General features: G+C 38.8%; 2 protein-coding genes across 3 annotated transcripts; both read right to left on the bottom strand.

Annotated features, from left to right (window-relative positions):
* Positions 1-359: 359 nt before the first annotated feature.
* On the bottom strand, positions 360-18291 carry prkcsh (PRKCSH beta subunit of glucosidase II). Of its 2 annotated transcripts, none has more exons than XM_079834549.1 (18): positions 18244-18291; positions 17717-17862; positions 17503-17619; positions 15223-15318; positions 15073-15130; positions 14419-14536; positions 12940-13069; positions 12618-12702; positions 12455-12533; positions 11620-11703; positions 10705-10863; positions 10355-10445; positions 10177-10246; positions 9806-9895; positions 7400-7474; positions 2920-3019; positions 2665-2838; positions 360-2056 (listed from the first exon to the last, which is right to left on the bottom strand). In XM_079834549.1, the coding sequence occupies exons 2-17, from the start codon at positions 17808-17810 to the stop codon at positions 2692-2694; spliced, it is 1593 nt and encodes a 530-aa protein (XP_079690675.1). In that variant the 5' UTR covers positions 17811-17862; positions 18244-18291; the 3' UTR covers positions 360-2056; positions 2665-2691. The 2 variants fall into 2 exon arrangements, with proteins under 2 accessions (XP_079690675.1, XP_079690676.1); XM_079834550.1 differs by having other exon boundaries at positions 18100-18258.
* Positions 18292-23373: 5082 nt separating this feature from the next.
* On the bottom strand, positions 23374-57603 carry pde4a (phosphodiesterase 4A, cAMP-specific). Its single transcript, XM_079834538.1, is given in 15 exon segments — positions 23374-24020; positions 24114-24296; positions 24433-24555; positions 24657-24811; positions 31308-31407; positions 31526-31690; positions 32741-32839; positions 32948-33111; positions 33275-33368; positions 48485-48597; positions 54720-54769; positions 56616-56623; positions 56625-56690; positions 57014-57050; positions 57425-57603. Coding segments are annotated over 15 exon segments (1995 nt in total). The 5' UTR covers positions 57571-57603; the 3' UTR covers positions 23374-23528.
* Positions 57604-121896: the final 64293 nt, after the last annotated feature.

Raw genomic sequence — 121896 nt, 5'->3', positions numbered from 1 at the left:
TCAAAGGAAAGCTAGCTAGCCTCTAGCCGCGTGACTGTTTGTGTGCCTTGCTGACGGGACCAAACTTCGCCCTTGTGATTTTAAAACATAAGACGGTACCCAGAGTTCAAAACTATAATAAGATTTCACTTCTACTGTTCATTAAATTGTTAGTAATTGTTGGGCTACAAGTAATTTTTATGTTATGCCAAAAAGGGTTTATTTAATGTGATTATTTGTACATTTTACCAGTATTTATCAAATGAAAAAAAAAAAAATGTAATATGAAAATTATTTTCAAATAAAAGCATTTTCTTTATAAAAATGAAGATTTGGTCTTCTTCAAAATGTACATCTAAATAAAAATGGTTATTATTCTTGGTGTGAACGGGCCTTTAATTCACAGACAAAAATAAGTGTGGAATGTTGGGCACTTTAAAACCTTATAATATTCATACCTTATACACTACAGTACATATCACAGAGAATATAGTGAGTAGGGTTGCCACCTTCAGTGTGGCAAAATAAGGGACACCCACGACACCCCCCCCCCCAAAAAAAAAAAAAATTCCCCCTAAAAAACAATTGCATAAAGGACAGATATAAAGAATACATCATGAAATGATTATTTCAACATTAACAACTTGACAGCTCAATAATAAACCATAAGAAAACATGAGATCAAGTACGTGAACTTGCAAGAGAACTCATGCTATATTATTTTACATTTGATTATTTTATTTAATTCTAAAGAACTCTTAGCTTATTTGGTGCACTTATGACGCCTCATGATGTTCCAAACCAGTATGAGTTTCTTTGTTCTGCTGTAGGCCTACACAAAAGAAGATATTTTGAAGAAAGTTTGTACCAGGCTGCTTTGGGGCACCATTGACTTCCACAGTAATCTTCCTATGTGTTCAACATAAAGAAATGTATACATGTTTGGAACAACTTGAGGGTGAATAAATTATGACAGAATTTTCATTTTTGAGTGAACTGTCCCTTTAAGAAGTCATTCTGAACCAGGCCTAATCACTTTTTTGAATTTTAAAAATGTTTATTTTCTTTGAATAATTTACTTATTTTGAAATTATGACTATTATCGTGTAATTATTTGTCCCATTTTTATCTAAATATTTTTTAAATGTCATAAACTTTATATGACAGGATTATTTATTAGGCTATAATCTATTAATTAACCTGTCTAAAAAATAATAATTCTGTCTGCCAAGCTCTGATAATGTATTGGAATATTATATTAATATATTATCCATTAAAAAAATGTATAGGCCTACCTTTAGAAGCACGGATGTGTCTGTCACATAGACCGGTCTGTCACCACAGTCAGACAGTCTGAGACACTGAAATGCTTCTCATAAAGTGTGCAGTTGGCCTGAGGTTCATCATGAGTTACTGGACAGACCCATTGATACCTTTTTTTCTATTCAGCTCTATATCTGGAGATCCTCTTGCGTTCTTCAAACGGTGGACGCGACGCGAGCTCGACATGTTTTCAAAAAACGCGCAAGTTTACAGCAGGCACACTCTGGCACAGCGCATGTTCTCGAGACTCCGCCGCTATGGCAACAAAGCCGCTAAAACGCAATCACGCACAAATGAGCTCCTGTACTACTTATTGTGAAATTGATTCTTTATATTTGCTATCAGTATTCTCCACACTGCAAAATCCGTATGTGTTTATTGAACTATGTGTGGACCTGTGTAAAATACGGGACAAATCGCGTCCCGTATTGGTTTGATACGGAACGCGTCATTTTGCTTGTAAATACGGGACGATTCCGTATTTTACGGGACGGGTGGCAACCCTAATAGTGAGTCATTTGGGACAACTAAGCATCACAAGAATTTTTCATATATAAAGTTGAATTTATTTTCAACAATATTCATGGAATGTGAAGAGATCAGATTTTAATCTATTAAAAACAACAACAAAAAACAACAACAACTTAATGCTCTCCCAAAGTCCAGCCTCTTAGCTGATCCAAAACTAATGGAAGAGGTTCTTAAACAGCTTGAACAGGAAATGAAGCTTCATTAGTTCCCACAGAGCAACAACCTACAGAACAGGAAAGAGAGAGAGAAAAAAGTTAATATTGATTTGTGACCACACACACAAACATTTAATGCTTTTTAAAGAACACAAAATACAATGCACAGCACTTTGTGGTCATAAAGTGATGATAATGCACCATGTAGATGGAAAGGATGATTTCAGGAAATCTGCAAGCTAGACTAATTGTATTTTGGAGAAAGTCACAGGCTTTTAAGAACAACTCCAGACAAAACATGATAATCTTTTGAATAGAATACCGGAGACATCCACACTTAGTTAAAGTTTTTCCAAATTTCATATTAAACAATGTTGGTGTAATCTTTGGTGGAACAAAGCAATGCTACATCTACATTTTATACAGAATTGTCGGCGGAATTAAATCAGTTGTTTTTGTACATCCGCTCCATGATGTTGCACTCAGCCTAAACAAAGGCTAACTGAATATTTTAAAGCAGGCAGCAAACGATCATCCCCAAGGCAAAACCCAGACCTAGACTGAAAAATACATCAAAACTATGATAACCCAGGACTCCAAAAAAAACAGACCTTGTTTTTCCTCCATTAATAGTGTTTCAAACATCTAAAATAAAAGTATTCATTTCGTGGCACACCATGCATCAACAAGCAGAGCGTAGAGTCTAGAGCTCCTCGTGGTCATGCGGTGAGAGGTCAGGGTTGGTTGGCTCTTGGCACACTGCAGGAGTGGTGAACTCCATCAGATATTCACAGCGACTCGGCTCCGACGTCGAGGTCACCACCGTCTCCTTCCCACATGTCAGCTTCACCTACCACACAAAGATACACTTTGCAGAAAAACTCACCGGTATGAATGGCACAGTGGGAGTAATGAAAGAACCAGTACTTACTGTAGTTGATCTGCTTGGACCTTGCCAGCACCCAGTGCCATGCTCGTATTTCATCACCAAGTACTTATTATTTTCAGGCCCTGACCAACTTCCCCATGACCTGCAAACATGAGCATCTCTCATTAAAGACGGTCAAAAACACTCATGCCATTACAAAAAAAAAACTTGTTTAAAAAGCTGGTTTGGTGGTCTTAGCGGGTTTAAGATGGTTTCCTAGCCTTACCAATCAGGTGTTTGGCTGGTTGGTAGATATGCTAAAATTTAAAGCTTACACCAGTAAATGGCCAATATTAAAAGCTCTTTACTGTTGTCGTGTGCATCACAATCAAAAAAAAAAAAAATTAAACACTAAAAATCAAATCAATCAATAAATGCTACATTTGAATTTAGACAATAGGGGTTTTCGCACTGGAGGAATGTTTTAATAGTTTGTATAACTATTGGCAGAAGCACCCAGTTTTTGGCGCGTTCGCACTGCAGGAACTGGGAACCATTTTAGATTAGCCCCGTTTCCACCGAAATCACCCGGAACAATTTGTACCAGGAACTTTTTACCCCCCAGACCTGCTACTGTCTGCGTTTCCACTGCGGTCTAAAGTACCGTGAAGATTAGGCAAATTAGTCCAGTGATGTAGGACTACGCGCGACTGCTCCACCCAGTCAGCGACGGACAGCAATTATTTTAGCGCGACACTAGCCGCGTTTCCATTACAGATTTGCGTAAAACTTTTGCAATATTTTCTTAGTCGCTAAAAAAATATTGCAAAATGACAGCGTTTCCATTAACTGATGTTTGCGACTAAAAAATTGTTTTCCTCTCGTGATAAATCATTCCAAAAATCATGCTACGCATGTTGCTAGGTTTATGTATATCCCAGCCACCGCGCACCATTATTTTTAATGGAAAGAGACGTGCGCGTTATCCAAGCATTGATGGCAGGGAAGGCACCTTATACTTGAGCGGCACATATGAGGTGTTATGATAAATTGTGGCATTTTATATTCTGTTGTTTTTTAGGAGATTAATAAAGAACTCATCCTCTGTCCAAACATACCATCATCTGTAAAGAATGATCGACTTTTACATACGCAGGTTATTGTGACGCTCTGCCACATACAGAGACGAGTGAAAAGTTTGAATTTGCATGGTGGTCACTCAGTTTTTTTTTTACCCCTTCGTTATTTTGGCTTGGAATTTCGTTCGTTGGAAATATAAACTGAATTTAGAAATGCTTTTGAAATTAAAAACTTTGCGTTTAATAAACAAAATATATTTTTGAAATGAAGACAGCATTTGGAGTGGAGTGCAAAAAAATCCGTTCCCTGAGTCCACGGCCTTTGCTGTTATTGTGAGTGTACACAAATAAAAGTAGACGGTTTACTGTTTATAATTATGTCTTGCACTTATCCGTATGGCTAAAAATAACGGAGTATTGTGAGTTGTTTCCGCTGGAATAAGGAAAAATCCGTCAAAAGGCGCAGACGACTTCATCGGACAGAGGGTTAAAGAAAACCAAAGTTCCTAGTTCCTGCGGTGTAAACGCGGCTTTATAGAAACACGTTTTGGGGGGACTTAAATGAGCTCCTATTACAGAGTAGGGTCTAACTCAGCACAATAGGAACTACCAGTGACGTAAGTGTAAGTTGATTGGCCGAACGCAGGCACCCGTAATTTTTACACATACCTAGTACAGGAACTAACTTCACGAACATAGAAAACGGCGAGATACAAAGCATTTACATAGCCTTTGTGTTCTTTTCTCAACCTTGATAAGTAGCATTGCAAGTTGTTATAGGAGATTTAGCCTCTCAGCCCTCCTTTTTGCTTTTTCAGTTGTACAACATACATGTCTACTTTCCATCTCCATTATCACAAAACCCACAACACAGCTCTGATCACAGCGTCCTCCATACTCCAGTATAGTGTTAATTTCGTCAGACGAGACGAGACTAAATATGTTCGTTAACGACCTTTTTTTCCATGACGAAGACGAGACGATGACGAGACTGCACCAATGTCCAAAAACACTGACTAAGACTAAATTAACATGCATTATTGTTGATGAAAAAGGACGAGACTAAAATGTTTTGCATAAAATAAAAACTAAGATAAAATCTCTCTTCATTTTCGTCTACAATTGTCTCTACTTTTACATCATGAGATGAATATTCAGCTGTTCAAAATATTCAGAAAGAGTTCCCGCTGTTGCTGGAGTACAGGTCTCTCTCAGACTCCGCCTGTCATCTCGCGGCCGCGCACGTGTGGTCACGTGGTTCCCGGAGCGCTCAATACCTCTAGCGCTGTGTCAGTATATTTGAATGGCTTAAGCCGCGTAAGTTACACAACAGCTTCACTTTACAGGTGTTTGCAGCAATTTTTGGTAAACAGTACAGCATAGTGTGCGTCAGCCACATTTACAGTATCATTTTATTATGGAGAGTGGTAGAGATCAACATTGTTAACATTAATATTAATGTTTTTCTTGTATTTAGCCCTCAGGTATTCCTTACTAATTAAGTCACACTTGTAATCATTGATGGTCAAATGTGACCATACACCTTAACTCTTTCAAAAATAAATAGCCTATATTTTAATTCAATAATATATTTTGAATATTTTGAGGAGATCTTTTGGTACTAAATACTATTTGTGCAATACTTATGGTCCATTAATGATCACTTAAAATATTTCTCTTCTAATATTTTTATTATTTATATTACAATTAGTGTATTAAGGTTAAAATAGAGAATTCCACTGCAAAGAGGCAAATTAGAGTCATTTTGTGGCTGGACAAATAAAAAAATTCACTTGTAATGCCATTACCCACTGGTGCCTGTATGGCTCTTTAATACATACACAGATCATAACTGCTTACTTATTTGTGAAATTTTGAAATGTTAATAATAGTGAATAGTAAAGAATGCAAGCAAATATAATACAACCCCAAAAAAGTGTAAAAAACATATTTTCCCTTATACTATGTACAGTAGGCTATATACATATGAATTCATACTGAATCAAGATCGAACTCGATATTTGTGCCCATCGTCTCATAAGATAATGCTGATCTACGCTGTAAATCAACCAGTTAGCTATGGTGTTGTGGCACAAACATGCAGGTTATATGTACTTTATGTAACTTATTTTGCCACAAAATATATTGAGTTTTCCTTTGACTAAAGCTAGACTAAAATGACTAGACTTTTGGTCGACTAAAACTTGACTAAGATACCTTGAGTTGTCTTTTGACTAAAACTAGACTAAAATGACTAGACTTTTAGTCGACTAAAACTTGACTAACAAAAAAAGATATGTGAATGACTAAATATGACTAAAACTAACAAGGACATTTGGCACAAGACTAAGACTAAGACTAAATTAAAAATAGGTGACAAAATTAACACTACTCCAGTAGTTGAATGACGTGGTTAAATGGCGTTGCTGTCAGGTGGCTTACGTCACTTTAGAGCTCCTATTGGCGGTGCGAATGCAGCCAGGAAAATGGCCCTAGGGGACTGTCCTGGTGTCTAGTTCCTAAAACTGACTTCCTATTACTACCTGGTGCGAAAGCCCCTAATGAGGCATCACAACATAATATATAGTACAAAAAAAAAATTCTAGGTTTAACAGATTAGATTTAAGTGTTATAAATTACTTCACATTTAGATTAACTTTAAATGAGTGTTAGATAATGGCGAATGTAAAGGAAAAGAGCATGAACAATTAAATATCAAATATCCATCGATGCCAATAAAATAAGAAAATATTGCTAAAAACCGATATGGCACATACACTACCTTTTAAAATGTTTCACCAAGGCCACATTTATTTGACCAAAAAAAATATTGTGAAATGATTACAATTTCAAGCTGCGGTCCTTAACTTTTTGTGCTCTAGCGGTTAATAAACAGAACTGCATGCTACCGGAGCTACTTCTCTCTGTTTATGTCTATGGCGAGTCACGCAGGGACTGTGCTCCTCCGCAGCGGTTCCTACCAGACCGCTCTGAAATAGTCGCAATATAAACACTTTTTATAGGTGTACCGTAATGATTCAGGGTAAGACAAAAACATGCTTTGGAAAAGTGATTCATGTTGTACATTCTCATTATATAATTTTTGTAAATCTTGAACACAAAAAAAAAGTTACGGACAGCAGCCGTTTTGTATATTAATATATTTTAAAATGTAATTCTGATGTCAAAGCTGAATTTTCAGCATCATTATTTAAGTCTTCAGTGTCACATGATCAAACTGCTTAATATTTTTGTGGAAACTGACATTTTCTTTCATGATTCATTAATGAACAGTATTTGAAATCTTTTGTAACGTTCTAAAAATCTTTACTGTTACTTTTGACAAATTCAATGCATCCTTAATGACTTTTTGTCTATTTTTTGTACTTCAGTTGAAAAGAGCCCCGAAACCTTCTAAACTACCTTGTCTTGTTTGAAGATGTTTTTTCCCCAATGTCTCTTACCCAAGGTTGGTCTCGGAGCCTCCATACTTGGGTTTCTGCGAAACCCGATTGAAAGGACAGAGTCTGTATATGTACCTGAAGGCAAAACGAACACACAAGTCAACATAGAAATAATTCACAGCTAGGGCTGCACGATTAATCATTTTAGCATCGATATCGTGATGTGCACATCGCAGGATGAGCAATGTCAAGTATAGGCAGTCCCTCCAGAAAAATGCGGCTTTTTTTGTGATTGTTGCGGGCAAAAATCCTTGATTATGCGGCACGTTTTCTTAAAAAATGCGATGAAAAATGCGGGATATTTATGCAATTTTATGCGATAAAATTGCGGGAACTTGCAAAAACTGCGGTTTGATGAGAAAGAGAAAAAAAGCACTACATCACAGAAAGTGCTGGAATATTTAAGTTCTCATCTTGTTTTATTGAAGACCTTAATAATGGCTCAAATTTACAAAACATTTAGTCAATCAAGTTCTGTAGCTTTACAAAAGGAATATGCTACAACTTCTGAAAAAATTAATAAATAACTTCCTGTTTTACAGATGTCGCTATACAAAACAGACATTTGAGTGCTTCCAATGCACAAAGTGCAATCTCTTAAAGGGTTAGTTCACCTAAAAATGAAAATTCTGTCATTAATGACTTCCCTTTATGTTGTTGGACACAAATTAAGATATTTTAGTTGAATTCCGATGGCTCAGAAAGGCCTCCATTGGCACAATGTACACTCTCAAGACCCATAAAAGGTAGCCTACTAAAGACGTCGTTACAAAGTCCATCTCACTACAGTGGTTCTACAATAACTTTATGAAGCGACGATAATAGTTATTGTGTGCAAAAAAAACTAAATAACGACTTATATAGTGATGACTGATTTCAAAACACAGCATCATGATGCTATGAATCATCGAGTCGATTCATGATTCGGATCGCGTGTCAAACTGCTGAAATACGTGACTTTGGCGATCCAACCCGCTGAATCGACTCATTGATTCATAACGCTTCAAACCGCTGAATCAACTCATTGATTCATAACGCTTCAAACCGCTGAATCGACTCATTGATTCATAACGCTTCAAAGCTTCATGATGCTGTGTTTTGAAATCAGTCAGCACACAGGGAAACTGCTTTGCTCTTTTGCTGTTATTTTTGTTGGCCAATGGGAGTTTGTGCTTCATCATGGTTTCACCGGTATCTATGGTTTCTCCACGGGGTTTGAAGCTTTTCGATGACGTTCGCGTCGGGTAAACACGTCACTTCAAAACGTTCCCATGGCAATAGGCGGAAATGGCGGCTCTTGTGTGAAGTAAACGAAAAATTTTCAACTTTCTGCTAATATATATGACTTTTTTTGCAACGAAAATGCGGGGATTATGAAATCATGATAGCCCCGCATATTTTGCACGCGGAAATAGACAATTTATGCGGCGAAAGTGCGGCGTATTTGAAAAAATGCGGCCCCCGCATGAATATGCGGACTTTGGCTGATTATGCGTTAAATCACGCGATCGCATAATCGCGTTTTTCTGGAGGGACTGTATAGGGATCATAGTTGATCTGTGATCTGTATGGACCAGGCACCACGATTTGAAATGCACATGATTTTCGGATTAATCGCAAAGTTTAACCATCAGAATGAAAATGTATCATTTGCACCCGTTTTAGGTCCTGTCAGTTTAAACATTAAAGTGATTTGAAGCAATTCGAGCACAATAAGACACGAAAGAGAACTAATTCCAGAAATCGCATGCTTTTTCGTTGTTGTTGTTGTTGAACGGACACTGAATTCCATTCTCTTCCGCCTCTATTTGTGCTTGAACGGACACATACACACTAAACAATCTCGGTGAGCGTCCTCATAAAGACGGTCACATATAGCTTACGTGGTGAACGTAAAAAATTGAGGAAGATGGATGCTTATTGTATTTAGCTCTTAAAGTGACAGCAGCCTAATAAACCAGCTGCTCATTAATGCACAAAATACAAAGCGAAAATCACTTTTGTAGCTTTAACAAATATGACTTAAATTTAATTTAAATACAGTGAAGACTATGCAGTGTTAGTTTACATTTTTCTGTACCCGATTACGGTTAGACTTACCGGAAAAACATAGGCTAAAGCACAGTTTATTTTTATTTGTATCTTTGTTCTATTTTATTGATCTAATGCTTATAGTTGGTTTATTCATTTTTATGCAGATTCACTCTCCAACAAAATCACCTCAATCATTCTAGAGTTATTCATTTTCCAAATAGAGCTATTCAAGTCATCTGGTGAAACTGTATTCATATAGCAATATATATTGCAGAAAAACTAAATATTGCATCAGTTTTTTTCCAATATCGTGCAGCCCTAATCACAGCACAAAAGAATCATTCCAAAACAACAAACTGTAGTTTCACTTACTCGCTAGTGCTAAGTTCGTAGCACTGGTTGTACAGGTAAGTGAACTCCCCATTAGGGCCGCAATCAAAGGACAGCTCTTTTTCAATATTTCTGCAACACATTCAAAGGAAATTTCAGCACAGTGCTCAACAGCAGAGCTCCCCGCACACCAGCATCAGGGAACATCGCAAATGCATCGAATTCAAGGACACAAGAATGGAGACAAACATAAGGGTTCGTGAAAGTGATGCAACCACAAGTCGAGGAAACGCAATGCACACTGTTGTAGGCATATGACGACCAATGAGAATTCCAGTTTCACTACATTCCCACTTGATTTCAAACTCAACTTCTTTTAACCATTTCCTGGAAGACTCTAGTATTGAACAAACCCGATTTGATCGTCCATCTCCCGAAGAGCTTTCTCAGCCTCCTCAAAGTCATCTCTGGCCTTCTGAGCAGCTGTGAACCAGAGAGCGGTTGGTCAGCAGAGACAATGAACAACTCAAAATCATCGTATTTCTCTGTAATGTACCAACAAATAGCCTCCAGACTGGCCGTTGCACCAACCATCGATGAGAACCTGGGTGTCCATGTCGTAGGGTGGCATGGCTTCCTCGTCGTCTTGACTTTTCTCTGGTGTCCTAACGGTGGGTGGGGCCTGCACAACACACAGTCACACTCAAATGAAGTTTTTTTTTTTTTTTTTTTTTTTTACACCTGCACAGTACGGTGAGCATGAGTTATAACACACTATGTTGCAAGACCTTTGCCATTGTGCCTTAGGACACGAGTTAAATGTTAAGGACGTTAAATGTCAAGCTGAGAAGTGTTAATAGAAGACTCAAAATGTCACAGCGGATGTAAACATCACTGAGGTTAATGCTTGCTCAGGTTTTCTGTGTGATGTATGCTCTCACCTTATCCTCTTCTTCATGATAATCATCTTCGTCATCGTCATCCTCGTCCTCTTCCTCAGAGCCATCTTCTTCTGGGTACGGCTCAGAGTCATTGTCTACAACTGGCTCCTTCACCTCATCGGCAGGCGTTTCCACTGGAGCAGGTTCCTCAGGCTGGGACTGAGAGAGAACGGAGGAACAGACATTCAAAATACATGTTAATGGGCCATTTAATGCCTAAAATTAGTGGAGTTTTTGTTTCAGAATGGACATTTTTTACTCAAATTTAGGTTATTATTGTCAAGCAATTAATTAAACATAAAAAAGAAATACAATTTATCAAATTAAAAGACAAAAGTACAAAATAACATCTAACTACACCACTGTTCAAACGTTTGGGGTCAGTAATATTGTTTGAAAAGAAATCAATACTTTTATTCAGCAAGGACACATTAAATGGATCAAAAAAAGTCAGTAAAGACTTTAACATTGTTGCAAAGGATTTCTATAGCAAATAAATGCTGTTCTTTTGAATGTTCCATTCATCAAATAGACTTAAAAATGTGTCAAAGCAAGTGTTTTCAACATTGATCATAATCAGAAATGTTTAAGCATCCAATCATCATATTAGAATGATTTCTGAAGGGTCATGTGACACTGAAGACTAGAGTAATGACGCTGAAAATGTACCATCACAGGAAAAAAAATGACATTTTAAAATATATTCTAATAGAAAGTTATTTTAATGTTTTTACAGTATTTTTAAGCAAATAAATAAAACTTTGAGCATTATAGACTTGTTTCATATGTGTGTGCGTGTGTGATCAACCCCAAACTTTTGAGCAGTAGTGTAAATATCATTTCCAATGTTAATTTTGTTGTAGTTTATCTTACAGAAGACACTAAACGTGGCATGTCTGCTTCTTTTCTACTGACCTCTGAGTGGTACTTGTCTTTAATATTGGCCCAAATATTCTCAAATGTTGATGTGTCCACCTGCTCAGTTCCACCCATCAGACCCTGAATAAAAGATAAAGCACAGATCAGAACTAGTGGCAGTTGAGTCAACCCATCTCACTGTATTTAACAGGGTTCCTACACATTTTCCATTTCTAAATTCTATATGTTTCCAGAGACTCCAATTTCCAAACAATTTTTTATTTACATATATGAATTTAGCAGATGCTTTTAAAAGTTTTATCCAAAGCGACTTACAGAAGAACAAAGCATTCATCATATTTAACATAATGTTTCATCAAGCATTGTTTTCAGCATTATTTTTGGTATATAGTACAGTCATCTGTAAATATTTTTATTTCCTCTTTTTTCCATTGGTTTTCAGTGATAACGTGCTTAAATGATGAGAAGAAACCTAAAATGCTCTATAAAACTGCATATATTTACGTCTGGCACATCAGTTTCATAATGTAAATGTGGCTGGATGTTGTAAAATCACCAAACAGCAAAGTACAGTCCAATTTAGATGATTGTTTTCTAGTTTATCTGTTGCTGGTTTGAATGGATCACGCACATTCATTTAGTTTTGTGTGAATAAAATGTGAGCCATTCGTGTTCAACAATCACTAAACATTTGACATGAAAAATCTCAGCTTGAATGATATATTTATTTTTAGAAATTCTTAATTTTATATTTCTGAGAACTGAATAGGGCAATAGTTTGGGAACACAAATGTATTTCCATACTCGGTAGGAATGCGTAGGAACCCTGATTTATTGGCTGGTGCATTATGACTGAGAAATGCAAAAATACCTGGGCCTCGGTTTCAGTAAGTGTGCCATCAGCATCTGGGTCCAATTCAGCATGGGTCTGAAGCTCAGAGACAGACACACTGACACACAGAGACAACATGTTATCTTATATTCATTCTCTATACACACAATCAGAGAGAAAAACCACAGTCATTGGCACTTACAAGCCATCTGCATTGTCATCCAGCTCCAAAAATGCTTCTGCCATTTTGGCCTTGTCCTTCTCCAAGCGAATAGCTGCCTTTTGCTCTGGAATGAAGATAAAACACAGATTAGACTTACATTAATGAGGAATCACTGATGAAATGAGCTTGCAAAAAAAACACCATAAAGTCAATACTTATATTCAGTGGTTTAATAGCATTGAAGTGTGAATGACTTTGTAGGCAAAATAAAATACTGTTAATATTAATATGGTAAAAACTATGAGAACTGTCTGGCTTAAAGTGATATGCATTTGATTTGACTATAAACAGCTGCACTCACCTTCCCAGGCCTTAAGGTGGCGCTCTTTAGCTTCCTTCTCAGGCTGCTCTGCGGTCTCTTTCACTGTTCTCAGTAATTCAACTTTCTCGTCAAGCTGTTTCTTATTTTCCTGCATATCAGTCACTTTAGCCTACAAAAAAGACAGCATTTTACATTAACCAAAATTCACTGACACTGTCTTTTTAAAACTGCAGTATAGAGGGTATGCACGTGGCGTCACCGCCAGCTGGAGTGACTGTGGTTTCGCCCCACTGAGTGGCAAAAAGACTGAGAGGCAGCATTGGTTTTCAGCGTGAATGTAGTGGAAAACACACAAAACCAGGCCCGGCGCCAGAGGGGTGGGGTTTGGGGGGTGAATCAGGGGAGACTTGGCCACAGACCACTTGGCCATCACTTCCCGTGAGTGAGGTTAAAATTCCGGCCGGGTCATAGATATATACATAGATACCTCATTAGTGCCTGCGTGGATTGCTCGAATGAGGAAACTACGTATACATATCTATGACCCGGCCGGAATTTTGACCTCACTCACGGGAAGTGATGGCAGTCTGGAAAGCTGAAGACATTCGTCTGATATGAGGTGATATAATTGCATAAATACGTTTCGGTTTCTCTCAGAAACCGATCGTTTCGTGTCTTAAGACATCAATGTGTCGTCACGAGCCACGGGGTTTAATTTGAAGTTGTCTGTCCATTGTTTTTTTTTACTCTAATAGAATTAGACCCCATTGACAAGCATTATATGAGTGACAGACGGCAACGGTTGGAGTTAAAAATCTTAATTTGTGTTCTACTGAAGAAACGAAGACACCTACATTTTGGATGCCTTAGGGGTAAGCAGAAAAACATCAAATTTTCTTTTTGGGTGAACTATCCCTTTAATATAACAGAACTTTGTGAGATCGCTTTTACTGAATGAATAACAGCTTTTATTGAATATAAAGGGAGCACTCTTGCGCGCTGTCTAGGCGATACAAAAATAATAGGCCTATAATATATTCAGAATTTGAAAAAACTTTTGTTTTCCATTCTTGACAAGCGGCCACAAACACGCTTCAATATATAGGCCCATCCGCATATAAATGCGGGATTCACATGAAATTGTGATGACTGATATTTATGTATCGTAATCAGGCTCATATAAATGTCATGAAAACACGATTTCTGGCTGCATGTCAATATCTATAAATGATCACTGGATCTTTGATAAGTTGTAAGGAACACTACATCGAGTCCAACCTTTAGTTTAAACGGATAACCGTTTGTTTTACTCGCGTTTTCCCCTATTAACTCCAGTCATGCAGCAGCTCTTCTGCCACTCGTGTTCCGGAGGGAAAGTGACGGCGATGCATACCCTCTATATACAAGAAATAATTCAATACTGGAACTGGATAATTCATGTTGGATGTGAGCAAATATGTGGGCAAAGCATTTTGACATCCTGGACTGATATGTTTGTTCATGCAAAGCAAATCTAACCTGCTTTTCTTGTCGTCCCTTCTTAGCTTCCTCAATGAGCTGCTGTTTTAGGAGAAAGCCCTCTTTGGTGATCTCAGCCATCTTCTGCAGAACCTCCCTCTCTTTACGTCCCAGGTCCCTGAGAACCAATTCGATATTTCAATGTGTTTTGCGTTTGTTTACTTTATATAGTCACTGTATTAAATCAGAAGTAAAAAGAGAAAAGTAAAACAATGAAATTGTCAATGTAATGTATGACTTCTAATGAGCAGTTCTACGCTCTCGTAAAAGTAATTGTGCACTGTATTTATTAATATAAAACATTTCCATTGTCAAAAACATTTTTGCAAAAACACTACTTATGAGGAAACTATAAGGGCCTGTTCACATAAGACACATTTTCATGTTAAAACTGTTCAAAGGCATGTTATAACAGCCATTTAGTTATAATTTACCATAGACTGCTAATATATACATAAAATGATTAAACCTGACAATGAGCTGCTGCTGTGAAAAGTTGGACTATTTTTATTTTAACAAGGCATCTCAATTTTGGCACAGGGGCCGCTGAAACATTGAGATGTGGCACAATGGCCAAGGACATCCGCAAAGTGCAAAAACGACTCCTAATGTTCGTCTCCCTGGAAAGCAATCACTTTTGGATCAAAAACTCACTTGCAGGTATTTTCACATTTGGCTCCGCTGTTGTACTCATCAGTAGTATCGCAGCAATCTGCCGAGAGCAAAAATTGTAAATGCAATGCCATTTCATTCCATTCGGCGAACACTGCTGAGGAGAAATATCCAGATGCAGAGTCATCTTACCACAGATGCCATCATTAATACGGGAGGATGGGATAAAGGTGGGCCTGTAACCAGCATTGGTGCAATGGAAGCTGCCATTCGGACAAGCAGCAGTGCCTGATGACAGACATGAACATCATACCATCAAACAATACTTTATCACCACTTTCTAGCCGTCATGGACTTAAGAAGGACAGACAATTCTGACATCTGTTGTAAAGTGATGTACTCGACCTCATGTCCCATAGGCTTTCTTTTATTGCATGGAATACAAAAGAAGATATTCAGCAGAATGTCCAAACTGTGTTTTTTCCCCCTCACACAATGATAGTGAATGGGGACCAGAAACAGCCATGGCCTCTATTCACTTTTATTGTATGAAAAAAAAAAAAAACGTGTGTATTCTATTTGATAGTTTGTGTTCTGTGCAAGAAAGAAAGGGTCTGAATTCCAATTTATTTGTTAATCTATACAGATACTTTTTTTCTGCTTTCTTAGCACATTTTTTAACCAATGAGGTTTGTTTTTGCGTGTCACGCAAGCATGTTTGTGTTTACTGTATTTTATGTGCTTTATGCATGCGTGTTGATCAGTGTTTACGCGAATAAAAGCCTAAATTAAAACTGATCATATTCATAGTTTTCACGTGACGTCACACGCTTATAGGAACGCCCAACTGGAGGGCAAAGCAAGGCTATACCCCATTGCCCACCATTCATTTTTACCAGGTTTGTAGTCAGTATTAATGTAGTAATAGTAAACATAACAAAAAAGGTGTAAACTGAATTTGAACTTTTAATATCACTGTTTTAGTACATTATAGCACTTTAAGGGTGGGTTGCACAAATAAGGATTGTTTAGCCTGTCGTCTGCTGCTTGATCAGCTCTGTAATTCGTTTTACTACGTAATTAATCTGTTTAAAACTCTTATCAACAAATCCTAGATTAGCATTAAACTTTGTTTAAAGGGATAGTTCACCCAAAAATGTAAATTAGCCCATGATTTACTCCCCCTCAAGTTATCCTAGGTGTATATGACATTCTTCTTTCAGACGAATACAATCTGAGTAATATTAAAAAAGTCCTGGCTCTTCCAAGCTTTATAATGGCAGTAATAGTTGCTCTGTTTTTGAAGTCCATAAAAAAATGCATCTCTCCTTCAAATAGTGTGCTCCACACAGCTCCAGGGGGTTAATAAAGGCCTTCTGAAGCGAATCGATCCGTTTGTGTAAGAAACATATCCATATTTAAAACTTTATCAAGTAAAGTTCCAGCCGACTGCCTTCCGTGGAAAAGTGTTGAAAGTGCCATCTCGCAATTCAATACGCGTTTGTCTTTCGATCTGCAGAGGTACTTTCAACACTTTTTCCATAAATTGAATACGGAAGGCGGTCGGCCGAAACTTTACTTGATAAAGTTTTAAATATGGATATTTTTCTTACACAAACGGCTCGATTCGCTTCAGAAGGCCTTTATTAACACCCCAGAGCCATGTGGAGCACACTATTTGACGGAGAGATGCATTTTTTTATGGACTTCAAAAAAAGAGCAACTATTACTGCTATTATAATGCTTGGATTAGCCTGGACTTTTTTAATATAACTCCGATTTTATTCGTCTGAAAGTATAAAGTCATATACACCTAGATGACTTGAGGGTGAGTAAATCATGGGCTAATTTTCTTTTTTGGGTGAACTATCCCTTTAATTGAATCCTTATTGGTGCTACCCACCCTTAAGTTTTTTTCACGTTAAATGTTTTAGAACATCCCGTTGTTTTTAGGGATTGAAAAACTGCATCAGTAGCTGTATGTGGATCATAAGTGCCCAAAATGTGCATCTTGTTCACATATATTTGATTTAAGACGGAAATTTGACAGGCTTGTGCTGCAGTTCAATGGAGTTCAATGGCGGTTTTGCCCCCCAAGGCTCCGGGACAGTCACGTGACTGAAAACTATGAATAAAGCAATTGTGTCTCTTCAGAATACTTTGATTACTGCTTGATTCAATTTCATATGGATTAATTTTACGATTTCTTCATGAACTTGTCGAAGCTTGAAAGTTTTGGTTGCATGGATGGATAGTTTTTGAACAACGTGAGGGTGAATAAATTACCATTTTCATTCAGAGTTAATTTTTGGTTGAACCATCCCTTTAACTAACCCTTTCAATTTAAAAAACTGCATTGTTCAGCAGACTTTTCAGGAAAACGTTTCACTGCTGAATGACTTTGATCATGAAAAGATTTTAATTATAGACTACTGGTTTAAAAAAAAGTTTAAAAATGAATTCTGTCAGTACCTGGCTCATCTGAACCATCTTTGCAGTCACAGTAGTCATCATTCACCCGGTCAAATGGAATGGTCCGGGATCCATCGAGACACGTGAAAGGCTTGTTCTCATCATAAAACGGTTTCTCTTTATGCATTTAAACAAAAGAAAGTAGGAGTTAAACCAGTGTAGCTAAACCAGGGCAAGTTTAATAGAGAATTTGAAATATTTAACATGACTTTACTTGACAGTGGTACTCCTCGTGGTCGTTGGATCTCCACAGGTGTCCCCAAGCTGACCGCAAAGACCAAAGTCAAAAGCAGGTGCAAGCAGGTCATGATGCCTCGGGAAATTAAGGAAAAATGCAAACTCCCACTAGAGGCGCGTGACCTTAGAGCACAATAAATATACAATGCATTGTTCAACAGTGCATCTAAACCCATCATAGATATATACATCTCATGCCAATGGTTTACAAAGAAGACTAAACAAATAATAAAATAAAAAAGCCAAATGATCATCGAAGATCAATCCGTCTTTAAAATGTCTTATTCGCATCATCCTAGTTTAATTCAATCTGAAATGGCTTCCGCACACACCGCCAACTGAATATACTGAAATACTCACTGATCTGAAACGATAAACAATACAGCATCACGATAGCAAGTAATACGTTTTAATAAACATCGCGCACATTAAATATGCAATTGTAGAATTACTCAAATAAATAAAAAATAAAAAATCATCGTACAACAGTAACTCATTACTTACTTCCGTGGAGCGCTCCTGCAGCCTGTGTGTTACGTCACCAAGATGAGCGGTGTTCTCATATGATTGGTGGATTCATGATGTGGTGGAATACAGCATTGTGGGTAATGCAGTTATTGAAAAGTACAACCGATTTTCAAGCTTTCTTTTTTTCTTTTTCTTCTTTTTTATCATCAATAATATGATTCATAATAGATCAATAACCATACATTTAGACAAAAGCGTCCCACCAGTATTTAAATACAAATACATACAGACAAATCATGCTTCCAACACTGACAGGTGGAATAAATCCCATTAAGCAATTGTAAACATAACCTTTATCCTGTTAAGATATATGGTGTGATAAAACAGGAATATTATATTTAATAAAAATTTTTAAAAAATTGGTCTAAATGGACTGTGTGGTGGAAAATCAATTTTGTTCACGTGACGTGCGAAAGGCGCGGTTTTTTCAGTGAGCCTGAGAGAAATTGAACGTTATATTTACTCTTCTAAGCTTCTTATAACTGTATAAAAAGTTGTAATTTTCTTTAAAAATATGGTTGTAAGGATTTAAGTTTGTGTAATTCATATCTGTGGAAGTTTCTCCTCAGTTTCAGTACTTGCAGGTAACGTTGGCGATCTCTATCTATCTATCTATCTATCTATCTATCTATCTATCTATCTATCTATCTATCTATCTATCTATCTATCTATCTATCTATCTATCTATCTATCTATCTATCTATCTATCTATCTATCTATCTATCTATCTATCTATCTATCTATCTATCTATCTATCTATCTATCTATCTAATTATCTATCTATCTATCTATCTATCTATCTATCTATCTATCTATCTATCTATCTATCTATCTATCTATCTATCTATCTATCTATCTATCTATCTATCTATCTATCTATCTATCTATCTATCTGTCTTTACTAGTAATGGTTATTTGAGCAGCATTAATGACGATTCATTCATACTGAATATTTCAGCCAGGTCAAAGGTAGAAAAGAGGAGGTCATGAGGATGGAACAATTGAGTGACATTTATGGTAAGAGGAAATGTTAGATTTTATTCATCTATTCTATACCCTTTGCATACAGTGGTTAGGGTTTAGTCAGTGTTATTTTATTTTTATTTTTTTTAAATCTGTGTTAGTTGTGTAATCTGTAACAAGTGTAATAAGAGCACATTACAGTTTTTCTCAGTCACTTTGGTACATTTCTCAGATCAGAATTGAAATTCTCAAAACGACCTGTTCAATCTTCACATCATTGTGTCACTTGTGCACATCAAAAAAGTAGTTGCAAATGCTTTGGTACGTCCATGCAAATGATTATGTACAATTGCTGTTTCCCACATTATCAGTTGCTTATGTCATGTTGATCAAAATGTATTATAATGGGTCTCTGTTGAATAGTCTCACCCCCCACAACATGTAGGCATTAGTTCATAGCACAAGTCTTCACATGCAAAATAGTTGAACAAGTTGTCATAATATGTCAAGCATATTTCTATACATTTCCATTAGACTTTTTTTGTCTAAAGATATGAGTTGTGATGTGGATGAGAATTTGTGGCCCAACAGACAGGAACGTCAGGAAGACTCCACTGTAATTCCTACAGCACTGCATGTACAGTTTTCCCTAAAGAGATTGTCCAATGTTTTTTTCTTTTCTGTTCTTTTTTTATATTCTATACTTACATAGTAAATTAATAAATGGTAATTGTTTTATTTTAAATTCAAAAACGTCAGGTTCAGAGTGTTTAAAATAATAAGCTAATAAAAAATAAATAAAACTACTGTCTATTTTTAAAAATAATATGCAGTAATTTGTTTGTCTCTAAACAATGTCAGTCTATAGGGGTCAGTAAAGTGTCACTGAGCAAAACCTATGGGCCTACTATATATCATAACTTCCATTTTTGCGGAGTACAATTTCATTGCAGATGGTTGCAAAATATTTAAAATTAGTGTTTACTCTCACGAGTTGTATAATGATGATGATGCACACAAATCAGCCTCATTACATGGGGCCATTACTGTAATATGAGGCGGGACACACAAAAAAAGAAGAAATTTGCACAGATTTTGCATTTATTAGAAAAATCGTCCTTTATTTGTATTTTCAACACACTTTACAGTACTGAACAGTGAAAGAAAAAAATATACTGGTATATATTTATATATTTGTGTTTTTATATATAGCCGTTTGCTTATTAAATGCATTTTATTCACAAAATGACAACTCAGTTCTCTCAGAGGAAAACCTTTCATAAAAATAATATAATATAAAATAACTTGGACACATTATACACATTACAGCAATATAATGTACAAATATTACAATCATTTTCCTGTGTTTTCTTTTTCATTTATATTATTACCATAACTTGTGAACAAGTAACATATTATTTAAAGCCCAGAGAATAATTTCATTGGAGAGTCTCATGAGGCATGACTTCAAAGTATGAAGAAAAACTATTCTCTGATTAAGCCACGTCATCGTTCTGACTGTCTCCTGGTCATTAACCTCACAGAAGTATTTAAAACCCCCATTAAAAGCCTTTACAGTGCAGATTATTGACACGGAGTAGCTGATGGTACTCGGAGCTTTAGCAGGAAATGGCATCGAGGACCAAAAAGACGACGTTTGGACCGAGCCATTTCAAGCGCTCCCCCTGTGCCGTGCTATCACCCTTGATATCAGCCAACACCTTCCCACAGAAAAAAATAAAGTGCTGGTAAAGACACGTTTTAGAAATAACTGATGATTAGTCTGTTTTCCGATACAATTCAAATATTCACATTTAATGGTGAAGGGAGGTTGACTAAAGTCCCCCAAACGAATGGCAGGGGAGATGACCGGAGAAAGAAAGGGGAAGGTGGAGGGTGCTTATGAAATTCCACAATTCAACTACAGTTCATTACAACTAAAAGTGATTCATCGTGACAGTGGTTGATTCTGAGAGATCTTTTCAAATTTACAATTCAACATTACAGTATATACAAAACAAGCAGTGATTCGTCTACTATTTATACTATATAGTAGTTTTGATTTTTAAACCATCAAACCAGAATGATACAAAAATAAAAACTGTACACAAACTGTTCAAAGAAAACACTTGTTTTTTCCTTTTGAGATCCAAAAAGAATGGCAGCAAGGAATTAATTTGAATAATTTCTTAATAAGAAACAATTGCTACAGTGTCGTGTTAAAATGGCAAATATTATTTGTTAGTGTAGTGCTCACAACGTTAACGAAAAGCCACACAACAAAGCAAATGTAATGGGAATCTGCACAAAGCGATCGGCTTTATGAAAATGCATTGACTTTCCGAACATTTATACCATGACATCCTCTAATCCTGTCGCAGACGAGTACGGTTATCGTATACGTACTGGTATGACCTCAAGTTACTGCTCTGACAGACACAGGCTTGTGTAAAGCTAAGCTACTGACCAGCAGAAACCAGCTTGATATCATTTTTCAACAAGGATGCTTGCAAACGCAACAATTGGTTTATTCGACTGAACTAAAACCAAACTAAAAAGTTCAGAGATGAGAGAGAGGCAATATTGCAAATCTAACATCAACCTGAGAACTCTCTCGTTCTCTTACTTTCCGCCTCTCTCTCTCTCCCTTAAAAGTCAAATATGCCGGACATGAAACACATTAGAGCAACAGTTGATTTTTGTGGGATGACCTGCTTTCTCTGTACTGTCTATAGTGACTTTGCCATGCAGAAAAAGCTACCCTACACCTCTAGATGGAGCTATTGTGCATTCACAGACACTTAGCAAGGCATATAGACATGAAACAAATAGTCTGGGATATAATGCCAACATATTATTATTATTATTATTATTATTCCACAATGTGACAGGTAGAAACCCTGCCGTTGACATTAAGGCAAAAAAAAGAAAGCATCCAACTCGATATGCTGCATTTGACTCCCTTTATCTCTCTTTCTCTCTCAGATACACCTCATCCTTCTCCCACTATGCTCTCATCTAATGCTTCTCCAACTTATCAGCTAAGCACTCATTCCTTTGGCAAAACATAATGCAGTGTGTTGTGGTGTAGACGGAGAATGTATTCCCAGCGTGAGTGGGTGAAGGTGAGAGAGTCTGCGTGAATATGCGCTGCAATCGAGGAGACTGTTACTTTTACAAATTTGGCAGGGATGGATATAGCAAGACAAAACAAAAAGAAGGCAAAACATATGTTTCAAAGCGTCACATGGCTTATCCTCAGAAAGTGACTATCATTAATTATTCACATGGAAAGTGCGGGCAGTCCATGAGCGGTGACGGTGATGAATCCTAACCTAAATGCTCGGCTGGCTTGAAAGCGACCGAGGAAGACTGACAGATGAGAGCAGGAATGATCACAAAGACAACGCGAACGCTCCATGCCACGGCACAAACCATAATCGATGGAGATAGATTGCTTAAAACGAGAAAAAGACAATCAAAAATGAAGACAAAAGCAGACACTCCTGTCCCATGATGCATTGCTTCACAACAGCTCCAGAGTTGAAGCTGGTGGTTCAGAAAGGCACACAGCCATCTTGCACTGGTAGCACTCCTGGGTAAAGGGTAAGAGGGGGTGGGACCAGCTAACAAATCGTTTTCGACATCCTTATCCCTCCGCGGACGTTATCTCATTTCTCCCGGCAGATGCAACCGTGTTCTCGCTATGACAGAAATTGAAAAATAGTCTCTCAGATTTCTCTCGATAGGTGAATTCTGAGGATTTAAGTCCCTGTTAGAATGCTTTAAAAGCTGATTATTGACACCGATGCTCCTTTTTGAGATGGCTTTTTCCCCAAAGAGATTCCTTTCAGATCCGGGCCCCCTGAACACATACACAGACACACAGCCGTGTGTTTGCATGTACTTTGTGGCATTGTTATTCTTGACTGAATTTCACGTACGTCTGTGAATGTGTGTTTGCGTATGTGCGGAAAGTCCAGAGTGCTACACTGACGTAATGGCCCTTTACAAACCCCACCATAATTCGGTTTCTCCATCGAACTTCACCCTCACTGCTGGATGGACTCCAGCTCACACTCGTAATCTACAGTTTCTGTGTTAAATACTTCTCTGATATCAATATTTTTTTGTTCCCTTTTTGAAAAATAAAATTAAATGTCTTATTGGGTTGGTACACAAGACTTCATCTGTTTATGGTCTAGCTATCAGAAACAGAAGAGTCCTATGTGAACGGTTGAGCGGAGGGACAGAGTTTCTGAAGCATGGCCAGACAACTGTTCCTCGAATCGCGCGTATTACGTGTCATCGGTAGGAGAGGACGACTTCTCCTCTTCCGTCTCCTCCACGGGGCTCTCATCAGACTGTCTCTCGTCCTCCTCCTCGACTACTGACTGAACCTGCAGTCGCCTCCGTCCCGACCTCTCGACCACTACATCTGTCACCTCCTCCCCGTCCTCCATTTTTACTTCTGCCTCGTCCTCCTCGGCTTCCACCGCCTCCTCGTCCTCTTTGTTTGCCTCCTGACCATGGCTGCCTATGTGGTTGTGACTGGGAGCACAGATCTGTTCTGTCTCTCCCTCCAGGGTGAGCTGAAACTGGAATCTGCTCGTGCAGGATTCAAGCTCGTTATCTGGGCCGTCAGGCGGTGGTGACGGGCTCTGGGGAATGGTGCTTTGGTACCAGTCCCGGTTGTCCTCAAGGGTGTCCAAAATTTCCTGAGCATCAGGGTGGACCAGGTCCCCCCAGGTCTCCCACAGAGGATGCACAATATAATCGATAAAGCCCACCTAAATCAGGAAACCAAACATATAGAGAGACTCTTTAGGAGCAGCTTATGTCGGGTTGAGAATTTATGTTTGTGTGGGTGTTTATATGTGTACCTGACTCTTTTCCACGGACGCAGTGTGTTTGTCACACATGGGGCTGATTTCCATCCCACGCTCTCGCTCTTTATCGCCCTGCCGGAAGAACTCCTCCATAATGCGCTCAGTCCACTGCCTGTACACTGCCAGGGGCTTCGTTGGGTTACTAAGGTCAGCACAGTGCACCATGTTCCTCAGGACCTACACACACACACACACACACACTTGTGACTAAGACGTTTCTCTTTTTTTCTGGTCTGCACTTACAGACCCGTGTCATTTTTGACATTATAGACTGTTTTGTTGCATTATAAAGCAACATTTTGTTGGTAATCACCTGTATTCGGTCATTATAATGGTCCAGCATCAGCACTCCTGAACTTGTCACTTTCTTGGTCTCCACCATTGTCTTAAGATCTGCCAGCAAGCTCATATGCTTTGACATGTCTGTTGCTAGAACCTAAGAAGACAAGGAGCACCATTTACACAGGAAATAAAAGTGTAAACCCTCAGAAATACACACACAAAAAACCCTGATGTTTAGTGCAATGAGCATCTTACCATGTCAATGACCAGCTTGCGCAGACTCTGCCGTTGCCGTTTGGTGAGATTCTGAAAGATGTCACAGTTCTCCTCGTGCAAAAGCTTGAAGCCTACAGCCAGGTGGTGGTTCTCCAGTACAGATTCATCGTTGTACATTAATGCCAGTTCTGAGTCTGTAAAACAGAGCAGACAAGGCTATCAGTGGATTTCATGGCTCAACAATAAGGGTCAACAATAAGGATTGCCCACTGGGCCCACGGCCAGTGTGAAAAGGTTTTTGGCCAATACTGAATACTGAAAAGCATACATTTGTTGATCTTCTACATCCATTTTTGTGCCCTGGAAATGTGCCCCGCTAATTGGACGCAAGGGGCCTGTACCATGATAGTGGTTTAACAAACTCAGGGTTACAGGATTAGTTTCGAATTGACAAACTCAAACCAATAGATTCAGGCTTTGTTGGTCCCATGATGCTGATCATCAGCTTTCTCTGTCAACTCAGGCTTTGATCCTGAGTTTAAGAGTTTAGGTGTGACATCAGTAGTGAACAGCCAATCACATTTAAGCATTTAAACACATTTACACAGCACGGAAAGAGCTGTCTATGAAAGAGGACAACTTAAAGAAAAATCGTACTACGTCAATGCAAGTAAAAGTCATGAAGTTTAGCTGATATAGATATAGAGAGAATTGAAAATTGAAGTTCACATGTAGTAATTTTTATAGCTCTGTTTATTGATTGTAAAGCTATTTATATTAATTTTAACTAAGTGCCTATTAATGATTGATTAACTAAAATGATACATGTGTAATGGATTAAGCGTATAATAATTACATAAATTATATCTTAAATCATTCAAAATTATTATTATTATTATAAATAAGCATTGTTAAAAGCCAGATGCTTTAGCCTTTAAAAAACATTTGAATAATTTGGAGTAGAAAAAGGGGGAGTGACTTTATTGCATCAGAGGTGTGTCACTTTGCTCACAGCTGATTGGTTCAATTTCAGTTTGAGATCTCTTATCCAGAACATAACCTGCCCCGGAGCAGGTTAGCCGTGGAGCGTAAGTTACTATGGAGATGAACACTGCTAAAAGCCAAACCACTTTAAATGGTACCTAAAACCCAGGATTGGCACAAACTAAGCTTAAACATATCTGGCTAGCCAGCTAAACCGGCTTCATGGTTTAGGCCCCTGGTGTTACGGCTCAATTATTCTAAACATTGCATTTTATTTTGTATTTATTTTACCAAAAAAAAATAATTAAACTGAAAAAATAAGGGAATTAATCTACACCGGACTTGAGCAGTGCAACGTGATGTGATTAAAAACAATTTATTATAAGCAGTGATTCTGTCTACACTGGATGTGGTGCAAAGCAAGCAACAAATCTCTAACAGTAAACTGATGGCTCATTCTATTTATGACGTACTGACCAGAAGGACAAATGCTTTGCAACATGCACTTTATCCCGTACAATGTATACAGCCTTTAGCTGTTGCAGCGGGACACGAGCGACAACAGTTATGTCCGGTGTAGACACAGTGCTAATTAATTAGTTCAAACTAAAATAAAGGACACATGAAAATGGGGTGGCCCTGAATAGAAAGATTGAGGAACTGCACGTGTCCTCTATTGGGTAATTCACAAAAACAAGCGAGTATACACAATCTAAAACAACATATCTTCAAAGACAACGTCTTCCCGCACACCATGGCAAGCCAAGTTACCAATATAATTATCTACAATCCCATAACCAGAAAAGTTGGGACGTTTTGTAAAATGGGTCCCACTTTATATTAGGTGGCCTTAAAACACTTTTTTTAACATTGCGTCATTTTACGCCACGAGAGGGAGTTGTTTGCTGGGCTCTGCATTGGCTCAGTGCAGAGTAGGCTGGTATTCAGCAGGAGTCAGTGTGTTTTCTTTAGTTTTTATAATTTTTAAACTATCATTGTCATGGGAAATTTGGAGGTTGCACAAACTCCAGCCTGTCAGGACATCGAGTCCACAAGTTTACTAACAAGAAAAAGGATGGTGATATCTTCTGTGCCTGGGTGGTGTTTTGCGCATGTGAAGAGACGGGACGTCACTTCTGTATCTGCTTAAAAAAAAAAGCGAATAACGCGGTAGTGTGTACCGTTCACTTTAGACACCATCATCCCAGCGATATGATATGAGTTCTACATTGTAATACTCATGTAAAGTGTGAATAAATTAATAAACATCCACACACGATGCTTCTTCACCGTTGTTTTTACGTGAATCAATATCAGCATCTGTACATTAACACAAATGTATACAGTCTCACACTTTGCAAAACAGTTTTAACTATTGTATTTATGCCATGTATGTACATTCAAGTTCACTCAACTACATACTCATAACGTCATATACATCCTCACACTATCGGTGAATCTGCAGGAAATAAACTAACACAGAATGAATAAATATAGGATAACATGAAACATATACAATAACACTATACTGTCTGTGGAAAACGTGCACTGTAAGTCTTGTTTTTTAAACATTTGCTAACTACCAAATCAGTCAGGATGAAAAACCGCTAACATTATATCACGTAATGTTAGTGTGGACGGATATTAATGAGTGTGACATACGGCTGATCAAAGCTTATTAGTTCTCCTCACACCACAACTCAATTGGTCTCTGATCGTTCGTTGTCTAATCCTGGCCTGTCCCTGTAGCCTGACAAGCCAGACCCACATTAAGATGTTGGCTTTGGGAACTCACCATTGGCAGGGCTCAATCTGAGGGGCGGGATAAACGGTTGTCTTTCAAATTCCCTCTGCACACAATAGGATAGCGCTACAACCAACTAGAGCAACGAAGAAGGTGAAGCTGAGCTAGTTGATAGATTAAACTTTCGCCGTATCCGGTCGGCAAAACTCCGAACACATCTTCCTTTCTTAAGAATGACTTTAGTGCTGTTCTTTGTTAGCAGGGAAGTTGCAGGGAATTCACACGGAACTGTCGCAACTCTGCCGATTCGAAAGACCGCTGTTCACCAGCTTCTTTGTTTTCAAGCAGCACGCGGAACCGCTGCAACTCTACCGTCATTATGATAAGCCCGCCCACCGACTCTATACACGACGTGATTGGCCTGACTAGAGTTTGGTTTTTCCAGCTTGCAAGCCAAAGGAGAGTTGCTAGACGCTCTGGCTGCAAATTAGATTTGCTGCCGCTAGGGTGCGTCTAGATTTTTAGGCTACTGTCCCTGCTCTCTTGGCCACATACCAGGCTCATAATAGACCTATAGATAAGCCCCTCCCCCCCTTAGTTACTGTTGCTAACTCGGACAAACAAACAGAGTTGCTATATCTTACAATGAAAGCTGTCAGTGTGAAAACCTTATCCCAAGATGTTTTTGGACACAGAATGTAGCGTATACCCCGTCCGAATGATGGCCAAACTTTACTGATGGATTATCAAGTTTATTATGTCTTTCTTCACTACAAAAAATCATCGCAAGAGCTGAACAAACAAAGCATAAAAAGTGTGCATTAACATCTCATTCACAAACTATCTCTCTCCATTAACATACACAGCAAATTACACAGAAACACTCATTCAACTAACAGTAAACAAACATATACTTTTAGAGTTTATGACTTTTCGAGGGTGCAGTTAATAACTGGCAAACTTTGTATCTGCAAAACAACTCCGATAAACTGCGTGCAAGCTCTTCCTTTCACTACGTTACCCGTAGACTATAATACCCATCAAAATAGGAGTCCTCCTTAGTAGGACAGATAATGTAGACCTTAAACATATGTAAAATTGAATTAATTTACATATAACCAGTTTAATATGGAGAGGCACTGAAATGTAGACCTTCGTGTTTTTGACCTACACCGTTATATGACGTGAGAACAGTTAGTTATTTCGGTTTGTATGTTAGCAGGGACTTTAATCGTAACTTAACAAGCGTATGACAAACAGAAAATCCTCTCAGGATCCCTGGAATCGGTGTTACAGTACCTCAGGCACGACATTTTAGCATTTTTGTAGCATAAACACCATCAAACCGATGAGAGCTTCGGATTTTCCAATGTTTCTCTATGGCGCTGACACCTAAAGATGTCCGAGTTCCGGTCCCAGCGCAACTGATACTCAACTGCTATTGGCTCATCTGCGTTTGAGGGGAGCGGCTTACCGATAGGTCAATTGTATGGCTGTGGTCCGTCATTATGAGTATGAATAAACATTTTCAATTTCCTGTCATTGCGATACATTGTTTTCCTATTGTTGAAATTGACCGCACTCCCTCCCATTACGTCACTTCCGTTTTGTCATTTTCAGATGCGGAAGTAAAATTCTCTCACAAAAATTACTCCAGAAGCCGTAATAGCATATTTATAAGTATATTTGATCTAGTTCCTACATTATTTTTCTATACATTGACTCACTGGGGGCTCTAACATGCAATATGCCCTTTGACTGACAAAAGTACGAAGAAAAGATTTCCAATGTTTTCACTGACCAACGTATTTGTATTTTTGTAAATACTAATTAATTTGATGGCTGGAACACAATGCAAAAAAGTGAGGCAAAATAAAAGTGAAAAGAAGTTTTATTTTTAATGTATTAAATATAATCACTTTAGCTCAGGAGTACTTTGGAAAACCGTCGTCACTTAACACAGTCTTGAATCTCTGTTACACAAGGAGAAACCTAAGCATCAAATCTTTGCAGAGATGCCGCAGAGTTCTTTGGGCCCGAGCTCATGTCAGATGGTCCACAAGGCGGTGGAAATGTGTGCTGTGGTCAGATGAGCCCATGCTTCAGCTTGTTTTTTAATAAAACAAACATTGAGTTCTCAGTCCCAAAGACGAAAGGGACCATCCAGACTTTAATCAGCGACAGGTGCAAAAGCAAACATCTGTCATTATAGGGGTGCATTAGTGCAAACGACATGGGTGACATGCAAATGTATGAAGGTACCATTGACGTGGTGGAGACGTATTGTACAGAGACATATACTGCTATCAAGATGACATCTTTCCTGGGAAGTCCATGGTTATTAGGGCAAGGCAATGCCAGGCCTCACGTGCACGTGCTACAACAGATTGGTTTCGTAGACAGTGTTCACCTGCAGTCCAAATCTGTCTCCTATTGAAAATGTATGAAAAGAAGAATCGGACAGCGATGACTACAGACTGTCTTGAAGCACGCGAGTGTGGGCAAAAATTTCTCTTGAAAATCTGCAACAATTAGTATCTTCAATTCCCAAACTATTACAAAGTGTAATTAAAAGGAAAGGTGGATGCGACAGTAGTAAACACGACTCTGTCCCAACTCTTTTGGAGTGTGTTGCAGCCATCAACATTTGTTTATATTTACTGTCACATGTCTGTCTTGTTTAGCACATGTGGTGTTTTCGTTATTTTCTGTGTCATGTGTGCTCTGTCTTTTGTCTTGACCCCCCCCCTCTTGTTAGCTGATAATTGGTTGATTTGCCCCACCTGTCTTCCCTCATTTACTGCCTTGTTTGCTCCCTATTTAGGCCTAGTCCACACGTACACAGGTATTTTTATAACCAGAGTTTTTCCCTCCTCCGTTTTAAAAAAACAATCGCGTCCACACAAGCACGGTTTAAAAAAAATCTCCGTCCACATGAAAACGCAAAACCGCGCTATGATTGGCTGCCTGATTTTCACATGGGTCCCATCCACGGCACCAATGCACTGAGGAGCTATGGGCTCAGTGAAACCCTTCTACAAGTTTACTTAGTGACAGGTAACTGTACTGTACACAGGGGCAGGGCCCAAGTGGACTGAAGCTTCACACACTTGCCTTACTATGTTGTATTATTGCATTCTGGCGCCTGTGTTCTGCAATACAATGAGATAACTGTGCATGTATCTGTATACATGTGATAATCGCTGTTAGCAGAGTTATTAAAAGCTACATCCGCCATTGCATAGACTCCACTCATGTAAACAAAAGCGATAACGGCAAACTGACGTCAAACAAAGGAGAGAACGGCGCACATTTCGACTTAAACCATCTACATGACAACGCTGTAACTGGAGTTTTCAAAAAAGTCCGGTTTCAGTAACCGGATACTGCGTTTGCGTGTGGGCGAACAGCCAAACCGCGTAGAAAAAGCTGCGGTTTTGAAAATACCCGTGTTCGTGTGGACAGGGCCTTAGTCTCCTTGTGTTTGCAGTCCCATGTTGGTTCGTTGTCATTATTCCCTGTTCCATGTTTCCTTGTGTTTGGTATGCTAAGTTTCCCCCCTCGCGGGTTGTTTTTGTTTGTTTTTTGTTTATATTTTTATTATTAATAAACCCATATTCTCCTGCACTTGGGTCCTCGTCTCATCCCTTCACCCTCTCACGTGACATTTACAAAAAAACAATAAGGTTGGCCAGTCCCAAATTTTCTGGAAATTCTGTGCTGCCCTAAACCAGTTCTCAGATGTACAACTACCAAAATTAACATCATATTCATTTGACATGCATGTTTCTGTCATATATCTGTCAAATGATCCAGGGCTGCATTTCCCAAAAGCAGTGTGAGCTAAATTGATCGTAGAGACCATTGGTGGAAATGGATCTACTTAGGTTTACAATGCTTTTGGGAAACACAGCTCAGGATGATAATTCAACAGCATAATTTTTTTTACAATGTAGACTTACTGGTGTTGATAAGGAACTGGTTGGAAACTCCAGGGTGGTCTACATCATGAATGGCAGCAGCGAACAATGCAGCCAGGATTTCAAGATCAGTGAAAACAGCCTGGTGGGAAGATACAGTAGTACAGTGGTCATTATGTATAGTGTCAGTGCTGATTTCAGATTATGAAACGTTTTGCTTCTGAATGGGCACTGGCTGTCCCATGTTAGCATATACTCACGTCCAGAGCTGGTGTGGAGAGCAGCACATGTGTTGACTGTGTGACATCAGCGGCATGCAGGCTGTTGTGATAGGCCACGTTGGCATGGTAGTGGTCTTCCAGTGTCATTACATAGGTGATGAACGTTTCCACTGGGATCCGAAATGTCTTCATTAGATCCCTTTCCTTTATAGCATTACAGAACGTAGACAGAACATAGTGAATGGTCAATATAAAGAGGTTTGCTATTCTAACTAGTAGGGCTGGGTAATGATACAGATTTCCTGATTCGATAAGATTCTGATTTATAAGTTGTCATTTTGACTCCAATTTCATTTTTATTTAATTCAATTCAGTTGGGTATATTTCAGTTGTAATGTCTATTATGTTTACATATAGTATGAATAAATTATTTCTCTGCTAATGCTTATACGTGTATAGATTTTGAACAGACTGCAAACTCACATTCACAAATCTTCTAACGTTACAAAAATATACATTTTAAAAATGAACAACTATGTAGTTGTGTGAGTTAGTTCAGCAGAATGCTGTGGCATGTGAAAGATGGGAAGTAAAAACATATTTTTCCACATATAGCCACTGAAAATAGGCATTGAGTAAAGATTCAGGGATTTTAAGAATCACTATTGCGATTGTTCAAATGGAGATAATTGGAAAATCTATATTTTTACCTATCCTTAATAATGAGCATACAAAACCACACTGACGTCTTTGCATCTGCACTGCAAAAAATGCTTTTCTTACTTAGTATTTTTGTCTTGTTTCTGGTCCAAACATCTAAAAATTCTCAAAACAAGAAGCATTTACTAGCCAAATAAAAATGATTGTCTTGTTTTGGGGGGAAATAACTCTTTGCAAAATAAATAAAAAATTAAAAAAAAATTTGCAAAATAATCTGCCAATTGGGTAAGCAAAATAATCTTAATTCAAACAGAAAACAAGATAATTTTTCTTACCCCATTGGCAGATTATTTTGCTTATTTTAAGCAAAAACTCCCTTAATTTTGAGTTATTTTCCCCCAAAACAAGACAAAAACTTTTGCTTGTCTAGTAAATGCTTCTTAATGTAAGATTTTTTTAGATATTTGGACTTTTGGATATTTTGTCTTTGAAAACAAGACAAAAATACTAAGTAAGAAAAGCATTTTTTGCAGTGTGACATTTTTCAGAAGCACAGCACAGAAACATTTATATAAAAAAACAGGGACCACACACCTGGAAGATAGCAAACATGATGCAACTTAGAGGTCTGTTATTGGAGAACTCAGCCACATGAAAGATATTAAGGCCCCACTTGTTTAAATCATTCAGCTCCTGTAAAGATAGAGTAAATTCAATGAATACAAATCCATTCTTTAAACGAACTTGTAGTAATGGTGGAGGATTAGGTGTTGGTAAAATATGTATGCATTGTGACTGTACCCTAGCCAGTGAGTCCTCCTGCTCGGTTTTGACCCCGAAGCGGGGCATGGCTGCACTAGTGAGGCTAGAGCTGTGTGTAAGCTTCTTGACACCGCTGATGTGAGACATTGGTTTCTCTCGCTCCCGGAGCGTAGGAGAGGGAATCTCCACCTCATTCTGCTTGTCTGGGACACAACAAATGCATGAACTTTTAATAGATAAGCATAGAGGGTTTCAGGAGCAGTGACTGTAATCTACTATAACCTACTGCAATGTTGAAACTTAGGTTCTGCACTTTTGAAAAATAAAAACAAGGCTGAGATGTACAAATAGAGCAGACTCACTTACCTAGGAAAGTAGTGGAGATGTATTCGGACACCTGATTCCCAGAGCGGCTCATCTCAGACAGATGAGACAGTTCCCTGTTTAACATCCTCTTGAACTAGAGATCAGAAAAGGGAAAGATGGGGATAGATAGACAGGGAAGAGGGGCGAGTTATACGTATACAGCAGATGGTAATAATGCAGAAAAGGGAAAAATTTTTGTCTATCTGAAAAGAAACTAACATGATAAATGGACATGTTATATATTATCACATAGTGACATGTCAAAAGGCATAGTTCACCCCAAAATGAAATCATCAGGAATGTTGGGTTCCAAAAAACATTAGACCCCACTGACGTTCATTATATGGACAACATTTTTTTTCCAAAATATCTTCTTTCATGTTCCACGGAAGAAATGATCATACTAGTTTAGAACGACAGGAGGGTGAATAAATGATGAAAAAATTTACATTTTTGGGTGAACTGTTCCATTAAAGGAACACTCCACTTTTTTTGAAAATAGGCTCATTTTCCAACTCTCCTAGAGTTAAACAGTTCAGTTTTACCGTTTTTGAACCCATTCACCCGATCTTCGGGTCTGGCGGTAGCACTTTTAGCATAGCTTAGCATAGATCATTGAATCTGATTGGACCATTAGCATCTCGCTCAAAAATAACCAAATAATTTTTATATTATTTCTATTTAAAACTTGATTCTTCTGTAGTTACATTGCGTCCATTTTGTATTGCGTGAAGCGGCCTCCTTGTCATTTCTGACTTATAACAAAAAACAGAACAATGTCTAAAAGCTGTGACAAAGTTTACAGCAAACAAGCTTAACAAAACCATAACCAAAAACCTAGACGTTTTTTATAAGCTGTTCACCCAAAAAAGGAAACAAAAGTGGATACAGGCAATTGAGACAGAGTGCAACACTGAGAACTACACCCACTGGAGGGGAACGTAATCAGCAACAGGAAATATAATATATAAAACTGACATTTGGATATTTGACTTAACAGTCACAACATGTTTACTGCACACATAGGCATACTGAGTGTCAGGATCCAAAAATGTACCCATTCTTCCTGCTTTTATCACTTTTATCTCCTTAAACGTTCGTTTTTCGGGGGTCGACAGCTTATAAAAACGTATTTCTGTGTTTTTTAGCTTGTTTGCTGTACACCCTGTCACATAGACATTGTTCTGTTTTCTGTTACAAGTCCGAAATGATCTATCTTACTTTTACTAGTCAGTCAAAACAGTTTTGATCTCAATTTTGTGTCTATCGTAAATAGTGATATATTACATTGTATTATGTTGAATATCAAAGTTTTTTGTGTCTATTTGTTAATGAGGGATTTGTGGACACAATGTTTTTGGTTTTGTGGAGTAAATGTTATAGCTTTTATTTTGAAGTAAAAAGATAAAATGAGACTCTTGGGGTAAGATGACCCAGCCATATTTGGCACAGAAGTACATATGTGGCATGTTGTTACTGGTGTTATTGTTTTTAAACGTAATACTTATTGTAATTAACAGGGCTATTATTTAATATTTTCATGATTTAGATGTACATTTCGGGCATCTTCACTTTCATTAAAACCTATTGAGTGAAGACAAAATCTATTATGTTTTTTTATTTTTTATAATGACATCTTTAAGTAAAATATGCACTGTAAAAAAATCCCCGTAAAAATTACGGTAAAAAAACGGCAGCTGTGGTTGCCAGAACTTTACCGTAAAAAATATGGCAGTAACGTTTTAGGTTTTTATGGGACAGCACCATATAAATGTAACTGTTTATAATGTAATAATTACGTTATTTTACAGTTCAAAACCATATAATTGTAATAATTACGTGTACACTAAAAAAAATGTACGGTACAAAAACATATTTCATTAACTGAAATAATGTTAAATTACCAATCTATTGAAATACTAATATCTGTTTTGTACTTTTGATACATACTTACAACCACCAATCGCATTTGAGATGAGCGTCACATGATCAATTAAAGCTTATAGGAGGACAATACTCATATGTAGAAGGTGCACAGTGCCATTCACACAAACACTAAACACCATCATGGTAACATACATGACATTTAAAAAATGCAATAAACATTAATTTAACAACATTAGATGTAACATAAAACCCTAATGTACTAATGTAATGTGTCTGATTAGAAAAAAACTAAGAAGAAACGGTTATTTCAACGAAAATACATCAAATGTGAAGTGTCACGCAGGGAATTCTGGGAATGTCAATTTACGTTTTCCACAATTAATTTTTCACTTCCAAAAACTGTCAATTTAACGGTATTGTATTGTAAAATGACATTAAATGTAAGGTTAGATCTATTACAGTCATTCACCGTATATAGTACGGAAACTTTCTGTTAACCAGTTAACCGTAGCATTTTTACAGTATTTTACCGTTAAAATCACAATCATTTTTTACAGTGTGGGCAATTAAATAAGTAAATATTGATATGCTTGTACATAAGTCATTAAAAAATTACCTTTCAGATGATTATCTTTTAATGGGATTCAGATTTTTCTGTTATCAGTTAATCAATTATTCTACTAAATTGTCAAAATAAAATTAGAATTAGAATATTTTTAGTATTTTACATTGATGACACTTTAAAATATAAATAAATAGTAATAAGAATTAGATAAATTTCTCGAACAGTTTATGGGCTATTATATGAAATTAGGCCTATATATATTCTACAAAGTGTGCCATCAACAGCAAAGTTGGTGTTATTTATATTAGATCGGGTAGAAAAATTTGATTAGACAAGAATTATAATTCTCTTCCAAGAACGTGTATTTTATACAAGTTGTTAACACTATTAGATGATCAGGAGCAAAATAATACAGACAGAAATACAAAAACAAACTACCAAATTACTAATTCCGCGGATTGTAACGCATACTGTTAATACGACGACATTCTGGAACTGTTGTCTCCGCTTTCCAGTTTTCCGCGCACAGACTCTGAGTGACGCTGGGGAGCGAGCGGGAAAACACGGGAGCGGTTTTGCGGAATCGGTGGATCTTTAGCGGAGGGAAAACAAAACACGGGTAGTGACAATAGACTGCGAGAGGGGCAGCTCAGCTGATGAGGGCGGAGGGGCAGTGGCTCTAGCCACCGGGCCACCCCCCTGTGCACGGCCCTGTTACACAATGCCTGAAAATTGGCTAATTTCCGTCAACATAACCAACGTGACAACTAGGCCTGTCACGATAACAAATTTTGCAGGACGATAAATTGGCCAAGAAATTATTGCGATAAACGATAATATTGTCGTTCTGAGACCATTTTCATCTAAAATAATGATAATGGCATAATAATGCAGGTACACCTTTTCAAAGATCAATAAACTTTTATTTCTAAAGACTATTTAACACTGAAAACGGAAAGCATTTTAAATATCCACAATAAATGAACAAAACAACCAAAAAAAAAAAAATCATTGGACTCTCAGTTTGTTAACCAAAAATTCACTTGAATAAATATCTGGGAAAACTTCAACGGATGATTGTGTTTTAGGTAGTTCTGGGAATTGATAAAAAAAAAACTAAAACTAATTAATAACACATTTTTTTCTGTAATTAATCATGATTAATTCGTTTTTAATGTTTTGATATTGTAATAATTTCAGTTACTCTCCAAATTAATGTAGAAACAATTTATTGACAGCATATTTTAAATGTGTGTTGTATTGTCATGTTTTTATGAATGAAGGCCAGTATCACTAATGTCTCTATGAAACCTTAATGACGTTACATTACAGTATAACTGAAAGCTACCAATTTCAACATTTATTAGGCTTTAAAAAAAACATCTTTTAATTTAAGTGAACTTAAAACAATCTTTACATAACCCCATTATAATAAATGTTATTTTTACCTGTGGCCTTCCCTGTTAGACATATACAGAAATGTAATAGTTATCAAACACCTTTCTTAACTGCATAAATAATAAATTAAATACAGATTAATCATCATTAAAGATCTCTGTTCCCGTTGTTCTTTGATGAACATTAATGACAGGCATCATCAGTGCTCCTGTTCCTTTAAGAATGGCCGCTGACGAACATGACGCTAGGCAAAATGGAAATAAAAACGGATGCTGGAAATTTTGGAGCAAGATGCTAACGGTCTAATCAGATTCAATGATGTATGCTAAGCTATGCTAAAAGTGCTACCGCCAGACACGGAGATCGGCTGAATGCATTCAAAAACGGTAAAACTCAACTGTTTAACTCTAGGGGAGTTGAAAAATGAGCCTATTTTCCAAAAAAAGTGGAGTGTTCCTTTAAGGCTAATATTCTTAATTCAGATGAAGATTATGTTTTCATGTGTCCTTACTGCAAAACTCAAAGCCTATAGACACAAGAGACATATGTTGAGAATATATCTGAATTATGTTACCCACACAAGTATGTGGTTCTGCAAGGTTATATAGAGCTTGTGCTTATAAAGCGTGCAGATATTTACATGCAAATAAACCCAAGGCATTTCTAATGCTGTAGCTGTAGCATTGTGTGGTTAGAGGAAGGGCCTGTCTTTAATTAAAATCTAATTAAGTAATGGCCATCGGGGGGAGAACATTGTGGAATGATCTCACATCTCTACAAACCATTGCTGAACGAAAAAAGAAAAAAAGAAATGATTTGTTTATAAGAACCAACCAAATACGCATGTGCCTCAAATGACTGAAATTGTGCAACTTCAGCAGATAACGCAAGACAACTACACAGTCACAGCACGACTCCGATAAGACCCCTGGTCTGTCCCACCGACTGGTCCTTCACACATTACAATCTCCATGGAAACCAGCAGGTTTCCTTAGCAACTGCCTCCTCACGGTCCCTCCTGCAGCATGATGGGAGTGAGGCGATGGGTTGGGTGACAATCTGAGAGAGTAGGCAGGTGTCTGTCTCTGACCTCCTCCAAGGTCAACACTCTCTGTATCACTCTCTATCTATTCTGTTCTCCTCCATTCTGTCTTTATCTCTCTCTTTAAGCCCTCCTTTTCGTTTCCTGTCTCTTCATCTCTGTCCTCCACATTCTATCCTTTTTTCTAATGCAATCACCCTCTGCAGTCATATTTCTCCATTGATTGTGTTTCCATTCATTCTCTTTCATGATGTGCATGTAATTCACCTCCTAGATTACATGGACGTGTGTGTATTAGACATATGCAAATGTATCATTTCTATTTCATGCATCATTATAGTTGTTGTTAAATCTTCTATAGCGTGCAAAATATAATAGTTTTGATGACAGTGTCGCAATCTGGCATGTGAGAATGCCATAAAATAATAATGCACAATATCTAACACAATAGGGGAAATGACTATCAATGCAAAGTGCAATTTCTTCTTAAATCAGTTTTTTTTTAAAGCAATAAAAATCAATGTTAAAGGGTCATGAAACCCCAAAACCCTTTTTTTTTTTAGACGTGAAGAGATATATCCAGGCTGCACATCACTGAAAACTCATACATTTTATCAATAAGTGGAAATTGGTTATTTTTGCATTTTTCTCAGAGCAATTTTGTTCTTTTGAGTTGAAAAACAAAGTCGAAGCGAAGTCCCGGAATCTGAGGTAGAAGCATGCATCCGGAGTGTGTGATTGGCTGCCGGGACTGGAGAGCACGATTCTACGTCATCCGGTTCTGAGCACTTCTCTGCATTTATTCATGAGAATGATCTCTTTCAATACAATCACCGCACTAGCCTGACGTCGTCATACTCAGATTCTAGTCAGAATATGAGTCTGATACTGCTCCGTTGGGGTGTGATTATGGGGCGTGTTTCAACCGAACCAGGAAAGACCACAACCAATCAGAGCAACGGAGTAATTAGCCGCGTTTCCATTACCCTTCAAATTGCGCAAATTGAAATTGCGAATTGAAATGTGGAAACGCATCAATTCCGCAAAAACTCCCATATATCGCAAAAAAGTTTTTACGCTCGCATGAGGTGGTTTTTCAGGCAATTCGAAAAAGGAAATTTTCGCAAAACTGCAATGGAAACAGTTTTTTCGCATTTACAGGTCATCTGGTACGGTCACGCATTGCTCTCACAAAGGGCCTACATCATTTTTTTCCACTCAAGTATGTACTAGATCTTATGTCGTTAAAACGACATATCTTTTCTCCTAATAAGGAAAGTGGCGTAACTTTATAATGACGGACCCCGGTGCAACCACAAATATCATAACTATCTATAGGCCTACTGTAATTATGACATATATTCAAGAAATGTATTAAAACAGAAAGACGCTATAGTTTCAGCCTTGCTCAAAGACTAGGTCAATCCATTCCCGACGATCTTGGTTTGCTTCTTATTTATTAAATATAGCCTACAGCCAAATAGTTGATTAAACATTGATCAAAATTAAAATACAATTTATACAAAACGAAATTAATTTTAAAGAAAGACTTTCTAGAAAACACAATTCAATTGTGCTCAAAATCCATGTCTCCAGACATATGCGCATCTGATTATGTAGCCTTACTCATGCTGCTCACTTTTCATAATCAACATATGAAATTAAAAGATTATAATATTTAGACATAGCCTAACTATATGAAACTAAATAGGCTACGTTTTTTTTTAACCTTTCTTTAACCCTCTTTCCGACGAAGTCGTTGTCGCCTTTTGATGAATTTTTTCCTTATTCCAGCGGAAACTTAAAATTCTCCGTCATTTTTAGCCATACAGATAAGTGCAAGACATAATTATAAACTATAAACTGTCTACTTTTATTTGTGTACACTCACGATAACAGCAAAGGCCGTGGACTCAGGGAAAAGATTATTTTGCACTCCACTCCAAACGCTGTCTTCATTTCAAAAATATATTTTGTTTACTAAACGCAAAGTTTTTCATTTCAAAAGCATTTCTAAATTCAGTTTATATTTACAAAAAACGAAATTCCAAGCCAAAATAACGAAGTGGTAAAAAAAACGTTGAGTTACCACCATGCAAATTCAAACTTTTCGCTCGTCTCTAGCAATGCGTCACAATAACCTGCGTATGTAAAAGTCGATCATTCTTTACAGATGATGGTATGTTTGGACAGAGGATGAGTTCTTTATTAAACTCATAAAAAAACAATAGAATATAAAATGCCACAATTTATCATAACACCTCATATGTGCCGCTCAAGTATAAGGTGCCTTCCCTGCCATCAATGCTTGGATAACACGCACGTCTCTTTCCATTAAAAATAATGGCGTGCGGTGGCTGAGATATACATAAACCTAACAACATACGTAGCATGATTTTTGGAATGATTTATCACGAGAGGGAAAAAAATGTTTTAGTCGCATAACATCAGTTAATGGAAACGCTGTCATTTTTAGAAAATATTGCAAAAGTTTTGCGCAAATCTGTAATGGAAACGCGGCTAGTGACGTATGTTGAGCGACGCATAGTTGTCAACATAACTCAACTGCAGGCGCGCTGGAAGAAGTAGAAGTTGTTGTAAAGAATTTAAGGATACATGGAGTAATTACCAACATGATCATCATTTTTGAGAGAAATAGTAAAAGGTGAATGCATATACGAACAAGTTCCCTGTTTAGTAAACTAATTCAACCCAAGCATTCTTTGGTGATGTGGATGATTACGTTACTGTTGAGCATCTGTCCATCATCATATAAAACCCGCCCTGACAATTTAATTGGTCCAAACAACTCTGGTTCGAGCATAGTTGCTCCACCATTTCAGCGGTGTTCCTTCACCTCTGCCTGTTCAGCGCAGCGTTCGGACACATGTGCCGGAAGTGTCCTCAGCACAGTAGCACAAAAGTGTTGTGGTAACACTTTACAATAAAGTTTAAGTTAACATGAACTGCACTTGTAAAACATTTATTTATCTTTGTTAATGTTAATTTCAACATTTACTAATGCATTATTAAGATCTTGTTAACATTAGTTAATGCACTGTGAACTAACATGAACAGCTGTATCTTTATTAAAGGGTTAGTTCACCCAAAAATGCAAATTATGTCATTAATTACTTATCCTCATGTCGTTCGACACCCGTAAGACCTCCGTTCATCTTCGGAACACAAATTAAGATATTTTAGTTGAAATCTGATGGCTTTGAAAGGCCTCCATTGGCACAATGGCACGGTTCACTCTCAAGACCCTTAAAAGGTACTAAAGACGTCGTTACAAAGTCCATCTCACTACAGTGGTTCTACAATAACTTTATGAATCGGCGAGAATAGTTTTTGTGCGCAAAAAAACCCTAAATAACGACTTATATAGTGATGACGATTTCAAAACACGGCATCATGAAGCTTCGAAGCGTTATGAATCAGTGAGTCAAATCATGATTCGGATCGTGTGTCAAACCGCCAAACTGCTGAAATTTGGCGTTCCAAACTGCTGAATCGACTCACTGATTCATAACGCTTCGAAGCTTCATGATTCCTTGTTTTGAAATCGTCAGCACTATGTAAGTCGTTATTTAGGGTTTTTTTTGCGCACAAAAACTATTCTCGCCGATTCATAAAGTTATTGTAGAACCACTGTAGTGAGATGGACTTTGTAACGACGTCTTTAGTACCTTTTAAGGGTCTTGAGAGTAAACCGTGCCATTGTGTCAATGGAGGCCTTTCAGAGCCATCAGATTTCAACTAAAATATCTTCATTTGTGTTCTGAAGATGAACGGAGGTCTTACGGGTGTCGAACGACATGAGGGTAAGTAATTAATGACAGAATTTTCATTTTTGGGTGAACTAACCCTTTAACTAACTTTAACAAAGATTAACTAATGCTGAACAGGGGTGTTGTTCATGGTTAGTTTATGTTAACTAATGCATTAACTAATGTTAACTAATTCAACCTTATTGTAAATGTTACCAGTGTTGTTTCATTTTCCCCAAAATGCTGTCAGAGCAGACTACCAACACATGGAAAATATGACTGCAACAATATTTAGTAGCCTACGTAACAACATGCAGAGCGCGCATTAGAACGGTTTCTAATGCGCCGCAAGGAGTTAAAAAACACTCGTAACGTGGATCATAGACGTGTTTCAAATTCTTATGGATATATGTCATATACTCTAGTGTTCTAAACATGAAACGGCACCGTGTATGTGCACATATTTCATCATGTCTTCTTCAAATTAAATATATGTGCAAATAAGAACACTGGGCCCCACTTTATATTAGGTGGCCTTTAAGTACTATGTACTTACATAAAAAAATAAGTACAATGTACTTCCTGTGTTCAAATTGTATTGCAAAACACTTTTGCTGATATTGAGGTGGGATAAGGGTAGGGTTAGGGACAGATGTGGTGGGATGGGTAAGTTTAAGGGTAGGGTTTGGTGTAAGGGAAGTGTCAACAGTGTAATTACAAATGTAACTACAGAAATGAATTACAGATGCAATTACATGCAGGTATTTTTTAAAATGTAAGTACAATGTAAAAACATGTATGTACACAATAAGGGCATTGTATCAATTGATTAATTAAAATGTTAGTACATAGTAGTTAAGGCCACCTAATATAAAGTGGGTCCGAACACTGATACAAGGCCGTAACCATGTCTTGAACATTGGGGGGGGGGGGGGCAATTTTTATTTTTATAGAGCATAAAGAAACAGAACAGTGAATAAAATTCTAGGTCTAATTCTAGTTGGGAAAAAATCCTTTTGGGACTATTTGCAAACAATATTTGCATTAATTTGCGTCAAATATATCATTAGTCCTGAGATTCTTTGTATTAGTGAAAAAATACATAGATCTGCTGGTTATGTTCGAATTCCCTACTGGTCTGGTGGTAGATTTTTTGTAAACCGTGTCAAAGGTTTCGAGTTCTAATCCGTTCTCATATAGTTTTTTCTTCTTCTTCATTAAAATCAAAGATGTTCATCAATGATTGTATATTAAGAGCAGGGACATGTTTGTGTGCATTTTGTTTTGTGATTTCATCGGAGAGAATAGAGTCACTCTCCGCAAACAGCATTAAGCGATAGATTGACGCGCTTGTCTGTGTGTGAAGAGCCAAAAGGAAACATAAACCCCGCCTACTTTGATTTGATTGGCCATCTCAGTGTAACTTAAACCTTTTTGTCATCCTAACAACAACATACAGAGCGCTGCATTATGAAGTGCAGCAGAGCACTGCAAGAATTTCAAATATTGGGGGGGACAATTTGGCCATTTCTAATTATTGGGGGGGACTTGTCCCCCTCAATGTCTATGGTGGTTACGGCCCTGCACTGATATAGCCACACGTCTGATCATGAACGCGATGATCATGACACGGTGGATTATTCTGATACACAGAATACAATGATGTAGACTGAAAACTCAAAGAAAAATTGACAAAAAGGTAACTATGCCTTTATTCTTTCTGTGTTAAATTGACGTGTGTCGTTTGTTCAGCGACTGTAGTGCTTGTGAATGTAATGAAAATATCATTAGACCTTTTAATCATTCTTCTGCATTTCTCCCTCGTTCTTGGGAGTTTGTTGTCGTAATAGGGTTATATATTTTTAAAATGCATCAAGGTGCCTTCAACTCTTTTGTGTTTCAACTCTTTTTTTGTGGTCAGATTTTAATATTCACGTGTCTGTATAGTGAGTGTTGCAGGTCTGTGTTTTATTGGTTGTTGTCTTCCCTCTTCCCTCTACTCTGAGGTGTGAATGACCAGGCTAAAACAGGGGGGGTTTCATGACCCTTCAAGAGCAATTTTTAATTGAGTCCAAGTCATTTTCCTTTCACAGCTGTAAGCTCCCTCACTGTAAAACCGAATCTTCCTGATTTTTCTCTCAGGGATCGATACACAATGTCTATCCCATACAGAGTTTATATAAAGCATAATTTACAAAATTCTCTTCCCTGTGCAATTACATACTGTACCAAGGACCTGTTTGTACTGTGCTGAGTCATTATTAAAACATTAAGACATTCACAGAGTGCCAACTGTTTTTAGCATGCATGCATTCTCTGGAGGAACATGATGATACCAGATCATCTGGAAAGGAAATCAGACCAAATTAATACAAATGTGTGTTACTAGGGGAGTCTGATACTATCTGTTGCCTTTATTATTAATTAAGACTGAGCTTCATGGTTGAGTTTGATGAAAGGGTGAGCACAAAAACGTGGCAACAACATATTATTTAAATCTTTAAAGGTAAATGTATTGTGGTTGTATTATAGTTGTACCAATTTATATATATATATGAATTATATATAAGAATTGTATAAGAATATATATATATATATATATATATATATATATATATATATATATATATATATATATATATATATATATATATATATATATATATATATATATATATATATATATATATATATATATATATATATATATATATATATATATAACCATTTTAAAATAGTAATTAGAAAATAATAATAAAGAATACTGTGTGGTAGATCTTGTATTATGCTAATCCTAAATGCTGTGTTTCTGCATTTAAATGAGATAATATCTACAGGTCCATTAAGCAACATAGATAAAACATCTTTCATTCAACCATTAAAAATAAAAAATATATAAAACCGTTCCCTGAAACTACAGAGAGCATCCCTACCCATGTTAAAATGTGGCACAGAGTCACTTTTTTAATTCTATACGGAAAAAATCAAAGCTTAAATTTTTCCTGTAATAGACTTACAGGGTTAGTTCACCCAAAATTTTTTATTCTGTCATTAATTCCTCACCCTCATGTCGTTCCAAAACCATCGGACCTTTGTTAATCTTCGGAACACAAATGAAGATATTTAATGAAATCTGATACCTCCATAGACAGCTATTTAATGAACACTTTCAAGGTCCAGAAAGGAAGGGAAAAAACTGTTAAAATAGTCCATGTGACTCCAGTGGTTTAACCTTAATTTAGTTAAGCGACGAGAACACTTTTTGTGCGCAAAAACAAACAAAAATAATGACTTTATTCAACAATTTCTTTCTGGCCTGTGCCAGTCTCCTAAGCAGTTTTTTGTAAATACAGTGCATAGGAGACTGGCACGGGCTAGAACGAAATTGTTGGATAAAGTCGTTATTTTTGTTTGTGTTTGCGCACAAAAAGTGTTCTCATCGCTTCATAAATTTAAGGTTGAACCACTGGAGTCACATGGGCTATTTTAACAGTGTTTTTAATGCCCTTCTGGACCTTGAAAGTGTTAATTAAAAAGCTGTCTATGGAGGGGTCAGAGAGCAAAAATATCTTCATTTGTGTTCTGAAGATGAAGGTCTTACGGGTTGAGGAATTAATGACAGAATTAAAATTTTTCGATGAACTATCCCTTTAAGGTGTGCTGTTGCTGGATAGAATTAAAAACATTGGGACACAAACACTGACTCTGCCATATTTCAACATCAAATCTTATTCGCATCAAATCTCAACAGTAAACAAGTCTTGGATAAAAGAACTATGCAGAAAAGATCTGGTCCTACTCTACCAAATATTGAGCAAATGAAGCCTGTTCCCAGACCAGAGATAGAGCAATAGAGGGAAGGGTAGAGGAGGTGGGAAGAGTGTGGTTGAGGTGTCCTGAGACACAAGCCCACCGTACAGGTTCTGTCCATCTCTAGGCACTGAAACAACATAAGCCAAGTGCTACGGCGGCAGCCATTTTCTCCCCTGCTCTCAAAGTGTCACTGAAAAAGTGCCTAAGTTAAAATCACACTTGAGGTATGGAGACTGGAACAATTTCGGATGCACCAGCATACAGCAAACATTGGTCTTATCACATGTTTTCAGTTCCAGAAGCATTACAGTTCAATCACCTAAGCAACTTTTCTTTCCCTCCACACTTCTGTTATCATCCTGCTGAGCAAACACCCTTCCTCCTTTTTAGGACCTGATCAAGTTTGCGTACACACATTTAGCAACCTTTTTTATCCATGCTGGCCCTACCTGGTCCCACCAGCCAATCAGCCAGGGTTTGGAGCAGGTATCACAGAACAGATCCATGAAGGGGGTCCTACGCTCGGCGGCCTGGCCACCCCCATCCAGCACCCCATCTGCAGCTGCCTCCAGCTCCAGCTCTGACCCTCTTCTCCCCTGCAGGGGGCTGTAGCTGGAGGAGTGGGCCAGCCGGTAGCCTCCGGGCACAGGTGAGGGGCAGGAAGAGGGCAGCGGGTCAATGGCCTCCACCACGCCCATGCTGAGGGTGACGGACGGCGTGGACCGTTGGCAGAAGCAAGAGGCGCGGAAGTGCACGGGGGCCGAAGCGCGGCGGGTGCCCCAGCGGCATGTGGGCGTGGTCAGGGTGTGGGCAGAAAGGCCGCAGCCTAGCCGGCCAGGGTGCTCCAGAATGACGACTGCCCCCAAGTGGCGGGGAGCAAGGGGGGTAAAAGTCCAGCGGCAAGCGCTCGCTAAGGCTGTCTCTCTACATGCAGTAAGCAGTGTGAGAACCAGGCCCTCCTGAAAACCACAGAGTGGGCTCCACGGTGATCTGCAGGCGAGTGTCCCCTGTGAACGGCCCGCCAGGAGCCGCCCAAATCCACAGGCCAAAGGAACTACATCTCATCCCAGCAGCTGAGTAGAGCTGACCCCGATCCAACAGGAGGGGGAGAAAGTGACGAGGGGTAGAACGGACAAAGATGGAGAGTGAAAGAGACAGAACGGTCTGAAGGACACAGAGAGGATGCGGAGGGAAGGAGAACAGAGGAGTTATAGGAGGAAAGGAGAAAGATGGAGATGAGCAAAAAGGCTAACGGAGACTGACTGAGGGATGACAGGACGAGGAAGGAAAACAACAACACACAGGTGACAGAAAAAGCGGTTAAGAGGAGACAGAGAGGACAACGGAAACAAGCAGAGACAGAGACACAAAAAAGATGGGGCCTTTAGTCAAAAGCCAAACTACAAAAGAGCGGTGGTCTGGAAAAACATCCTTTCTCTCTCTCCCTGCGTTGACGCCCCTCCCCCACCGCAGAGCTCCAGGACCCGGGCCCAGCGTTCCCAGCGAGTTGTGTTCAGAGCACACAGTCCATGAAGCACAATACCAGTCCTGTCAGCGCAAAGCAGCTCTCTTCAGCAGCCCCACTGTTTAATCCACACGCGGTGTCAGACTCGGCGATGCAGCTCAGCCGATGCTCTGCCTCTCGCTCTGTTTCCCTGGATGCTGTAGACAGATCTCGCAAGCTAATCAGCCGCTGTGGCAGGAGGCGCGTGCTTGGGTGTGTGTGCGCGTGTATACGCACCCTAAGAGCGCATGTGCGGCAGACAGCATGTAAGAGAGTAGATAAATGGAGAAACGTCCGTACGTGTGTGTGTGTGTGTGTGTGTGTGTGTATGTGTGAGAGAGAGAGAGATGTATTTAATAGTCAGACAAAGAAGAAGGGAAAGAATCAAGGCTTTACTGTTTTTTGCTTATCTCTGCATGAATGATTCTACTTCAGCTTTCCCTCAATCACCCAAGAGATCAAGTCACACGTGTTGTAATATACACACACACACTGCTTACTTCTCATACTGATGTCTGTCTTATCAGCTATACAGCAAAACACATGAAACAGCAGTAATATGGTAAACAACCATACAAACACTGCACATCCAAAGTCTGCATGGTACTGTCTCTTTAAATAGACAAGGTATGGAAGAGAGCAACCGATTTTTCATTGGCCAGCATCTAAATCACATGCCTCATGGCCACAGCGAAGAGCCAATGGATAAACTGGCAGGGTAGACCTTGCTGCAGCTCGATAGCAACGAAGGTTACAGCAGAAACACTGGCATCAGGACCAAACTGCAGCCCCCCCCCTCCCTCCTTCATGTCCTCCCCATCCACAAACCCTCTTTTTTCTCCCTCTCTCTCCCCATCTCTCCTACACTTCTCAAACCAGAGCAGCGTGTGTGACAAGGCTGGCAGAGTTGCACACAAAAGCTATTTGCATCCGTGTTTACGGATGATAATCAAAAATACATTAAAGAAAGGAACATCCTCTCCATATCTGCTCAAGATCCTTCATGTGTGATAATCCACAGAACGGCGGATGAAACCTCTTCTGAAGAAATCGAATTCGTCATGTTACATGTTTCGTAAAATGTACAGGGTGGAAATTATAAACCATTAATGGAGTATAGGCCACACACTTGTGGTAGACTGTATGTAGACAAAATTGTTCTTTGAGAAGGTAGGATGAAAGTCCTACAGTAACCAAACTAGACAGCAACAGTAAGCGATTAAAGAAACACCTTGTTGGAGGCCATCTCGCTAACAGAGCGGTGGGTTTGAATGGTCTCCAGCTGGTCCAAACACCAGTCAAGTTCTTCCAGAGTCTCCCGGGCCAGTTGCTGGTATGTCTCATCTGCACAGGACATAAGACACAGCCATCAGCATCACATCACAACAGCATTGTCGCATGCATTTAACACTCACTGTGAGAACTTTGTTTGTGAACAGTGGGGATGTTGTTTCCTGACAGGAGGACATAAAGAATTGTCTGAGTGATGTCTTCAAAAAAAAAAAAAAAAATTCCAAGCATGAATATTTCAAGAGCTTCATATGGAGAGATCAAATGCCTCATAAATAATGGATAATTTTACTCATAAGAATGAATAATCATTTTTTTTTCAAACCAGATGGATAAGAGAATAAAAAGGAGGAAGTCTATAGCGATTAAATTGCTGAAATCAAAATGACAAAAAAATATCAAAGAGAGCTCAACAATTTGTTCGAAGCAGGAGTCACACACTTAACTGATGGGTGTAATTCAAATAACTCAAATATGAGGCAAGAAGCATGTGGACACCCCTTTATAGTTAATGGGTTAAGCTATTACAGTAATTTCTGTACAGACCCTCTTCCCAAAGCAAGGCCCATATAAAAATATAGTTTTATGAAGTCTGGCATGGAGGAACTTGACTAGCCTGCACAAAGCCCAGGCAGACTGCGTCACCCAATGTCAGTGTCTGACCTCATTAATGCTCTTGTTGAACATTAATTTCAAAAGCATTAACCCCTCCTTTTGCTGCTGTATCAGCTAACACTCTTGTAAGAAGGACTTCGACTATAGATGTAGTAATCTGCATCGGTAAGGTCAGTGACCGGTTGCATAAACTGCTTAGACTAGTTTTAAAAGTTAGTCATTGCCAGTTTTTCTGCATAAACATAGCCACTATGTTAAGACTGTGCCTTAAAGGAACACTCCACCTTTTTTGAAAATAGGCTCATTTTCCAGCTCCCCTAGAGTTAAACAGTTGAGTTTTACCTTTATCGAATCCATTTAGCCGATCTCTGGGTCTGGCGGTAGCACTTTTAGCATAGCTTAGCATAGATGTTGAGTCTAGGAACTATACTCTCATTCTTGTGTAATAATCAAGGAACTTTGCTGCCATACCATGGGTGCAGCAGCGCAATGATATGACACAGCACCTGAAAATAGGATAACTTCCGTCAACATAACCAACGTGACAACCTGCCTATATAGAGAGCGTGCAGGGGACTATTTTCAGGCGCTGCACCGATAGTACGACACAAAGTATCTTGATTATTACGCAGGAGTGAGAGTATAGTTCCTAGCCATATCAGTCTAGAAAATCGCAACTTTTCATTTTCCGTCGGTCTTCGTACACAATGTAACTACAGAAGAGTCAAGTTTTAAATAGGAAAAATATCAAAACTCTTTGGTCATTTTTTGAGCGAGATGCTAACAGCTAATCAGATTCAATGATCTATGCTAAGCTATGCTAAAAGTGCTACCGCCAGACCCGGAGATCGGCTGAATGGATTCAAAAATAGTAAAACTCATCTGTTTAACTCTAGGGGGAGTTGAACATGAGCCTATTTTCAAAAAAAGTGGAGTGTTCCTTTAAGAATTTGTCTGACCATAGCAGTTAACCAAGGGATAATCATTCTTTTAATCTACCTTTTAATGAAAATGTATAAAATGTAAACAATCTTTGAAGAAAAAAATTAATTGACTAACTTCTAAGACTAGTCTAAGCAGTTTATGCAACCGCAGTGACGTCAGTTCACCAAAAGCAAAATTATGGCGAACTCTGATGAACTCTGATTGTAATCAAATCTTACTCTCTTGATGTGATGAGTGCGAGTGTGTTGCGTCCAAAGATGAACCACATAAAGCTTTGATCATAACCCAGCAAATTAGACAGTTATAGACCACTGTTATAAGACTGTAAAATTATAAAGCTCAAAGTTCAATGCCAAGCGAGATATTTTATTTAACAGAAGTTCCCTTTCAAAGCCTACAGCGAACGGCCGGTTTGGACTACATCCTGGTACATCCTGCTTTAATTACGTCAGTAGAGCAGTTTGTTGACTAACCTCCGCCCACAAGAGTACGCAAAAAAGGGGGCGTGGTCTTGTTGCTCCCGCGTGGAGAATAGGAAGTGTTGCGTCCGGTTGCGTTCGTATAGTTTGTTTGTTGCCATGTCGTCGAGACGCTGTTATTTTCATCCCGGAGTCAAGTCACCTTTGTTTGGCTTTCCCAGGGACGCTGTACTTAGAGATCATTGAGCGCATGCATCCCCGTTATGGTGAGAGGCGTGACCTTTCCGGTAACGTGCGCTCTGCGTGCGCTAAGCTGCTGTCGAATCACAACACGGGAACCGCTGGCACAATCAGAACTCGTTACGTGTTTCTGAAGGAGGGACTTCATAGAACAGGGAAATCTTTCAAGCCGTTTTGAGGACAGTGAAAACAGCGGTATACAGATAAGTAAATTGTGTGAAAAATACTGTGTTTTTTTACACGCGAAACATGAACACATGTTATATTGCACACTGTAAACACAATCAAAGCTTCAAAAAAACACGAAAAACGGGACCTTTAAATAAAATGCTTCTTGCACTTTTTAATTTTTCCAACACTGGTGGCACTTTATCTTTGCCTGTTTGTGTTTCTGAATGATATTGCTAATGATATTTTACCAGTGCAATTTGAAGCACAGAAGAGAGCAGTGTTATATTATACACATTTAGTTAAGGCTATACATGTGAATGCGTTTATTGATTGTTATTATTTATCTCAGTTCAGCAGGGAAAAAGCACTTTAGTTGCTAGTAATGTTGAAATGAATGTATTTTCAGTGCAGATTTAGAGATGAAGGCATTTTTAGTTCATCATATTTTTGTCAGACATGGTTACTGGTTGAATTTAGATATTTTGTACCAAAGCAACTTAAAGGACATAACAGAACAACAACAAAATGAGATCAATTTTGTGAAGGATTACCTATGTTTGCTTTAACAATATGAACAGACATGTTTTGTCCATATGAGGTCATATTATATTTTGTTCAATTAAGAACAAATGCTATCTACACTAATTTGTCTGGCAATAAAAATAAATTATTGTTTTCAGGTATATAATTGTCCGGACCTCGGCCGGTGAGGAGGGTTCATTTACTGGACCTCAAGCAATTTTAGTGGAAGACCCCTGATATACAGGCTAGGAGAACTCATATTAATCTTAAAAAACCTCATAAAATGAAAATTTCATGCCATGGGACCTTTAATACATAAAAAAATATACATGAAATTACCAATATAACCAGTAGATGGTGGCAAAGGAGCACTTCTTGGCTCATAAAAAAAAAATCTGCTTTTGTAATTTTTTGTCTATTTTTAGTCTATACTTTTTGCACTGAATTGTGAAGTCAATCAATGAATATGACTAAACTTCACATTGAATCTTTTAGTCACATTGTGTCTCCGCTTTGTTGATTATAATGAGAGGATTTGTGCATGTGTAAACTTGCGCTAAAATAAACTCAGTCAGCATTTTGAGCAATACTAAGTGGTTTACCACTACCCGTAAACACCTCTGATTGGTTATTATTTCCAAAAGAAATGCATGTGATTAGCCTCAATACGCAATGCTGAAAAATCATGTTGTAATTAGACACAATTGCAGCACTGTTGAACACGACAGCAACATAACAACCAGATCACTTTAATTTACTTGTTTTCTCTTTTATTAAAGGTGGGGTAGGTAAGAATGATCTAAAACACTTTTGTCCAAATTTGTTTAAAATTTCTTTATATGTCAATACATAATTAAAATGTAAGTACTCTGAAAAAGAGAGTATAAAAATCGAGTGACTCTAGACTTTTTAATCTGCAATAAACACCGCTCATTATTTTTGTTCGGGCCGAAACAAGTGATTGGCTTGGGCGACTGTCACTCTCTCTCGCTACCATGGCTACCGCCGCTTTTGCTCCAGGATCTGCCCACATGCGCGCGCCCCAGTGTTGCCAAGTCGGGCTACTTCAACACTGTTGCCGAGGGCTATTTTTCATGTCCGCGGGTTGAAGCGACCCTAATTATGTGACATTTTTCCCCGGGATTTGCGAATTTTAGCAGGCAGCCCTACCAAAAAAGACACATATTTTACCCCCAAAACGCGATTTTTACCGGAGAAACACGATTGGGCTTGTTTTGGGCTAGTTTTGAGTAGCAATTGGGCGGATTTTGTTGTGAAAACCTGGCAACCCTGGCGCACCCGTTTGAGTTCAAGAGGCTGTGTTTCTGCTGGACAGGTTATCTTTCATTTTGATTATAAATTGTTTTGGTTTATGTTTTCATGAAGCATGTATCACTAGCACACGTAGCTGCCTAATATAGCTAACATAACATTACTTAGCATAAAGTTACAATGTTATACACTTAGCGAGCCATTAGTAGAGATGATAAATACTCAATATGCTTAGCTCAAGTTGATCGCTGTCGTGTTGAATTTCACAAAATGTAACTTTAGATAACAAAATGCATGTGTAAAAGCTAGTACACCGCATCCAGGAACTTTTTTTTAGAACTAAGTTAGCTTTAGCTACTACCCTCTCTTTTACCATGTTCACCGGGAACTTTACCTGCACGTTTATTTCCGCGGTTTGTTTTTATATTCTCTACCTATGTTTACTGATGCTTTTATCTTGTATCTGTGTGTGTCGTAGACACTGTGTTGTGTGTGTATTTTAAACTTTACTAGTATCGTTTTTCTAGCTTGATAGTGAGTACTAAAAGACATCTTATTTGTTTATATTCATAATGATAAAGTTAGATTGTGATATATGTAGATATGTGATTCTGACATTATGTCACTACATGCACTCCGCTCCTTCTTCTCCGCTCGTCTCAGGTAAATAATGCGTCTTTCAGCTGAGCTGATCGTGGTCGGCGTGGCGCGTTCATGTGTTTTGGGGGCGTGGCTTTGGAAAGAGCCCAGAAGGGTGAAGGTGGAGTGAATGGAAATAATGATCTGTCTTTAAAACAGTCGTGAGAGGTAAATTTTCATACTTTCTTTTTCAGAGTACTTACATTTTAATTATGTATTGATATATAAAGAAAGTTTAGACAAATATGGAAAAAAATTTTTTTAACCAAATCCTACCTACCCTACCTTTAAAGGTCCTGTTCTTCGTGATCCCATTTTTCAAACTTTAGTTAGTGTGTAATGTTGCTGTTAGAGTGTTTATAATACCTGTAAAATTATAAAGCTCAAAGTTCAATGCCAAGCGAGATATTTTATTTAACAGAAGTTCCCTTTCAAAGCCTACAGCGAACGGCCGGTTTGGACTACATCCTGGTACATCCTGCTTTAATGACGTCAGTAGAGCAGTATGTCGACTAACCTCCGCCCACAAGAACGCGCGAAAAAGGGGGCGTGGTCTTGTTGCTCCCGCGTGGATAAGAGGAAGTGTTGCGTTCGGTTGCGTTTGTATAGTTTGTCTGTCGCCATGTCGCCGAGACGCTGTTATTTTCATCCCGGAGTCAAGTCACCTTTGTTTGGCTTTCCCAGGTACACTGTACTTAGAGATCATTGAGCGCATGCATCCCCGTTATGGTGAGAGGCTTGACCTTTCCGGTAACGTGCGCTCTGCGTGCGCTAAGCTGCTGTCCAATCACAACACGGGAACCGCTGGCACAATCAGAACTCGTTACGTGTTTCTGAAGGAGGGACTTCATAGAACAGGGAAATCTTTCAAGCCGTTTTGAGGACAGTGAAAACAGCAGTATACAGATAAGTAAATTGTGTGAAAAATACTGTGTTTTCTTACACGCGAAACATGAACACATGTTATATTGCACACTGTAAACACAATCAAAGCTTAAAAAAAAACACGAAAAACGGGACCTTTAAAAGATCTGATGAGGGCTTGTTAAAGTGATATCCTAAATATATTAAAATTATAAAAACATGTGCAGTACCTTCACTGCTTATATGCCTCAGAGTTTCTCATTTAAACTAGCGTCTGAGGGCTGTAATTTGGCTAGTTAAAGCATCTGGTTAGATTCCAGCCCCTGTTTCCCATATGGCTCCACTATTTCTGATGCTGTAATGCATTTTACTGGCAACAGTGTCTACAAGAGGAAGTGTATGCGTAATGTGAGAGACACTGTGTGGGAGAGTGCTAGTGTGGGAGATAGAAAGCTCACCAGTGACTAAGTTACAGTACAGTAAACATACCTGAGAGCGTTGCTGGGGGAACCGTGGGTTGGCTGGTCACTGGTGACCTCCTGTGGACAAAAATATAATTACAATTATGATAGTGGTAGAGGTCGCCCTCCACTGGTGTAAATCCAATTAGCATTGCTCACTGGCAGGAGAGCTGCACTTGTTATGAACCGGGCAAATAAAGTAAAATATTACGCACAAAAAAAATCGATTTACTATATATATATATATATATATACACACATACACACACCAGTCAAAAGTTTGTAATCATTAAGATTTTTAAAAATGTTTTTAAAGAAGTCTCTTCTGCTCACCAAGGCTGCATTTATGTTAATAAAAAATAAATAAAAAAAAGCTATAATATTGTGAAATATTATTGAAATTTAAAATAACTGTTTTCTATTTGAATTTATTTTAAAATGTCATTCATTCCTGTGATGCAAAGCTGAATTTTGATGTGAATTTCAATTTCTAATGTGCTGATTTGATGCTCAAAAAACATTTATGATTATTATCAATGTTGAAAGCAGTTGTGTAAAATATTTCTTTAGGATTCTTTGATAAATAGAAAGTTTAAAGGAACAGTATTTATCTGAAATATAAAGCTTTTGTAACATTGTACTACCGTTCAAAAGTTTTAGGTCTGTAAGATTTGGGGGGAGAACAAAGAAATTAATACATTTATTCAGCAAGGATGCATTAAATTGATCAAGTGACCATATAGACATTTATAATGTTGCAAAAGCTTTTAATTTCAGATAAATGCTGTTCTTTTGAACTTTCTATTCATTAAATAATCCTGAAATTTTTTTTTACACAACTGTTTTCAACATTGATAATAATAAATGTTTCTTGAGCAGCAAATTCGGCATATTAGATATTAGATATATATTTGAATGATTTCTGAAGGAATGATTCATGCGACACTAAAGACTGGAGGAATGATGCTGAAAATTCAGCTTTGAATCACATAAATAAATTATATTTTAAAATGTATTCAAATAGAAAAAAAGTTACTTCAAATTGTAAAAATATTTCACAATAATACTGTTTTTTTCTGTATTTATGATCAAATAAATGCAGCCTTGGTGAGCAGAAGAGACTTCTTTAAAAACATTTAAAAAATCTTAATGATTCCAAACTTTTGACTGGTATGTATTATATATATATATATATATATATATATATATATATATATATATATATATATATATATATATATATATATATATATATATATATATATATATATATATATATATATATATATATATATATATATATATATATATATATATATTAGGGCTGTCAAAAGATTAATTGCGATTAATCACATCCAAAAAAAAAGTTTGTGTTTACATAATATATGTGTGTGTACTCTGTTAATTATTATTTATATATAAAAACACACACAAGCATGTATATATTTAAGAAAAAAATATAATTTTTATATATAAAACATTTATATTTATATATATTATATAAATGTATATACAGTATATACATGCAAATATTTCTTAAATATATACATGAATGTGTGTGTATTTATATATAAATAATAATTAACAGAGTACACACACATATATTATGTAAACACAAACTTTTATTTTGGATGCGATTAATCGCGATTAATCTTTTGACAGCCCTAATATATAATATATATATATATGTGTGTGTGTGTGTGTGTGTGTGTGTGTGTGTGTGTGTGTGTGTGTGTACGCGCACGTGTGTGCGTAAAAAGATGTATTTTATATTATATATTTTTTTTAATGTAAATATGCTTGTACATTATCTTTATTTATTCATCATGAATAAAATGCAAAAATGCTTTATTGAAAAGGAAACACTGGTGGCCATAAGGGGGCAGAGTAGAAATATAGAAATTGTTGCATCAAAGCTAAACACTGACTTGTTAGTGGGAGTCGTGACATTGGCGAGAATGGTGAAGTTGCTTCTGACAGTTCGTAGACTAGCCAACACCTGCATTGAAGAGAGAGAGAGAGAGAGAGAGAGAGAGAGAGAGAGAGAGAGAGAGAGAGAGAGAGAGAGAGAGAGAGAGAGAGAGAGAGAGAGAGAGAGAGAGAGAGAGAGAGAGAGAGAGAGAGAGAGAGAGAGAGAGAGAGAGAGAGAGAGAGAGAGAGAGAGAGAGAGAGAGAGAGAGAGAGAGAGAGAGAGAGAGAGAGAGAGGAGAGAGAGAGAGAGAGCAGGTGAACAGCAGGATTTCACTCAACTCCAGCTCAGCAAGTCATGACAAGCAATTAGCACTCATTATATACTGTTTGCCAGGCACAACAGAGGCTTACCTGAGCAAAAGGGGTGACTATGAGATCTTCAGCATGACTGCAGAAAGAGGAAAGAGCAGTTCCAATAAATGGAAACTGAAAAAAAATACTATACATTTTGGTCAATGTTTACAAATGGTCTTTTATAGTATTGAGATGAAGCAAGGAATCATCCCCAGGTGTGAGGAAATAGATTTAGATGTCATTTTTATGGCCATAATCCAGAGGGGGCAGTCACGGTGGTCACTGCTGCGTGCTGAGAGCGTGAGCATTTCCGAGGGTGTAACAGCATTACAGCGAGACGGGTAAAGAGGGATTTAGTTGATGTGCTTAATGCTGCATGGTGATTCTGGGATAAAAGAACTTCCTCGGAGGCCTTTTAGAAATGAAAAGTGAAGACAGTAGTGCTGTGTGTTGAGGGAGACGGCTTACCCCTCGCTGTTGATGGAGGAGTTTCGTGACATGGTCTTAGGGGACATGTCGTAGTCAGAGTCAGAGCGGTAGAGGAAAGATTCCCTTCTCTGACTCTGAGGGAAGGAGGGATGGAGCACCAGCCCAGGACTCGCCTGCGAATCCATAGGGCTGCGGCCAGGAGAGGGCCCATTCTCCCCATCGTAGCTGTGGAGAGAGAGAAACCAAAATGACATGGAGAGAAAGTAAAAATGCTCGTCTTGTCATTTAGCTCAAACAATGCTTTGCCCGTGGCTACATTAGATTCCCAGTCTCTGGCCAACACAGCACAAATAGAGATGTGGAACACAAACAATCATGATTGCCTCTCACTCGAGAGACAGCAAACGCTCTCTGAATGTATAAAGAGCTGATGGAGACTGTGTCACCCTGAACAACCATTAAAGGAAATCACCAGCCTAATCAGAGAAGAATCTTCAATTTATATTCTATGGGCACTTTGTGGTTTCAAGGAATAGTTCACGCAAAAATTAAAAACGTTATTATCTGCTCACCCTAATGCCATCGAAACCCATATGATTGTTTAATCAGTGAACTACGAAAGGATATTTTTCCATACAATAATAGCACATAGCTGTCAAGCTCCAAAAAGGACAAAAACTACGGTGGCCCAGTAGTGCACAACACAACGAAATTTAAAAAGCATAAATAAGTTCACATCACAACGAAATAAATCCACAACACAACGGAATGAAGCCACAACACAACAAAATAAAGCCACAACACAACGGAAACAAGCCACAACACAACGAAAAAGCCACAACACAACGAAATCAAGCCACAACACAACGGAAACAAGCCACAACACAACGAAATCAAGACACAACACAACGAAATCAAGCCACAACACAACGAAATCAAGACACAACACAACGGAAACAAGCCACAACACAACGAAATCAAGACACAACACAACGGAAACAAGCCACAACACAACGAAATCAAGACACAACACAACGGAAACAAGCCACAACACAACGAAATCAAGACACAACACAACGAAATCAAGACACAACACAACGAAATCAAGACACAACACAACGAAATCAAGACACAACACAACAAAATCAAGACACAACACAACGAAATCAAGACACAACACAACGAAATCAAGACACAACACAACGAAAAAGCCACAACACAACCACTAGGGGACTCTAGGAGTGCGGTAAAGTTAGTTTTCCTTGCATTGTTCTATAGATTTGCCAATCTTACAAATATTTAAACACTACGATCAGTTTTAAGTGTGCAGTTGTATATCGAAATGAAATATAAATTCAAAATCACCTACGTGCAAAATAGCTGCATATTTATACTCAAGAACGCTTTGACCCGCTGCCACGGCACTAAGGGAGCGTCTGCCAATTCCACCAAGTTGAAACATATAATTTGTATGAATTAAATTGACATTTTTTAAATTTTCAAGTTCCAAATTTTTTTTGTGCATTATTAAGTCAGATTTACCAATACAATCAAGCTGTGGAATTTTAACATGTCTGTTTTTAAATGTTAAAAGCAATTTTAATTCATACAAATTATACGTTTCAACCAATTGGTGGAATTGGCAGGCGTTCCCTTAGCGCCGTGGTATCGGGTCAAAGCATTCTCGAGCATAAATATGCAGCTATAATGCAGGTAGGTGATTTTTAAATTAATATTTCATATCGATAAACAATGGTTAGCCTACATACTGTTAAAACTAATTGTGGTATTGATTTCTTTGTAAGATTGCCGACTCTATAGAACAGTGGCAACTTTACCGCGCTCCGAGTGCCCCCGATTGGTTGGGAGCATTTCCGTTGTGTTGTGGCTTGATTTGGTTGTGTTGTGGCCTTTTCGTTGTGTTGTGGCTTGTTTCCGTTGTGTTGTGGCTTGATTTCGTTGTGTTGTGGCTTGTTTCCGTTGTGTTGTGGCTTGATTTTGTTGTGTTGTGGCTTTTTTCGTTGTGTTGTGGCTTGTTTCTGTTGTATTGTGGTTTGATTTATTTGAGTTGTGGCTTTTTCGTTGTGTTGTGGCTTGTTTTCGTTGTGTTGTGAACTTATGTTTGGTTTTTATATTTCGTTGTGTTGTGCACTACTAGGCCACCGTAAAAAACACCAAAATAGCCCTAAGGAATTAGGTGTTTATTCCAAATCTTGGGAACAGAATAATAATAATAATAATAAATTATTTTCTAATCTTCCCCTTCACAGAAGGTTTAATGTCACTGACACAAAAACAAAATTGCATTCCTGTAGCTCAAACAGTAGAGCCACAGCAAGCTCATGGGTTTGATTCCCATGGAAAAATATATACCTTGAATGCAATGTAAGGACAATGCATAAGTGTAAGTTGCAAAGCTTTGGATAATGCACAAGTGTAAGTTGGTTCTGGTAACTGAATGTGATATGTCAGTTCAAATATGCAAAATAGAGAAATTTGAGAAGTTCTTAACACTTCTGATTCTTAACACTTCACTTTTTTTGTCCTTTATGTGTTTCACAGAAAAAAAAAATTGTATTTGAAACCACATGAGGGTGAGTAAATAAAGCTATCATTTTAATTTTGGGCAAACTACTCCTTTAAGCGTTACACTAAACGTGGACATCTGTGAAAGGACTAATCCGCACAGTTTTAGCATTAAACATGTGACTAGTGGAAATGCACCGGATGCGGTGTCTGACCCCATCTGGGTTATAATACCTACTGTATTTGTTCAGTTATCATGGCTCTGTGATAACGAATGAAAACTAGTCATCTGGAGAGCCTAATGACGGCAGAGCTGAAAGTGAGCTATTGCAGGTCATTCGCCAGTTGTAAACAAGACATTTAATGTCACCAAATCCTACTTGCAATAGCAATATAATAATGGATAGGGAGAATGCCAACAACAGTGCAAAGTACACAGCTCATCCTTGCGCACCCATCTGAGGGTCTGGATGCCAGGAAGCATTTGACTGGGATCACCTGTGCTCCTGTACTCTGTAATGGAGCCTCGCATGTCTGAAAAAGCAACTGCCCGTGGAGCTCGTCGCGGGGTTATGGGTATTGTGCAAGAGGAGCCAAGCAAAAGAAAGGCCAAATACTCTAGCATGGTTCCTAATTCCTCTGGTTCCTCTGAGTCATGCCGGGAATTATGGGTACACCACACCAGAGAAACCTCAAACCAAAGCCTACACTTCTGAAGTGAAGCGTCAGAACTAGGCGCCTGCCAAGACTTCAGTCTCTCTCTCTCGCGCTGTCAGTCACTCTTCCTCCCCCTCACTCCCTCGCTTCTCACAGACAAAATACTAAAACCCCTCTTCCCACACACAGCGCATGAGGCATCCAAGCTCGTCTCCTGCCCCTAACTGCAGAACTGAAGGTAGTTTTAGCCTGTGGCTATGGAGAGCTCCTGTTTCTGTGCTGCTGTTCTGGACTACGGCTCGGTTCAAGTCGGTCATTTTATTCCGGTTGTTTACATTTCCTTTATCACACAGACGTCAAGTGCAACAGTGCTTGAAACGAGCCCGAGCTGGTTCTTTCTATCAGGTGCTGTCCCTTCTCTCTAGAGATCCTGTGTGATGTGAATCCACAGTAAACAGGCCTTACCTGTCCTCCCTACATGCCCCTCGAGACAAACACCGCCTCAGGCTCTTGACCTACACCTAGTCTTTCCTCTCTCTTTCCTTCCTTGCCTTCCTTTTTACAGTTGCTTCTTCCGTTTTTTCCAGTTCTCACAGAATTGAGAACACCAAGCGTCTTAAGTGACAGGAGAAGATGGAGTGCGTGCTCTTGAAAAAGGGAGCGAGGAGAGCAAAAACATAAAGGAGAAGAGGAAGAGCAAGCGGGAGGGGGGTGACTCATGGCCTATCTAAATATTTGCATGCCCTAGGTGCATGTACAGCTTCTTCCAAAACCATTTTATTTTTTTCCAGCAACAACACCAATTACAGATGGCAACACACGGTTGACCTTAAAGAGTCAACGTACCACTTCCTGTCACTGTCTGCATAACTTCAGCAGTCTTAGGCTTAGGCTTTCCTGCGCAGTAGAAATAGCAGCTTTCTGTAAACCCATTTCCTATTTTTATGGAGAACACGTTCTTTTTTTCCAGCATTAACACGGCGCCTTTCGCTCAGAGTGTGTTGCTTTTCTTGCACTGTATTCATGCCTGTGGAAGGTAGTGTGTGTGCGAGAGAGAGTGAATGTGTGGGCGCACACGAATGCTCCTGCTTTTCTGTCTGTGCTTCACTTTAATGCCTCCTGTAGTCATGTGACATTTGTGCCGCTCAGAGACTATCCACAAAGGAGTGAACAATAAGAAATGAGAAGCCTTGTCAACCAGTTTCCCCCTCTCCTCCCTTTTCTTGTGTTGAGATTCGAGCCCTTCTATTTCTCCTTCACCCTCATTCTATCTCCTTCTCTGGCTTTTTACCAGTCTCTATCTTCTGTCTCTCAAAGATCTCTGCCTTTCACTGCCTCCCTCTCTGTAATTTGTGTCTATGGCTGTGACTCAGCCCAGAATAAAAAAGCAAGCAGAATGCATGCTGGGATATTGGAGTTCTCATTTGTTTATAAAGACACTCATAGACACACAATCAAAGGCGTTTTTGTGTGTGTGTGCGCTGTGGAACTGTCAAGTCAAGTACCTCGTCGCTAACTCTCGGGAATTCAAAACGGAGCTCCAAGAATTGAAGGAATCAGATATTTGTCTTTTTTAATAATTATTATAAATAGGACTTACATTGAGGTACACAAGTACGTGTGCAAATGTGCAAATGCAGTGTATTGATGCGCATGAATTAATTGTGGGAAAAGCAGCAGCAATTATCTTGCTTCAGTACTCAGAAATGTATTAAACTTTCATTGTACATAATGCACTCGGAAAATACACACACAACACTTTTTTTTGCACGCTGTGATTGCAGGATATGCCATTGGCAGCTCTCACTTTCATTCGGTGATAACAGAACCCCTGGAGAGTAGCACTCTGGACAATGACATGATGATCATAGGGGGCACAGAGGAAAGGATTTGTGCCAGCTGGGTGAGTCTTTCCTATAAATGATAACACATTAGTGTCAGCGCATCCCCGTGCCTCTGAAAACCAACCCTAGTGCATTGATTGGGCTCTTTATGAATCTTCGCGCTAAATGACTTTGGAGTAACTGTAAAAAATCTGACAATAATTTCAGGAGACAAGAAAAGCAATTACCACTTTCATATACAACGATGCTCAAACTGATGTGGACCAAAGTCTAAAAATAAAGGAAATTGTTATTTGGTAAAAGTCCAGAGGGAAGAAATAAAATTCATAATAGCTTACGCTTGTGCCCCCTGAAGGCTTCACACAATGAGGATGTCTTGCTAACGTCCAAGAGGCTGCCTGAACGTGACAGCACAATTAAATTAATTTGATAAATGTTGTACCGTCCTCTATGCGGTCCAGGATAGTATGAGTGGAGGCATGATTCTTCCATTCACAGCTTTTCTGGGTGGCAGTTTTGAAATTAATTGAATATAAATCTGGGCCTATGAGTAATGGAGCGTGTAATGCTCTAAAAAAAAAAAAGTAGCTTTGAGTCACAAGGGCTAAAAGACGACGCATACGCTAAAACTACCCCCATTTTCCTTTAAGATCACAATCGTAAGCGCCGCCCCTTTTTAATCACAAATTCCCAAACTTCATTTGCAGAGCTTGCCTCAAGTAGGGGAGAGCGGGGCACAACCTAACGCTTTTTGACTTTCTCAGTTTGTGTAAATCCACTTGTGGTTCGGAGAGTATTTATTTTTCCCCACATTGATTTCACACGTCTAGTACAATGATGTGGTTTTGTTTCATTAATACGGTGTATACTTTTTTCTTGATTTACCCCGAAAGAATGGAAGTGAAATGTGACAACATGTCCCACAGGTGGGGTACATTGTAACATGTGAGGGGCACAATGTAACATGACCAAATGAGAGCGTAAAATGTTCAATGTTCAAACCTGATATAATCAAAAAAATATCCAAGACAAACTCAAATATTTTGTCAATAAAATACAATTATTAACTTTTTTTTTTAAATAAAATGGCATTTTTTAATCATTAAAAATAAACAAATTCCTCAAAACACGGTTATACAGCATAGTTCAAAACATAATAATAATTAAGCATTTCTGAACATTGACTCTCAGTCTTTATTCACCCTTTTCTCATGGTTTCTCAAAATAATTCATAAAAGTATAGAATATAATAGCATATTTCTAATAGGGGCACAATGTGACAACATGCCCCACCTGCTCAACTGGGATTTAACCCGCGGCTCGTGTCTTCTGCTGGTTAGATCAGCATTAAAGAACAATATCAACTGTTAAATAACAGATGTAAGATTAAAACAATATCAGATTTGTCTTATTTCAAATAAACACAAAAAAACAGATGAAAAATCAACTTAAAGGGGCACTTCAGCGCTGGAAAGATGCATGTGTATATAAATTTGGGTCATTTATGTAGTAAAAAATGGGAAATTATTTTTGAAGTTGGTGCCTTCTAGACTGAGAAAAGACAGAAAATGTATTTTTGGCTCATATGGATGAAAGACCACAACTCCCAGAATGCACTTGCTTCGCTGCTCAACAAGGCCACTCCCAAAGCCACGGCTATTGGTTACATCACTTGCCCAATGCGGCACCGCCCCACCATCGTGTTCATTTTTATAGTAATAAAATCATTTAGTTCAGTTAGACAACAGACACTGCAATTAAAAACTGAAAGTGTCTGCTCAATACAGCATGAGCGGAATGAGAGTCGCCGCACAGACCAACAGCAGGAGTCAGATTTCATTCATCACGAGAGCAAGGAGATGATCACGGAAGATTTTCAGATTTTCAGCGCATTTTCAGTTCATGCCTATGGAAGCTTAACTTTCATAGGAATTCATTGAGAACACTCGCTTTGCTCCGCACCGCTCTGTTATGAATGTCCGTGCGGCCGTGCTCATTTTATATTCTGTGAGTGAGATCCCACCCCTATGGGCGGGTTGAAAACACGCGGAACAGCTCTTTCTACTGGCTGTAGTCTCTAGCCTCTGGGCCCAGTTGCATGAAAGCCCTTAAGTTAAGAAAACCCTTAGTTACAAGGTTAAGGGTACCCTTAGTGAAACATGGGTTGCAAGAAAAAACCCTAAGGGTCCACTTAAGGAATCTTAAGGCGGTTACTAAGTATTTCCCTTAAATGCTTAAGTTTCCCTTTAAGTTCTGTTATTCGTTGCAACAAAGTCCTTAGAAACCATTTAGCCCTTAAAAAATGAAGGGATCAAAATAGGTCCCTTAAGTCATCTGCTGAACTCAATCGCGATGGATGATTTCATGTTAATTGATAAAGAATGCAGCCTACCGATGTGCAATTATTACCAATCAATTAAAATAACAACGAGTTGGACTCATCATTGTCATTTAATGGAAAACTATGCGAGTGGAGCGGCAGGAGTGGTGTGGCAGGACCTCCGCGGTCAGGTGTTGTAGCTGGACTCATAAAGCAATGTGCTCGGGGACGCTCTGTGTCGTCCGTCAGACTGCCTTTAATATTCTCCAGAACTCAAATATTGTAGTATGTATAGTTTAGTAAATGTCAAACTTGTTTAAAAGTCAGTGGTCCGTTATGTTCTGTTTATTGCGTGAGATTTCGTAACTAAAGCAACCGCTTCTCCATTGCCGTGTTTTGCCAGAAACTATCGCGAAAAGCTTAGTTTAAACACTTAAGGGTGACGGTCAGCGGCGATTCTAGGATTTTCATTTTAGGGGGGCTCAGCCCCCAGTGAGGGTATGAAAAAAAAAAGGGTAACACTTTAGTTTAGGATCCAATTCTCACTGGTAGCTTATTAGTATGCATATTAGGATATTGGCTGTTTATTATTACTTATAAAGCAAATATTAATGGCTTATTCTGCATGACCATATTGTACATCCCTAAATCATACAATGTAGGCAGGTTTATAATCAGAGATCCAAAATGTGAGGTTAGGGGGGTTCGGGGGCTTGTTCGCCTGAGAAAATTTTGATTTCCATGATCTACATGTTCATTTTAAGATGTTCTGAACGCCAAAAAATTTGAACGCCAAAAAATTTGATAATAGCTTGAAAACCATGTCAGTGGGCAGATATGACTGATTAAATTTTTCCATTTTTGTCAGTGAAGACAGTAAAACATGTTTAACTGATATTTATACGTTTTATGAATCATTTTCATAGACATGTTAATTTACTGAAGGCTAATAGGAAAGCTAGGTAACTAAATGTATTAAATTAATTCACAATATGCACACATTCATTACTAATCTTATGCCCAATACAGGCTGAAAAAAAGCTGAGCTTTTTTATTGACTGAATGCTACAAATGAAGTTATATTAATTTACAATATGCACACATTCATTACTATTAATCTTATGCCTAATCTGAAGAAAACGGCTTTGTTAATATTTCTTGTTTGTTAATTATATTAGAAAATGACATTACATAGGCCTATTTCAATTCAAAATTGCAAAATTAGACAACGGTTTATTAATTTGCCTGAATATTTTTGTCATTTGTTTAACATTTCTGACTTAAAGAAGCAGCTGTCAAATATGAAACGTTTAGTTTAGCTACTTACAGATCTCGCACTTGACGTTGAGTAGTGCTGCTAAAATTCGCGCTCAGCATCAGCAGCATCTGCGCGTACATAAAGCCCGCCTACTCTGATTTGATTGCTTTTCTCAAATATTTTGACATTGACGAGCGGTGACAGACCAATGAGAGCTCAGATCAACACACACACCCCTGCTTCTGACATGCGCTCTGCTCGGCAACGCTGCGGATTGAAGAACACGCTGATTAAAAGGCGGGACGAAGCTGAAGCCTCCCGCCAGTTTCATATGTTATAAAGGTTAATCACAATTCTTTTAGGGGTTGAAGCTGAAGCCCCCCTAAAAAGGGCCTAGTGACGCCCATGGTGACGGTTAAGACGTTTGTTGCAACGCTCTTAAAGAAATCCCTCGCCTCAGGGATTTTTCCCCCTAAGGGATACAACCACTTAAGAGGTTTCATGCAACCGGGCCCTGGCCAAAAAAGCCTCCAATGACGCAAAATGACGATATTTGCGTCATCGGAGGCTTTTTTCCAGACATAAAATACACACATCTCTTGTCTCAGGGGGATATGAGAATATACTATCGAATATACTACCGGGTTTCTACTGATACAAAGCTTAACCCTTTAAAGTAAGAAATGTAAATGGTTAAATAATTTTTCAGTGATATCTTCAAAAATGTGTTTAATTTTGACGCAATTTTTCCTCTAAATAATGTTGATATGGCAACTAGTAAATACACTAAGTTTCGTCATCCTGGCATGTGTGGAAAGTGTTAAACCATGCGATTTTCAACTAACCCCCGTGTTAGGTTGTGCCCTGCTCTCCCCTACATACTGTAGCACTTACTCCCCATTTGCCGAGACAAATTGTTCCGGTAGCTGATTGCGAACGGTCTCACTTGCAGAGCAATAATAAAGGAATTTGATTATGTTCCATTAATACTCTGGGTTTTAAAAGGCTTTGAAGTTAAGAAGCTGATTGAATTCATTAAAACTTGGTGTACAGTATGTGAGGGACAGCATGAAGGATTTACAGGCTCAATCCATCCATTGACCCTCTTATTGATTTCTTAGTAAACACAAAACCTGGGCCCTGGAAACTCTGATTTACAAGCTCCCAGCGCACACCGCTGCAGTCCATCAGCAGAGCAGGGTGAATTCTTTAAGTGGGAAGAGCAATTTAAAAAAGGCCTCTCGAAAAAAAAGAAAAGACAAAAAACCTTAATTCTCTCCCTTTCAGTTAATGATTAACGCCTCCCCCGACCCCCAACCACCACCACTCGCCCGTTCCCAGCATGGCAGCCTGAATGGAGAGTGACAGTTATTTCCTGCCTCCACTTTCTCTGCTGCCAAGCGCAGATGCTTGTTGCCTGTGCACCAAGTGCACACCAACGCCCCCGACGACTGCCTCCCCCTCTCCTTGCCCGGGCATTTAGCACCTGGTGGATTGCTGCATGCAGGGAGGGGGTTAGAGGAGGGGCGAGATGTTGGGGAGTGGGGGGCAATCATAAAATCAGTGGTGACTGTATATGATGCTGTCACATCGCTGGCTCTTTAATCAGCAGCTGATGCCTTGTGATAGAGCTTTTATTGTGGCGCTCTGTCCCTTTGGCAGTGCTTTACAGCGAACTGTGTCTCATCAGTCCCGGCTCTGACTCACAGAGATATTTAAGGGAGCGTGTGGAACACTCTCTTCCAGCCGCTGGAGTCTTAGTGAAACCTGCAAGGCTCCTGATGTTCCCCCACATGACATTCCAGCGTTCTACCTCTTCCCTCGAGACAGGTGCATGACCGGCTCCCAGAGGGCAGGTAAACATGGAAACTGAAAGCCGGCTGTGATCTGCACCGGAGGCTGTGCCCTGTGTCAAAGTCCTGCACAAACACGCAGGCCGGGCTGAAAGAGGCAGGCTGGCCACGCTGCGCTTCCTGGCGTGAAGTCATCTTGCCGGACACCGTGCTCCAGTCAGATAAGAGAGCTGGGGATTACAGCAGATTATCTGACAGACAGGATCAGAAGCACCCCATTGAAAGTGTCCCAACAGTGAGAGCTCTACCATTACAGACAAGCCAGGCATCTGCCCTCAGGAAGAGGCTTTAAAGCCTTGATACCATTGATTCAGCTGTACCGTCATTTCTGTGAGAGCCATTGAGAAGATTGCTTTTACTATCTATATTATGGCTGGATGCCTTTCCAAATTCCATATAAGCCTCAGCTTTGCACATGGAGTGACTCTTCTGTGGCGCGCAAAGTCAGAGTCCTGTAAAGACATGATAGGCTGCCACAAACTTGTTTTACTACCATCCTGCTCACTGTCTATTTCCGATTTCCCTGAGCCAAACTGCATCAGTTATCCATGCTCTTATTTGTCTTTTGATTGATATCTCTATTTTCATGCATATCCTCATGGGATACCTATCAGTTCATATTAGCCAAATGATCTCACCACACTCCTAACTTCAAGAACAATACCCGGTCTTTGCTATAAATACACCCCAGAAAATGTTGTCAGCATTTACACTCCCTCATGCCATTCCAAGTGTCACTTTCTTTCTTCCACAGAAGACAAAAAGAGAAGGCTGTGCTTAAAGACTGAAGCTTTCAAGCTTTAAAAAGGACACAAAACCATTAAAGTATCATAACGGTTGTCCATACATCTTGTGCAGTATAGTCCAAGGCTTCTGAAATCATACGGTAGCTTTGTGTGATAAACAAAAGTCTTAATTTACTTAATTGCTCCTTGGTGTGCTCATGAAAAAAAAAGTAACGCCTGATTCATAAACTAAAGACCCTGATATACTTTAAGCAGAATTGAAGAACAATCTAATGTGACGTCATTTAGAATAAAATCTTCGCTTTGAGCTGGTAAACACCTTTGTACCTTTGTAATTGGTCTGTGGCGAAAACATAATAGGTAGGTGTGCATGAAGGCTCCACCTTTTTTCACGTGGAAAGTTAATTTTTCCTGTTCAGTCTGTCAAAGTCAGACATCCGCGAGTGAAAACATGAAAACACCGGAGAGCTTTTTTTTAATAGTAGAAAATGAAGCTGTACTTTGGATGAAACGAGACACTGACACTGTTTTTAATGTTTAATACGGTAAAGCTGCTTGATTTTAAGTTCCGAATTGCAAAGCTTGTGCAAACAAATCCAAGTTGCTATGATCAGATGCTTTTCTTATGCTTTATTAAAAAATGCTTGCTGTTTTCTTATTTTTGTTGTGTGCTTATTTTGTTATTGAGAGGAATGCGTGCAGCACATATTTACATATTCACCGCCGCTTTCAGCAGTGTGGGTGGCGATGGATGTTTGCTAACAGTATATCGCTGCTCTTATATTTTGTACTTCGTTTTACCCCAAAGCGAAGAACAAAAAAGAACTTTGCCAGGAGTATATCGGGGCCTTAAAGGGTCATGAAACCCTAAACCAAATTTTCTGAGATTTTAACAGAAGCATGTGTGTTGAACATCATGGAAGACAATGTTACCATGTGTTAGTTTTGAATGTGGGAGAAAACTAGTTAATTTTAAACCTTTTGGCTCTATTTTCAACTTCCTGGTTTAAATTCGTCTTCATGTCAACGTCATAGGCTGTGACGTTTTCTCGTACTATAGTACGGTCTCATAATTATTCATGAGACTGCGTGTTTTTGTCCTATGAGAAGACACGTTGCTTAATTCATAACAGCACGCGTTGATAGGCATTTTCCTCTGACTGGTGCTTCAAACAGTGAGATCACACACAGTAAGTGAGAGATGCATTAATGGATCAAAAACGAGTGTTTTTTCCGCTTTGTGTGAGTTTCTGCGTTGCCTACGTTCTCTGAAATATATCCTGAGTCTTCACACAAACGCGATTCATCCACACTGTGAGTGTAACCGCTCTTTAAGGCCATTTAACCGACCAAACGGCTTATAAAAACTCCACAAAATAAGCCTCAAAAGTTATCAAATGTTATGCAACAGTGTGTTCATATAAAGGTGCTGGTCATATAATTAGAATATCATCAAAAAGTTGATTTATTTCACTAATTCCATTCAAAATTGAAACTTGTATATTATATTAATTCATTACACACAGACTGATATATTTCAAATGTTTATTTCTTTTAATTTTTATGATTATAACTGACAACTAAGGAAAATCCCAAATTCAGTATCTCAGAAAATTTTAATATTGTGAGGTTCAATATTGAAGACACCTGGTGCCACACTCTAATCAGCTAATTAACTCAAAACACCTGCAAAGGCCTTTAAATGGTCTCTCAGTCTAGTTCTGTAGGCTACACAATCATGGGGAAGACTGCTGACTTGACAGTTGTCCAAAAGACGACCATTGACACCTTGCACAAGGAGGGCAAGACACAAAAGGTCATTGCAAAAGAGGCTGGCTGTTCACAGAGCTCTGTGTCCAAGCACATTAATAGAGAGGCGGAGGGAAGGAAAAGATGTGGTAGAAAAAAAGTTTACAAGCAATAGGGATAACCGCACCCTGGAGAGGATTGTGAAACAAAACCCATTCAAAAATGTGGGGCAGTACCACAGACTGATCGACTCCATGCCACGCCGCATTGCTGCAGTAATTCAGGCAAAAGGAGCCCCAACTAAGTATTGAGTGCTGTACATGCTCATACTTTTCATGTTTATACTTTTCAGTTTGCCAAGATTTCTAAAAATCCTTTCTTTGTATTGGTCTTAAGTAAAATTCAAATTTTCTGAGATACTGAATTTGGGATTTTCCTTAGTTGTCAGTTGTAATCATCAAAATTAAAAGAAATAAACATTTGAAATATATCAGTCTGTGTGTAATGAATGAATGTAATATACAAGTTTCACTTTTTGAATGGAATTAGTGAAATAAATCAACTTTTTGATGATATTCTAATTATATGACCAGCACCTGTATATTTTCGATGCAGAGAACAAATTGCGAATGGCTGTGCATTTAATTGTCCATTGAATTATAGGTGTCACAGGATATATATGTATTTGTGAAACGGTGAGCTTACAAATCCATGTGTATATTGTGTTGCGTGTAACTTAGTGGTCATTTGCAGCATGCATTTGTGGGAAGCTTTGATGCTTTTAATGAGAGCGAAATAAAACTGTCTGAATCAGAAGCCATTGATGTGCTGTCAGTCTCCCCTCGTCCCCCTCCACTCCGCCTCTAAACCACGCCCACTTTTATAGCATTTTTCCAAACTGTGGTGAGAACTGACTGTTGCTGAAACAGGGGGTTTCATGACCCTTTAAATGAATCAGTTGATCTGGTTCACAAAACTAGTCTGCATAATTTATTTGCTTTACTGAAGATTATAACAGTGTGAACTTCTCATGACTTTTTTGCATATCTTTTCGAAGCTCTAAAAGTTCCAGTCTCCATTTATTGTAATGGAATGGAAAAGATGTTCCGGTCCCGCAATCCTTTGTGTTCCAGGGAACAAAGAAAGCCTTACAAGTTTCCTTTTCAAAAATGATGCCTAAAATATAATCCTTGTTGTCAACAGCATTCACGTCATATACACAATAAATTATTCTGTTCGGCACCCTGCAGCACTCTCCTCTCAATCCGATCCTGCGGTGTCACCCAGCTGTGACCTCATAACAGCAAAATTTTCCCAGCGAACCCCACTGCCATGCCACAGTAACCAGCATTGACCAATCTTACTCAGTGGTGTTGGCACTGGCCAAGCCAAGAGGACAACAGCCTGCCAGCTCCCTGCTTAAATACTCAAATCTGACTAATTCCTACTGAGTACAGCCATCAGCACCCCAAAGGCTCTCTCTCCCCCCGCTACGTTCGCTCCTCTCATTCCCTAGCGTTGCTCAGCTCGATAACCTTTTATATGTAAATCGTCCCTGTGCATCTAGGGGCCATGTGGAGTAATGGGAAACTATTAAAAATCTGGTTTCCAGCATCTTTTAACAAGCTTTAGTGAGCTGAAATGTCAGGGGGAAGCCCCGAACAAGTGTTTGGTTTAATGAGGGTTGCTTCTGATCAGCATCCGTCTGCTTTCAAAACTCTTTGAGCAATTCCATCCTCACTGGTTGGTTTCAGGTGGAGGATACTTTTCTTAATGGCACATCGTAGGTTGAAAATATGAATGGACTGGGAGGAAGATAGACGAAGGACTGTTTACAATCCAAACAGTTTCATTCTCAGACACAACAGCTGATCTGAAAAATGTGTTGTCCTGAGCTTTGTTTACAACTTACGCCAGCGAAAATAGACCCTTAGGTAAGCTGCGATGCTCCATTTCACTGCATGACGACATATTGATTTGTTAATAGCACCAATCGAACATCATTTCCTGATGTAATGCCCAAGACAAAGAAGTTACTGAGGGAAGCAATTCCATAATCGAGAGAGCAGTGGTCTGTCTAACAAAGGCCCTTCAGAGACACCATTAGAGACATCGCAACTGAACTGGAAATACAATTAACACCCTAATCCATGTAATGAGCCAATCAGGGATATTGACACCGGCTCGGATCCAGTAAAAGCATCCATCCCGTGTGTTTAAGACGGCACATAGACGCTCATGCTGCATACACCAAACCTGTAATGTACAAACCAGCTTCCAGAGCTGCACCCCCGCCCTGATCTCCTAGTGCAGCCCACACACAGAGGGGTATTTTTAGCGTATCACCCTGTCTCTGAGATGGAAAGCATAACTCCCCCTCTGCAGGCTGGGGCTGCTGGGGCTCTGTTATTTTAATCCAGACTGGAGAGAGAGAAAGAGAGATACAGAAAAAGAGGGAGGGAGTGAGTCATCAAGAGCTACCTTTGTGTCACTGTAGAGTTGTCTTCTCCGCCACCATCATCTCTCCATCTCTCTCTACACCAACCTATTTGTTACATTTCATTATCTATCTATCTATCTATCTATCTATCTATCTATCTATCTATCTATCTATCTATCTATCTATCTATCTATCTATCTATCTATCTATCTATCTATCTATCTATCTATCTATCTATCTATCTATCTATCTATCTATCTATCTATCTATCTATCTATCTATCTATCTATCTATCTATCTATCTATCTATCACATCAGTATTGTACTAAAATGCTTACAATATCACGTCAGTGTTGTACTAAAATGCGTATAATATCACATTACATTGTTCGTGATCCACTTTAATCTAAATTAATCTGTGCACAGGATTCCATGAACAGATGGCCCGGAGAACCCCATTGAAGCTGTGCTTCACTGGGAGTCTATGGCAGATACCTATTGAATTTAATGGAGCAAAGATCGCTGTTCATTGGACAAGAGGCTGGGTCCTTCCAGGACACTGTGCGTCTGTAGTCCGAGTCTACAAGAGCATAATGAGCATTGGGAAAAAAACTTTTTTTTTTCATTGGAAACTGGGCTTTTTCTTGCCTGAAAGCTCTACTTCACACATGCAACACACTGGGTGCTAATTGAAAGGGTGACGAAGGGCTAACAGAGTTGTACACCAGTGGTTCTCAGTCCTGGTCCTGCAGGCTCCCCAAAATTACATAATATGGATGCCTCCCTAATCAGCCACACTAATTTCAACTCATTTGTACAGTACTTCAGGTCCTAAAATGGGTGTATTAAATAAGGGAGACCAGGATTGAGAACCACTGCTGAGTACTAAAGGATGGACATATATGGCTTTTAATTCTATCTATCACCTTCTGATTTCCATTTGTGTTCTTTCCAAGGTATAAATCTGAAGTTCTTCTTTTCCCTCTTTGTGCCTGGCAATATATTACAGTTTTTCTCCATTGGTTTGGCTCATTTCTTGAAACAGAAATTACATTCTCAAAATTGTAAGATCATTTGGCAAAACAGTCTTACAGTTCAGCACAACACTATAGCTCACTTGCAAAAGCTAATATCTCTCCCAAAACTGTTCACTCATGCTTCAGAACTAAATTCCTTTCCCATATAAATAGTCAGTGCCACCAAAATGGCAAAGATCCTTCTCATTGCTTTGGCTCATTTCTTGAAACAGACCGGACGTTCTCAACACTCTTGGTGCTTTTGCCAAAATAACGTGGATGGTTCGGCACAACACCATGGTTCACCTGCAAAAGCTCATACCTCTCCCAAAACAGTTCACTCATGTGTCAAAACTAAATTTCCTTCTCATTTAAACAGTCAGTGCCCCCAAAATGCTTCGTCCCTTTGGCATTGTGTAAGCACTGCAAGTCAAAATGTTTAGATATTTTGTCACTATGGCAGAGGACCATTGAAATATCCCTCATGTCCACCTTTCAGTCTTAGCCCAGTCCTTCATTTTTGTCTAGCTAACAGAATACAATTGTGTATAAAACTGAAAAAAAAAAAAGAACTAGGATTTTAGGGTAAGAGTAGCCTCCAAGGTTTGACATCACACATTGCTCTCATACTGCCAAGGAAATTGTAACCATTATCATTCACACACATAAAGTAACTTCCATACATCAGAGTATGTAAAAAACAAATCAGAGTACAAAAAAACAATGGAAATTACCGTCCTCACCCTCCTGGCCATCCACACGCTGCTGTTCTCAATCTTACTGTAAACACTTGTAAAATTTCTACTTTTCTAATGATATAATCTGGGTTTGATTTTTTTCAGAGATATTGTTAGAGTAAAGTATATGAATATATTGACCAAACAGTACACACAAGACCAGTACTGCATATTGATGAAAATATTTATTTCTCTCCACATTTGTAAAATCATTCGATTCATTCATGCATTTTCAAAGGTTTGTTTTTTTTATATCTGCTGAGGTTGGGCTGAATTCTCTGTCCAGCCTCTCTCAATGTCAACCCATGGGTCCTCAGTAGAATCGCATCTGATAAATTTGGTACCCGTCTTCTTTGGCCACATCCTACTCCCGGTCTACCTCTTCCTACCCCTCTCTTCCCCTTCCCCTCTCTTCCCCCTTCCCATTTCTACCCCTCTCTACCCCCTTCCCCTTTCTACCCCTCTCTACCCCCTTCCCACCCCTCTCTTCCCCTCTTTTCCCCTCTCTTCCCCTCTCTTCCCCTCTCTACCCCCTTCCCATTTCTACCCCTCTCTAAAACATATCATGAATGCTCACTGGTAATGAGGGAAAATGAAATGACAAGTTTAATTGTAGGAAACAGGATAAGAATGCGAGCAATGTTTTCATTTGGTAATTGTTTTTTATTATTCACTGGAGAATTTTTAAAATCAATCTTCAGGTTACAGTGGTTGACCTTGCAGAACAGCCCTGCTAGACAGACGAGTGGCATTGAACAGTGGAAAGCAATAAAAGGTTCAAACAGAAGCTTGCGAAGGTACATTCACTCCAACATAGGTATTACACCTATATTTCTTTGGATTAATTAAATTATCCTGAGAGGATAATAATTATGCTCATTGATAGAAAAGGCAAAAACAGTCATTAGTGGGAGAGAGGAGAAATCTATTCCATAGAGCATTTTGTTTAAACCGCATTCACCCTGAGGCTGTACGCTACTTGCATTGTGTCGTTTTTTGGAGACTTGTCTGTCAACGCTAAAAAGTTAAAAAAGATTTGGGATAGAAAAATCATATATTAGGTTAGACTGGGGGAAGTGTCAGGCTCTTTTTCACAATACCGAGACGGCGTCTGACGTCTGTCTATCTGTGAATACGCCGTGTCACTCCAGCTGTGAAGCCCCTCTAAAATCAATTTTCTCTGAATGTTTGCAGCCTTGACCTCTATCAGGAAACGGGCATCAGCCGTGGCTGACACTGACTTGCTTTTACTAGAAAGAAGAACAGCTCAGACTCTGGCTCAGCGACGTTATGCTTTCTTATCGAATCCCACTGGCTTTTATTTATAGTGTTTTCATACACTTTTATAGTTCATGTGATTTGATTGTGCTTGATGTCGGGCTACTTTGAGGCAATGGCCTGCATCACGTTGAGAAAGAGCTTTATGTGAGCGTTTGTCATTTTATCTTCAATGAGAAAAGTGCCAGGATTATTTTAGACACTTGGGTCCAGGGCTGGTAATGCTGAACAATCCATTTAGGTTGTGCATCTAGACTTTTGCACTAAAAATGGGCTATTCATAGACAGCATCTTTGTTTCTGCAGCTGCATTTGTCTTATCTGGTCCTCTCTCTCTCTCTCTCTCTCGCTCACTCATGAACAAAATCATTCTCTTTCAGCTTCTCTTGCCTCTTCTCATGTGTATCTCTTAGCACTCCATCTTTCACAATCTATTCTGTCACTCCTCAGTACACAGAAAGTAAATCTCTCTCTATCTATCTGTCCACATCTGATCACCCTCTGAGGAATGGACTTCAATCAGTGCTCACTCAAGCAATACATTAATGCACGTAGACATCATGTTTCAACTGATATTTATGATGGTAATTGGAGCCGAGACATATAGGAAGCATTGTGGTTACTGACTGCACACTGGGAGCAGTTACTGGCAGTGGATTGAGTGGACGGGGCAGAGGAAGCTGTTATTGGTAAAGAGAGATGAAATAGGGCAGTAGAAAAGCTTTACATGCAATGGTAGAAACACTACCCTAACACACACACACACACACACACACACACACACACACACACACACACACACACTATTTAAATCTAAGAGCAACAAAAAAAAAAATGGAGTAATGCGGAAAAAAAAACTAAAACAATCGGAATGGGTCCCAAACTATTCAAAATCAGAAACGTGTTAAGGAATGTGTCACGATTCACCAGTGAGTCATTCAATGCGAGGTTTTGTATGTTCCAGTTCAGAGTCTCGTCCCGTCATGGCCACCAGTCCAGAGTCTGAAGCCAAGATGGCCACCAGTCCAGAGTCTGAAGCCAAGATGGCCACCAGTCCAGAGTCTGAAGCCAAGATGGCCACCAGTCCAGAGTCTGAAGCTAAGATGGCCACCAGTCCAGAGTCTGAAGCAAAGATGGCCACCAGTCCAGAGTCTGAAGTCAAGATGGCCACCACACCTGAGCCCTCAGGCAAGATGACTGCCACGCCAGAGCCCTCAGGTAAGATGGCCGCCAGAGTCTCTAATCCCCGAGTCATCTTCAGAGATGCAGTGCAACACAAGCCTGCAGCACTCCTATAAATAACTGAAGCCTACGCGCCTCGATCACCCCCAGGTGGTTGGTCCCAGTATAGCTCATAACCCCCGCCCCTCCGTGGATTCTAATGGATGCGAGAAACTAAACAATCAAATTACACTTCATATAATTTTTCCCCAAAGTGGGTTTCTGTCATTTTAGGCAGTTTTTAATCACAATTTAATTTCAAGTGTTCGTTTTTTAAATAAATTTAGTTTTAGTTAGTTATTTGATGCTATAAAAACGGGGGCTGTGACATCATGATTGAGTTGTCCATGAGGCACCAACAGACTTTTTTCGTGATTTTCTGGAGGAGAGTGGAGCTTTAGCTTTAATTTCTACATTTTCATAACTGTTTATTTCACACCAACATAATGATTTGTTCTGCATCTGCGAGAGTGTGGGCGGGACTTTTGATATCGCGTCTCTACTTCCTGCTCTCTACTGAGCAGATTCCGGTCCCAAGATCACTACTGCGCACAGTCACAAATCTGCCATATTCGGACCTCTGGAGGCTTCACTTACTTCAGCGGAAGCCGATGAAGTCGCATCGTCCATATTTTTTTACGGTCTATGGTGCAACAACATACAAAACCTTGCAGTGAATGACAGGGTGAACAGGCTAGAAATAGGCAGAGGAAATTAGGTAAATGAGACACAGGTGTAAACAATGAGTGCTGATGAGTCCGGGTAAAGGATTATGGGTATTGTAGTATTTGATGGAATGAGTGTCCGGGGTGGTGAATCGTGACAGAATGTGGCTAATTGTTTTAAAAGTTGTTTAAAAAGATGAATACTCAACTTCTGGATGACATCCAAAATAAGTTCCAAATAAAAAGAGAAAATAATGAAATGAGATGAAGTACTTTTTGTTAAGTATTTAATTGACAAGACAGTCCAAAAACCTATTATTGAAATTTAAGCCATTGTTATATTTTTCACACATCAAATTTGGCAGAGAAATTACCCCCAAAAGATCATTTAAAGTCATTATTGTCTGAGACTGAGAAAAGCATCAAATAGACATTACAAAAAGTAGTTTTAGAAAAAAGAAAATTGTATTTGATTCAACATAATTTATTACACATAAACTTTTAGACTACAACAGCCATGATTTTTTTCAGAAGCTTCATCTGAATTGGTATTTAGATATATTTACAGACTAAAGTTTGCTTGACAGCATTCCTCAAAATATCTTTTTATGTTACGTAAAAGAAAGTTATACAGGTTTGAAACGACACAAGGAAAAATGCAAATATTTTTTTTTAAATTGGGCAAACTATCCCCAAAATATGAAATTATATATATTTTAATTTTCTACTCTAAATAAGAAACTTAAAAATGGCAGTAGGTGAAAGTTCGTCATTTGATTAATTCAAACGGCTGATTCATTCAGGAATTAAGTAAATAGGTGCAGGGACATCAAGCACTTAGTATTTTTGAGGGGGCTCTAGTTGGATGGGGGATTAATGGGGGGAAAAACAACCCCCATATAAAGTAACTAACATCATATCCCATATCTGATTAAATCATTAAAGTGAAAACATACAATATTAATGCATTTACTCTTGCTGTCCGCGCAGTGCCGCTTCAAGTCGAACACACCTAATGGTTCTCTTAATGAATCTCGCTATGAATGGGCCATTGAATCATTGGTTCACACGATTGATTTGTGTGTTGATTAGAGACACAGAATAGTTCTGCTCTGGCTTTTTAGGTAATATTTTTTGTTGAAAAAATTGAGCAAAAACAGACAATATTGTGTGTAAATATATCACAATATTAACTTCTTATGTATTTAACTGTTGTACAAAATCGATATTACATAAAATCAATATTACATTTGCATTCATGCTATTCGAGACAAAAACAGCACTTTTTTCACTAATTAATTAACTTGTTAAATCGATAGCCCTAATATATATATATATATATATATATATACACACACACACACACATATGAATAAAATCTTATAACATGATTTGAAAAGAATTAGATTATATTACACAGATAACATCAGGTACACACAGTAGCTTGTCTGTTTGATCGGACCACACGGGCCAGCCTTCGCTCCCCACGTGCATCAATGAGCATTGGCCGTCCATGACCCTGTCACCGGTTCTCCCCTGTTTCTTCCTTGGGCCACTTTTGATAGATACTGACCACTGCAGAGCGGGAACACCCCACAAGAGCTGCAGTTTTGGAGATGCTCTGACCCAGTCATCTAGCCATCACAATTTGGCCCTTTTCAAACTCACTCAAATCCTTACACTTGCCCATTTTGTTGCATCAACTTTGAGGACAAAATGTTCCCTTACTGCCTAATATATCCCACACACTAACAAGTGGGTCACATGGTCATAATGTTATGCCTGATCAGGGTATGTTAGTGAAGGAGGTGGTCTGAGTTCGGTTGCGCAACTGCATGTAATTCAATAATTGTGCTGCGATTCACGTGAATGTGAAAGCAACACGGACTCGGGTGCGCAAGAAAAGTAACCTGCGCATGCGTTTTATCAGATGACGATGTATTTAGCTCAATAAAAAACATGTAATTTTTTTTTCTTTTTTCAAAATCAGGTTATAAGATTTCATATTGCCTACCCCTAGCCGCAAAAGAGTTAAAAGCCTGTAGAGCACCAACAGCGAGCACCCCTAGTGAGCTGCAGCCGTGCTTTAAGAGCGTCTGCTCTTGGAGGCTCTTACAGCGCATGGCAGAGAGCATGTATGGGCTGCCGACCAGCAGTATGGCCAAACAGACTGGTCGTCTCCCACTCTGTCCCCAGACACATGCAAATAGTCAGTGAACACTCGCACATACTCACAAACACATACGCTAACACATGCTCGCAGCACCAGTATTCGTCTTGCTCGTGTCATGAGTACTGGCTAGTTTTGGTTGGACCTTTTAACTTGAAGAGAGCCATCTAACTACAAAAAAAAACATCTGACATATAACCCACAAGCTGATTGCAGCCATTAGAGTAAAACAAATTTTTATGGTACTGTGGTGTTAAGCACATTGCCCTGATAAAGGACAGATCACAAGAAAAAAAACGGCACACCCTGAGGAGAGCTGTGGTGAGATTGCCGGAACAGTAAAACACCTTATCAAATCCATAAACATTAAAACTACAAAAACAATATGGGGCGTGTGGAGTGCACATGGCTTGTGTTCTCGGTCCAAAAAAAATTACTGGAAAAAAAAATTATGTTTTGGTTAGTTTACTGACTATTCTGAAATTCCAGAAACTTACTAAAGTTGTAATGTAGATCTTTTCTTCTGTATTTTGACCTTCATCCAAGTGGAAAAGATTCTCGGAAATGTTTTTTTTTATTTTTTAGGGCAGGGACTTTTTTGTTGATTGGATGGAGGCAGATCTGAATGTGAGCTTGCTGTGATTTGTAAGAAAGGGGTGGAGTTTATGAGGACGAAATGATTAGAGAAGTCATGCAAACAAGACGTCTGCCATTTCATTAAAACATTGAGTTGACATTTTGTTTAAAAATGTTGAGCTCAAAAAGATATGCAATTAAATACATTTAGAAAATAGAAAATTGATAGAAGGAACACAAACGAAAATATACTAGGGGTGTAACGGTACACAAATCTGACGGTTCGGTGCGTACCTCGGTTTTGAAGTCATGGTTCGGTACGGGTTCGGTACAGCAGTTTTACAAAATTGCTTTTTATTTATTTGTATTAAACAGTGGTTTACTGCAAAAAAATTTGTCTGTCCTTAAATTAATTCAATTATTACTAAAAGTTTCATACAGATAATGCTGTAAACTATATAGGGAGCACTTACTTGCACATTACTATTAAAGGTTAACAACAGAGCCCAAACTATTAGCCTAAATTCAGTTGCTATTTATTTTTAGATATAATAATCAACACTCAAATAACACATTGTGTGCAAACATGTAAACTTCACATAAGGCAGATTTTGCATTAACTTCTAAACAGTTAACTTCTAACTTCTCTTGACAAAACCTAAGAAATTGTGTTAAAATTGACTTGTTCTAAATAGGTAATCGCTACTTTTAAGTAATGGCAACTTGCAATTTGAAGTTCACTCAAAACACTTAAAATATAACCTTTAAAAAACCCAGAGGAACTGAATGCAAAAACAGCCATGCAAACTCTTGTTTTCATTTTTTAAGCTGCACTAACCCATCCACACTACACTCTAAAAAAATGTTGGGTTAAAAACAACCCAAGTTGGGTTGAAAAAGGACAAACCCAGCAGTAGTTGGGTTAAATGTTTGCCCAACCTGCTGGGTAGTTTTATTTAACCCAACTATTGTTTAAAAATTACAATATGGCTGGCTTAAAATGAACCCAAAATAGGTTGGAAATTAAAATTCAGGCACATAATTACTAGAGGCAACAATAATAATCAAAAGGGGAACATTTATTAATATGCAATTTAATACATTTGTATTGTTTTATTATTATTAATTAAACTTATTTATAAAATTTTTTTTTACAATTGCTATGACAATTTTTTCAATACTTTTAACAATTTTCCTAAACTCTTAACACAGTTTGCCTGTGTAGGCTATACAATTAACACATTTATTGTTGCTTTTACACAAAATGCATGAAGTTAACACAAATTTAAAATGCTTGAACTTTTACACAAGCTCAACCAAGACCAAAACAATGGATTTTTACTGCCAAATTGACCAATGCTTTAACACTGTATGTCAGAACAGATAACATCATGTTCTAAACCTAACCTTATAGGCTAAAGTCAAGGTAAACAGTTGTTTACATTGTGCATTGAAACAGAAATATATCCCCTGTATTTTATTCCATTGTTACTGAGAAACAGTGGATTGAAGTTCTACTGATTCCCATCTAGGAATTGTTCAGGTGTTGATGTTCTTTCAATCACATGACCATATGGTATACAGTAAAAGAGGACATATTTGGGCTGATCTTGTGTGAAAAAGAAACAATAAAGAGCAACACAAGGAAAGTAAGAAAATGCCTGCATGAGGTAGAGGAAGAGGAGTACCAGGACAAGGGTGAGGAGTGGGACAAGGGAGAGGAAGGCCTGGACAAGGACAAGGTAGAGATTAGAATGCATGGTGGCGCTCAAAGAAGGGCCAGAATTAGGGTAACTGATGAAATAAGAGCTACTATCATAGACCATGTCATAAACCACAGGCTATCAAACAGAGAGGCTGGTGAACGAGTACAGTCAAATCTCAGCCGGGACACAGAATTTTTGAGAAACCAACAGGTAGGATATGTATAAGGGCTTCTCCTACTGCAAAGTGTATATACCTTTACCATGTTTTACAGTGACTGTATGCCTAATATGTAACTGCATTTTGTCTATCTAAGGATTCAACGTCTACCTCCCTCAGGGGGCAGAGGAAAGCTCCTAAACGGAGAACAGGAACTTGCTATTGCCACCATGGTGATTTCTGATAATGAAATAAAACTTAAGGGCATTCTCTAAAGCTACTCTGAGATGGGTCATTATTTTTTTGTATTGAATTTCTGCAGCAAAAGAAACAAAATACATGCCTTTACTAAACCCAACAAAACAAAAATGTGGAGAGTCTTCAAAAGACACACAATCTATGATCAATAAAATATACTGTCTATTGTATAAGGGCAGGCCTGACACATAAAATAATGCCGTTTCTGTAATTCCATCTTGTTAGTGTTTTTATGACATTGTGCTATGATTGACTAAATGTTCCTGTTTGAAGAGAACATGTGTTAGGGTTTTGGTAGACAGTGTATTGTGTTCGTGTATTATTGTTGGAGTTAAGTTTACAATGTGTGATTTTGAGCATGAAATTAACCGTTTTGGCAATTGTGAGATGTAGGTGTGTTAAGAGTTTAGGAAAATTGTTGAAAGTATTGGAAAAAATTGTCATAGCGATTGTAAAATACTCTAAACATTTATAAATGTTAATTCTAGGGATGCACCGAAATGAAAATTCTTGGCCGAAGCCGAATAATAATAAAACACTTGGCCGAAGCCGAATACTGAATGCAGTTTTACAATTTTTTTTCTTTCATTTATTTTGCCAATTTTTTCACATTTGCATAAATTAAATTGTAAAAATTAGCTTTTTACTATTTTGTCTTGCTTTTTTTTTTTAAAGAAAAAGAAATTACAAAACTACAATTAATTTTTTTTAACATTTTAGCATTCCAGCAGACATTATACAAACAAAGCACACAAAAATTATAATATTTGGCCATCTTATACCATCTTAACTTATCTTTGGCCTATAATGCCTACAGGTATCATAATGAAATCACTGAGGGTCCTCTAGTGCAGATGTAGGCTAAGTAACGGCTCCACCACAACACTGAGTGTACAGTGAGACATTTAAGATTATTTACAATTTCAAAAAAAAATTTGCAACACCTATTTTTTTATTAATCTATTAGTCTGCCTTTACATTGCTTTAATGCGTTACTATTTCACTGTCACTTCCAAAACTTTGCAGCCTGCAATTGGCCATTAATCCTTTTTGCAACATGAAAAACAATAGTTTTATTCAATGGATTATATAGACTGTAGACCACTCCATTTACGATCACTAAACACTGTAGCTGTCGGTTCATCTCAATCTCACAAAGTACAAAGTTCAATGAAGCTGCTAACAATGCACAATAAATATCTCATACTTACGTTGATTCGTGTCTACACTTTGTTTGTTCATGAGAGGTTTTGCGAGCTGGTCACCGCTGCAGAAACACGTTGTAAATGGATACATTTGACGTTCTACAGACACAAATACACACTGGAGCATTTGCCAATATATTATTACAGTATCAACTGAGGGTGCTCTTGCTTGCATTTGAGGGTGCTTCGACAATGTCTGCAAACGGCCATTTTTTGTGTCTTTCTCTGACACTTTAAATGCTTCCACTCTTCCGGCATGTTTGCTGCATTTAGAAGCGTGCACTTCTCTCTCACACACGCGTGTTGGTTGCTATTTTTGATTGCGTCATCAAAAACCTCATTGTTCGGTTAAATTTATTCTGTCTTTTCACCTATTCGGCCGAACACCGAAAGTGCAATCTTTGCTATTTTCGGCCAAATTTCGGTTGACGAAAATTCAGTGCATCCCTAGTTAATTCCCAAAATATTTAAACAAGTTGAGTTAAATAAAACTACCCAGCAGGTTGGGCAAACATTTAACCCAACCGCTGGGTTAAAACAACCCAATTGCTGGATTTGTCCATTTTCAACCTAACTTGGGTTGTTTTAACCCAAGATTTTTTCGAGTGTACTCTTTTTCCAAAGCAAGATACAGAAGTGATGCTTAATTCACACTCAATGTTGAAGCTGGTTGGATTTAATCTCATTATAGTGGGAGCCTGAGGCCTCCTATGCTATTTATAGCATTCACAAAGAGGCGGGCTGGATCCAAGAGGTCATGCTGCTGTGGCCTCATGAGTGATACAACATGGGCCAATCACAGCTGGGGCCAGCCTCGAATTTGATTCGGACAAATGGAAGATTGCCATGAATCCGTTATGACAGCGTCCATCACTGGCACCACTGCGTCCTCTCATCTACCCTCTTCACTCTCTCTTTCACCTGTCTCTCTCTCTCTCTTCTAGTCTCACCCCATCTTTCTTTCCCTCTGTGCACGTTCCCCGTTTCTCTCCTGTCTTCGGTCCACCTGTCTCTCTCCACAGAATGCCTAGACTCCTGTGTCGACTCCCATCACGACGACTGGATTTAAACATAGACGACGACAAGTGCCCTAATCTGTCACGGGCGATAAGCATCTTCTCAAGAGCAGAAGGAGAGGGGGCGGGGTGAGCCAGCGTGGTGTGTGTGTGTGTCAACATCCCATTCCGCTGCGTTCCGTTCATTTACGGTGTTTACCGTTTGCATGACTTTCCGGGTTTTCTGCAAACATAACATGGGATGCAGAAAAATACAGCTGAAATATAGTGTCCGATAGCCCTTGCAGACCGTATACGGCCTGACTAAACGATCGGATCACGCACACACACAGGAGGCAGACACGTAAACAAGTGTAGAGGGGACAGGAAAAGCTGTAAAAGTAGGGCAAGTGAAAGAGCCAACTGCGATAATCTGAATTTAAGAGGGAGAAACAAGCTCTCGATGTGCTCAGTGTTGATGGTAATGAATTACCCTCGTTGGAGTTATCACTGGCTCTTGGCCCGCTCCCTGCATCACAGGAAATTTAAATTCCTGCTCTTTTGCAGATGTCCAGACCCCTGCTGCCAATCACAGAGCAGCAGAGCGTGGCGCTCCCGGGGAAATCTCGAACCCCACAAGCCTGTCCAGAACCAACACACTGAGGTCTCGGATCTGAGGATAATAGATTCAGTCCCAGCATGGAAGGGAGTCCCGGGGCACATGGGGAATCTCAGGCCTTTAAATGCCACGAGAGGCAGGAATTTTATCCCATGACTGTTCTGCTTACAGGCAGGGCTTCCGGATCAGATGAGCTGCATGCCTGAATCAGTCTCACAGAGGTCAAAAGAAGGTCCCAAAGGACCAAATCAGTGTCCATTACTGTAACTCAGCACTGTGATGTAATGAACAGATCAGTTGGACGTTTGTCAATAGCTGCAGTGCACTGGCATCAATAATGTAAGAGCACATTCTATGTTTGTCGTGTATTATCTGCTGCAGTTTCGGTAAGAAACCATTGCAGTGTATTAATTACAGCTGAGTGCTGATGCCACACAGCAGGCATGTGTTTTGACTAAAGCTGAGAGACATTTTAAACATCACAGCAAGTACCACTTTTAGGATCTCTGCCACCACCCCGAATCTATATTTTTTGAACAAAATGTTGGTTGTCTGCAGGTTACGTAATGCGAGTGACTCAGAAACAGCAGTTTCCAGTCCAGTTCACACATGACCAGACCACAGCCGACTCCAACCGAGCAGGCCGACGCATCCTCCCGCTCATTCTTTCTTTCTCTCAAAAGATATTCATTCTGTAAGCTAAACCGTGTGCAACCTCACAATCACGACATACCAAACCGGCAACCATGAAAATGCTGCATGATAAATTCACAGAGGAAGCATTAATTATATTTATCTGTGAGTTGATTCGCTGGACCAGGCGATAATGTTGTCTGAATGACTAAGGTTTAGCATGGTATATATTTGCGAGCGAATCCATTATAGGTTAGTAAAAGCGAACGCAATATTGTCTTGGATCATGGTTCAGTGTGACAGTCAGTGGCATATTCTGCTGATACCGCAGCCATCTGTCCTTCCCTATGAGTAGGATTGCCACTTTCTCATAATTATCCAGTGGGTTGAAGCCAGTCTATCTATGGGTTACAAATCCCTGGTGACATTGTACATCAGGTAGGACAACAGGAAACCCTGCCTCAAACATAACAGGTGGATCACATGCATATTAACTGAGGAACGCTCTTCATATCTCTCAAACCCCAGGTGTGGTAATGCACTCGGCTCGGCTCTGATTTGTTTGCAGTCCTCGAATTGAACTAAACTCTCCCTGGTGTGCTTTTTGCTGCCCAACCTACATTATCTCACCCGTCTATTACTCTGACAACTGTCATTTGATGTCTCTGGTGTCGTCGTGTGTGTGCATGCAAATGAGAGTGTGTGTAAATGCATATGCGAGGATCTGTGCCGCTGACAACTCTCTCAGAACTGCCGCCCGTTGAGACGCGAGTCCACGGTGCTCACGCACACACACTCAGACATGCTTACATACTCAGAGAGGGTCCAGGATCCCTTGACGGATGTCACTACACAGCTTATCATCAAAATGTGAGAATGGGAATGAAGGCTTCCGCTGTGGAGCGGGTTGATTCAGGTTGTCTGTCTGATAACACATGAAATTCAGGACTCCTCACACCTCCACGCATATCCGACACACTCCTCGCGGAATACTGCCGCACTAATGCTAAACAACAGACACAACGAGGACTGTGAGAACTGACCCCTTTGCAGACAACCAAATGCAGCTTGGGAATTTAAAATGACTCTTTACATTACTCTGTCAGAGAAACATTATGGGCTCTTATTATGGGTTCTTTGTTCATATTTGCATATGAAAGTGAGGGTGGGGGATGGGGTGTTTATGAGCCAATTATATTATGGTTAGACTTGACCATTTTACAAATCACAATCGAATTCTAGAATCGTTTTCTTTTCATTTATACGAAAATGAAATGTTCACTGTAAACCTCGTGAAGCCCACCGGATTTGTTTTCCAAGCAATCTAAAAAGATGAACAGGAAATATTTCAGTACTGACTAGAATAAATAAAGCGAAAAATATATAACGTCACTGTCTCCATCAGAGATAGCAGTTCATCTTTTGCCAAGATTTGCGATCCGCCACTTTGTATTAGTGCTTGGTGGTATTATTTTGAGTTTTTTACCCATGTCAGTAATTAGAAGCAGCTTTGTTTGCACTGATTCTACACGTATCATTCACTTCTTTTCAATGATCTTTTGCTTTATGTCTAGCCTGTATATACACACACTGCCTGGCCCAAAAAAGTCAGTTTGGATTTAAATAGGCAAATGCTAACTCAACCCCAACTCCACCTACTGGCAATATTTGAAAAATGCTGGAAAAGTGGGCAGAGCCCAGCGGACACAGAGGGGATGAACCGAGGGCGGGGCTGAGCGGGGGGCGTGCACCCAAGACCCGCAGTGATGGATTGATTGACAGCTGTCTGACTCGCAAAGATGGAGAATGACTGGAGTGACGCCAGTAGCTTTGCAACAGAGCGGTCATTCGAAGTAGAGGACTTTTCTCCTCCACCTTCACCTGAAGTGGAGGAGGGTGAATTGTTTGTAGACACAGGACACGCTGACTCAAACTGCGTTAACTCCCGATGCCGACGATGCTAGCGAAGCAGCAGCGCAAGAGAGAATGGGACCACTGAATGCCACTAAAAATAGATCAAATACATGCAATGTATTTTCATTCAAATGAACTGAATCAGTAGGCAGCGCAGGACCAATAAGTTCAAACCTAATAGCATATTATAAACAGATTTCCTCAAATAGGCCAGCACGTAATGGTATTGTTGTTCGTTACCACGTCAACCACTTGCATGTCAGCAAAAAATTATCGCAAAAGCCTGACGTTCACTGACTACTGCATTATTTAACCGCATTTTCTTCATTAGAATGAGTGTCAAGTAAGTTTCATTCATAATGTTTCTACTTCATGTAACATGAGAGTTTATTCTGGAATGAAGCCGTTCTCATCATGTGATTGGGGAAAACATTTCTGAGGGCGTGGTTTGCTCGTGCCAGGGGCGCGGGTAGTGAGCTGTTGGAAGAACCATCCTACGAAGATGACCAACATCGTCCAATAGGAAAATTCAACTGCAGTAGCCACCGTTCAACCTTAAGAGGGCAGCACTGAGACGTTTTTACACCATATATAATGTAGAATTAAAACACTTTATACCCAAATGTCAAAACATTTACTCGAATCAATGAACAGCACTAATAAAGCCCCAGTCTTGCAGAACTTTAACTAAAAAAGTTGGTTTAGGTTACCCTTTAAGAGTCAATGATTGGATCATTATTGCAGTGATTATTATGTTTCTTATATGTTTGGCAACAGTTCTTCTAACCCTAATTGATGGAGTGTGTAGCTTTTCGTTTCTTAAACAACCATGTAGGAAGACACATCATGGCCATATTCCAGGATGACAATGTCAAGATTCATCAGGCATGAAGAATCATTTTCACACATGAATCGGCACCTCTGAGTCCAGACCTTAAATTCATTGAAAGTCTTTGGGATGTGCTGGAGGAGACTTTACAGAGTGCTGGACTCTTGCATTGTCAATACAAGATCTTGACCAAAAGTTATTTCTATCAAGAGATGCATCAATTTGAGGTCAAGCGACTTTTTTGTGGGCTGGGCAGTGTAATTTTCAATATAAGTTATGTATTAGGGGTAGGAGAAAAAAAAAGATCCATCGATGCCTTGCGATTCTCTCTCTAAAGATTCTGAGAATTTCAGAATCGATTCGGAGCTTAGTTTTTAACCGCAGATGCGCGATGACGCTGCGTGTGCTTTAGAAAAACCCGTTTTCTGCTTGCTTCCATTCCTTACACAGACACACCACTCAAACCTTCCATAAAATAATCTTTCATAAAGTTTGAAAAGGTTGAAGCGAATTACAAGGACATTCTCAGGCTTCATTGCACAGCATGCGCTGTGAGAAATGCACACTTGATGTTACACTTGCAGTGTGCTGTCTCGCCCACCAGTATTTTCTTTACAAATGCTCTACGAAGGCGTCGTTTATGTCATTTGGAATGCAGTGGGCTTATATATTAAAAACATGAAACTCACTGACAGAAGGCTGCTTTTAACTTCAAATGCGCACGTGCGAAGTGTGAAGAGTGCTCGCGCATGCTGCTGTGTAAGTGATTAAATGTTGCGTCTCAAAATACTTTTATGACATGAAATTAATGTAAACACAGTCAGTAATGTCTTAAAGTTTTAAACAGATAGGAAAAACCCCATCTTATTTTTCAAAAGAGATCTGTGCATTAGTGTGAATGCAGATTATTAGATCACCCGCTGTCTATGATTTCCTTTATTGCCATCAACAATAATATCACTCACAGCTCTTCAAACGTTCAAATACTCTTAAATACTGAAAGCACTCTTTTTTTATTGCTTGTCATTTTTTTTTGTTCCTCTTTATAATTTACTGCTTGATTTTATTCAATATTAGTTTATTAGGGCCCAAGCCCAAAGGGCGCAGAGCCCTATTGTTCTTCCTCTGTTTCTTATTAGGGCCCAAGCCCTGAAAGGGCGCAGAGCCCTATTGTTCTTCCTCAGATTATTCTTTGTTTTTTTTTTTTTTTTTTTTTTTATTTTTTTTTTCGACTTCTCGGGTACTTTTGGGGCACTTAACATGCTCGAAAACTCTTGAAACTTCGCACAGGCGTCGGAATGCGCGGCCATCAGAGCCGGGCTGAAGCTGGTACCCGGGCGTGGCAGGGGGGCTCGACAGCGCCCCCTTAAGTGGGGTCTGAAAACTTGGTCCATATATCAAACACACTTGCACGTACATGTATGAAACTCGGTACACATATAGACCTCATCGGGCCAAACAACTTTCGTGCTCATAGTTATGCGTCAGCCCAACAGGAAGTGAGCTATAATCGGTTGTTCGGAAAACCCATGCTCTGGAATTTAATATACTCCTCCGAGGCCATTGTTTCGATCATCGCCAAACTCGGTCAGCATGAAGAGAACATATCCAGGATGCTAAATTGCGAGCGGATTTTTGATATCTCAAATGGTGTGGCCGTGGCGAAGCAACGAATTTATGGCGAGAAAAGGGAAACAGGAAGTGTGTTATAACTTGTGCAAACATTGACTGATTTGGATGAAACTTCAGCTGTGTGTTTGTTGTAAGAGGCCGATCACATGGATATGACTTTTGTGAGTCAAAGTTATAGCGCCACCAACTGGCAGCAGGAAGTGTGTCACTTTCAAAAATGCTTTGAATCACCATCTTATTTTCACCCCATTTATTTCAAACTTCATCAGTATAATGTGAAAACATGAGAGATAGAGACGTATGAAATGGATTCCTGAAATTTCAAATACTGTTGCCATGGCAACGTGTCAAAGTTTAATAATCTTTTGGCTGTTCTGAGGCTCTTAGCATGCTTGAAATTGCTTGAAACTGCTTGAAACTCAACACACACATCAGAGATGTCAGTCAGTACACATGGACAAAGCCTCAGAAACGGGCGGGGATGAGGGGCTCTCTAGCGCCACCTTTTGACAAAAGTGAAGGGCTTCGTTTCATCTACAATCACCAAACTCAGTATATATATTGACCTCATCGAGCCGGACAACTTTCTAATTTACAGTCATTAGCTCCGACCAACAGGAAGTCAGATATTTTGGTTTGAAGGTAAATTTTTGGTTAAATCGGGGTCTGAGTTTTTACGTTCTCCTCGTAGGCGTTTTATTCAATCTCCACCAAACTCGGTCAACATGAAACAAAGATACTGAAGATGCTAAAATGTGAACGGATATGACAGATATATGACAGATAGAGACATATGAATGAATTCCTGATATTTCAAATAATGCTGCCATGGCAACATGTCAAAGTTTAATAATGTTTTTGACTGTTTGTGTGCCCTCCCCTCTATCACCAAAAGGGGGCAGTGTTGTATTATTTTTGAAACTCCCTTTCTCTCTCTCTCTCTCTCTCTGTGCTTGCTTATGTGATTTATGAGGACACAAATGTGTATGATGACATGGCTATTGGTATTACAACGTAGTGGTTAATGTGGACATGAACTATGACACTATATCACTACAGAACTCATTTTCTAAATCACATTTGAGTTACAATTCTTATCATCTGACAGCCGTGATTTCATGTACTCATTCAGACAGAACTCTTTTTTTAAAACAGAGGAGTGTGAGTGTGTTTTCTATACATGTGCTTTACAGAAGGTCATGTGCTGTGTTTGCAAAGATCACTTTTGACACATTTGTCTTTAAATTCATTATTTACTGACATAGTTCAAATTTATTTTTTAAAAAAATTCACATTATTTTCTACAAGTGTCTGTTTATAAGTGTCTTTTTTTCACAGAAAGTTTTTGTTTGAACGTGAATATTTGTATAATTCAGGGTCTGAGTTTTTACGTTCTCCTCGTAGGTGATTTATTCAATCTCCACCAAACTCGGTCAACGTGAAACGGAAGCTTAACGCATTAAAAATATTTAACGCAAATAACACAGCGTCCGTTTTTATATCCATTTTTGCTTAGCGTTACATGATCACGCTCCTATTCATGTACATGCTTCCAAGCGCGACAAGACACAAGAGAGCGTGCTGTATGCCAGTGTCATGTCTGTGTGTGTGTTAGTGTCCTGTCTGTGTGTGTGTGTGTGTGTGTCCTGTCTGTGTGTGTGTGTATGTGTGTGTGTCAGTGTCCTATCTGTGTGGATGCGTCTCATGTCAGCTAATCAAGGGACACTGACACACACACACACACACACACACACACACACACTCGACGCATAGATAGACTCGCGTCAGTTTCCTGCTCACATCGAGTTCTGTTTTGCTCTTGAACAAACAATAACACAGAGGATTGTGAGTATTCTCATATTCGAGTCTTAAATTAGTTAAATAACGTCTTAAATGAACTTAAAGAGTTGTGAGGAAATGAGATGCGCGGGACAGCGCGTGAGATCCACGGCTGTTCTTAAAGTGACAGGAGCACTGATGATGCCTGTCATTAATGTTCATCAAAGAACAACGGGAACAGAGAAAATTGTAGCTTTAATGATGATTCATCTATATTTCATTTATTATTTATGCAGTTAAGGAAGGTTTGATAACTATTACATTTCTGTATAACAGGGAAGGCCATGGGTAAATATAACATTTATTATTTTGGTGATTTAGGTAAAATGGTTTAAAAAAAACACAGCAGAACCACAGCGCATCTGATATGACTGGCATAACGCTGGCGAAGTTAGGGACCGTCTGCAAAGTTACATACAACATTGAAACGTGTATAACGTTACCAAACTTCACTAGCATTTAAAGAGAATGACAGTCATAAAACTGACTGTAAAGTGATCATCTAGGTGTCAGGTATGATGCACACATTTTGATATTTAATAAAATAAACTGTCAAATCATATGGAAATATGGATATGCATTATTTCACTTGGATACTGTTTGGGCTCTAACACAAAATATGCTTGATTTAAATGCATCGTAGCTGAACACTGATGAGAATATTTATTGAGAATATATTTACAGAGATAATATTAGAGATTATATTTACGACAAATTATTATTATTTATGCGTTATGCGTTGCTATTGACGACGGCCATTAAGTAAAGAAATCCCACAGAATCTAGCTTAAAAAAGTGCTTAGAGCTGCTTTAGTTATTTGTTGTTTGTTTAATTTCAAATATAAAACTTGTTGAAATGTTTTAAGTGTGTGCATCTGTTCTTTTTGAACACTTTCATCTTGTTTGAACAAAACCGTGATAATATTGATAACCGTGATAATTTGGGTCACTATAATCGTGATGTTAAATTTCCATACCGTTTCATCCCTACTTTAGTGTGAATAAGTAAAAAAGAACTACAAACACCTTGAATTAAATACTGGCCTTCTGGACTTACAAAATTTTGAGCAGGAAAATATAACTTTTATTTATTTTATCCTATGATATTAAAATTAATCTAGATTTAAATTACATCATGGGTGTGGCTTGTGGTGATAGTGGCACCAGTTGCTGCGGTAAATGTGGCATATTCGAGCGATTCTAAAATATTCTCCTGTTTAAATGCATATTGCCTGCCGTGCACAGTTAAGCTGATGCCACCGGCGTGGCGGTGCCACCGGCTTGGGCCCGTCATCGCTGCTCGCAGCTTTAATTATTATTAGGGCCCAAGCCCTGAAAGGGCGCAGAGCCCTATTGTTCTTCCTCAGATTATTCTTTGTTTTTTTTTTTTTTTTTTTTTTTATTTTTTTTTTCGACTTCTCGGGTACTTTTGGGGCACTTAACATGCTCGAAAACTCTTGAAACTTCGCACAGGCGTCGGAATGCGCGGCCATCAGAGCCGGACTGAAGCTGGTACCCGGGCGTGGCAGGGGGGCTCGACAGCGCCCCCTAAAGTGGGGTCTGAAAACTTGGTCCATATATCAAACACACTTGCACGTACATGTATGAAACTCGGTACACATATAGATCTCATCGGGCCAAACAACTTTCGTGCTCATAGTTATGCGTCAGCCCAACAGGAAGTGAGCTATAATCGGTTGTTCGGAAAACCCATGCTCTGGAATTTAATATACTCCTCCGAGGCCATTGTTTCGATCATTGCCAAACTCGGTCAGCATCAAGTGAACATATCCAGGATGCTAAATTGCGAGCGGATTTTTGATATCTCAAATGGTTTGGCCGTGGCGAAGCAACGAATTTATGGCGAGAAAAGGGAAACAGGAAGTGTGTTATAACGTCAGCAAACATTGACTGATTTGGATGAAACTTCAGCTGTGTGTTCGTTGTAAGAGGCCGATCACATGGATATGACTTTTGTGAGTCAAAGTTATTGCGCCACCAACTGGCAGCAGGAAGTGTGTCACTTTCAAAAATGCTTTGAATCACCATCTTATTTTCACACGATTGACTTCAAACTTCATCAGTATAATGTGAAAACATGACAGATAGAGACATATGAATGAATTCCTGATATTTCAAATAATGCTGCCATGGCAACATGTCAAAGTTTAATAATGTTTTGACTGTTTGTGTGCCCTCCCCTCTATCACCAAAAGGGGGCAGTGTTGTATTATTTTTGAAACTCCCTTTCTCTCTCTCTCTCTCTCTGTGCTTGCTTATGTGATTTATGAGGACACAAATGTGTATGATGACATGGCTATTGGTATTACAACGTAGTGGTTAATGTGGACATGAACTATGACACTATATCACTACAGAACTCATTTTCTAAATCACATTTGAGTTGCAATTCTTATCATCTGACAGCCGTGATTTCATGTACTCATTCAGACAGAACTCTTTTTTTTAAAACAGAGGAGTGTGAGTGTGTTTTCTATACATGTGCTTTACAGAAGGTCATGTGCTGTGTTTGCAAAGATCACTTTTGACACATTTGTCTTTAAATTCATTATTTACTGACATAGTTCAAATTTATTTAAAAAAAAAATTCACATTATTTTCTACAAGTGTCTGTTTATAAGTGTCTTTTTTTCACAGAAAGTTTTTGTTTGAACGTGAATATTTGTATAATTCAGGGTCTGAGTTTTTACGTTCTCCTCGTAGGTGATTTATTCAATCTCCACCAAACTCGGTCAACGTGAAACGGAAGCTTAACGCATTAAAAATATTTAACGCAAATAACACAGCGTCCGTTTTTATATCCATTTTTGCTTAGCGTTACATGATCACGCTCCTATTCATGTACATGCTTCCAAGCGCGACAAGACACAAGAGAGCGCGCTGTATGCCAATGTCCTGTGTGTGTGTGTGTGTGTGTGTGTGTGTGTGTGTGCAGGCCCGTCGCGACAAGGCAGGCAAACCAAGCAATTGCTTGGGGCCTCGAGCTGGCCTGGGGCCCCAAGACAGCGACAGGTTAAGAATAAAATGAAACGACAAACTGTGTGAGCGCCCCATTGATAGTCAATGCAGTAAAGTGCAATGACACTGTTATCGGGATCCCCCTTAAGGGGCCCCTCTCAGTAGTCGCTGACAGCAGCCAGCCAACCACACGATCTCTGCTGCGGCAAAATGCAAAACCTCTTCGGATTTGAAGCGGAATTTTATGCTTCAGGAAGCCAGAAAAGAAAAAAGAGAAAGGAAGAGGAGGATAAGAAAAAACAAGATAGTGGTATGTGATAAATTACACTGGATAAAATAGCTCTACTTGTCTTGTACAAAAAAAGTGTAAGTTTGCAGCAGGTAGGCTAGCAAAAATATGTTTATGTTAGCTATCGTTACCTGCCTGACGGCAAATGCTGCAAATGCTGCTTGTAACGAACAGTTAGTGCAACTTTTTTTTCGAACAGACGGAATGACATGAGATTGCTATAGCTTTGTAATAGGTTTTGATGAAAGTGGCATAGCATGCTATACCAACTATTATTTATGCTATGCATAAATAACCTGGAATAGTTAATATAGCATGCTATATTAACAATTATTATAAACATTATTTAACCAGAAAGAGGCAGAGGAACATGATTTTTTTCATAGCTTATCTTAGTGTGCTAGTGTCGGGATGTATACGGTAGTAGACAGTTTATGCAAATATGACATTATTTTTATGAGTTACCAATAGATCTTGAACAATTACTTTATTCTGTGGCAATTTTTACACTATTACATTTTGAAGTACAGTATCAGGACAACCCACATGTTTGACTGGTACTGCCCAAGTTTTACTGGTACTGTTTATTAAACTATTTAACAAGGTATTATAGTCATCGGTTGCAACTTTACAATAACCATCCAGATAATGTTTATAGACAGTTTACAAAACAACTAGTAACCCTTAAGTATTCCCAAAGTGTTAGGAATATCTGGTCCGTCTATCTATGTAAATGTAATGTTTATAGATGTTTAAAAAATGGTTACTTAAAGGTTTAAAAAAAAATGTAATGATACAGTGGTGTTTTTTGCAAATGTTTTCAAATTTTATGCACAGTATATGCAACAACAGTATTTGCACTGTAAACCTTTTTATTAATATAAAGTGTGGGTGAACTTAAACTGTATGGCTATGCTGCGGTAATGTGTGTGTGTGTGTGTGTGTGTGTGTGTGTGTGTGTGTGTGTGTGTGTGTGTGTGTGTGTGTGTGTGTGTGTGTGTGTGTGTGTGTGTGTGTGTGTGTGTGTGTGTGTGTGTGTGTGTGTGTGTGTGTGTGTGTGTGTGTGTGTGTGTGTGTGTGTGTGTGTGTGTGTGTGTCCTATCTGTGTGGATGCATCTCATGTCAGCTAATCAAGGGACACTGACACACACACACACACACACACACACACACACACACACACACACTCGACGCATAGATAGACTCGCGTCAGTTTCCTGCTCACATCGAGTTCTCTTTTGCTCTTGAACAAACAATAACACAGAGGATTTTGAGTATTCTCATATTAGAGTCTTAAATTAGTTAAATAACGTTTTAAATGAACTTTAAAGAGTTGTGAGGAAATGAGATGCGCGGGACCGCGCGTGAGATCCGCGGTTGTTCTTAAAGTGACAGGAGCACTGATGATGCCTGTCATTAATGTTCATCAAAGAACAACGGGAACAGAGAAAATTGTAGCTTTAATGATGATTCATCTATATTTGATTTATTATTTATGCAGTTAAGGAAGGTTTGATAACTATTACATTTCTGTATAACAGGGAAGGCCATGGGTAAATATAACATTTATTATTTTGGGTTTATGTAAAGATTTTTTTAAAGCTACACTGTGTAACTTTTTTAGTCTATTCTTAGCTAAAAACACTTAGTTCTTTCAAAAATACATGTGCTCATTAATGTATATTTACTTCTTTCAAGTAATAAAGTATTCTCGTAAGTTTATAATATGCCATTGAAAATACATAAGGTAATGGGATCTAACAATGGTCGCCATGTTGCCCCTCCATCTCAAAAGTACATTAGCCAAAGAGGGACATACCCGTAAATTCAAGCTTCGCCTTTCGCGTTTTAACCGGTTTTAACACTGTGCGCGTCAACTTGTTCAGACTTGTCTGGTGCATGCGCAGAGAGTTTTCATCTCAGCAGCTCCAGTAACAGAGTTATACGGAGTTTTCCTGGCTTGTTTATTCCTCAAAAGTCTGTTTTTCCTTGTGTGGTATTTCTGTGCGTTAATAACTCCGTAAGTAATAATAGTTATTGTCATTGTGGATGTGTTTCAGAGTGTGTCATCATGTAATTCAGTTGATGTCACCTCAGAAGTATTTTTGTGTCAACATACAATAGCGTAATGCTCACCTATTTGAATAATCATTCAGTTATTAACAATGTTTATTCGTTTATAGAAAATATTTGCTTGTAATGTATGTTGATGGAAAAATGTATCATGTCTGATCGGCATATTAACACTTGTTATATAGAGCTAAACCTGGGCACACACTTTTGTAACCGGACAACGCTTGTTAGCAGCGGCAGCTCCGCTCCTTTTAATGCAGCTGCATTTAGAGCCTATATATGGTACAATAAGCTCTGGTTTACGGTTACATTATACAAATGTAACTTATAAGTATAGTTATACAGTTCTTAACTGTGTATATTCTGTCATGTCATTATCATGTATATTTAGTGTAGTGTAGGGGGATAGCATGTACAGTTTGTACAGTATAAAAACCATTAAGTCTATGCAATGTCCTCTGCCTTTCCTTCCCCTCCCCTCCCCCCCCCCCTCACTCTCACTTTCTCACTGTGTGTGTGTGTGTGTGTGTGTGTGTGTGTGTGTGTGTGTGTGTGTGTGTGTGTGTGTGTGTGTGTGTGTGTGTGTGTGTGGCCACCAACTGGCAGAAGGAAGTGTGTAACTTTCAAAAATGTTAAATCACTGTCTTGTTTTCCCCCGATTTACTTCAAACTTCATCAATATAATGACAAAACATGGCAGATATAGACATACGAATGGATTCCTGATATTTTAAATACTTTCTACTTTACAGTCATTAGCTCTGACCAACAGGAAGTCAGATATTTTGGTTTGAACGTGAATATTTGTATAATTCCTCTTAGCATGCTTGAAATTGCTTGAAACTCCACACACACATCAGAGATGTCCGTCAGTGGAAATGGGCAAAGCCTCAGAAATGGGTGTGTTGGAGGGGTGTTTATAACAACATAATCATGGTTTATGAAGACATTTCATGTGTCCCCGTAAATCAAAATAGCTTTAACAGCATACTAAACAATTTTTTAATAAAAATGTAAAAATGCAGAATGTTTTCTGTGATGGTAGGTTTAGGGGTAGTGTGTGTGTGTGCGATATGTAGGCTTAGGGGTAGTGTAGGGGGATAGAATGTACAGTTTGTACAGTATACAAACCATTAAGTCTATGGAATGCCATCTGCCTGTCTTTCCCCTTCCACCTCTCTCTCTCACCCTGTGAGTTTGTGTGTGTGTCTTTCTCTCAGTCCTTCCCCTTCCCCTCCCCCTCACTCTCACTCTATCATTGTGTGTGTGTGTGTGTGTGTGTGTGTGTGTGTGTGTGTGTGTGTGTGTGTGTGTGTGTGTGTGTGTGTGTGTGTGTGTGTGTGTGTGTGTGTGTGTGACTTTCTCTCTTGATGATCATAATTTAACCCTTTCATATAGGCTATCACAAATAACTATCACTTGAAATAAAAACGTCATGTGATGTGTTTGCCAAGATCACGTATGATGCACATGTCTTTAAATTAATTATTTACTGATATAATATAAATGTATTAAAACATAAATTTCACATGATTTTATAAAAGTGGCTATTTATAATAAACTTCCATAAAATGTAGACACGCATCTTACTCTTACCTGAAACTGATATTAAAATCATCTTTGCAGTTTCTGTGATTTGGCTCCATTTATACATTTTTTATTAAAAAAATTTTATTGGACCACCCATATTGAAATGAAAGCATGTTTTATGGTGCATAAGATTGGTGCACAAACGGTAGCTAAGGTAGCTCAAAAACACATGAAGAGGAGTGTTAGAATAAAACAACATCAGCATTCGAATGGTATTCTGAACTCATTCCAATTTGACCTTTGACATAATCTGACATGGAATTCATATAAATTTAATTGATCTCATAGATGTGGCTGTTGTGGTTTGTGGTCATAGCAGCACCAACAGCTGCAGTTAATGTGGTGAATTCAGATGACTTTGACATAGTCCTTTTATGTTTTTCCATTTTAAATGCCTATTGCCTGCCGTGCACAGTTAAGCTGATGCCACCGGCGTGGCGGTGCCACCGGCTTGGGCCCGTCATCGCTGCTCGCAGCTTTATTATTATTATTATTATTATTATTATTATTTTATCGACTTCTCGGGCACTTTTGGGGCCCTTACCATGCTCAAAAACTCTTGAAACTTTGCACACACATCGGAATGCGCGGCCATCAGAGCCGGGCTGAAGCTGGTACCCGGGCGTGGCAGGGGGGCTCGACAGCGCCCCCTAAAGTGGTGTCTGAAAACTTGGTCTATATATCAAACACACTTGCACGTACATGTATGAAACTCGGTACACATATAGACCTCATCGGGCCAAACAACTTTCGTGCTCTAAGTTACGTGTCAGCCCAACAGGAAGTGAGCTAATATGGGTTGTTCTGAAAACACATGCTCTGGAATTTAATATACTCCTCCGAGGCCATTGTTTCAATCAGTGCCAAACTCGGTCAGCATGAAGTCAAGACACAGAGAATGCTAAATTGCGAAAGGATTTTTGATATCTTATACGGTTTGGCCGTGGCGAAGCAACGAATTTATGGCGAGAAAAGGTAAACAGGAAGTGTGTAATAACTTGTGCAAACATTGACTGATTTGGATGAAACTTCAGCTGTGTGTTCGTTGTAAGAGGCCGATCACATGGATATGACTTTTGTGAGTCAAAGTTATAGCGCCACCAACTGGCAGCAGGAAGTGTGTCACTTTCAAAAATGCTTTGAATCACCATCTTATTTTCACCAGATTGACTTCAAACTTCATCAGTATAATGTGAAAACATGACAGATAGAGACATATGAATGAATTCCTGATATTTCAAATAATGCTGCCATGGCAACATGTCAAAGTTTAATAATGTTTCTGACTGTTTGTGTGCCCTCCCCTCAATCACCAAAAGGGGGCAGTGTTGTATTATTTTTGAAACTCCCTTTCTCTCTCTCTCTCTCTCTGTGCTTGCTTATGTGATTTATGAGGACACAAATGTGTATGATGACATGGGTATTGTATTACAACGTAGTGGTTAATGTGGACATGAACTATGACACTATATCACTACAGGACTCATTTTCTAAATGACATTTGAGTTACAATTCTTTTCACCTGACAGCCGTGATTTCATGTACTCATTCAGACAGAACTCTTTTTTTAAAACAGAGGAGTGTGAGTGTGTTTTCTATACATGTGCTTTACAGAAGGTCATGTGCTGTGTTTGCAAAGATCACTTTTGACACATTTGTCTTTACATTCATACTGACATAGTTCAAATTTATTTAAAAAAAAAAATTCACATTATTTTCTACAAGTGTCTGTTTATAAGTGTCTTTTTTCACAGAAAGTTTTTGTTTAAACGTGAATATTTGTATAATTAAGGGTCTGAGTTTTTACGTTCTCCTCGTAGGTGATTTATTCAATCTCCACCAAACTCGGTCAACGTGAAACGGAAGCTTAACGCATTAAAAATATTTAACGCAAATAACACAGCGTCCGTTTTTATATCCATTTTTGCTTAGCGTTACATGATCACGCTCCTATTCATGTAAATGCTTCCAAGCGCGACAAGACACAAGAGAGCGCGCTCTATGCCAGTGTCCTGTCTGTGTGTGTGTGTGTGTGTGTGTGTGTGTGTGTGTGTGTGTGTGTGTGTGTCAGTGTCCTGTCTGTGTGTGTGTGTGTGTGTCCTGTCTGTGTGTGTGTGTGTGTGTGTGTGTGTGTGTGTGTCAGTGTCCTGTCTGTGTGGATGCGTCTCATGACAGCTAATCAAGGGACACACACACACACACACACACACACACACACACAAACACACACACACACTCGACGCATAGATAGACTCGCGTCAGTTTCCTGCTCACATCGAGTTCTCTTTTGCTGTTGAACAAACAATAACACAGAGGATTTTGAGTATTCTCATATTAGAGTCTTAAATTAGTTAAATAACGTCTTAAATGAACTTTAAAGAGTTGTGAGGAAATGAGATGCGCGGGACCGCGCGTGAGATCCGCGGTTGTTCTTAAAGTGACAGGAGCACTGATGATGCCTGTCATTAATGTTCATCAAAGAACAACGGGAACAGAGAAAATTGTAGCTTTAATGATGATTCATCTATATTTCATTTATTATTTATGCAGTTAAGGAAGGTTTGATAACTATTACATTTCTGTATAACAGGGAAGGCCATGGGTAAATATAACATTTATTATTTTGGGTTTATGTAAAGATTGTTTTAAGTTCACTTAAATTAAAAGTTGTTTTTTAAAGACTAATAAATGTTGAAATTGGGAGCTTTCAGTTATACTGTAATGTAACGTCATTAATTTTTCATAGAGAATTTAGTATCAGTGATACTGGCCTTCATTCATAAAAAATGACAATACAACACATATTTACAATATGCTGTCTTGTTTCGAAATTAATTTGGAGAGTAACTGAAATTATTACAATATCAAAATATTACAAACTTAAAATATTAAAAACTTGCGATTAATCGTGATTAATTACAGAAAAAAATGTGATTAATTAGTTAATTTTTTACTTTACAGTCATTAGCTCTGACCAACAGGAAGTCAGATATTTTGGTTTGAACGTGAATATTTGTATAATTCCTCTTAGCATGCTTGAAATTGCTTGAAACTCAACACACACATCAGAGATGTCAGTCAGTGGAAATGGGCAAAGCCTCAGAAATGCGTGTGTTGGAGGGGTGTTTATTACAACATAATCATGGTTTATGAAGACATTTCATGTGTCCCCGTAAATAAAAATAGCTTTAACAGCATACTAAACAATTTTTTAATAAAAATGTAAAAATGCAGAATGTTTTCTGTGATGGTAGGTTTAGGGGTAGTGTGTGTGTGTGTGTGTGCGATATGTAGGCTTAGGGGTAGTGTAGGGGGATAGAATGTACAGTTTTTACAGTATACAAACCATTAAGTCTATGGAATGCCATCTGCCTGTCTTTCCCCTTCCCCCTCTCTATCTGTGTGTGTGTGTGTGTGTGGGGGGGGGGTCTCTCTCTCACCCTGTGAGTTTGTGTGTGTGCCTTTCTCTCAGTCCTTCCCCTCCCCCTCACTCTCACTCTATCATTGTGTGTGTGTGTGTGACTTTCTCTTTTGATCATAATTTAACCCTTAATACATTTAATACATTTTTTATTAAAAAGAATTTATTGGACCACCCATATTGAAATGAAAGCATGTTTTATGGTGCATAAGATTGGTGCACAAACGGTAGCTAAGGTAGCTCAAAAACACATGGAGAAGTGTTAGAATAAAACAACATCAGCATTCGAATGGTATTCTGAACTCATTCCAATTTGACCTTTGACATAATCTGACATGAAATTCATATAAATTTAATTGATCTCATAGATGTGGCTGTTGTGGTTTGTGGTCATAGCAGCACCAACTGCTGCAGTTAATGTGGTGAATTCAGATGACTTTGACATAGTCCTTTTATGTTTTCCCATTTTAAATGCCTATTGCCTGCCGTGCACAGTTAAGCTGATGCCACCGGCGTGGCGGTGCCACCGGCTTGGGCCCGTCATCGCTGCTCGCAGCTTTAATTATTATTATTATTATTATTTTATCGACTTCTCGGGCACTTTTGGGGCCCTTACCATGCTCAAAAACTCTTGAAACTTTGCACACACATCGGAATGCGCGGCCATCAGAGCCGGGCTGAAGCTGGTACCCGGGCGTGGCAGGGGGGCTCGACAGCGCCCCCTAAAGTGGTGTCTGAAAACTTGGTCTATATATCAAACACACTTGCACGTACATGTATGAAACTCGGTACACATATAGACCTCATCGGGCCAAACAACTTTCGTGCTCTAAGTTACGTGTCAGCCCAACAGGAAGTGAGCTAATATGGGTTGTTCTGAAAACACATGCTCTGGAATTTAATATACTCCTCCGAGGCCATTGTTTCAATCAGTGCCAAACTCGGTCAGCATGAAGTCAAGACACAGAGGATGCTAAATTGCGAACGGATTTTTGATATCTTAAACGGTTTGGCCGTGGCGAAGCAACGAATTTATGGCGAGAAAAGGTAAACAGGAAGTGTGTAATAACTTGTGCAAACATTGACTGATTTGGATGAAACTTCAGCTGTGTGTTCGTTGTAAGAGGCCGATCACATGGATATGACTTTTGTGAGTCAAAGTTATAGCGCCACCAACTGGCAGCAGGAAGTGTGTCACTTTCAAAAATGCTTTGAATCACCATCTTATTTTCACACGATTGACTTCAAACTTCATCAGTATAATGTGAAAACATGACAGATAGAGACATATGAATGAATTCCTGATATTTCAAATAATGCTGCCATGGCAACATGTCAAAGTTTAATAATGTTTTTGACTGTTTGTGTGCCCTCCCCTCTATCACCAAAAGGGGGCAGTGTTGTATTATTTTTGAAACTCCCTTTCTCTCTCTCTCTCTCTCTCTCTCTGTGCTTGCTTATGTGATTTATGAGGACACAAATGTGTATGATGACATGGGTATTGTATTACAACGTAGTGGTTAATGTGGACATGAACTATGACACTATATCAGTACAGGACTCATTTTCTAAATGACATTTGAGTTACAATTCTTTTCACCTGACAGCCGTGATTTCATGTACTCATTCAGACAGAACTCTTTTTTTAAAACAGGAGTGTGAGTGTGTTTTCTATACATGTGCTTTACAGAAGGTCATGTGCTGTGTTTGCAAAGATCACTTTTGACACATTTGTCTTTAAATTCATACTGACATAGTTCAAATTTATTAAAAAAAAAAATTCACATTATTTTCTACAAGTGTCTGTTTATAAGTGTCTTTTTTCACAGAAAGTTTTTGTTTAAACGTGAATATTTGTATAATTCAGGGTCTAAGTTTTTACGTTCTCCTCGTAGGTGATTTATTCAATCTCCACCAAACTCGGTCAACGTGAAACGGAAGCTTAACGCATTAAAAATATTTAACGCAAATAACACAGCGTCCGTTTTTATATCCATTTTTGCTTAGCGTTACATGATCACGCTCCTATTCATGTAAATGCTTCCAAGCGCGACAAGACACAAGAGCGCGCGCTGTATGCCAGTGTCCTGTCTGTGTGTGTGTGTGTGTGTGTGTGTGTCAGTGTCCTGTCTGTGTGTGTGTGTGTGTGTGTGTGTGTGTGTGTGTCCTGTCTGTGTGTGTGTGTGTGTGTGTGTGTGTGTCAGTGTCCTGTCTGTGTGGATGCGTCTCATGTCAGCTAATCAAGGGACACTGACACACACACACACACACACAAACACACACACACTCGACGCATAGATAGACTCGCGTCAGTTTCCTGCTCACATCGAGTTCTCTTTTGCTGTTGAACAAACAATAACACAGAGGATTTTGAGTATTCTCATACTGTCTTAAATTAGTTAAATAACGTCTTAAATGAACTTTAAAGAGTTGTGAGGAAATGAGATGCGCGGGACCGCGCGTGAGATCCGCGGTTGTTCTTAAAGTGACAGGAGCACTGATGATGCCTGTCATTAATGTTCATCAAAGAACAACGGGAACAGAGAAAATTGTAGCTTTAATGATGATTCATCTATATTTCATTTATTATTTATGCAGTTAAGGAAGGTTTGATAACTATTACATTTCTGTATAACAGGGAAGGCCATGGGTAAATATAACATTTATTATTTTGGGTTTATGTAAAGATTTTTTTAAGTTCACTTAAATTAAAAGTTGTTTTTTAAAGACTAATAAATGTTGAAATTGGGAGCTTTCAGTTATACTGTAATGTAACGTCATTAATGTTTCATAGAGAATTTAGTATCAGTGATACTGGTCTTCATTCATAAAAAATGACAATACAACACATATTTACAATATGCTGTCTTTAAATTGTTTCTAAATTAATTTGGAGAGTAACTGAAATTATTACAATATCAAAATATTACAAACTTAAAATATTAAAAACTTGCGATTAATCGTGATTAATTACAGAAAAAAATGTGATTAATTAGTTAATTTTTTACTTTACAGTCATTAGCTCTGACCAACAGGAAGTCAGATATTTTGGTTTGAACGTGAATATTTGTATAATTTCTCTTAGCATGCTTGAAATTGCTTGAAACTCAACACACACATCAGAGATGTCAGTCAGTGGAAATGGGCAAAGCCTCAGAAATGCGTGTGTTGGAGGGGTGTTTATTACAACATAATCATGGTTTATGAAGACATTTCATGTGTCCCCGTAAATAAAAATAGCTTTAACAGCATACTAAACAATTTTTTAATAAAAATGTAAAAATGCAGAATGTTTTCTGTGATGGTAGGTTTAGGGGTAGTGTGTGTGTGTGTGTGTGTGTGTGTGTGTGTGTGTGTGTGTGTGTGTGTGTGATATGTAGGCTTAGGGGTAGTGTAGGGGGATAGAATGTACAGTTTTTACAGTATACAAACCATTAAGTCTATGGAATGCCATCTGCCTGTCTTTCCCCTTCCCCCTCTCTATCTGTGTGTGTGTGTGTGTGGGGGGTCTCTCTCTCACCCTGTGAGTTTGTGTGTGTGCCTTTCTCTCAGTCCTTCCCCTCCCCCTCACTCTCACTCTATCATTGTGTGTGTGTGTGTGTGTGTGTGTGTGTGTGTGTGTGTGTGTGTGTGTGTGTGTGTGTGTGTGTGTGACTTTCTCTCTTGATCATAATTTAACCCTTTCATATAGGCTATCACAAATAACTATCACTTGAAATAAAAACGTCATGTGATGTGTTTGCCAAGATCACGTATGATGCACATGTCTTTAAATTAATTATTTACTGATATAATATAAATGTATTAAAACATAAATTTCACATGATTTTATAAAAGTGGCTATTTATAATAAACTTCCATAAAATGTAGACACGCATCTTACTCTTACCTGACACTGATATTAAAATCATCTTTGCAGTTTCTGTGATTTGGCTCCATTTATACATTTTTTATTAAAAAGAATTTATTGGACCACCCATATTGAAATGAAAGCATGTTTTATGGTGCATAAGATTGGTGCACAAACGGTAGCTAAGGTAGCTCAAAAACACATGAAGAGAAGTGTTAGAATAAAACAACATCAGCATTCGAATGGTATTCTGAACTCATTCCAATTTGACCTTTGACATAATCTGACATGAAATTCATATAAATTTAATTGATCTCATAGATGTGGCTGTTGTGGTCATAGCAGCACCAACTGCTGCAGTTAATGTGGTGAATTCAGATGACTTTGACATAGTCCTTTTATGTTTTCCCATTTTAAATGCCTATTGCCTGCCGTGCACAGTTAAGCTGATGCCACCGGCGTGGCGGTGCCACCGGCTTGGGCCCGTCATCGCTGCTCGCAGCTTTAATTATTAGGGCCCAAGCCCTGAAAGGGCGCAGAGCCCTATTGTTCTTCCTCTGTTTCTTATTAGGGCCCAAGCCCTGAAAGGGCGCAGAGCCCTATTGTTCTTCCTCTGTTTCTTATTATTAGGGCCCAAGCCCTGAAAGGGCGCAGAGCCCTATTGTTCTTCCTCTGTTTCTTATTAGGGCCCAAGCCCTGAAAGGGCGCAGAGCCCTATTGTTCTTCCTCAGATTATTCTTTGTTTTTTTTTTTTTTTTTATTTTTTTTTTCGACTTCTCGGGTACTTTTGGGGCACTTAACATGCTCGAAAACTCTTGAAACTTCGCACAGGCGTCGGAATGCGCGGCCATCAGAGCCGGGCTGAAGCTGGTACCCGGGCGTGGCAGGGGGGCTCGACAGCGCCCCCTAAAGTGGGGTCTGAAAACTTGGTCCATATATCAAACACACTTGCACGTACATGTTTGAAACTTGGTACACATATAGACCTCATCGGGCCGAACAACTTTCGTGCTCTAAGTTATGCGTCAGCCCTACAGGAAGTGAGCTATTATGGGTTGTTCGGAAAACGCATGCTCTGGAATTTAATATACTCCTCCGAGGCCATTGTTTCGATCATTGCCAAACTCGGTCAGCATTAAGTGAACATATCCAGGATGCTAAATTGCGAGCGGATTTTTGATATCTCGAAAAGTCTGGCCGTGGCGATGCAACGAATTTATGGCGAGAAAAGGGAAACAGGAAGTGTGTTTTAACTTGTGCAAACATTGACTGGTTTGGATGAAACTTCAGCTGTGTGTTCGTTGTAAGAGGCCGATCACATGGATATGACTTTTGTGAGTCAAAGTTATAGCGCCACCAACTGGCAGCAGGAAGTGTGTCACTTTCAAAAATGCTTTGAATCACCATCTTATTTTCATTCGATTTATTTCAAACTTCATCAGTATAATGTGAAAACATGACAGATAGAGACGTATGAAATGGATTCCTGAAATTTCAAATACTGTTGCCATGGCAACGTGTCAAAGTTTAATAATCTTTTGGCTGTTCTGAGGCTCTTAGCATGCTTGAAATTGCTTGAAACTGCTTGAAACTCAACACACACATCAGAGATGTTAGTCAGTACACATGGGCAAAGCCTCAGAAACGGGCGGGGATGAGGGGCTCTCTAGCGCCACCTTTTGACAAAAGTGAAGGGCTTCGTTTCATCTACAATCACCAAACTCAGTAGATATATTGACCTCATCGAGCCGGACAACTTTCTAATTTACAGTCATTAGCTCCGACCAACAGGAAGTCAGATATTTTGGTTTGAAGGTGAACTTTTGGTTAAATCGGGGTCTGAGTTTTTACGTTCTCCTCGTAGGCGATTTATTCAATCTCCACCAAACTCGGTCAACATGAAACAAAGATACTGAAGATGCTAAAATGTGAACGGATATTGGATATCTCAAACGGTGTTTCCATGGCAAGGAATTAAATAAGGACAAAAAAGGGGAACAGAAATTCTCTGTGTCTGCTGCTCTCCCCTCAATGAACACAAGATGGCAGCATTGTATTAGTTTTGAAGCAGGATAAAAAAAAACTTGTTTCTCTCTCTCTCTCTCTCTCTCTCTCTTGTTTGTGATTTATGAGGACACAAATTTGTATAATGACATGGGTATTACACTGGTATTACAACGTGTATGTGTGTGTGTTTAAAAACATACTAAAACAATGTTTTATTAAAATGTAACCAAATAGCTTTAAAATAATCATACTATTTTTCAGATCAATATATTTATTTTATTTAATATATTTCTTCTGAATATTTATTCTCTGTCTGCCCTCCCCTCACTAAAAGGTAGCAGTGTTGTTCTGAGGCTCTTAGCATGCTTGAAATTGCTTGAAACTGCTTGAAACTCAACACACACATCAGAGATGTTAGTCAGTACACATGGGCAAAGCCTCAGAAACGGGCGGGGATGAGGGGCTCTCTAGCGCCACCTTTTGACAAAAGTGAAGGGCTTCGTTTCATCTACAATCACCAAACTCAGTATATATATTGACCTCATCGAGCCGGACAACTTTCTAATTTACAGTCATTAGCTCCGACCAACAGGAAGTCAGATATTTTGGTTTGAACGTGAATATTGGTATAATTCAGGCTCTGAGTTTTTACGTTCTCCTCGTAGGCGATTTATTCAATCTCCACCAAACTCGGTCAACATGAAACAAAGATACGGAAGATGCTAAAATGCGAACGGATTTTGGATATCTCAAACGGTGTTGCCATGCCGAGGGATTAAATAAGGACAAAAAAGGGGAATGTGTGCTGCCCTTCCCTCAATGAACACACGATGGCAGCAGTGTCTTAGTTTTGAAGCAGGATAAAAAAAAAACTTGTTTCTCTCTCTCTCTCTCTCTCTCTCTCTCTCTCTCTCTCTCTCTCTCTCTCTCTGTGTGTGTGTGTGTGTGTGTGTGTGTGTGTGTGTGTGTGTGTGTGTGTGTGTGTGTGTGTGTGTGTGTGTGTGTGTGTGTGCTTCTGTGATTTCTGAGGACATACATTTGTAGACATTTCATGTGTCCCCGTACATATATTGTTCTCTTCGAGCCGGACAACTTTCTAATTTAACTAATCTAATTTAACTAATTTAAAACTTTCTAATTTTAAATAAAAACGTCATGTGCTGTGTTTGCCAAGATCACGTATGATGCATATGCAGGGTATATGCAGGAATCCTGAAGTAAATTTTAATACCTTTTTAAGACTTTTTTAAGACCTTCTCAAAATATTTAAAGACCTCATCGGCGATGAGAACTACTGTTGAGCAATAAAATAAAAATATATAATCATAAGCTATAACAAAAATATATATTAAATTAGGTGAGTGGATAGTTAAAAAAATTTGCAATTACAAAAAGTAATTCTTGAAAAAACATCTCTGGACTAATTTTATAAAATGTAAAAATGTTAATGAAAAGGTACAAATTACTTTGTGTTCTTATTAAATACATTTATAAAAAAAACAATTTATATTTAATTTATATATGAATGTAAATAATTATATGGGCCTACACAAATAATATAACATTTCAAGATTTATAGTTTATTGTAAACGTAATGTGCAGCTCTGTAAAGGGGCAACAAATATATGATAGATACGTGAGAACAAGATTTTTTTTAATCATCTTTAAGTGCACAAAACTATGAAAATATATGAAAGCGTGGCACAATGCGCTTATGCGCATCCCGGGTGCAGAATGATGCGCTTAAAGCAACATGGAGTCAGAGGGCGCAGTGCAGCGCGAGTGCACATTAAAAAGTTCACGGCATAAAGAGACGATGAGCGTTGAGCGCACAAATCCTAGTCTACTATGTATATCGGTCGGTTTCTTCACAGTTTTAAATTCCGGTTATTGTGCGTGTGATGCCTTGTGTTGTCACCCGGGTAGGGAGCACAACATCGTTCAGAAACCGCTAGATAAACTCCAGGAAGATAAATTATTTTATCTGCATATCAAGTATTATAACGGGAATATATCATCTTGGAGTGAGCTTTACCGAGCAGCTGACTGACTGTAACCAAACACGACGCGCAGTTTGAATGCTGAACGGAGAATGATGGACAGCTACAGCGGAGGAAAGACATTCAGCTATGGAATGGCTTTAGATGACTTTGTACTAGCAAATCATAAAATACTAATAATGATTGCTGAAAGATCATGTGACAATATATATTTCTGATGATTATTTAATTACCACGACATGCCTAATCTGAGCAAGTGACTGCCTGTCTTGAGTTTTGTCGACAGACGGAGGTGGCACGAAATGTGACGGAGGCGGCCGCTATGCAGGAAAAACCATAGAAAAACCCTGCGGTCATTGTTTAAACTCATCCTACTCCAACCAGGAGTCCGCAAATTTACATTTCCCCATTTCGGAGTCTGTTTCGCAACGTGTGGAGGGCGACACATCACCTAACTGCGCATTTCGCAAAATACGTGACATCACCCATAGACGGTGTGCGCGCCCGAGCTGATCTCACTGACATATCACTATTCAGACAGGACTAGTTTTTGTAAATTATATTTGAGTTACAATTCTCATCACCCAACATCTGTGATTTCAAATATATTCAAAATAATGTTTTCGGAGAGTGAAGTAAAAAAAACTTTCTCCCACCATTTAGATTTTATTTATTTTTGTTGTTAAAATCTTGTGAATCTTGTTCAATGTGCAGATTGCCTCTCTCTCAGTCCTTCCCCTCCCCCCTCACTCTCAGGCTCACCCTGGGTGTGTGTGTGTGTGTGGGGTCTCTCTCTCACCCTGTGAGTTTGTGTGTGTGCCTTTCTCTCTTGATGATGATAATTTACCCCTTTCATATCATAGACTATCACAAATAACTATCACTTTTGAATAAGTAAAAAAAGAACTATACAAATACCTTGAATTAAATACTGGCCTTCTGGACTTATAACATTTTGAGCAGGAAAAGATAACTTTTCACATATTTGAAAGAGATCTATTTCATCCCATGACATTAAAAATCATCTACATTTAAATGACATCATGGGTGTGGCTTGTGGTGATAGTGGCACCAGCTGCTGCGGTAAATGTGACATATTCGAGCGATTTAAAAAAATTATCCTGTTTAAATGCATATTGCCTGCCGTGCACAGTTAAGCTGATGCCACCGGCGTGGCGGTGCCACCGGCTTGGGCCCGTCATCGCTGCTCGCAGCTTTTTATTATTATTATTTTATCGACTTCTCGGGCACTTTTGGGGCCCTTACCATGCTCAAAAACTCTTGAAACTTTGCACACACATCGGAATGCGCGGCCATCAGAGCCGGGCTGAAGCTGGTACCCGGGCGTGGCAGGGGGGCTCGACAGCGCCCCCTAAAGTGGTGTCTGAAAACTTGGTCTATATATCAAACACACTTGCACGTACATGTATGAAACTCGGTACACATATAGACCTCATCGGGCCAAACAACTTTCGTGCTCTAAGTTACGTGTCAGCCCAACAGGAAGTGAGCTAATATGGGTTGTTCTGAAAACACATGCTCTGGAATTTAATATACTCCTCCGAGGCCATTGTTTCAATCAGTGCCAAACTCGGTCAGCATGAAGTCAAGACACAGAGGATGCTAAATTGCGAACGGATTTTTGATATCTTAAACGGTTTGGCCGTGGCGAAGTAACGAATTTATGGCGAGAAAAGGTAAACAGGAAGTGTGTAATAACTTGTGCAAACATTGACTGATTTGGATGAAACTTCAGCTGTGTGTTCGTTGTAAGAGGCCGATCACATGGATATGACTTTTGTGAGTCAAAGTTATAGCGCCACCAACTGGCAGCAGGAAGTGTGTCACTTTCAAAAATGCTTTGAATCACCATCTTATTTTCACACGATTGACTTCAAACTTCATCAGTATAATGTGAAAACATGACAGATAGAGACATATGAATGAATTCCTGATATTTCAAATAATGCTGCCATGGCAACATGTCAAAGTTTAATAATGTTTTTGACTGTTTGTGTGCCCTCTCCTCTATCACCAAAAGGGGGCAGTGTTGTATTATTTTTGAAACTCCCTTTCTCTCTCTCTCTCTCTCTCTCTCTCTGTGCTTGCTTATGTGATTTATGAGGACACAAATGTGTATGATGACATGGGTATTGTATTACAACGTAGTGGTTAATGTGGACATGAACTATGACACTATATCAGTACAGGACTCATTTTCTAAATGACATTTGAGTTACAATTCTTTTCACCTGACAGCCGTGATTTCATGTACTCATTCAGACAGAACTCTTTTTTTAAAACAGGAGTGTGAGTGTGTTTTCTATACATGTGCTTTACAGAAGGTCATGTGCTGTGTTTGCAAAGATCACTTTTGACACATTTGTCTTTAAATTCATACTGACATAGTTCAAATTTATTTAAAAAAAAAATTCACATTATTTTCTACAAGTGTCTGTTTATAAGTGTCTTTTTTCACAGAAAGTTTTTGTTTAAACGTGAATATTTGTATAATTCAGGGTCTAAGTTTTTACGTTCTCCTCGTAGGTGATTTATTCAATCTCCACCAAACTCGGTCAACGTGAAACGGAAGCTTAACGCATTAAAAATATTTAACGCAAATAACACAGCGTCCGTTTTTATATCCATTTTTGCTTAGCGTTACATGATCACGCTCCTATTCATGTAAATGCTTCCAAGCGCGACAAGACACAAGAGAACACGCTGTATGCCAGTGTCCTGTCTGTGTGTGTGTGTGTGTGTGTGTCAGTGTCCTGTCTGTGTGTGTGTGTGTGTGTGTGTGTGTCCTGTCTGTGTGTGTGTGTGTGTGTGTGTGTGTGTGTCAGTGTCCTGTCTGTGTGGATGCGTCTCATGTCAGCTAATCAAGGGACACTGACACACACACACACACACACACAAACACACACACACTCGACGCATAGATAGACTCGCGTCAGTTTCCTGCTCACATCGAGTTCTCTTTTGCTGTTGAACAAACAATAACACAGAGGATTTTGAGTATTCTCATACTGTCTTAAATTAGTTAAATAACGTCTTAAATGAACTTTAAAGAGTTGTGAGGAAATGAGATGCGCGGGACCGCGCGTGAGATCCGCGGTTGTTCTTAAAGTGACAGTAGCACTGATGATGCCTGTCATTAATGTTCATCAAAGAACAACGGGAACAGAGAAAATTGTAGCTTTAATGATGATTCATCTATATTTCATTTATTATTTATGCAGTTAAGGAAGGTTTGATAACTATTACATTTCTGTATAACAGGGAAGGCCATGGGTAAATATAACATTTATTATTTTGGGTTTATGTAAAGATTTTTTTAAGTTCACTTAAATTAAAAGTTGTTTTTTAAAGACTAATAAATGTTGAAATTGGGAGCTTTCAGTTATACTGTAATGTAACGTCATTAATGTTTCATAGAGAATTTAGTATCAGTGATACTGGTCTTCATTCATAAAAAATGACAATACAACACATATTTACAATATGCTGTCTTTAAATTGTTTCTAAATTAATTTGGAGAGTAACTGAAATTATTACAATATCAAAATATTACAAACTTAAAATATTAAAAACTTGCGATTAATCGTGATTAATTACAGAAAAAAATGTGATTAATTAGTTAATTTTTTACTTTACAGTCATTAGCTCTGACCAACAGGAAGTCAGATATTTTGGTTTGAACGTGAATATTTGTATAATTCCTCTTAGCATGCTTGAAATTGCTTGAAACTCAACACACACATCAGAGATGTCAGTCAGTGGAAATGGGCAAAGCCTCAGAAATGCGTGTGTTGGAGGGGTGTTTATTACAACATAATCATGGTTTATGAAGACATTTCATGTGTCCCCGTAAATAAAAATAGCTTTAACAGCATACTAAACAATTTTTTAATAAAAATGTAAAAATGCAGAATGTTTTCTGTGATGGTAGGTTTAGGGGTAGTGTGTGTGTGTGTGTGTGTGTGTGTGTGTGTGTGTGTGTGTGATATGTAGGCTTAGGGGTAGTGTAGGGGGATAGAATGTACAGTTTTTACAGTATACAAACCATTAAGTCTATGGAATGCCATCTGCCTGTCTTTCCCCTTCCCCCTCTCTATCTGTGTGTGTGTGTGTGGGGGGGGTCTCTCTCTCACCCTGTGAGTTTGTGTGTGTGCCTTTCTCTCAGTCCTTCCCCTCCCCCTCACTCTCACTCTATCATTGTGTGTGTGTGTGTGTGTGTGCCTTTCTCTTTTGATCATAATTTAACCCTTTCATATAGGCTATCACAAATAACTATCACTTAAAATAAAAACGTCATGTGATGTGTTTGCCAAGATCACGTATGATGCACATGTCTTTAAATTAATTATTTACTGATATAATATAAATGTATTAAAACATAAATTTCACATGATTTTATAAAAGTGGCTATTTATAATAAACTTCCATAAAATGTAGACACGCATCTTACTCTTACCTGACACTGATATTAAAATCATCTTTGCAGTTTCTGTGATTTGGCTCCATTTATACATTTTTTATTAAAAAGAATTTATTGGACCACCCATATTGAAATGAAAGCATGTTTTATGGTGCATAAGATTGGTGCACAAACGGTAGCTAAGGTAGCTCAAAAACACATGAAGAGAAGTGTTAGAATAAAACAACATCAGCATTCGAATGGTATTCTGAACTCATTCCAATTTGACCTTTGACATAATCTGACATGAAATTCATATAAATTTAATTGATCTCATAGATGTGGCTGTTGTGGTCATAGCAGCACCAACTGCTGCAGTTAATGTGGTGAATTCAGATGACTTTGACATAGTCCTTTTATGTTTTCCCATTTTAAATGCCTATTGCCTGCCGTGCACAGTTAAGCTGATGCCACCGGCGTGGCGGTGCCACCGGCTTGGGCCCGTCATCGCTGCTCGCAGCTTTAATTATTATTATTATTATTATTTTATCGACTTCTCGGGCACTTTTGGGGCCCTTACCATGCTCAAAAACTCTTGAAACTTTGCACACACATCGGAATGCGCGGCCATCAGAGCCGGGCTGAAGCTGGTACCCGGGCGTGGCAGGGGGGCTCGACAGCGCCCCCTAAAGTGGTGTCTGAAAACTTGGTCTATATATCAAACACACTTGCACGTACATGTATGAAACTCGGTACACATATAGACCTCATCGGGCCAAACAACTTTCGTGCTCTAAGTTACGTGTCAGCCCAACAGGAAGTGAGCTAATATGGGTTGTTCTGAAAACACATGCTCTGGAATTTAATATACTCCTCCGAGGCCATTGTTTCAATCAGTGCCAAACTCGGTCAGCATGAAGTCAAGACACAGAGGATGCTAAATTGCGAACGGATTTTTGATATCTTAAACGGTTTGGCCGTGGCGAAGCAACGAATTTATGGCGAGAAAAGGTAAACAGGAAGTGTGTAATAACTTGTGCAAACATTGACTGATTTGGATGAAACTTCAGCTGTGTGTTCGTTGTAAGAGGCCGATCACATGGATATGACTTTTGTGAGTCAAAGTTATAGCGCCACCAACTGGCAGCAGGAAGTGTGTCACTTTCAAAAATGCTTTGAATCCCCATCTTATTTTCACACGATTGACTTCAAACTTCATCAGTATAATGTGAAAACATGACAGATAGAGACGTATGAATGAATTCCTGATATTTCAAATAATGCTGCCATGGCAACATGTCAAAGTTTAATAATGTTTTTGGGTGTTTGTGTGCCCTCCCCTCTATCACCAAAAGGGGGCAGTGTTGTATTATTTTTGAAACTCCCTTTCTCTGTATGTGTGCTTGTTAATGTGATTCATGAGGACACAAATGTGTATGATGACATGGGTATTACACTGGTATTACAACGTAGTGGTTAATGTGGACATGAACTATGACACTATATCACTACTCATACAGGACTAATTTTCTAAATGACATTTGAGTTACAATTCTTTTCATCTGACAGCCGTGATTTCATGTACTCATTCAGACAGAACTCTTTTTTTTAAAACAGAGGAGTGTGAGTGTGTTTTCTATACATGTGCTTTACAGAAGGTCATGTGCTGTGTTTGCAAAGATCACTTTTGACACATTTGTCTTTAAATTCATTATTTACTGACATAGTTCAAATTTATATAAAAAAAAAAAATTCACATTATTTTCTACAAGTGTCTGTTTATAAGTGTCTTTTTTCACAGAAAGTTTGTTTGAACGTGAATATTTGTATAATTCAGTTTCTGAGTTTTTACGTTCTCCTCGTAGGCGATTTATTATATAACGCAGCATCCGTTTTTATATCCATTTTTGCTTAGCGTTACATGATCACCACGCTCCTATTCATGTAAATGCTTCCAAGCGCGACAAGACACAAGAGAGCGCGCTGTATGCCAGTGTCCTGTCTATGTGTGTGTGTGTGTGTGTGTGTGTGTGTGTGTGTGCAGGCCCGTCGCGACAAGGCAGGCAAACCAAGCAATTGCTTGGGGCCTCGAGCTGGCCTGGGGCCCCAAGACAGCGACAGGTTAAGAATAAAATGAAACGACAAACTGTGTGAGCGCCCCATTGATAGTCAATGCAGTAAAGTGCAATGACACTGTTATCGGGATCCCCCTTAAGGGGCCCCTCTCAGAAGTCGCTGACAGCAGCCAGCCAACCACGCGATCTCTGCTGCGGCAAAATACAAAACATCCTCGGATTTGAAGCGGAATTTTATGCTTCAGGAAGCCAGAAAAGAGAAAGGAAGAGGAGGATAAGAAAAAACAAGATAGTGGTATGTGATAAATTACACTGGATAAAATAGCTCTACTCATGTCTTGTACAAAAAAAGTGTAAGTTTGCAGCAGGTAGGCTAGCAAAAATATGTTTATGTTAGCTATCGTTACCTGCCTGACGGCAAATGCTGCTTGTAACGAACAGTTAGTGCAACTTTTTTTTCGAACAGACGGAATGGCATGCCATTGCTATAGCTTTGTAATAGGTTTTGATGAAAGTGGCATAGCATGCTATACTAACTATTATTTATGCTATGCATAAATAACCTGGAATAGTTAATATAGCATGCTATATTAACAATTATTATAAACATTATTTAACCAGAAAGAGGCAGAGGAACATGATTTTTTTCATAGCTTATCTTAATGTGCTAGTGTCGGGATGTATACGGTAGTGACAGTTTATGCAAATATGACATTATTTTTATGAGTTACCAATAGATCTTGAACAATTACTTTATTCTGTGGCAATTTTTACACTATTACATTTTGAAGTACAGTATCAGGACAACCCACATGTTTTACTGGTACTGTTTACATGTTTTACTGGTACTGTTCACATGTTTTACTGGCACTGTTTATTAACTATTTAACAAGGTATTATAGTCATCGGTTGCAACTTTACAATAACCATCCAGATAATGTTTATAGACAGTTTACAAAACAACTAGTAACCCTTAAGTATTCCCAAAGTGTTAGGAATATCTGGTCCGTCTATCTATGTAAATGTAATGTTTATAGATGTTTAAAAAATGGTTACTTAAAGGTTTAAAAAAATTTTTAATGATACAGTGGTGTTTTTTGCAAATGTTTTCAAATTTTATGCACAGTATATGCAACAACAGTATTTGCACTGTAAACCTTTTTATTAATATAAAGTGTGGGTGAACTTAAACTCTATGGCTATGCTGCGGTATGCTGTGTGTGTGTGTGTGTGTGTGTGTGTGTGTGTGTGTGTGTGTGTGTGTGTGTGTGTGTGTGTGTGTGTCTGTCAGTGTCCTATCTGTGTGGATGCGTCTCATGTCAGCTAATCAAGGGACACTGACACACACACACACACACACACACACACACACTCGACGCATAGATAGACTCGCGTCAGTTTCCTGCTCACATCGAGTTCTCTTTTGCTCTTGAACAAACAATAACACAGAGGATTTTGAGTATTCTCATATTAGAGTCTTAAATTAGTTAAATAACGTCTTAAATGAACTTTAAAGAGTTGTGAGGAAATGAGATGCGCGGGACCGCGCGTGAGATCCGCGGTTGTTCTTAAAGTGACAGGAGCACTGATGATGCCTGTCATTAATGTTCATCAAAGAACAACGGGAACAGAGAAAATTGTAGCTTTAATGATGATTCATCTATATTTCATTTATTATTTATGCAGTTAAGGAAGGTTTGATAACTATTACATTTCTGTATAACAGGGAAGGCCATGGGTAAATATAACATTTATTATTTTGGGATATAATCATGGTATATATAACATAATATATATATAACATATATAGGTGGAGGGGTGTTTATTACAACATAATCATGGTTTATGAAGACATTTCATGTGTCCCCGTAAATCAAAATAGCTTTAACAGCATATTAAACAATTTTTTAATAAAAATGTAAAAATGCAGAATGTTTTCTGTGATGGTAGGTTTAGGGGTAGTGTGTGTGTGTGTGTGTGTGTGTGTGTGTGTGTGTGTGTGTGTGTGTGTGTGTGTGTGTGTGTGTGTGTGTGTGTGTGTGTGTGTGTGTGTGTGTGTGTGAGATATGTAGGCTTAGGGGTAGTGTAGGGGGATAGAATGTACAGTTTGTACAGTATACAAACCATTAAGTCTATGGAATGCCATCTGCCTGCCTGTCTTTCCCCTTCCCCCTGTCTATCTGTGTGTGTGTGTGTGGGGGGGTCTCTCTCTCACCCTGTGAGTTTGTGTGTGTGCCTTTCTCTCAGTCCTTACCCTCCCCCTCACTCTCACTCTATCATTGTGTTTGTGTGTGTGTGTGTGTGTGTGACTTTCTCTCTTGATCATAATTTAACCCTTTCATATAGGCTATCACAAATAACTATCACTTGAAATAAAAACGTCATGTGATGTGTTTGCCAAGATCACGTATGATGCACATGTCTTTAAATTAATTATTTACTGATATAATATAAATGTATTAAAACATAAATTTCACATGATTTTATAAAAGTGGCTATTTATAATAAACTTCCATAAAATGTAGACACGCATCTTACTCTTACCTGACACTGATATTAAAATCATCTTTGCAGTTTCTGTGATTTGGCTCCATTTATACATTTTTTATTAAAAAGAATTTATTGGACCACCCATATTGAAATGAAAGCATGTTTTATGGTGCATAAGATTGGTGCACAAACGGTAGCTAAGGTAGCTCAAAAACACATGAAGAGAAGTGTTAGAATAAAACAACATCAGCATTCGAATGGTATTCTGAACTCATTCCAATTTGACCTTTGACATAATCTGACATGAAATTCATATAAATTTAATTGATCTCATAGATGTGGCTGTTGTGGTCATAGCAGCACCAACTGCTGCAGTTAATGTGGTGAATTCAGATGACTTTGACATAGTCCTTTTATGTTTTCCCATTTTAAATGCCTATTGCCTGCCGTGCACAGTTAAGCTGATGCCACCGGCGTGGCGGTGCCACCGGCTTGGGCCCGTCATCGCTGCTCGCAGCTTTAATTATTATTATTATTATTATTATTTTATCGACTTCTCGGGCACTTTTGGGGCCCTTACCATGCTCAAAAACTCTTGAAACTTTGCACACACATCGGAATGCGCGGCCATCAGAGCCGGGCTGAAGCTGGTACCCGGGCGTGGCAGGGGGGCTTGACAGCGCCCCCTAAAGTGGGGTCTGAAAACTTGGTCTATATATCAAACACACTTGCACGTACATGTATGAAACTCGGTACACATGTAGACCTCATCGGGCCAAACAACTTTCGTGCTCTAAGTTACGTGTCAGCCCAACAGGAAGTGAGCTAATATGGGTTGTTCTGAAAACACATGCTCTGGAATTTAATATACTCCTCCGAGGCCATTGTTTCAATCAGTGCCAAACTCGGTCAGCATGAAGTCAAGACACAGAGGATGCTAAATTGCGAACGGATTTTTGATATCTTAAACGGTTTGGCCGTGGCGAAGCAACGAATTTATGGCGAGAAAAGGTAAACAGGAAGTGTGTAATAACTTGTGCAAACATTGACTGATTTGGATGAAACTTCAGCTGTGTGTTCGTTGTAAGAGGCCGATCACATGGATATGACTTTTGTGAGTCAAAGTTATAGCGCCACCAACTGGCAGCAGGAAGTGTGTCACTTTCAAAAATGCTTTGAATCACCATCTTATTTTCACACGATTGACTTCAAACTTCATCAGTATAATGTGAAAACATGACAGATAGAGACATATGAATGAATTCCTGATATTTCAAATAATGCTGCCATGGCAACATGTCAAAGTTTAATAATGTTTTTGACTGTTTGTGTGCCCTCCCCTCTATCACCAAAAGGGGGCAGTGTTGTATTATTTTTGAAACTCCCTTTCTCTCTCTCTCTCTCTCTCTGTGCTTGCTTATGTGATTTATGAGGACACAAATGTGTATGATGACATGGCTATTGGTATTACAACGTAGTGGTTAATGTGGACATGAACTATGACACTATATCACTACAGGACTCATTTTCTAAATCACATTTGAGTTACAATTCTTATCATCTGACAGCCGTGATTTCATGTACTCATTCAGACAGAACTCTTTTTTTAAAACAGAGGAGTGTGAGTGTGTTTTCTATACATGTGCTTTACAGAAGGTCATGTGCTGTGTTTGCAAAGATCACTTTTGACACATTTGTCTTTAAATTCATTATTTACTGACATAGTTCAAATTTATTTTTAAAAAAAATTCACATTATTTTCTACAAGTGTCTGTTTATAAGTGTCTTTTTTTCACAGAAAGTTTTTGTTTGAACGTGAATATTTGTATAATTCAGGGTCTGAGTTTTTACGTTCTCCTCGTAGGTGATTTATTCAATCTCCACCAAACTCGGTCAACGTGAAACGGAAGCTTAACGCATTAAAAATATTTAACGCAAATAACACAGCATCCGTTTTTATATCCATTTTTGCTTAGCGTTACATGATCACGCTCCTATTCATGTAAATGCTTCCAAGCGCGACAAGACACAAGAGAGCGCGCTGTATGCCAGTGTCCTGTCTGTGTGTGTGTTAGTGTCCTGTCTGTGTGTGTGTGTGTGTGTGTGTGTCCTGTCTGTGTGTGTGTGTATGTGTATGTGTGTGTGTCAGTGTCCTGTCTGTGTGGATGCGTCTCATGTCAGCTATTCAAGGGACACTGACACACACACACACACACACACACACACACACACACACACACACACACACACACACTCGATGCATAGATAGACTCGCGTCAGTTTCCTGCTCACATCGAGTTCTCTTTTGCCTAGGGTTGCCAACTCTCACGCATTTGGCGTGACACTCACGCTTTCAGGCTCTGTCTCACGCTCTCACGCTGCCCAACTTAATCTCACGCCAAATTGCCAAACCTGCTTTTGATATTAAACAATGTCTAAGCTTTTACATTTTTTAAAGTTTTAATGCGAAATTCA

The sequence above is a fragment of the Gobio gobio genome (assembly GCF_949357685.1).
Source record: "Gobio gobio genome assembly, chromosome: 1".
In the NCBI taxonomy this organism is placed as follows: Eukaryota; Metazoa; Chordata; class Actinopteri; order Cypriniformes; family Gobionidae; genus Gobio; species Gobio gobio.
The sequence above is the reverse complement of the archived record's forward strand: the minus strand, read 5'-3'. Positions and strand labels throughout refer to the sequence as shown.

Bases quoted from the DNA above. Each gene is read 5' to 3' on its own strand.
- prkcsh (XM_079834549.1), bottom strand. From the start codon at position 17,810: ATGACCTGCTTGCACCTGCTTTTGACTTTGGTCTTTGCGGTCAGCTTG. The intron at 14,537-15,072 runs GTGAGTTTTTGA...ATTGGTTCTCAG, and splicing joins AAATGTGAAAATACCTGCAA to GGACCTGGGACGTAAAGAGA. The intron at 3,020-7,399 runs GTAAGAGACATT...TCATGTTTGCAG, and splicing joins GGCTCCGAGACCAACCTTGG to GTCATGGGGAAGTTGGTCAG.